At 47.0% G+C, this 141,553-nt stretch overlaps 4 protein-coding genes across 4 annotated transcripts in view; 3 read left to right on the top strand and 1 right to left on the bottom strand.

Moving 5' to 3' along the window:
* Positions 1-617: 617 nt before the first annotated feature.
* Positions 618-27,114, bottom strand: AZIN1 (antizyme inhibitor 1). The gene is made up of 12 exons (XM_054167147.1): positions 26,816-27,114; positions 20,898-21,035; positions 14,553-14,750; positions 12,364-12,537; positions 11,537-11,709; positions 7,622-7,756; positions 5,903-5,984; positions 4,234-4,308; positions 3,040-3,205; positions 2,254-2,372; positions 1,886-2,100; positions 618-870 (listed from the first exon to the last, which is right to left on the bottom strand). Exons 3-12 carry the CDS (start codon positions 14,652-14,654, stop codon positions 759-761), a joined length of 1,353 nt encoding a protein of 450 aa, XP_054023122.1. The 5' UTR covers positions 14,655-14,750; positions 20,898-21,035; positions 26,816-27,114; the 3' UTR covers positions 618-758.
* A 26,623-nt stretch (positions 27,115-53,737) lies between these two features.
* On the top strand, positions 53,738-73,513 carry ATP6V1C1 (ATPase H+ transporting V1 subunit C1). The gene is made up of 13 exons (XM_054167337.1): positions 53,738-53,838; positions 58,924-59,105; positions 60,530-60,597; positions 62,295-62,380; positions 63,199-63,293; positions 64,644-64,735; positions 65,958-66,056; positions 67,544-67,612; positions 69,218-69,310; positions 69,399-69,492; positions 70,132-70,229; positions 71,597-71,723; positions 72,881-73,513. Exons 2-13 carry the CDS (start codon positions 58,974-58,976, stop codon positions 72,974-72,976), a joined length of 1,149 nt encoding a protein of 382 aa, XP_054023312.1. The 5' UTR covers positions 53,738-53,838; positions 58,924-58,973; the 3' UTR covers positions 72,977-73,513.
* A 10,130-nt stretch (positions 73,514-83,643) lies between these two features.
* On the top strand, positions 83,644-107,849 carry BAALC (BAALC binder of MAP3K1 and KLF4). Its single transcript, XM_054167238.1, has 5 exons — positions 83,644-83,827; positions 99,768-99,937; positions 103,154-103,273; positions 106,912-107,008; positions 107,151-107,849. The coding sequence occupies exons 1-3, from the start codon at positions 83,662-83,664 to the stop codon at positions 103,256-103,258; spliced, it is 441 nt and encodes a 146-aa protein (XP_054023213.1). The 5' UTR covers positions 83,644-83,661; the 3' UTR covers positions 103,259-103,273; positions 106,912-107,008; positions 107,151-107,849.
* Positions 107,850-122,085: 14,236 nt separating this feature from the next.
* Positions 122,086-141,553, top strand: part of FZD6 (frizzled class receptor 6) — a 23,055-nt gene continuing 3,587 nt past the window's right edge. The window contains exons 1-3 of the mRNA XM_009898207.2: positions 122,086-122,499; positions 138,231-138,427; positions 138,761-139,778. Of these exons, the coding sequence (XP_009896509.2) occupies positions 122,320-122,499; positions 138,231-138,427; positions 138,761-139,778 (1,395 nt within the window). The 5' untranslated portion in view covers positions 122,086-122,319. The remainder of the gene's footprint in view (positions 122,500-138,230; positions 138,428-138,760; positions 139,779-141,553) is intronic.

Genomic DNA, 141,553 nt, shown 5'->3' with positions numbered 1-141,553 from the left:
TCATACAGGCTTTATCCATCCTGGGTTTGTTTTTTATGGTTTAATACAAAGCTGCAACAATGGGCTAGAGAAAAGAAGGCTTCTGCAAACAGTCACATCTGTTTGGCAGCTGCCCTCTTCTGCCTAGCCCATCCCAAAGTCAGCCTGAAAAACAGTCAAATCTACACAAGGTTTTATTGCAATCATACAGGGGGAGGGGATACATCAAGGGTCAAATACAACAAATACTATGATGCAATTTTACATTTATTAAACTACAGTTCCAAGCACAAATTTACACATTCTAAATACACTAAACACCTAAGGAAGTCACACTGCTCTCCCACTGACGTCTGATAGAGCTGGGCGAAAGACAAGAACTTTACAGGACTTTTCTAACAGGAATCCTTAGTATAAAAACTGTGTACTTGTATGTAAACTGTTGAGGAACCCAAGGGATGGGTTTCCATCTCCACTAAGTCATCCATTTTGTTGCATATTTGAACGCTCAGGGGTTGAATGAACTTGATTCTGAATTTGGACACCGTTAGCTACCCCTCCCTCCCCCCAGCCCCCCGGTGAATTGTAGCTGTAGCTTGTTTTGCCTGGTCCCCATTACCTATTACTATTTGTTTTGTTTTTTTTTTCCCTCCTTTCTTTCAAGTTTTGAAGAGAATGAATTGAATTCAAGATTGTTCCACTCTTGTTCCACACTGGAATGTTGACCAGACAAACTACAGGCTTGCGACTGCAGGTCTAACCGAAGCGTTACTGCCTGTTTAAGCTGCAGTGGAAAAGCGGTCTTCTGGGCCCAGCTGAATGCAAGAAGGCACAAAGAAGAAGTTCTTCATCAATGTGTCTGAAGCAATTGCAGCATCTTGCATCTCATCCCTGTGGCAGAAAAGGATTGAGAGCTGTAGTGAGGTGTTCTCATGTGCACTTTGACAGCATCACAGAACTGCCGAGGCTGGAATAGAGCTCTGAGACCATCCAGCCCAGCCTATGGCCTAACACCACCACATCAACCAGAGCAGGGCACTAAGTGCCATGTTCAGTCTTACCTCAAACACCTCCACCACCTCCCTGGGCAGTCCACTCCAGTGCCTAATTCCCCTTTCCCTGAAGAAGTGCTTCTTAATGTTCAACCTAAACCTCCCCTGGCACAGCTTCGGGCCATGTCCTCTGCTCATGTCACAAGGTGCCTGGGAGAAGAGCCTGACCCCCACTTGACTACAACTTCCCTTCAGGTAATTGCAGAGTGTGATGTGGTCCCCTCTGAGTCTCCTCTTTTCCAGGCTAATGAACCCCAGCTTCCTCAGCCTCATTTCAGAAACCAGCCCTGAACACAGCACTCTGGAACCAGTCTACTGCCCCTGGATAGGTTGGCCTTAGTCTCAGCAGAAGAGAGGATCAGCAGCACAAGTGCCTGGCAGGTAAAGGCTGAGCCTCCCTGCTGGCAGAAGCACACAGCCCTGGCTGCCTCAGTACTGGATGGAACAGGTTACTCACCTCTCAGCACCACCACAACCACCTTACTGCCCTCCCTGCCTGCAAGAGTGCACACAAGATGCAGTTACCAGGATCAGAACAGATCAAAGGTTGACATCAAAGAGTAAAAGGCTTTACAGCTACCACTAAACTCAGTCAACAGCAGGTGCTCTGCTTTCCTTTGTCAGCTTTAAAGCAAAGCTGGGATTTGATCACAGCTCTCAGTTCAGTCTTAGCAAAGTCAGACAACAGTGAAAAACCCTAAACACACACAACCCCAGACTAAGCCAGCACTTGGCTGCTGCTTCCTCTATTTAGCACGGGACAGAATTTCTGCTGGGCTGTCAGTGCACCTTCCTGAAGCCAGTGACAACAACCTTGCCAAGGCTGCTCTCTGCTACCAGGAGGATTTTCTTACCAGTCACTGAAAGACATCATGTAGTAGATCAGTGGCCTCTGGTAGTCGTTAAAGGCAGACTGTTCCCCCAGGGTGCCAGAACCCATGTTGTCAAAGATCAGCCAGTCTCCAACGCTCAGCTCGGGAAGAAGACAGTTTTCCACTATTTGATCAAGCTCATCACAGGATGGACCCCAAAGGCTGCTTGCAAACAGAGGCTCATCTTCCTTGTATTTCTAGGTGGAAAGGATCCAAGGAATTCAGGCTTCAGTTTAGTCAACACCAACATTTGCAAACACACAGAAGGAAAGGTTTGTGTCTAACCACATATTCAAACACTTCATTTGTGTATTAAGAATAAGGACTTGGAAGAAAGGAGAGGGCCTCACCTTGTGAACCTCTGGGATGGCATTCAGTTTCTCAGACAATTTACTTGCAAACGACCCATAAACACCATCATTAATGTAGTATGTAAATACTGGCTCATCATCGTTCCTGGGCTGCTCCACTGCAAGCACAAACAGAAGCTGTCTTGCATGCATTTGTTGTCATGAGGAGTTTTTACACCCTAAGTGAACGGCCTTCTCCTGACAAGGGGGCTCCATATGCACTGGAAAGGGAGAACTATGAGCAGAGTAACCTCTGAGACCAGACTGTAAACCGAGTTGTAACAGGGAGGTGGTGGATGTCTCCTCCCTCAGGGTGCTCAAGGTAAGGCTGGATGAGGGCTTGAGCAGCTGAGTCTAGTTGAGAGGTGTCTCTGCTAATGGCAGGGAGGTTGGAGTAGATGAGCTGTGAGGTCCCTTCCAACCTGAGCCAGTCTGTGATTCTAAAGCATCAGGCTTAATAAAGTTAATGCTTTCAGTAATAATCACTGTTGAGAATATAAATCCAATGTCTACTTTAGCAGAGAAGCAACTATCTCCAAGACAGATCTGTGTCCTTGTGTAAAGCACCCAGTACAGCTTTAACCACTGAGAAGTCAAAGCTAGCAAGGAAAGCAGTGGCACAACCATAACAAAGGAAGTGAGACACAGATCACATCTGGTCAGAAGCCAAAGGGCAGATGAAGGTGCAAGCATAAGGGAATGCTGAAGCAACTAGTCCATCCTGCCTGAAAGCAGGCAGCTGGCTGCACTGGTTCACAACATGCAAGAGACAAGCAGAGCCCTTACCTCCAGAAGGAAGAAGTTTATCACACTCAACAGTCTTCTTTGCAATGATGTTAACTGCCAGTGTAAATGCAGAGGAGACATAGTAACACCCAGGCTCTGCAATCACATTGACACCAGATTCCTTAGGAAAGTAGACCTCCAGCAATGGCCTGATGAAATGATTAACCTAGGGAGTTGAAGTCAAAGGTAATACCAATGAAACTCATCTTAGGGCAGCATCAGGTTTCATCTCCAAGCATCAGCTTTCAGCAGCAGCAGTTGAAGCCAGAGCACCAAGAGCTCACTGCTCTGAGGTGCCCAATTTACACAAGTGCTCAAGGCAAAATTGGTCCTTCTGCTAAACACTGAGAACTGAGTACCACACCTCCAAGCACTACACAGGGCCTCCTCCCAGCCAGAGTTCAAGCTGTGGCAGCCTCAAGGCTGCACAAGTGAAGTAAAAGCTTGTCCAGAGCAACAGATAACGTGAAGTTACACATGACACCCAAGAGCCTCTCTGTGAGCAGTTCTGAACACTGCCCTATTAGATTTGACACTGATGGGCAAATCTTAAGCCATAGATCTGAAGACTAACAAGCATTTTGGGCAAGTTACAACAGCTGAGCTAAGAAAGAAAAGCTCCAACTGCTGTTAGTGACATTTTACAGCATCACTGTTCAGAGGCTGCTCTGTCTGATGTGCTGCCACTACCCAAGATCCAATTGAGGCCAAATCAAAGGCTGGCCAAAAGCAAAACTAAAAGCAAGACCTTGATAGCCTTCAGTTCTAAAGCCAAGCACCAGAAGCTTCTATGCAGTAGCAAGATGGTTGGTGATCCCAAGCATGCTAAGCAACCCCAGCCCAAACCATGCAGCAGAGCAACCAGCTGGGACGAGAGTCAACTGCCAAAACGAATGGATCACTACTGGTAAGTGTCACAGGACAGCAACTGGATCTGTGATGTGGCCAACACAGCATTCACCCAGTGAGCAGGGTGAGAAAGAAATACCAAGCATTCCCAAGGACTGGTTGCACTGCCCATGATAAAAAAATAGATCAACACAGGTCTTTGGATCTTATGGATTACAGACTACCATGGAACTCAGAATAGGTTTCAGCTGTCGCCGTCAGCTGTGCCCTGAAGGCTGAACACTTTAGAGCTCTAAACCAGGGTTCAGCAGACTGCAAAGATGAAGCTTCCAAAACACTGCATACCTCTTCCAGCTGCAGTTCTGACCCTGTGAAGCCCCCACCAATATCCAACAGGTTCATCTTGAAGCCAAATTCTTCCTGAAAAAGCACAGGCAGAAGGTAAGTGCACAGACAACTGTAAGACATCTTTTGTGCTCCTTACTGTGGCTGGTTTGAGTATGCTTAGCAGAGTACATCTAGGGAGGCAGTAATGGCACTGTAAGAGTCAGCATAGCTCCATTAAACCCAGCAGCAATAGCACTGGGATGTCAACAGAGGCTGCCTCAAGTCCCACAGCAATGTCAGCTCCCATCTTGAGCTTCTCTGCTCTGTTCAGACATTATCTGCTGAAGAGGGCACTGCATCCTGCCAAGGTTTTAGCAACTCAGGTATCTGGGCAATGCAAGCCATCTCCTAAGATGTTCAGGGAAGGTATTTCTGAACTCTGCCATGTAAGAAATACCCAGAGCATCTGTAAGGCCCACAAGAGTCATCTGAAACATCTGACAAATACCAAGCCAACCTCGTGGAGCTCAACAAGGCTGAGCGCAAGGTCCTGCACCTGGGTCAGGGCAATCCCAAGCACAAATCCAGGCTGGGAGGGGAAGGGCTGGAGAGCAGCCTGCAGGAGAAGGACTTGGGGCTGTCAGTTGGTGACAAACTCCCCAGGAGCCAGCAATGGTCATTGGCAGCCCAGCAGGCAGCTCTGTGCTGAGCTGCATCCACAGCAGGGAGAGCTGCAGGGCAGGGAGGGGATTCTGTCCCTCTGCTCTGCTGAGAGCTCACCTGCAGCACTGCCTCCAGTTCTGGGGCCCCCAGCAGAACAAGAGATCTAGAACTGCTGGAGCAGGCCCAGAGGAGGCCACAAAGAAGATCAGGGAACTGGGGACAGGCTGGGACAGTTGGGGCTGTTCAACCTGGAGAAGAGATGGCTCCAGGGAGGCCTTGGAGCAGCCTTCCAGCACCTGAAGGAGGCCTTCAAGAAAGCTGGGAAGGTACTTTTGACAAGGGCTTGCAGTGATGAGAGGGAACAGATTGAAGCTTGTAGAGGGCAAATTCAGACTGGAGATCAGGAAGAAATTCTTTCCAATGAGGGTGGTGAGACATTGGAGCAGGTTGCTTAGTGAAGTTGCGGATGCCCCCTCCCAGGAGGTGTTGAAGGCCAGGTTGGATGAGGCCTTGAGCAACCTGGGCTGGTGGGAGGTGTCCCTACCCAAGGCAGGGGAGCTGGAACCAGATGATCTTTAAGATCCCTTCTAACCCAAACCATTCTATGAATCCAAATTTGGATATCCCCCCACATGATGCTTAGTTACTAATCTCAGAGATTAACCTGCACCAAATTCTATCACAAGGAGTGCTTAATATTTTAATACCACTTAACTGTGCATTTGCAGGATTGAGATGAATTTCAAGAAGCCTTTACCAGAAGTGGGAAACTTTAACTGGAAAACAGCATCCAAGGCTGCTGCCTGTCAGTGGGACAGCACACATTCATCTTTGTCCACCATCAGGATTACACAGTTTGGTTTAGCTCTACCACACATTTCACAATGGAGCATTTAGTCCCTTACTAGAAGTTCCATTTCCTACATTGATGCATTTTGCAAATCATGTAGTTGGCTTGCTGACACAACTAGACTGGCAAGGATCCTCTGCTGTGGCAATGGTGTGTGTGCATCCATCTACTTACAGCCATGTCAAACACACACCGAGCGTCAGATATGGCATGAATGTAGGTTTGCAGCTCCTTGCAAGAGCCCGAAACATGGAATCTGAAAGAGAGAAACCCACAGTTAACACCCTGCACCAGGCAGCTTGCAGACTGTCCCACCATCTAAACCAGCAATGGAAGCAGCTCATGCTCAGGTGACCTGAGCCAGGCTTGCAGGGTACTACAGTAACTGTGCAAAGCAGTGCAGAAGATGACCGACTGTCTGCTGCTGCATGGGATCTGAACTTGAGGCTTGCCTTGCTCTTCCTGCTGGGAGTGGCCTACATCTTTGAGAAGTAACCACAGATTTACTGAGCCTTTCTGTCATCTCTGCTGAAGTGGTTAAAATTTGGTTCTTCAGTGAGTGCAAATGCTAACAGGACCTCTACAGTGTCCCCTCTTAACCTGCTGTGTGTTGCCTTGCCTGTGCACCCTCTCTGCTGGGCTTCCAGTTTGCTTCTCAAAGCTATGGCTCTACTGTGCTCACTAGCTACTCTCTCCAATATTTGGGAGAGAGTGAGTAGAATTATGTCCCACTGCCACCCTGTTCTGAAGCCCCTTCACCCCAGGCCTGGTCCTAGTTTCACTGGAGGGCCAAACAGGCTGCTGAGCAGGTCAGCAGCAGCAGAGAAGTATTGATGCCTCCCACAAGCCCCTGAAGCCCCTCTGGTTCCCTGTCTAATAGGTTTAAGCACTGCCATAGTTCTGGTAGTAACTGAGGTGCTCCAAGCAGCAACAACATTCCCATGGGCTTCTTAAAGACCAGTGTGGCCTGCTGGTTCTGGGTATATTGTACCACACCCACGTGTCACAGTGCTCTCTATGCCAAGTCTGCCCCCAAACAGCATTCCTTAAAGGAGGAAGGCTCACATTTTAAGCTTTCTGCCCCAAATTTCAGCTACTTGAACACCAACTTCAAATAGATTTGCATCAAAACAATTGTTTCTTTTTTAGTCCCCCAAATCTGACTCCTGTTTTAAATACTGCCTTCCTGACCCACCCTCTCTCAGTTTGGTGGCTTTGTCAGAACATCCAGCAGCAGCTGCCAGACCAGCAGCTGCAGGCAGGCAGAGCAGTGCCTTGTGCCTGCACTCCTCCATACAGCACAAATCTTTGTAAAACTAAGTCAAAATACCACATCTGGAAGCTCTCAGAATGCTAGGGTTCATTCCTACCATCTGCAAGTCAAAAAAACTTAGTGACATGGGATCTAGCTCTTAGAAAATTCAATCCCATATTCTTCTTAAGTCTGTCCAAGCCATTCCATACCATAATAGCATCTGTCTGCTATGCCTATTGCTGGGAAAGTACAAATTAAGTTACCATGGAGGTTCAAGAGCACAGCCAGAAAACAAGAGAGGCTTCTAAACTTTGCTTGTTGGCTGACAGAAGGATTTCTGATACTCAATTGCCTTGAGGACTGCAACATGATGATCTTTGAGGTCTCTCCCAGCCTCAGTGATTCTGTGATTCCATGTACTTCATTTCAGTGGTTGCTTACATGTTAGCACTTTGCAAGCAGAAACTCATGATCTAACAGTTGGCAGTTTGGGCTTTGTTTTGGTATTTGGTTTCCTTTTTTTTAGTAACCCATGTAAATCAGCATCAAGGCCAGAGGGGGGATTCCTTTGCAGTCTAGATCTTGAGAGCATCACACAAGCATTTGCTTGGCCAGCATGGAACAATACAGTTACTCACTTGACACCAACTATTTGGACTCCCAGCTCCTTAGCACATTCCATGAGGTGCCTACAATTCTTCAGAGTGGTGCCAAACTTCATATTCAGCTCCTCATCAGCAGTAATGCCTTCTGTGGCAATGTGCAGTAAGAGCCTAAGAGAAGGGGAAGATGATTGGGGCAGTTGGTTTACATCATCAGCACATGTGAAGCCTGAAGACTGTCAGAAGTGTGTTGATTATGTTGTCAGAGCTCCAGCGATGGATGAGCCAAGGGAACCTAGCAAAACCAATCCTGTACAGAGAAAAAACTAGCAATTAGGGGCTAAAGCATGGAGCCAGCAAGGACAAGGGATTTGGAAATGCAGCAGCTAAGACTCTTCTGTAGCAGCAAGAGTCTGCTGAGTGCTGGAATGAAAAAGCATGTTACCTTCTCAGAAAGCACACCCTCCCATAAAACCACTGCCACTGCAATATGCTCTTCCCACCCCTCCTGCTTTCCAGTCAAGAGAGGAGCATGGAGCTTCCCCTCCAGCCAGCTGTATCAAACCTGGTGAACTCAGCCTCTGGCCAACACCAGGCTGGCACATTGCAAGCAGACCCCAGCCACTCCCTCCACCTCCCCTCCTGGCTGAGAACATGGGCTGAGGATGGGGTGAAGGTGAGAGTCCCTTCCCTGCCCCTCTCACAGGGATCTTGTAGGGCAGGGGGGAAATGAGTGTAAATCTCAGTCTTCAGCTGTGAGACTGCTTCCTCTTTCCAGCCAAAGCTTCATTCTGGATTGGTCTGGCAAACCATGGTGCCACACTGACAGTTTTCTACATTACAGCAACATTTGAGGGGCAAAGGCACATCCACATCAGAAGCTCCAGAGGTGTATCTCAAACTGACAGCTGCAAGCTGTCACTCCTCCCCACAATGAAGATCCATTAGTCATGTGGGAAACTAAACAGTTGTCATGACACACACATGGGCTGTACAGGAGCACATGCCAGGGAACCAAGACAGAGGACACAAGAAAGTGGCAGAAGCTCTGCACCCCAAGGGAAGGAGCTCTCTTCAAGACATGCAACAAGCAAAATTCAGCCCAGCCACTACCAAACAGGTTCACAGAATGGTTGGGGTTGGACACAACCTTTAAAGGCCATCTAGTCCACATGTCCTGCAATAAGCAGGGCCATCTTGAACTGGATGAAGCTGCCCAGAGCCCTGTCCAACTTGACCTGGAATGTTTCCAGGGATGGGGCATCTACTGCCTCTAGGAAACCTGTTCCAGTGTTCTACCACTCTGAAAAAAAACCCTACCAAGTCTAAATCTCCCCTCTTTTAGTTTGAAGCCATCACCTTTAGCCCTCCTGCAAGACAACCTGCTAAAACACTGGTCCCCATCTTTCTTACAGGCCCCCTTTAAGTACTAGAAGGCTGCAATAAGGTGTCCCTGGAGCTCTCTCTTCTCTCCAGGATGAACCACCCCAGCTCTTTGTTTTTCTTCACAGGAGAGATGTTGTCTTAGCAGCTACCCTGACTTGCAGGAGCCCTTCCCAAGTGCCTCACAAAGTATTTACAATGCATTTTGTAAAGAGCAGAGGGAAAACCCAGAAAAGTCCTTAGTTGTCAGAGAGGCTGCCCAGCAGTCCTGCTTCACTTGCACTGCCTCATCTGCAGAAACTGAGCAGCCTCCTTTCCTGCTTCTCCACTAGCAGAGATATTTCTGCTCAAGAAACCTGCAGTCAAACAATCCTCTGTAAAGCACCTGGGGAAAAGTGCTAGACATAGTAATACAAAAAACTGTCAGAAGCTGAACTCTTCACAATGGAAACAGATCTCAAATCCATAATGCTCTGCTTTGTAACCACTTCTGAAGTCATCCAGCACTGACATGCAGTGCTGAGTTTTGATGTCAGTGTGAGTAAGGAGAGCTTTCTACTGCAAACCACTGAAGAAAGTGTAATTCTGGTATCTGGAAAACTAGCAGGTTTCTCTGCCTGGGTTTCAGCCAGTTGGAGCAAGGCTGGAGAATGATGCTTGGGGTTTTTGCTTAAGGAAGCACTGATACCTCAACCAACCATGCCTCTGCTTGAGCCCCACAGACTCCAGCAACCTTAGCCATTAAACTTGGCCTAGAAAAAGCCAAAAGTATAAAAGAAATGGAAAACTTCAGCACTCCTTCCTGACTTTGCTTCTCTTTCTTAAAAGAGAAAGTTTGCCCCTTTTGAGTCAAGGCTTCCAAAGGCAGGAAACACCATTTACATGGAAAGCTACACCTACTGCTGAAGCTGCAGCAGAAAGCCAGAATTCAGAAGATGAGAATTACAGCTAAGCAGGATTCCCCTCAAAGCACAATTAGCTTCATCTACAAAAAGGATCTAGCTGTAGCAAGCACACATCAGGAGAACAAGGCTATGTAAAGGCTTCAACTTTCTGAAACTATGCCAAGGAAGAGAAAGCAAAAAAGATTCAGCTGTCACTTCAGCACTGAAGCTTTAATGACCCCAAGAAGAGAACTTCACTAAAACAAGCCAATCTGTACAGAACAGGAGCAAGAGGTCAGGGGTCTAGAGAATTTACATTGCAATCTGCACTACTTCTGTGGACAATTTAGTTTCTTGTCCTTGGTAAAGAGCAACTCCTTCAAATACTAGGCTATGGGATCCTTGAAAAGAAGAATTGGTTTTCCCCTCTAGCTCATGAAACTCCTTCATTCTCCCTCCCTGCTTTACAATTCCTCTGGCTCAAGAAAAATCTGCATCCTAACTTCTCTTCCCGTGCATGTTACCATAGACAACATCTCCTAGAAGAAGGAAATCCATGCAGAAACTAACAAACCACCCAGCCCCAGTGGTAACTGGTTAAATACTAATGATGTCAGAGAGCTTCAGCACTGCTGAGGCTTTCACATGCACACAGCATGCCAAGGCCAGTGTTTTACACACATTTCCCATACATAACAATGTCACCACCAGCAAAGGCAACATTAACTCTCAAAGTGTCTTCAAAAAACCCCCACCAATCCCAAACATCTAAACCAACCCCAAAATGGATCACTGCTTGGGATGAGCAGTGTCCAGACACTGAATTCAGTAGAATCTTCCCAGTTCTTCAACTTAAGGCCAGTTTGGGCAGAAGACACAACACTTCAGTAAGGACTGTCTGGAACCAAGGGCTTAGCAAAGGATGTCAGGAATTCAGTTTGAATGTGTTGATGTTTGTGGCAAGCCAGAGCTCACACCACTGCAAAGCACTCTGACAATCACTTAGGCTCTGACTCCACAGCTTTTAAAGGTATGGCCCACAGCCAAAGTATTCATATGTGAGGGGTTTGATGCTTCATGACAAGCACTTATCAGTCCAGAAGAGACCATGACACATTGGCAGCAGTAACATTTAGCCAGAACAGCAGCTTTGATCACTTCTCTACAGAAAGCACCTGGGCCAATACTGAAGCAAAGAGAGCTGGGGTCAAACTGATCACTGTTACTAGTGGGGGAACACATGTAGCTATATTTGATAGACACTGCAGAGTGCCCACAGCCCAGATGGGACCCAATGCACACTGCTCATTTGCTGATAAGGCTCAGCCTAGACTTCAGTTGAAGCTACTAACATCTGAACAGAATACCCCACTGAAAAAAAATGTACTTGCAGATGAGGTGCCAGACTTCTGGCTTTAAATCACTACCACCTTTCCATGAAGCCTGTCCTGAGAAATCAAAAAGATGTCTCCCAAAGCAAGGGCCTTACTGTCACATTAATAAGCTGAGACCCAGCATGGAAGAAGCTGCAAAAAGCTACCTTCAAGAGAGGCAAAGAGCAGAGGAGATACAAGTGAATTGTATTAGAGGCCATGCACCTCTCTTGCCTGTGTTCTGGGTTGTGTGAGCTGCAAACTTCAGTTCCCCCCCCCAGCAAAAAGCCACCCCAAATGGTGACACTCACTTCGCATTGGGATGGTTCCGTGCAATTTTCTTCAGCTCCACGTCGTTGTCACAAGTCACGATGTTGATCCCAGCTTTGGCTGCATACTTCAGCTGAGAAGCTTGCTTGCAAGGGTTTGTGTAGATGATATTTTCAGGAGAAATGCCCAGGTCTTGCACCAATGCCATTTCAGACTGGAAAGCAGGAGCACACCAGAGTTGGAGACAGCCCAGCACACTGAGTTTTCATTAGCTGTGCTCTAGTACTGCACAAGCCCTGCGAGGAGAGTCTGAGGGAGCTGGGGTTGCTTAGCCTGGAGAAGGCTCAGGGGTAACCTTATTGCTCTCTACAACTACCTGAAAGGGGGTTGTAGCCAGGTGGGGGTTGGTCTCTTCTCCCAGGCAACCAGCACCAGAATAAGAGGACACAGTCTCAAGCTGTGCCAGGGGAAGTTGAGGCTGGAGGGGAGGAGAAAGTTCTTCCCAGAAAGAGTCATGGGCCATTGGAATGTGCTGCCCAGGGAAGTGGTGGAGTCCCCATCCCTGGAGGTGTTCAAGAAAGGATTGGATGTGCCACTTGGAGCCATGGTTTAGTTGTCAGGAGGTATTAGGTAATAGGTTGGACTTGATGACCTCTGAGGTCTTTCCCAACCTATTTGATTCTGTGATTCTAAACAGTCAAGTACACTCCAGAGAACTACCCACTGCTGCTGGGGTGCAAGGACAGACTTGTAACAGGAGTTCCCAATTTACATGATTGATAACCATGGCACTTAATAGCCAAACCAGCTGATTTTTAAATGAACAGGCATGTGCAAGAAAATAAAGCACAGAAACACAGCAACTTACTTTACTGGAACATGCAAATCCAACACCAAGGGTTCCCAAGATTTCAAGTACACCTGGAGTAGAATTGCATCTTACAGGATAAAATGGCTTTATTGGTGCCATCACATTCTGCCATTGTATGTTCTTCTTTACCAGCTTTCCAAGGTCACCAACATAAAATGCTCTTCTTTCAGTCTAACAGAAGTGGGAAGAATAGAAAAATAAAAGGTCTGAAATTGTGGGTTTGCTGTCAGAAACAAACACTCCATGAAACAAAGGCTTAAAGAATTATGTCCATACTTCTCACAGCTTTTAGGTTTGACCTTGAACAATGCTTTTGCTTTTAATCTCACCTAGCAACCTGATGTTTGGGGTTTTATTTCACAAAGTGAGTATCTAAGGGACTCTCTACCACTTCAGAGACATCATGAATGCTATTCAGACAACATTCTGAGACTCCTGAACAAAAGCTATTACTGAAATACCACATGTTGGCTTTATCTTAAGCACAGGATTGGTTAGGACTCTCTCCCAACTTCTTTTTATTTTCAGATGGTTGCAACTTTTTGGAGGGAGAAAAATCTACTGGGATGAAAGCTTCCACAGTCTCAACATAATTTATAGCTTACTGTAGAAGGAATCAAAATCTTACTGCACTGCCATTGTTTTGAACATCTAGCTAATAGCTCCTTTCACTGGAAATTCATTTGGTAGTTGTTTTAATTCAGGAAGTTTGAGACTGCTCTTGAAATTCAAACAGAATGTTGAAGAGCTAAACTCAGTGTGTTGAGGGTGCAAAGTCAAGCACATAATCTTTAGGAAAATGCACAGACACTGTCCTGGAAACTGTTAGTAGTCCCCCTGGTGAGCATCTGCTAACAGAGTCTCTCAACACCAAGTCCTGATGTGGATGCAGTGGACTGGAATCCAACCAGCTCATTCAGGATGTGTCTGTCATGTGCACTCAGTACAGCTCCTGATGGCCTACTGCCTAGCAATTGAAGCCCATCACGAAACACCACCACCAATCTCAGGTAAGACTGTACATCCAGAGTTAATTCCAGCCCTTGACTTTGGCAGGTATGGAACTATGCTGTTGGCTTATTGTACACAATGCTGTTTCTGTTCAAAAGACAAAGAGAAATTCCATCGGGTGGAAGCATACTGACCCCCTGTACGGGTCACCAGCAGGAATGGGATCTGCAGCTTTAGCTCCATGGCACAGGCCTCTACCCCTTGAGCTAAAGGAGTAAATGAAAGCAGCAGAAGGCAGCTATATCCTCTGTGAGCCAGCCAGTGGTTGGAGACATGACATGTTGCCAGAAGTTTACCTATTTATTTGCTAGACAGAAAAAGAGTATTAGGAATCAGGAGTTGGGAATCCTCCACCTGAGTTCAGAAGGCCACGGGATTTAGCTATCTGCTGTACTACAGTTGAGCACTTGCATTTGAACAGCAGTTCTGAGAAGTCAAGGGAAAAGTGAGTAACTCCTAGATATGGCATTAAGGATACAGGATTTGCTTAATGATTCTTTTTAAGCCCACTTTCTACAACCTTGTCCATGAAACAGATCCCAGTATCTTGCTGCCTCCTAAGGAGCAGTGAAGCCTTATTTCACTACAACTGCTGTTGTATACACAGAATTGTCTAAGTTTCTTCATGGTGGATTGCTAAACCTTGATAGCTTTTAGACCAGTTTCTTTTCTTGAGAGAATAAAAAGGTAGCACCTCACCATATCCTCACACTCCTGTTTCCAATGGAGAAAACAGTGATAGGAACACAACTGTGAGCAACCACAGGAATGTTAAACTGGCTCAGCATATAGATTTGTCTCAACTTGGGCATATTTTTAGGTAAGAAAAAAGTTTCTAGCTTAGCACTATCCACTTGCCCCATTTCAGCTTCCTTCTCTAAACTCCATTCTCAAAACAGTGAGATTGGAAATGGGATTTAATGCCATCAGCAAGGCTACTTTTCTGCTGGCCTCTCAGGTAGTTAACAACTGTTGCCCAAATCTCCCCAACAGAATTCAGCCCAAGGCCAAACAGACAGTACAGAACTAGCATTAGAAGAGGAAACCAAGGCGAATTTTAGCTGACTGCTCCCCTGACGTTGTCAGCTCAACGTTAGACACCTTGGCTTAGCTTGAAGCCTTCAAGAGAAGCAAAAACCAGAAGATTTGAGAAGCTGCTAGGAAACCCCACTTACATGAGTGTGTTCATAAATACAGTTGTCAATCACATCTGCAAGGGTCGCTCCTTCATCCAACAGACCGATGGAGTAATTTGCATCCTCGAGAAATCCTTTCATCTCAGCCGTGTTCCACCAAGCCGACAGTCATAAACCAAGAAACACAAGGGATGGGCTTCCAAGCCTTAGGTCCGGGGCCTTAAATTATGCAACAAACTGCACAGAGAAAACAGGCTCATGGCAAGAGGCACAAAGCATGCTGGGTCACTACTTACAATCAGACAGCGTGCTGCACCTGACAGACAAGCACTAACACACACCCTTGACAAAAAAGTCAGAGGGGTTTTTTTCCCCCCTCTTGTTCACCCTCTGTTTGCCATCAAGACAGAGCAACTCTACTGAAGGCACAAAGAAGAGAAGCTGGTTACTCTGATACAAATCACTGATGCAAGGCTGTTTGAGAAGAATCCCAAGCTGTGTGCACACTGATCCATGCTGAGCTTTTGCAAACTATGAAACCATTTTAAGTACACTCAGAGAGAGTGACTGCCCATTGGAATGGGCTGCCCGAGGAGGTGGTGGAGTCACCATCACTGGAGGGGTTCAGGAGGAGACTTGATGGGGTGCTGGGTGCCATGGTTTAGTTGATAAGGTGGTGCTGGATGATAGGTTGGACATCATGATCTCGAAGGTCTCTTCCAACCTGGTCTACTCTGTTCTAAGTGTAGCATACTCATACAAACACCTCAGCTCAGCTGCTCTGAAGCAGAGCATCTTAAGCGACATTAGTTTTCAAGCATGCAACTGGCAGACTGCCTGTGATACATTTCTGAGTTTAAGGAAAGCTTGTAGTTTAATGTTAGCATTGACATGGGTTAGATTCACATGCCAGTTTACAATGTGTGAAAGTGGCTGTTATTTACTAGACATTTATTCTACTGTTCTGATCAGAAGACTACCTACAACACTCAAGTAAGTCTCCACTCCCTCTAGAGCTTAACAGAAAGAAGCCCCTAGCTAGAAGTGCTATAACCCTCTGAGGGGAACATTTCACTGAAAATTTGGCAAAGACCTGGAGCATTCAAAACATGAAGACAAAACAAAGTTAACAGCAGTTTAATTGTTTTTTAGTTTAATTCCCTTATAGCATGACTTAAAAAGCCTAAATGTTAGCTAAGTTCAAGTACTTGATGCACCTTTAGGAGCATTAGGAACACAACATTTTCTTCTGCAAGAACAATTCTTGGTTTTGTCTTGCAGGAAAGATACAAAGAGCAGTAAGTAACCCAAGCATGATGAATACACAGAAAAGCAAAGGGATTTCCATTTGCAGCTGATGATTCAAATGTAGCTCTGTTACCCATTCAAAACCCACAGGTCTTTTTTCGTCCTTTTGGGACACAGTGAGTGTTAAAGGGAAACTGTCAAATGTTTGGTGTTTCACCTGACTCTGTAACACAGAATCATAGAATTGTCAGGGCTGGAAGGCACCTCAAGGATCAGCCAGTTCCAAACCCCTGCCATGGGCAGGGACACCTCACACTGGATCAGGTTGCCCAGAGCCACATCCAGCCTGGTCATAAAAACCTCCAGGGATGAGGCTTCCACCGCCTCCCTGGGCAACCTGTGCCAGTGTCTCACCACCCTCATGGGGAAGAGCTTTCTAATACCCAATCTCAATCTACCCATTTCTAGTTTTCCATTCCCCCAGTCCTATCACTACCTGGCACCCTAAAAACTCCCTCCCCAGCTCTCTTATAGGCCCCCCTTCAGATACTGGAAGGCCATAGTAAGGTCTCTGAGCATCTTTTAGGATATGTCATCTGTCCTACAGCTTCAGAAAGGTCAACAAAACTCAGTGGCAACATTCTGACACACTAATTCTGGACACCACAAGCCTCTATCATCCCAGTTTTTCTTTCCCCCTCCCAAATCACATCCACACAGTAAATACTGTAAGCACCTGCAACAAAATGCATGCAAGAAGTGACCCAGCTGGCAGAAGCCTCATATCTGAGGCTCTTTTTATTGTTTATTCAAGTTGGACAAATTCTGTGTTTCTTGTAAGCTCCCAATTCTCTGCCATGTTGTACAAACCTGTCTGAAAGCCTGCAGGCAAAAGAAAAGCATTTAAAGGATTTACTACACTTATAAAGGTACCACTTAGCAAGATCTTAAAAGTTTTGGTGGTTTTGTTCATACTATAAACCATTTCCTGCTCTCTTAAGCGTGCAGATGGTCTAGAGTCCCTTCCACTGAACAAGAGCACAGCCACATCTGCCCTGCTGGAAGGTCTCAGCACAGCCAGTGGAACTAGTAACAGCACTGAGCAGGATTTTAGACCTACTGGGCACACAGACCCTGAAAGCTAACTGCTTGTGTCTTGTAGCTCCAATGAAGAGTCTCAATCAAAACAACAGCTAGCTCTTTTTCTTCCACTCCTGGTGTTCACCTGAGTTGCCCTGGAGTAGATTCAAGCTGATTTTGTAGCATATTAATCCAAAATAGTCTTGTGGTCAAGAGGCAGGTACAAAAAGGAATCTCTTGCAAGTACAGACAAAAATAGCTTGCAACAATCCATGAACAGCCTAATATAACCTCTCCCACACTGCTGAGCAGCAACTGTTTTTTCTAAGCATGTCCATGGCATCTAAGCTTTCTCCTTTAGCAAAATCCATCTAGTAAAGAGCTTACACTGCCCTACCAATTTCTGTTCACAGTCACAGACCATTTCTCTCCCATTTCTCCTGCACTGCCTGGAAGAAAGTTCATCTTCTCAGTCTTGTTGAGAAGATAGGAAGAATATTCTCCAAAGAGAAGTGAAATTCCTACCAGCACTGCTACAGCACCACCACAAAGCAGTGCCTGTCTTGCTAAAGGGTTAACACCTGCAGTAGGGTTTAGGCTTGTGCTGTGACCTTACTCTGTTCTGACTGGCCCTCCTCCTGGGGAGGGAGAAGAATCAGTGATAAAATCCATGAAAGATCAAATGATTGCACAGAAGGAAAGAGGATGGTTTAAAGACTTCTGTGTAAGATGAGTCAGAAATCACACAGTACAGAGTGCAGTCCATGCTGGAAGTGCTGACTTGCAGCAAGTCATGATTTGATAGACTTAAGTGTGGTAACACCACCCATTTTACCACCTGAAACGCTCGTCTGCATAACGCTCCGGGACACACATTTTAGGGCAAAGGAAAGCTGTCAAATGGTATGAGAGTTCCACAAAGGCATGCAATTGCTTCCTTTGAAGTAAGGCTTACATCCTCAGGCTCCTTAGGGTTTTAACACAACAGCTTTGCAGGTGAGGAACTTGAGGATTCAAGTTCACATATTTAAACACTGCAATTAGCTGCTTGGACTAGAAAATGAAAATGCTCTGAGAAGTGACTGCCACAGGCTTGTCATGTGCAAGCATCCACAACACACACATCATTTTCCATTCTTTTTCCTTCACATTGTCAGAACTACCTATTGCTTGGCCTGAAAACAAAAACCAACCCAACCACCGCCCTGAGGTTTGGTTCTGTCGCTAAAGACTTCCTCTGCAAAGAACAAAGTCTCCACAAATCAAAGGGGCTCCCAATAATGCCTCTCAACCACATGTCCTAAGCCAAACAAATATTTACACCATTAACAGTTTTGCTCATGGAAAAACCATCAAGAGGTAGAACACATTCATCTTGCATTCCTTCCATTGCTGGTGCTTCAGGGGTAGCAGATTCCAAAGTAGAGGCATTTTGTCACTGAAGTTGGCAGTTAAGTACAGAACAGGTGTACTTGGGAAGCAGGGACACAAGCCACGCTGTTTTAATGTAGGAAATGCCTCTTTTCCATGCCTTTACAAGAAGTATTCCATGATGCCATTTCACCACTTGACATTTTTATCATACACCTAAGTGCAGCCACTAACTGCCTGCCAGAACTGCAGAGGCAGGTGCCTGCCTTCACAAGGACCGAGGACACTTGGCAGTGCCCAAGTTGCCTCTGGCACAAATCCCTTGAGGGTTACAGCAGAGCACCTGTGCAGCTTCGGTTAGCTGCATCCTGTCACTCTCCCAGGAATGCTCCACACAGTTAAAGGAGCAATGGAACAAGAGCCAAAGTAAGCAAGCAAAGATGGTAGGTACTAAAAAAATAATGCCCCATCTATCATCATCTACAGGAATCACGCTTTCAAGAGCCCCTTTGTTTTCTTCAAGCTCAAATACATTATTCAAAGCCAAGATGCTAGTAAAGCTCTCTGCAGTAATTACTCCTCTAAATGCATAAATACTTCTGTGCTACCATACCAGCACTTGCACAACAGAGCAAGCAGTTAGTTCCTTATTCTATCCTCTTACTTCCTTAGTCAACTGCCCCACTCCTCCAAACTCCAGGTCCTCCCGTTCCCTAGTTACCACCCAGTGCCATTTAGACAGCCAAGAGAGCTTTAAAGGCTGGCCAGTACAGGTAACTACTGCTTCTACTTGGCACAGACAGGGCTTGTTAACTGATCAGATTTCCTATCACTAATTCCCTCCATTTCCTATCAACCAGATGTGGCAAGAAATACAACAGAACTTGAAGAGAGCAAGACTTCAGGCCACAGCTCCCAAACTGCTCAGGAAGTCAGAGCCTGAAGAGCAAGACAGAACTAACTCCCAGGTTCTTCCCTGGCCAGTGTGATGCAAGGACAAAAGTGGGAGGGAGACAATTAGGAAAAGGAAGCAGGTTTAATGGCAATTTAAGTATACCTTAAGCCAGCAGGTTTATTGGCGCTCCAGTGGAACATAATAATTATATTTAAAAGCTCAATTGACCGTCTTCCCATTAAATCACTCTGCAAGTTGAACAGGGCTCAAAGCTACCAATTAGTGCCTACCTCACGTCTTCCCCGCGTTTGAGGCAATCACCTGTGCCTTGGCACACCGAAGCAGGCAGAGATTCACTGGCAAACGCTTGCTAGTCATGCTGCCTGCATCACTGCCACATTCAATGCTCAGCTACTCGTTTGTGTACAGTACACTACTACTGAGCTCAAAACAAACACGCAGATAGGACCATCTGGACACTCAGCTGCGAGCAGAGCAAACCCAGGAGCGTTCCCAGCCAGGACAAGCGAGCTATACTTTGCACCACTTGCCACAGCACCTGGGTCTAGAATGCAGCGACCAGAACAGCCTTTTCAGAGGCTTCAGCCAGAGCAGAAACTCTTTCAGAATAGTTTTAGAAACTGAAATTCACTGTAGGACCTTAAGAACTCACACATCACTCACTCCCCCCCCCAGCAATTCTTCTGTCTGCCCTGTCTTTGCCCTGCTTTATTCCTGTTGGAAATGCAAGTGTAGATGGGGAAAGTGGCATGCAAGAGTTCTACCCACACACAAAAGTGAGCCAAAAGTCAGAAACTGAGCAAGATAAAATTTCCTCAGGTCTTTTGCTTATAAAATCCTGTGACATCTGCAAAATAAGTGATACTCAGAATTGTCAGTGTTAGCTGTGGTCACTTGAACAGGTCAGTTGTCTGCATAGAATGAACGTGGTTAATTCAGTAAGTTTCCAACAAAACAAGGATATAGCCTGTGGAGATAAACCCAGAAACCATGACAAACCAGGCTCACCCTGGGCCTCCCTCACTGCAGTGTTTTCTAAGAACAGGGTCACCTTATCAGGACACAAACTAACACAACTGGCATTTGGATTCTTTGTGGTCTTTGAAAAGTACCTGGCTCAGTCAGATGCACTTAACCACTCAGAAGGGTTACATTAAAAAGTGTTTTGTAGGTACTAAGCCAAATAAAAGTGCCTGCAGCTAGACAAAAAAAGTATTACTGTAAAGCCAACTTAACTCAGCACAAATGCATTTAAGCCTATTGTTAAACCCACATAAAGCTATTGTTTTATGTTAACAGAACAGGATAACCACACACATTCCAGAGTTTTCTGTGCTCCTTGACATCAGCTATGTACATTCATTTGTTTTCTGTTATCATGGGCCTTGGTTTTTCCTTAGCAGCTGTTTGCCTCAAAAACGTAAAGGCATTTACACCAACGGTACAGAGTTTCCATCCAACAGAATCCCACATTCCACTGTAGCTCAATTACAACTATATGTGGAAGTGGATAGCAATTAGCAAATAATGGAGACAGGCATTTGGGAAGGCACACCCTTCATCAGCAGCACTACTTACTGTAACTATTTGAGTAAGTCATAGTCCCCCCCCGGAATGAAAGCCCCATACAACATGCACACCACTGCTTTCAAACGCCGATTACTTACATCAAGGCAGTTATCTTGCTTAACAAAGAGACAATACACATTCATATTTTCAGAAGAGCTTATTCTCCAGCATACAGATGGAAAGAGAAGGAAGAAACTTACATGGACAAGTTAGGAGATGGAACCCTACTATCATCAGCTAGGTTCCCAAGGTGGCTCAGCGTTGAAATCGAACTGTTCTCTATAAAGCACTTCTCCTAAGCCCTCTGGATAGTTGTAAACTTGATCAGAGATTTTGCCCTGTGGGAGAAGATGCACACAAAAATAAGTTTCACAGCCAGAACAAATTAAAAGCTTAATCTTCAAACATGTAACAAACATCTTTTCAGTAGTGCTTTTCAGGAGGCTTGCAACAATCCCACCACGAAGTTAATAACCACATAAGATGTCCAGGGTAAGAGTGACCGTAAGTGTTGAGCCAGATCAAAGCAGGGGTATGAAGAACTGCTCAAACACATTAATTTGGCACATGAAACTGTTTGTTGTACTTCTCTTTCATAAATCTGAACTGGAAGACTTTCAAAACTAAATGCAAAGTGCTGTACATGATCCTGGCTTAAGGCAGTATGCTTGAATACTGGACTGCAGTCCCAGCAGCATGTCTGACCCTGCAACCACTCCGCTTCTTCCCCTCCCCGCTTCTTCCCCTCCCCGCTTCCTTTCTATTTCAGAATTCCCTTGCCATGTTTTCTTCCTCTGCTGTGAATGAAGACAGCATATGGGTGAAAAATAGTGCTTTATATAGTGAAACTGAACACCATACAGACAAATCCAGAGATGAGCAAGACAGTCAAGAGAAGGGAACTTATGCTTGCCTTCAGGAATGAGGCATTACCTCAGCTGGCCATTGAAGGCTATTACAAACAACCCCAGAGCAGCATTTCAGAAGTACAAGGCTAGCTCACTCAAATTAAGGAAAAACAATCTCATAAAACAGTACAATGAGCATAAAAACTAGTCAAGGAAGCATTAACCAGCCCTGCTCAGAAAGTCAATCCTTCTAAGAGGAACTGTAATTTTCAGGGATTAAGTATGATACAGAAGTGATGATGTGTAAACCCAACACAGAAATGGTTTCTACAAAATCACTGTGGTCTATAGACCACATGAAACATGGAATGTGCCAGCCTACTGTAAAAACAAATCTTTCCTGCTCTCATTATTTAAGTGAGACGTGCTGACTACAAAAACCCGGCTTCTGGTAATCACCTAACCCAAATTATCACCTTTTCAACCACATTACAGTTAAAGCAGCAGCTGAAGGGTATTGCTTTTCACTTATTCTTGCCATTATAAAAGAAAACTAATATACTTTATAAAGCACTCAATTAGCATGAGCACAACTTGGGGGTAACTTCCACAGCCACTCCACAAGAGCAGCATGCTCACCTTTAGCATATAAATTAGCATTTGGGAGCACACAACAGTAAAAATAAACCTCAGCACTTCAAAATTAATTGAGAAATTAAGGGATTTTGCCTGCTAGAATTAGTGCCATGCAGTGTATTTAATCTTATCCCTTTCTTCCAGTAAAGAAGTCAGTAACATTTACCTCTGAGTGTGCACACAACAGTTTTAAAAGCTGCCAGCACTCTCCTTTTGTACAATTAATAACTCCATGAGTTACCAGTGCTGTTCTGATTACACTCAAGAACTCTCATGAATGTTCCAGTGACTATGAAGTTTAGCACCCAAACCAAGTCATTAAACCCAGGTGTTTCTAGGGAGAGTGTCTGACCTTCAGTGTAGGACTTCAAAAGCCACACTTCAGACAAGCATCACCTGCAGTACTATTCCAGTAAATATTCTCACACACCCCAAGAAGGAAAGCTCCTGTGGAGCTGGAATGAAAACTGATCATTTTCTGTAGCAAGCCAACTGTGAGCTGTGCCCAGTTCTAATTGCCCTCAGAATTCCTTTTAAATGAGAATTACTTATTTGAATGACCTACACAAACAAAGTTTGACTGCCCTCTTTTGTGCAGGCTTGCCAATATGGAATATGCAGAGGGGGAAAGGATACAATGTTGGACTTTCAAATCACACTAATTTTCCTCTGCTTTGACCAGCACGAGGGGTGAGTTTGCTGTAGGGTGGCAGAGCAGTACTACCATTTGATGCAGAAGTGCATTAGATGTCCATAACTGACAGGGAGAAATTCATTTTTAAAAGAGCTGTGCATGCAGTCAGCCACAGTGAAAAGTGTTCATTGCTTAACAGCCTTAAAATGGGCATAAAAAGCATTATTTGCTCAACAGTGAGCTTTCAGTTCTGGGAATAATCAATGAGACAGCTTTGCCTTTTAAAACTCAAGTGACACCATATTTATGTCTTTAGATAACATCTGTTAGTGTACTCCACTAGCAGGTGCCTCCAGTTTGACTGCAGCTCAACCTGCAGTGCTGTACTTTGTAGCTGAATAGTAACACTCACCTGAGGAACAAAATAAGCCCACAGCTGTCCACAGCACATAGTTTTGCCGGAACAACTGCATCCCATAGCAAGCTTTCAGTGCCAGCAGGCCAGTCTGGGCCAGGCTTTTTGCAGCTAACCAGCCTGGCCCCCTCAGCTCCATATATCTGATATTAACAGGCCTACAGATACAGTTTCCAAATCATTTGATAAAAAAACCAAAACCAAACCAAACCAAACCCCACAACTCACTGCATGTGTTTCTGGAAAGAGAACCTTTAGTGACCTGAGCTAAAGCATCTCTGAACCAAGCACCAAAATTCTAGCAAAACCATGACCCTGCACATTTGCACCAGCTGACAGAGGCACCAAAGTTATTCCAGTCTAGGGAAAAAACCAACCAAACAACAGATCAGGGTGTTGTGACAAGGCAGTCACCTGAGGAGAGCAGGTCCTGAAGGGAGCACAGGTCCCCAAGGAATCTGCCCATCAGCCATGCTCCTATGCTACATCAACAGCATTTTTAACTGAAATTTGCCATTACACCCCAATTAAGCCTCCCTTTCAGGAAGGAACAGTCTTCATTTCCTTTCCAGAGCACTGTCTCTCCTTTAATTGGAGAGATGGAATCATCTCAAGACCGTGTAGCCCAGCATTGCTGCAAACACACACCTGCACCAGCCTTCCAGCACAGGGAGCAGCAAGAGGCACAAGCTGCTTGCCAGGGGGCAGGCTGCAGTGCAAAAGGCAGCAAGCCTACCTCTTGCCTCCTGTAGAATTGTGCCCAAGGGAGAAACATTCCCATTGCTGCTCACCACCAAACAACACTTTGCCTCTCCCAAAGTTCCTGTACAAACCCTTCTTTCTGGGGTTTAAAAGCCCTCCCCTGGAGACCAAGGCCTGGCGGGAAGGATGGGGGGCAGCAAGCGGCTGGCTTGGGCTACAACAGGCAGAGCAGGCAAGGGAAGGGAGCTCACCACTGCCTGAAACACAGGGGAGGGGGCTGCCGTGTTGCAAGCATCAGCCACGGCAGCAGCATTGTTCACACGGTGACAGGAAGGAAAGAACTAGACTGGACCAGTCCAGACTGGAACAAACCCCTCCTACCATCACCATTATTCACAACCCCCACCTCCCCCCCAGCACCGCTGCCTCCCACATTTATCCAGGGAAGAATGGCAAGTGCAGTATCTTCAGAGCCAAAAATGCAGCAGCAGGGGCGAGGGCAGAAGTGGGGCAGCACTCCCCCCACGACCCAGTGCCATGCAGGAGACTGAGCCATGTCTCTGGCTGGAAGGGTAGGCAGGTCTAACCCACTTTGTCGGATACCACGCTGCTTTCACGCAGGGCGGCTACGTTCGACTGGGACGACACAATCCAATCCTGCTCGGTCACCAGAGACTGCTGCAGAGGTCTGAAACACAGCACTTCTCCAGCCTGCCGGCACACATCACCTGTGCAGGATTTTACCCTGAAGAACGATGCACTTCAGAAAGGCTGAAAAGGTTTAAGCTCACTTTCTTCCCTCTTCACCACAATCAGGGTGCCCCCAGCACAGATACACATCTTCTTGGGCTCTGAGTGAGCCCAGGCTGCCACCTGGAAGAGACTTGCAGTGTTGTCTAACAAAGAGCCATAACAGTATCCTCAGTCATGCCAGCTGGTCCACATCCCTGTGTCTGCAACATCCACCTTGGACATGCATGAGCCCCCTGCTCCCACACTGTACTTCCAGCACCCATTCAATCAGTTGGCAGTCACCTCTGCTGATCCCTCACCACTAACCAGTCACAGGCACCTCTGCTGATCATTCCAACAGGGAACAGCACAGCAGCAAGCACACGCACACACACTGGGCATACCCTGACATCCAGGTGCACATGCTTTACACACACAGCTGGCAGCTGAACGGTGTGACTGGACCCTCTTTTCCATACTTTCTGAAAGCCACCAGTCCAGCAGTGGCTGGCTGGACCACAACAGCAAAAGCAGCCAAGCCAAGGAGGTTGCCAAGGTTCCACCAAGCCTGCTCCTGCTCCACTGACAGACAACGGGAGGGGTGAAACTTGCGTCCTTGAGATGACCAGCCAACACCTCTAGCAGAGAGGGGGCTGATAACAGAGGGCTCCACTTTCCTTATGCTGGAGAACCCCCCCCCCCCCCCGGCCCCTCTGTGTGAAGGCAATTTGCTCCGTCATTCCAGCACTCGTCCCGGAAAGCGTCACTTGTGCGCTGCCCTTACAACTTGCGCGGCGCCCTGACAGCTTGCACTGCCGCCCTGCTCCCCGGCGCGGCCCTCTGTCCACCACGTCGAGGGGCGCAGGGGGAAGCCTTGTGCGGGCGCCCACGGGCGCAGCTCAGGTGAGGGGCGAGAGGTGCGTGACAGTGGGAGCCCGGATGGATAGTCACAGTCACAGGCGCACAACATGGCCTCTGAGAGGCAGGCAAGAAGAGACTCCGCGACCATGCCACCGGCACTTCTCCAGCCGTTAGCCAGGTCAGCCTCAAAGCCTCACACACAGCTGCTCCCCCCTAGGCCTGCCTGAGGGAGCTTCTTGCAATGCGGCTGCACCCGAGGAGAAAGGATTCGCCGGAACCTGTACGGGAACCACACTGCTCCCGAGCCCAGGCAGCCGCCACCGGGCGAGGGTACGGCACGCCGGGGGCGGGAGCAGTCCCTCTCGCTGAGGGGTCCAAGCGAGAACGCCCCTCGCTCTCCCCAGGAGGGTGCACTGCGAGAGGAAGCAACGCCCGGCGGGAACGGGTCTCCGCCGCGGGGCACTGCCCCAGCTGCTAAGGGGGAAGACACCACACAGCCCCCCTCCGCACGGATCCGCCATGTTAGGGCGGCCGCCGAGCCCCCGCTCCCCGCGGAGCCAGCGGCCCCACCGCCCTTCCCGCGCCCTGCGGCACTGGGGGAGAAGGGAGAGCCGTGTCTCCGGCGCAGCCCTCGCCCCGCTGCCCGGCTTCCCCCTCCCGCCTTGCCGCCTCTCACACGCAGGGCTGTCCGCCATGTTAGCGTGGCGGCCGCTGACCCCCTCTGCCCACCGTCACCACCGCCCTCCGGGCCGCGGGGGGCCTCGCTGCTCGCCCCCTCGACCCCCGGGGCGGCGGCTCCCCTTCGCCCAGCGACTTGCTGCGCGGCGAGGGAGAGAGGGAGCCTCAGCTCTGACTCATCCCCGCCGCTCTCCCATCTGCTGCCGCCGGTGGCAGCCGGTCTCGCCCCACGCCGCCGGGCGGAGAAAGGGCAGCGGGAGGAACTGGCCCCATCACCCTCCCCGCCGGCACTGCCACGGCGGCTCGCAGCGGTGCTGCCCGTCGGGGAGCCCTCCACCTTCCCGGGCCGCAACCATCGCGCCCCTTTCCTTCTCGTACTAAGGGGAACAAGGGCTCGCCCCTCCCCTAAACCCCAGGCCCAGGGAGCAGAGCTGCCTCCCCTCCCTCCCGCCACCGGTGTCAACGGACGCCCCGGCCCACTCCGGAGCTCAGGGTGGGCGTCGCCACCTCCCTCCCTTCACCCCTCCCACCCTCCCGCCGCCTCCCCCGCGGCGCCAGCCCCAGCCCCCCAGGGAGGCTGGGGGCACCGGGACCCCCAGCCCCGGTACTCACGTGAGATAACGGCCCGAAAGATTTGGTAAATCGTCTTCTCTTTTTAGGCGGAATTTTTAAAGAGGGATGTGGGAACCTACAGCAGAAATACAGGCGGCGGCAGCGGCGCCTTCCAGGGCCATAGGCTGCGGGGGCGACCGGCGAGGGAAGCGCAGTGCAGCGCTGGGACGAGAGGGCACAAGCAGAGAGAGACAGAACCGGAGCGGGCCGGGGTGCGGGGCTGCGGCAGGTAGGGACGGAGGCAGAAGCGCGGTACCGGGCGGCGAGGCGAACGGCGAGGCGAGGAGAAGGGGCCGCCGCTGGCAGCGCTCTTATAGGACGAGCGAGCGGGGAGGGACCTGGCGCCACGCGTCACCGCACCGCGGGGCGGGAGGCGCCGGCGCCGCCGAAACCACCCCCAGTGCCCCCTCCCGCCACGGCAGGCCGGGTCGTTGGAGGCAGCGGGCGGACGGGCATGCGCCGAGCGCCGCTGGCGGGCAGGACACCGTTACCGCTGCCCCGGGGCCCGCTGCCCAACATGGAGGCGCGGCGGGCTCTGCGCTGCTGCCGGGGCGGGACGGGCGCAGGTGCGGGCGGGGCGGGGCTGAGCCAGCCGGTGAGGCTGGCTGTCCCCCGGTGAGGCTGGTGTCCCCGGCGGGCTGCCCTCCCTGTCTGGCACCGCGGGTGCTGCGGGAAAGGCCGCGGTAGTTAATGACGGGAAGGGCAGGCAGCCCGATGGGCTGTGCTGAAGGCGTCCCTCAGAATCCAGGGCAGGATCCACCCAGGACTCCGTGTGGGAACCCGTATTTGTGTCACAGAAACGTCTTTCCGCGAAACGAAGACCCATCCCGTGTCACTGCAACATTGAGCAGGTGGGAAAAGAAGCCAGGTCTTGGGGCCAGTCTGAAGCTTCGTCCGCCGAGTTAGCAGCAGTCCAATACCTCGCGATTCACTGAGCATTGATAAGCTGCTAATGATGCTCCCTGAGGGAGATTCGCCACACTGCAGACCTGGCAGCCTCTGACTCTCATGAATCTCAGGCCTTCAAGAGTCCAGTAGGTGGGCTTAGCTGGCCCATGTTTTTCACACTGAGACATCTGCATCATATCCAAAAGCCTTCAGTATTGTCATAGTACTCTTGCAAGAAAGCACAGCTCAGATGTAAGTGGAACAAAGCCACTGGGAGGACGAGTGCCGCAGTTAAAGGTGAAGCTGAGGGTGAACCATGATCTGCCAGCCCCAGTCTGTCATGCCAACTTGACCAAACCACACAGGACTGTTGTTTTAAAAAGTCATTCCAGTAGTTACAGTTCTTTCCAGACACTAAAATGTGTGGCTATGCAGTTCACTGAGACCACCAAAAGATGTATTTGTTTTGGAAAGAAGTTGTTCACCTTGGGGCACATTATTTTTCTTTTTAAAAGGTAGATTTTTTTTTTTCCTCCCCCCAAGGAAAGCTGAGTTTGTTTAGCTTTATAGCAGAGAGAATTCAGAAAAGCAGTGAATAGACACTTGCCAACTCCTCAAAACCAGAATGAAAGAGATTCTACAGCATGCAGTTTGTTTGTCTGTTGTCATGTTCTAATCTGCAAATCATTTTAAATGAGGAGGAAGTGAACTGAATAGATGCAGTCCAGTTAAACTGTGTCATCTTTCCTGATAACAACACTAGCAGGGTTGTGGATGAAGTCACTAAAAGCAGGCACACTGGAAAGTCAGAAAACCTTTCACATACATTTGCAACAAACCCTGCACTGAGGACTAAAAACGGAGTGGTTTACTCTGCTGGTTTCTCAGGTATGTTCTGTATTGTATTCTTTATTCATGGCTTACCTGCTCGTTTGTTTTGCTATTCCAGAGTGCAAGTGCAGGAGGAAGAATCAGAGTACATTTAAAAAACCCCAAACTAACCAAAAAAACCCCAGCCCACAAACAAACAAAAAACCCCAAACAAACCAATAAAGCTATAGATAGATAGGTAGGAAGAGAGATTTAGGCAGAGCTTGTACATGGCACAATAAATGTGGATCATTAACAGGCAAAGAAAGGAGGAAGGGTTAGAGGGAAGTACAAAGGTTATAGTGAGATACATTGAGAAGCAATCCAGAAAGCTATACTCTTTGGGATAGTAGACCTCCTTTAAAACACATTTTTGAAAGAGATAAAGAGGCTTGATTAGTTTGGAGGTGTTTAGGTGCAGCCAAAAGAGTTATCCAGTAGGGAAAATGGAATGGAATGGAATGGAATGGAATGGAATGGAATGGAATGGAATAGAATAGAATAGAATAGAATAGAATAGAATAGAATAGAATAGAATAGAATAGAATAGAATAGACCAGGTTGGAAGAGACCCTCAAGATCATCGTGTCCAACCTATCATCCAACACCACCTAATCAACTAAACCATGCAACCAAGCACCCTATCCAGGCTCCTCCTGAACACCTCCAGTGATGGTGACTCCACCACCTCCCTGGGCAGCCCATTCCAATGGGCAATCACTCTCTCTGTGTAGAACTTCCTCCTAACCTCCAGCCTAAACCTCCCCTGGTGCAGCCTGAGACTGTGTCCTCTTGTTCTGGGGCTGGTTGCCTGGGAGAAGAGACCAACCTCTGCCTGTCTACAACCTCCCTTAAGGTAGCTGTAGAGGGCAATAAGGTCAAGACAAAGAATAAAGTCAATACTAGTTTTGTGTAGAACTAGGTTGTTCGTGTATGTTCTTAGACCATCTCCTGATGGAAATATCCAAAGGTAGTCCAGCGATGTGTGAGTGATGTAACTGGCACATCAGTTACTGCCACCCCAGTTACTGCCACCTCATCTGCATTAATCTTCCCAGAAGAGCTTTGGGGTTGGTAGGTAGGTGATTTTTTTTTAACATCTTACCAGGAGTGAGAAAACAGATGGAGTGTGTGAGAGGGGAGGACAGTCACGTAGGACAGGAAAAAAGAACTTCAGTTTGATACGCAATTAATTGGGGGCACTGTCAGCTATTCTAAAAACGTATGGAGGGAGGATTTCCTGCTCGTATGGAGGAAGCAACACTTGAAAACAGAAACATAAACTTCATCTTCTCTGGAGGGGAAAGACAAAGAAAAGGAAAAGGAGAAGAAAAAAAGAAAAGGAAAAGAAGAGAAAAGAAAAAAGAAAAGGAAAAGAAAAAAGAAAAGAAAATAAAAAGAAAAGGAAAAGAAGAGAAAAGAAAAAAAAGGAAAAGAAAAAAGAAAAGAAAAAAGTAAAGAAAATAAAAATAAAATAAAAGAAAAAGAAAAGAAAAAGAAAAGAAAAGATAAAAGAAAAGAGAGAAAAGAGAAGAGAAGAAAAGGAAAAGAAAAGAAAAGGAAAAGAAGAGAAAAGGAAAAGAAAAGAGAAAAGAAAAGGAAAAGAAGAGACAAGAAAAATAAAAGAAAAGGAAAAGATAAAAGAAAAAGAAAAGAAAAGAGAAAAGAGAAGAGAAAAGAAAAGGAAAAGAAAAGAAAAGGAAAATAAGAGAAAAGGAAAAGAAAAGAGAAAAGAAAAGGAAAAGAAGAGAAAAGAAAAATAAAAGGAAAGGAAAAGAAAAGACAAAAGAGAAAAGAAAAGAAAAAAGAAAAGGGTAAAGAAAAGAGAAAAGAAAAAAGAAAATAAAAGAAAAAAAGAAAAGAAAAGATAAAAGAAAGAAAAAAAGAGTGGCACTGGAAGAGTAGAAGAAGACTGAACTGTATGGTCAATGGATGGATAAAGCTTTATTCAGTCAGAACTAGAAAACTGATGCCACAGATCAATGTGTATATATATATATATATATATGTATGTATTTAGTATAGTGCTACAAAAAGAGCAGTCCTGTTTTGCCTGGAGAGGCCAAATGTAAAAAGCTAACCTAACATTTCCTTCTGCCTCATGAACAGTTCTCTACACTCAGCTTTAACATGTGGATTCCTAACCTTGTAATGCTCCATGCACACATTTCATAGATTAGGACTGGAGTATTGATTCACATTTTGTTCTCCAGAGATAAAACAGCATCAGAGCACAAAACGCATGTCCAGCCCTGGAGCCCTGAGTTCCTCTTACTTCCAGCTGTGAGGCTCTTCTATCACATTTCCCTTTTTTTTTTCTTTTTCTTTTTTTTTTGCTTCTGTGTTTTCAGCACAGTTGACAGCTGGATGTAGACAAGATCAGGTGTTATCCCTGTGACGCAGATAAACTGGGGCAGGAAGGACACCCTTCCCCACCTTGTCTTTTGGAGTGTAAAAAATACTCACTGGTGAGCAGTTGGGAAGCCTCAGATTGGTTTGGACAGATGTCTGAAGGCTGCATAGCCTGATGACCTTCTCCACTAATCCCAAGTATTTCCTTCTCTTTATGTCTTCCTATGGGCTACCTCTTCTCTCCTCTGGTTCTCCCATTTCCTCTCCCTCTCTGATGCACCCTCTATCACCAGGCATCAGCAGTGGGGTCAGATTCCGCTCCTGCAGTGAGAGAATGAGATTATTTCCTCCTCCATCTCCTCTTCCTCCACTGCTGCCAACTTCTGCAGCAGTCGGTGTTTTTTTCTTGGAGCCTCAGGTGCAGGAATTATGTGATTACACAGGAATTTAATCTTCCATTGAGAATCAAACGTCCCTTGCCACTGAAAAACCAGTGCAACAGAAGAGAAATGCAAATAATAACAAACCACCTCTGGATGCAGGGAAAAGGTTGCTTTGATTCCCGAACGCTTGAACTTGACAACGTGGTCCCTGTCCTGGCTCCTCTCACACACAGCAGCACTCAGTGCCAGGTGTCATTAACAATCTGTAGCCAGCCAGCCAGAGCACCCAGCCGATGCAGTGGGAGGAAGGAGTCAGCTCAGATTGCATTTTTGTCTGAGCTGCTCGGGGCAGGAACGTGTGTGCACAGGGCAGAGGCATGAGAAGAGGAAAATGAAGGCTGTGACAGCTCTGGATCCCTCATGCACCCCACAGCAGAGCTCCAACAGTCCCTCTTTTTAGTAAAATGACCTTGCAGAAGGAGTATCAATGGATACTTCAATCTCCAGACCTTTTTCAATGCTGTGTACTTTGGAGCTCTCACTGTTCCTCTCCAGTTGACAGAAATACCAATAACCAGCTGGAGGAATGATTCATAATTATTAGAAGGCCAGAGGCAGTGGGAGGAAAGATATCTCTGCCTTAAGTCACACAAAGCAGTCACCTCTCACCTATATTTACCAAACAGTTTACTGGGTCAAAACATCTGGGGCAGAAGTATGGTCCCAGCTTTTTAGTATGGGTTAGTTTGGTTTCAGAAGAAGCGTGAGTTTAAGCATAATTCCTGCAGAGAATGCTTACAGAACAGATCCACATACTAGTGCTGCACTGTTTTTGTGGGAACAGCGGCTCAAAGGGTTTAAAAAGATATCACAAGTGAGCAAAATTAAATCTGGGTTGTTTTACAAAGTCAAGGGTAGAAGGAAAGAGCGAGAGAGACTTTGGTCATGCTTTGGGAGTACCCAGCAATACACCATAAGCACCTTTCAGTCCAGTGCTAGGGTGTTTTCACCTCCAAAACATCTGGACTAGATGGGCAGGCAGTGAAAGAAAATGGCTGTGAACTAAATATCTAAGCTGCTAAATAAGGACTATTGAAGAGAACATTCATATAAGAGCATTCCTGGAGAGTCTCTAGCCACCTGCATGGCTCCTCCACATAAACTGATAAAGGAAGCTCAGAAGTTTGAAGTGTCTGCAACAGGGTATGGACTTCTTACTGTTGGGAAATATGCCCAAGTCCAGCCCAGGTTAGAAAAGACTCGGCCTCCTTATGTGATAGTGTATTAGTCACACTCATTTTAGTTCCTGCTATCCATGTGTCATAGATCATAGGTCACTGAAAAACTGAAGGATCAGCTGCAGGCCTCTGGAATTTATCATTTCTCATTACAAGTATCTTTGGACTGGGGAAGAGGCATGGGGTTTCCCTCTGCGGATAAGCAGGAGGCAGTAGTTCCCAGAAGTGTGAACTAGTCAGCAGTGATAAGACTATATCAACTTTAAAATGCAACAGTCCAAGCAGTAAAGTGGGAAAAAGTGGTCTGTGTACTATGCAAAGGAGGTCAAAAATATCCTAGAGAATTACAGAGCATTAGGGGTTGGAAGGGACCTCCCCAGTCCAGCTCCCCTGCCAGAGCAGGGAAAAAATATGTGCTCATGTGATGTGCTGTTACTAGTGGTTACCACATGGGGAAATTGTGGGTTTTTTTCATTCACTCTTCTGGAATGAATACTCTGGGTTTGTTGTTTGTTGCATTTGCAAGGAGGTTTTGTTCCCAGATGTTTATTCTCAGCCCTGAAGTTCTTATGTAAAGTAGTCTTCCTCAAATGGGGTCCTAGTCCCACGCAAGGATTAAGAAAGACTGTTTTCAGGCTGCTTGGCGAGTTGCTCTTGTCAGTCACCTTCCAGCTCTCTGAACATGCACATTTTCTCATCATTTCTAGACACAGTGTCCCCTGGGAACCTTCAGTTTTGCTAAGCTTCCCCTGGCTGATAGGGCATTTTGTCAAGAGTGAAGACTCACAGGCTTCAAGAGGAAGGTTTCCAGCTAACCCCTGGAGAAGCACTTTCCGCTTGTCAATATCTTTCATCACCCTCCCAGCTCTGAGAAGTGGCAGTGATCTCCCCCTTGTCATCCAAGAGCAGCAAGACTGAAAGTGGCCTCTCGAGATTGCACTCTAGTTGCATTTGAGATGCTTCCAAATGTGCCCCTGCATTTTCTGTTCCATTGACAAGGTTGTCTCACACATTTTGGAGATGAGAGAACCACAAGGCAAAGCGGAGGCTTTTCCCACCAGGGCAAAAGGAGCAGGAGTCTTAGGCAGACAAAACCTTGGCAAACTTTTTCACTGCTTTTTCAAAGCAAGTGACAACACATTAAAGAAAAAAATATTTGACCTATTTAAGATAAATCCTGTTTATTCTGCTTGCATGAATAGAGATGCTAATGTTAGCAGGAGGAAGATGAGCAGAATGTGGCTAGGGCCTTGCTTGCCTCTGCATTTGAGTTTTCTGTAACACATCTATTTTTCATTTAGAACTTGGCAGACCTTTTCAAGAAGTTTGGGTTGGTTGGGTTGGTTGGTTGGTTGGTTGGTTGGTTGGTTGGTTTTTCATTCATTTGCTTGCTTTTCTTCCTATAAAACCCAAAAGCTCCATAGATGGTAGGCAGGCAGTAGTGCCCAGCATGGAACAATTACTCCTACAACACTATTAAGAGTGTACAGAAGGGCCTGGAGGATCCATGTCACAAGCATACAGTAATGAACATGCTGTGGGCCTGTGCACTTGGTTCCCAGACTATGACAACCAGGGCCTTCAACAAGCCATCTGCCAGCATGCTTTTGAGTTGCTAATTGTATGCAACCAAGGTTGATCTTCACTTCTAGGAAACTCTCTCTGTGTAACTCCTGCTCTTTCTGTTCTGGGGCTGATGTTTTGTAGGGCAGTTTGGTTATGCACAGCCTGGAAGGCCCTGTGCCAGCTGAAGCTGCAGCAGGGGCCCCACTAGTTGCTGCAGAGCAGGAGGACTGAGCTGCTAAGAGCTGCCAAGCTGAGCTCAGCCTTCAGCCACTGGCAGTCCTCGAGTGTCTCAGCCCACTGCCAGCCACGGTGTCTTGACAAGGACAAGCATCTGCTGCTTCCCTTCCTGTGGAGAACACCCAAGCCAGGGAACAGCAAACTGCCCAGCTTCTGTAAGCTCAGTCATCCCAAAGAGGGGAGAGGTGGTCTTATACAAGGAGCTATTACTGCTACCAGTCAGTGTACAGTGGTGGCTGCTCCCTGCCTATTTACCCTGCATCTGCTCATGAAAACCACCACTGAAACTAGTCTTGGTCTATTAACATTGCCAGATGCTCAAAGACTGGGATTTGGGGGTTGGGTTGGGTTTTTTTTGTTAAAGATGAGAGACTGGCACAGGTTGCTCAGGGAGGTCGTGGAAGCCTCATCCCTGGAGGTGTTTGCAGCCAGGCTGGATGTGGCTGTGAGCAACCTGCTGTGGTGTGAGGTGTCCCTGCCCATGGCAGGGGGGTTGGAAGTGGATGATCCTTGATGTCCCTTCCAACCCTAGCAGTTCTGTGATTCTGTGGTTTTCCAAAGGGGCAGATAATTGCTGTTCTTTCTTGAAATCAAAAATAAGTTAAGAGTTTTTTCTTGTTATAGCCAAATTTCATGCATAATTCAGAATTTGTTTCCTCTTCTCTCCACTGCCTGGAAGCGTGGGGCAGGGACCCAGCACAGCATGTGGGAAGCTGTTGCGGTCCCACGTCTGAGCTGGATGCCCACATCAGCTCAGGTGCTGCTGGAGCCGGAGGGAGAGATTGCTGCCCAAGGGCTATCATCCCTCGTGGGAAAGAAAGGCCTACATCAGTGTGTACTTTAGGGTACCCCCTCCCAGACAGTCCTTGACTCAGGACATTCCAGTGTTTTTCTAGCTATGGAGCAGGGCTTTGGGCTTAGGTTTCCTCTGAGAAGCCAAAGAAATGCTTAGCATTTTCTGTAAGAGAAGCAGAGTTTAAATGAATGATTACAATAATAGCTGGGGACTGTGTTTCTGAGCTGTTACCACATGTAAACACAATCATCAGTGTAATCAATGTCAATGGCTTCCATTTAATTCTCAGACAAAGTTTGCTTTTAAATACCGCAGCAGATTTGACACGGCCAGTGATAAATGGAATGCAATTAGTTCTACTATTTGCTTTGATGATATGCTAAATTATTTCTTACAACAGACCATTTATTATCCAAAGCTAATGGCTGTAGTCTTGCATTTAAAAAGTCTAATATATCTTAAACTGTGGCAAACTGATAAGTTTCAGAAGGAGACATTAAAGTCTAGAAGAAAAAGTCATCCCATGAGCAAGTTTCATCTAATAAATCCTTGTCAATGCCCAATCATTTTCACAAAGAAAGCCTAAACTGCCAGAATTTTCTATGTATTCCTTATCATTGCCTATGCTAAAAACCTTAACTATGTTGCCTTTTGGTGATTCACAGCCAATTAATATATAAGGGTAAGGAAACCACAGTTAGGACACTAGTCCCTGAACCTATAACAGTATTAAACCTTCCTTGTGAATGTCAGGCTTTGGTATTTCAATGCCTGTTGGAATTCCATGGTGGCAAAAGCAGGGCACACATAAAATACCAGGCCTCCAAGACTCTGGAAAATCTTGCTGTAGAGTTAACTGCTACAGTGGAAAGAGTATGGAGGGTTTTTTATGGTGCCACACTGCACTGGCAGCCTCATCAAAGCATCCCTCTAATTCTGCTGTCCATACAATGTGTTCATAAGTCAGTTCACCTTGAATAAAACCAGCAAGTGCAGCAGGGAGGTTTGACATGGGTAACCTCACTTACAGGACCACAGCTAGGATGCTGCTCTCCTGGGACCCTTTAAAGCTCTGTCTCATTATTGTCTCTGTAAGCTGTCTGGTTCCTAAATTGTGATCAGCAGAATGTTCTCATCATCCAGATCACATCCTTTCTCCTGCCAACCTTTTGGCTGTGATAACATTTCCTTGAGGTTCTCTGTCTAGATAAAAATGCCCTCAACACACTCTGCATGACTGGGCTGGGGCTGCCTGAGGCAGCACACTCTTGCTTCTCTGCTGCAGGCCTCCATAGTACATATTTATCACAGCAAGACTCATAAGGATTTTTGACAGATGATTCATGGCTTCTAAACTTCAGGTTTTCCACAGAAATACCATAGAGTGTCAGGCACCTGCTTTGTTTGCAGTTGGAGGGAAGGCTAGCAGACACTGAGCAGCACGCTGTCCTGCAGCAAAGGCAATCCATCACGCTCACTGTGCCTTCCCCTCAGCTGGGGTCAGGTACAGCTCTGTGATTTTGGCACTCCGACGTCTCGTTTAAACCCACCAGCCGGCAACAAAGCTCCACACAGCCACTCTCTGACTCCTACCTCCCTCTGGTGGGAGGAGGAGGAGAGAATGCAACAAAAGGCTTAAGGGTCAAGACAAAGGACAAGGAGGGCTCGGTCACCACCTACGGTCAGACTCGACTTGGGGAAATCAGTTTAATTTATACAAACCCACCACCAATTCACCAACTGAAACAGAGTAGGACACGGATAGATACAACCAAAGCTCAAATACCCCTTCCCCTTCACCCCTCCCTTCTTCTGGGCCCAGCTCTGCTACATCCCCCCCACCAGCTGAACAGGACAGGGAATGGGGTACTGCGGTGAGTTCCACTGCATTGTGTTGTTCCTGTTGCATCCTCCTCGGGGGGAAAACTCCTCACAGTCCTCCCCTGCTGCACCATGGCATCCCTCCCACAGGAGACAGTCCTCCACAAACTTCTTTCACCTGCATGGGTCCCTGCTCCAGCATGGGGTCCTCCCCAGGCTGCAGGCATGATTTGTCTCCCTCACTGATGAGGATGCTCTGAGGGATGCTAGGGCTCATTCTGCCATCTCACCATGAGCCAAAGGGCAATGGCTGCTTTATCAGGCCTCCCCAGCTCTTAATTCACGCACCTCAGTGTCATCATGGTTGTCTTCCTTACATCCCACTCCTCTCCAATCCAACAGAGCTCTCTCTTGCGCTGAGATGAGGCATCAGCAGGAGCTCTGTTCTGTTTAGCTGCACAGCAATGGCATGGACCAGCTGCAGCATGCATTGCCTCCTCTCTGGCTGGCCTTTGGGCAAGACCTGTTAGGAGATAACGGGGAGACCCTGAGTCTGTGGAGGAGGGAGGCAGGGATGTGATGGGTGATCTAGGAGTGCTGCAGTATGGAAAACAAGGCACAAATCATGGCAGGCAGACGTGGTGTCTCTTCCTGCCACATCTTAGGCGAGCTTGTAGGTGTCAGTGACATTACAAAAAGGAGTGAAGTAAATGGAGGCAATGCTGAGGTGCTGCCATGAAATCCCTTAGGAGAGTGAAGAGGAAGCACGCAGCTCTGCTCCCTGCAAGATGGGTGCTGATTTCTTCCAGCACTGCGGCTGCTCGCTTTAGCACCAGATGCCAGCTGCAGGATACCATTAGCATTCCTCATCAGCTACAGCTTATGCCTCTCTCTGTGCACAACGTTGGAAAACCAGGTCATTCTCTTGGCTCATCCTCCTCTGATAACTCCTCTTTTCTTCTGCTGCCGGGAAGCTGAGGACAGCGTAATTAGTTTTCACTAATGCTCAGCTCTACGTGCAACTGCTTCTGGCTCCAGCCAAAAATGAAGTTTCCACATTGTCTGCATGCCCCAATAGGAGGAAAACTTGAGAGAGGTTTGAGGGGTACCCATTTTCCTTGTGTTATAAAGATTCAGCTGATATTTCTCAAAAGCCTACAGAGAATATTAATGACCTGTTAAGCTTCCAGTACTTGCAGAACAGAGAGCAAATGAGACACCAGTGAAAAGACAGAGTTATAAACCTACCCATTCCAGATAACAGCTGGTACTGCAAGGCTGTCATAACAAGCAGCCCAAAATCATGCCCTTAAGCAGAAAAACTCCCCAAAGTTTTATTTAACTTCTTGTGGTTTGCAGGCAGATCAGAATCCTGATATTACAAAGAACATGCAGGGGAAAATAAAAGGGGAAAAGTCAACCCAAGCAATGGATCAGAAGTTCAGGTTTTCGTAAGAGAGTGGAAATGATGGCTTTTAAATGATGGCTTTTGAACATGTGAGAAATAAATGTTGAGAGGGCCACAAGGATGATGAAGGGACTGCAGCACTGCCTGATGAAGGGCTGAGAGACCTGGGGCTTGTTAGTCTGGAGAGGGGATCTGATCAATGCCTATCAATATCTGAGGGCTGGGGGTCAGGAAGGAAGGGACAGGGACAGCCTCTGCTCAGTTGCACCCTGTGATAGGAGAAGGGGCAATGGATGGAAACTACAGCACAGGAGGTTCCACCTCAACATGAGGAAGAACTTCTTGACTCTAAGGGTCCCAGAGCCCTGGAGCAAGCTCCCCAGAGAGGTTGTGGAGTGTCCTTCTCTGAAGACTTTCCAGTGCTGTCTGGATGTGTTCCTGAGTGACCTGTGCTGGATTCTATGGTCCTGCTCTGGCAAGGGGGTTGGATTTGAAGATCTCCAGAGCTAAGAACAATGCCAAAGTTAACCTGAATGTTAAACCATATATCTAAAAGTGTTGCCCAAACACCTGTTGGCCAGCAGCAGGCGTGGGGCCATGACCACTCCCCAGAGGACCTCGTTCCAGTACAGATCTCTGAGAACAAGAGCCAAAAGCCATGTAAAGAGACCTTTTGTTGAGAGCACTGTCATGGAGAGCACAAATCTTTGCTGTGGTTGTGCAACTGAGTTGCAAGGGCATGAGAGGATAATAATTAGTTGTGTAGGAAAATAGGTCTGTGAGACTGAGTTGAGGCCTCAGGCTCTGAACACAAACCAGCACAGCAGAGCGGCTCAAATAAAAGCCTTTCCTTCGAAGCTGGTGGAGGCACTACCATGGTAACACCTGCAGTCATTGGATGTGGTCCAGTAGGTTTGCTCCAGCGCTCGTGGCACATGGATGTTTACACAGTGTAATAGATTACAAATAAAACCCAGTTCTGGGTAGATCCTTGGCCCTGCTGGTGACGAGGAGATTCCTTCCATGCTCCATCTTCCATGGGAAGAACGGTTTGTGGAGCATTCATGTCTCGTGAAGAATGCTGCAGAAAGAGCTGTGACAGAGCAAGATCTGACTTCCTTCACCTGCCCTGTATACTGTTCTGTATGCCGTTCAGCTTTGTGTGCCTCCAGTTTGTCACACTTACACATCTAAAGTGTCACTGCCCTGAACCTTATCTGTGCGTTGTAGCCTTCTACCCAGCCCCATGGGGCATACTCATGAGTATAGCCACACTGAAAAAGAAAATGGATGGGCCTTCTTTTTAACAAATGAAATGATGAGGCCACTTCCCTCCATCTGAAGATGCATTTTAAACAAGAAAATAACCTTCAGAAGGTGTTCTGGAAAAGTTGACCCAGCAAAGTGCCTGGCTCTGGCTCTGGGCAGTAACAGTGCTGAGCAAAGACCTGTTTTCTCACTCTGTGCATCATAAATCCTGTCCTCAGTTCTTAAAGTGTTCACAAATGATCTTTCCAAATAGAACATAAACCCTGTTTCTGCATACTGTGTTCTAGGCTACAAACAAGGGCTTCCTCCAGCACCACCATCAGTTACTCCAAGTTCCTGTGCTTGATGCACCAAGCTGAAAACAAAGCTTTATTACTGAAAAGAATGTTCTTAGTACTGCTGAAGTGATTTTTAAATGCCATCCCCAAATACTTAAATGGCAAGGTCCTAAACCACATCTGGCTAGGGCAACCTGTATTTGAAAGCACAGGACAATGTTTGTGTTTATGTGCTTCTAGAAGTGAAAAGGGTTTAGACCAGCGCTTGTAAATTCGCAGCTGATCCTTTAAGGGTGCTGTAGTCCTAACAGCACAACTGATCACAAACTGCTAGGCACTTTTCCTCTGAAATTCAGGTTCCTTTAATGTTCCTCAAAGTGTCTTTACTGTCTTCAGTGATATGGAAATCATGGGTAGGCAGGCATGGAAACATCACTGATGCTCGTCTGGCAGCAGCTCTGCGATGCCTTTGACTAGAGTGTGTTATAACACAGTTTCAGTCTCTCCTTTTATCTCTCCGACTAAGACACCAGCGTGACAGAGCAAGCACTTCCAGGGCGTTGGGGGACGGAACATTTGGGGCAGGACTGATGCTGTGTAGGCTCTTGCAAGCCCCAAATGGCCAGAGAGTTGTGGATCAGAATACAGAATTAACCAGGTTGGAAAAGACCTTTGAGATCATCAAGTCCAACCTATCACCCAACACCATCTGATCAACTAAACCATGGCACCAAGTGCCTCCTCCAGGCTCTTTTTAAACACTTCCAGTGATGGTGACTCCACCACCACCCTGGGCAGCACATTCCAGTGGCCAGTCTCTCATTCTGTGAAGAACTTCTTCCTAGCATCCAGCCTAAACTTCCCCTGGCGTAGCTTGAGGCTGTGTCCTCTTGTTCTGGTGCTGGCTGCCTAGGAGAAGAGACCAACCCCCACCTGGCTACAACCTCCCTTAAGGTAGTTGCAATAAGGTCTCCCCTGAGCCTCCTCTTCTCCAGGCTAAGCAACCCCAGCTCCCTCAGCCTCTCCTCACAGGGCTGTGCTCCAAACCCCTCCCCAGCTTTGTTGCCCTTCTCTGGACACCTTCCAGCAGCTCAACATTTTTCCTAAACTGAGGGGCCCAGAACTGGACACAGGACTCAAGGTGTGGCCTAAGCAGTGCTGAGTACAGGGCAGAATGACTTCCCTGCTCCTGCTGGCCACACTGTTCCTGATGCAGGCCAGGATGCCATTGGCCTTGACAGTAGGCTCATGTTCAGCCTACTGTCAACCAGTACCCCCAGGTCCCTTTCTGCCTGGCTGCTCTCCAGCCACCCTGACCCCAGCTTGTAGCAATGTATGGGGTTGCTGTGCCCAGTGTGCAGAACCCGTCACTTAAATGTGTTCAATCTCATGCCACTGGACTCTGCCCATCCGTCCAGCCTGGCAAGGTCCCTCTGCAGAACTCTCCTGCGCTCTAACAGATCAACTCCTGCCCCCAGCTTGGTGTCACCTGCAAATTTGCTGATGATGGACTCAATCCCCTTGCCCAGATCATCAATAAAGATATTGGACAGGATGGGGCCCAGCACTGATCCCTGGGGGATATCACTAGTGACTGTCCCCCAGGCTCCTCTGTCCTCGTGTGCTGCATGAAGCTCACTACAGCTTTCCATCTCAAGCGGGTTCAAAGGGAGGCCAAGCCAAACCCCAAGCCAAACAAACAGGCCCTATGTGCCCCTACAAGCTTAGCAGCACAGCTGAAGCTTTTCTTTAATTTCTTGTTTGCTTGTTTGTGTGAAGAAATCTGCAGTCACTTAACAGACTTGGCATTGTCTGTGACTCCCTGCATCAACAACTAGGTCAAGTGGCAGCGTAAAGCATTGTACGTGCAAGAGGCTCCCTCAGCTCAGCCGCTGCCTGCGGATTGTATTTGGGGAATTAGGTAGGTAGAAGAGAATGTCCTCCCAGGCATGTGCTACCCTGAAACTTTATCCCTTTGCACAAGTCATTTGAAACCTCTTCTTGGCCCCAGCTGAAAAGGCTGCTAACTGCATGGCAGCGAAGCCAGACCGAAGCAGCGCAAAGTTCAGGGGGTTTCTCCTCTTCGCTTTTTGCCGGCACGTGGAACCGCCCGGTCGTGAGCGGCGGCACCCAACGCTGCGTAGGGCCTGAGCTGTGCTCGGAGAGCGTCAGCTCCCCAGAGCGATGCGGCTGGGCCTTGGGTGAGATAAAAGTGAGAGGATAAAGAGCTGGGATATTTTTACTGGGACTATTTTTATTTGCCTGATGAACATAATTCCTCCCGCTGCTCTCGGCAGAGACAAATAAACCGGCGAAGCTGACAGCTAGCCTTGCGGCGAGGCAGGCAGAGCCCCGCGCCCTGCCAAGGCGTGGGCTGGCCCGCTCCGTCTCTAGCGGAGCTGCCTCTGTTGTAGTGCCATCGGTGTGGAAACACTGCTGCTAGAACATATTTTTGGCCCTCGCTCAGAAACTGCTGCCAGCCCTCCGCAGAGCCTGGGAGACCTTTTACGCCGTGAACTTGCATTTAAGGGGAAAGTCCTCGGAGCACAAACCGTTTCCACGCCGCTCCTGTGGCTCTGCTCTTCCCGTGATCTGCAAACAAAAGGAAGCTGACCAAGAAATAAGCCCAGCAGCTCTGCTGGCTCCCATCTGGGATGTACCTAAAAGCTAAGGAGTTACACTCAGCTCCCTTCCCAACGTGCCCATAGGATAAAGCTCCTTTTAAGCCAGGATGCCAAGGAGCTTGTGGCAGCACAGCAAATGCAGAGATGACAAACAGAGGGATGCTTCTGGCCTACCTTTTCCTCTTTTGATCTCTTCCATATTCTGCAGAATTTGTAAAATTGCAGTGGAGTAATCTCTCTACAACCTCTTTGCCCTCCTTTTGCACAGTGCCCAGCCATCCCTAAACACTCACTGGCATCATTTAAGCCTGTAGAGTCAGAGGGGCTTAATGAAGGCTTTGAGGGAGGGCATCAGCAACCTCCTGGAGAGGCTGCCTGCGCAAGGATAGCAGTGGAGGTTGCCAGGGGACAGGCAGTATTGCCGTGGGGTTGCACCTTGGCACGTCTGCCCCACTTGTTGAGGTATGGTGTGAAAAGGTCTGAGCTGTGGGGAGTAAGCTGGGACCTTCACCACGTGCAGCAGAGCATGTTTTAAGAAGTCCTCCAAGTGTGAAGCAGGAGTGTGAAGCACAGGCAGCTTGTGCAAAAAAATATGGTATTGCTCTTTGAGGTCACACTCTCACTCACTTGAAAACAGCTTATTTCCAGGCTGGATTAGCCTGGAGGTGGAAAACATCTTTCTTAAGCACAGAAACACAAGTGAGAGGAATGCATCAGAGAGTGACACTGTGGAAAAGGTGTAGTAGGGATTTCCCTTCTCTCTCACGATGCAAGGAGAAATGGACAGCTGAAGTAATTAACATGTGACACATTCAGCAGTGATAGGAAGTTAAGGTTGTCTCTCATGATGGGTGGTTCAGCTGCAGGACTCCCAGCTGCTGGATGTTACCCATGGCAAAAGCTCTGCAGGAGGCAGTAAGGGCAGAAATCCTAACGTGAGACTTCAGAGCTGCAACAGTTTGACCTGTTGAAAGCGGTCAGGATTTACCCTAGTCCCCAGCTAATCAGGACTGGGACATTTCTTGCCTCTTCCTTTGCTGACTTCTGTCAGGGAAATTGATAGAGGACAAGGTGAACCATGTGGCTGATCCAGCAAAACAGCTGCTGTGACACAGACGTGGGTGTGACATTAAAATGTGATGTGACTTCACAACAGGTACAGCCCTGTGGCAGGGGCATGCCTTTAAAGGAGTTTCTTACACACGTGTGTATTTTGCTTCTCACATGCACTCACCAGGACCTTGAAGGGGAACATAAGGACACTTCTAAGAAATCTATTTACATGTATGTGACCTCCCTGTAAAAATAACCAACTGTGAGCATTGAGAAGTCAAATTTAAAAGTAACCCCAGAAGCAGAACGATGCAGCAGTTTGTGCCCCTCGCCAGCTCAGCAAAGGACACAGCAAGTATTAGGTCTCACTCCAATACCCCAGTCTTCCTGCGAGCACAGGCTCTTAGCAGATCACAAAGTCTGGACTAATCCATCATGCCAGCAGCATGACATTAAGACCAATGGGGTGTGCCAGCTGCCAAGGCAAAAGGTCTCTCTGCCGACGTAGCCACAGTGTCACACAGGGCTGTGAGAGCCAGCGGGGGCTTGCTGCCCAACTGCCACAGGGAAGGAAACTATGCTCTGTGTAGAAAAACTCCAAGGTGAAGTCTGTAGGTAGCATCAGGAAGAAGCAAATACCTCTGAAATGCAGTCATAAGATAGTTTTAAACATTGCTTGAGTGTTTTGGAGCTGACAAGACTGCAGTTTGCACATTGCTACAACTAATGTGGTGCAGAGCGATGAGGCCCAGCAGGCATCCTGCTCTCTCCAGTTGGCCAGCACTGGTCAGCCGTGGATTCTTCATACAGACACAAGATACACTTCATCACAGATAGGTGAATAATTTACTGTGATCAGAAACAAGATAACATAACAAAGCAAGCTGCTACATTGTGTGTACCCTGGACACCAGCCCCAGCTCCCTGGATGCTTCCTGATGCCGATGCAGCTCTGAGCAGGGCGCTGCAGAGATGGGCAACCCCAGGGTGGTTTAACTATACACATGTATGTACCAGCAGTGGCTGGCTACAGGAGAAATGGAAGGTAGGAGAGCAAGGCCACCCTACAGAGCTGCCTGATGACTTTCCTCAGCCCTTTCCCTGCTGTGAACCCCAAATTTCTGCTCTCATTCCTATCACTGGCTCGCTGCAAACAAAACTCCACATCTCCTCAGGCCCATTGCCAAGGGCCAGATTTTCATTAGTGTTAAGCACTCATATTCCTACATGAAATTAACAGGATCTGTAGATGCCCTGGACACTGGGAAATGCATTGTTATTTCCTCCATGCCTTAGGGCCTGCCTGCCTAGAATGGAAACACTAACCTACTTTAACTAGATCAATTTTAAAATGTGGGATCTTAATAGTGAGATTTTTGCCACTTCAGTAATACAGGCAAGGCCTCCTAGTCCCTAACTACCATGGCTATAAAAAAAAGAAGTCTGTTTCTATTAAACAGGTTTAATTGTGTGTGAAGCCCCTGGGTGAAAGGCACTGAGCCCCAAGTGCTGTTCTGGCTGTGTTTCTTGCGATGGCACTTTCCAATTGTGCTGTCTGGGGAGAGCTGAAGTGTCACAGGGCTCCAGTTCTCTCCTTTGGGTTGCAGACCTCCTGCACTGATCCCTGGGCCTCTCCCTTCTCTTTCATCTCACCCCGTGGTGGCTCTGAGCAGGGAGTCAGAGCAGGAGCATACACATTCCAACCTCAGCTACGCAGCATTTCTCTCTGGATGCAAGTGGGCTTCAGCTTTCATTTTTCTCAATGCCATAGAAACAGGGACTGGAGGCAGGTCCATGCAGAGCACTTTGCTTTGCTAGCATCAGGAGGGCTCTCAGTGAGGCTGCCCTGTCTCTGCCCAGGGTTTCAGCCTAGGTTTGGCAGCATAGCTCCTCTTGTTTGTTGCCCATGCTGCATGCATTGGTGCATCGGTGTTGGTGCACTTCAGTTGGACTACTGCTCCTGCCACCTTTTTTTTTGCAGGGGAAAGAAGCCTAATTCCTGTATGACTGTTTGCAGGCTCTTCTGTGGTTTCTAACACACCCATTGGTAAAAAATCACCCTGTGAGAAGAAAGGGAAGAATTCCCACTGTCACTTGGGGAATATACTCAAAGATCCAAATTTCCCAGCAGGTAAATGGCTGCCCTTTTGGCAAGCAAACAACCAACCAAGCAGGCAGTGATATGTGTTACACAGCCCGTGAGGTCACCTTGGAGGTATGTTGGGCAAGATGAAACTTCAGCCCCTGGGAACCCCAAGTGAAATACCAGCTTTGCTGCACGTCTGTGAAGAGCCAGCCCTAGCACCATGTGTAAGCTGTGAGAAATGGGGGCAGAGCTGTGAAGATGAGAAGATGAGCTGTGCTAACATTGCCCTCTATCAGAAACGTTAAGCAAAGATGAAAGTGACACAATGTATGGGGGGTGGATGTGGCAGATGCTTTTGTTGCAGTTAGCATAAGAAACATGTAGCATTATCTAAATCATAAACACACAAAGAATTTTCTTTATCTGAGGACATAATTCAGTGGAAGTGCTGCAGGAATCCGCTGTACAGCTCACTGCTCTTGTGCCTCCTGAGCACTCTCCCACCAGCTCCCTCTTTCCAAGCACTGGCACATTTACAGCCACTGAGAAGGTCAGGTTAAAGAACTGATTCAACTGAGAAAAGGTACAGGATGGGGTGGAAAAAAGGTTGGTTTCCAGCCACGAGTCCACTGTGTGTTCACAGAGTGCTTGTGCTGGTGCAGCACTGGGCAGAAGGGGAGGAAACGCTGGGTGGGATCAGCAGACAAGGACACAGAAGGGAGACTGATTTTGTAAGCTGGCTCTGATGTCAGATAGTTTCTTATCAAGCTATGCCCTAAAGCTTTCCTAACTGATAGGGAAAATACTTAGCCAGGATTATAACCAAAGGATTTGAAGGCAAGAAAACGGAGGATTTAAGAGAATACAGCAAAGTATCCAAACTGGGGTTTAACAAATAATGTTTAAAGGAGAAATCTCTAGGATGGTTTTATAGGAGTGAGACAGGGCTTTAGTTTTTCCAGTCAAAACCACTTGCATTATCTCTACTCCAGCCAGCAACTCCTTTGTTCAAAGGTGCCACCTACCCAGGCCCAAGGGACGTCCTGCTTAGTTAAATGAGTGCCAAGTTGTAACAGTTAATACTTCATTGTCACTCCAGCTTTCACAGACTTTTATAAAGTGTAAGTTGCCAGTCCATTTTGGCTGTTCCTGCTGTGGTTATGTGTTGCTTCCATTTGTGAGAATATTCAGACATACCACTCATTTAAATACTCTTCTCAGATACTGAAACTACCTAGGTGGAATTTTAATTCAGTGAAGTTTCACAGTGGGGTTCAGGCATTTAACTCCAGTGAACGTCACCTGGCATCACTGGTGTCCCCAGGGTTTACAGGATCACAGGATGTGAGGGGTAGGAAGTGACCTCTGGAGATCTTTGAGTCCAACCCCCCTGCCAGAGCAGGACCATAGAATCCAGCACAGGTCACACAGGAACACATCCAGACAGCGCTGGAAAGTCTCCAGAGAAGGAGACTCCACAACCTCTCTGGGCAGCCTGCTCCAGGGCTCTGTGACCCTTACAGTAAAGGAGCTCTTCCTCATGCTGAGGTAGAACTTCTTGTGCTGCAGTTTCCATCCATTGCTCCTTGTCCTATCTCATGGCACAAGTGAGCAGAGGCTGTCCCTGTCCCTTCCTTCCTGACCCCCAGCCCTCAGATATTGATAGACATTGATCAGATCCCCTCTCAGTCTTTTACTCTCCAGACTAAAGAGCCTGAGGGCTCTCTGCCTTTCCTCATCAGGCAGTGCTCCAGTCCTTTCAGCATCCTTGTAGCCCTCCCAAAGCATGCAACCATTCTGCTGACAGAACCTCTGGGCTCTGAGATTTCTTCAGGTGGACCATCTCATAATGGTCAGAAAGGCTGTTGCACCATGCAAAGTTCTGCTGGCACAGCCAGGACAGCTGAGCTCTGCTGGAGTCGTGGCTGTGCTGGCCAAAGAGGATGTTGCCTGACTTTGTGTTATTTGAGAGCAGGACTAACGTGAAGCCTGACGCAGCAGCACGTGGATGGAAGTGCTGTGCAGCTACAGGGATGAATGTGTCCCTGAGCACTGCTGACCATACAGGGCTACAGCCTTCCTAGTCCCTCCCCCCTCATCAGGCTTGGGTCTAGAGTGCAGCAAGAAGTCCCCATCAACTTAGCTCTACTTCAGAGCTCTGAATCAGAGGCTCTGAAACACAGATTCATGGCAGCACTGATCTTCCAGGTGCCCCCTTCCATAAGTCAGGTGTTCTCCCAAATATCTTGCCTCTGAGTCCTGCACCAGTGGGGTACACAAGGAGGCTCTGCTCTACACTGGACAGGTGAGGCAGCAGTCACTGCTGTCTGGGTGGAGCATGGCTTTGGGCATGGATTTCAAGTCCACCAGACTACAGCTTGCCACAAAAACTTTTAAGCACATTGGTTAAACTCTTTCTGCACCTTTGCTCTACGTGCTGCCCACACTGTATAGAATAATTGATCTGGAACGTGGCTTTGGACATAGAGTTCAAGTCCATCAGAGTACAGCTTGCCACAGAAGCTTTTAAGGACGTTGGTTTAAGTCTTTCTGCACCTTTCCTGTACCTGCTGCCCACACTGTGTGGAATAATTGCATACATATCTATAAATGGGGACTTCAACATCAGTTGAGGCAATTCAGGATTTGTTAAGAATGTTGTAAAATTCAAGTTTATGAACTTCCTCAAGCCCTTGATCTGAAGCTGAAAGCCAGGGAGGCAGTTAGAAATGGTGAAGCATCTAGGGAAGAGACATTCTGTCTCCTTCCCAAAGCTTGACTGAAGAAAATAGACCATTTCTGCTCCAGTTTGCAAATACCTTTATTTTTTCTCCCCAAAATGCTTAAATTTCAGTCTTAAGCTTGTGTCTCCCAGGCATCAACAAAGATTAAAATGCAATGAGCTTTGATAGGTATCTTTTATTAAAATGCTTTCAAAAAGCCATCTCCAGGGAAAAAACAAAAGTAAATAACAGAGTAATGCAAAATCTCTCTCTCTCTCCTCTCTCTGAATAACTTTGGGGAAACAATTGTCTTTTCCTCTCTTTCTCCTATCAGCCAGTGGGAAGGAGGCTGGGGGATGGGGTCTTGTCCAGCAATTTCCCTGTGTTTCACAGAACATCATCATGATCTAACCCCACTCTATTCCATATTTGTCAAGCATTTGAATCCTGTGCAACTTGAGACAGCGTTATATGCATGGCAATGTTATTATTCTCTTTCATCTTTTGACCTGCAGATGTTGAGAGTATTGAGAAAGTTTGAGAAGCTTCATTGTTGCAGTCACATCTGTGTCCAGTTCTGGAGCTGCTATTACAGGATGGATCTGGAGGTGCTGGAAGGTGTCCAGAGAAGGGACATGAGGATGAACAGAGGGCTGGAGCTGCTTTTCTATGAGGACAGACTGAGGGAGTTGGGGCTGCTCAGTCTGGAGAAGAGAAGGCTCCCAGGAGACCTAATTGTGGCCTTCCAGTATCTGAAGGGGGCTACAAGAAAGCTGGATGCCAGGTAGTGATAGGAGTAGGGGGAATGGAGCAAAACTGGAAGTGGGTAGATTCAGATTGGATGTGAGGAAGAAGTTCTTCCCTATGAGGGTGGTGAGAGACTGGCACAGGTTGCCCAGGGAGGTGGTGGAAGCCTCATCCCTGGAGCTTTTTAAGGCCAGGCTGGATGTGGCTGTGAGCAACCTGCTGTAGTGTGAGGTGTCCCTGCCCATGGCAGGGGGGTTGGAAGTGGCTGATCCTTGAGGTCCTTTCCAACCCTAATAATTCTATGATTCTAAGCTTTAGGAAACACAGCTTTCCATTTTCAGGCCTTTAACCCCTGCAAATTGTGTAGAATCTTTATTTTATCACCAGAACAGAAAACCAAACCAACCAACCACAGAATAATCCCACTGGCATATCAATAAAATTCTATTCTTTTTAAAACATTGATGATACTATTCCCATGGTCTCCAGGAAGTCAGTTTGTCAGCTCTGGTTTGTGTAATACCCACAGCCTCACAGAATACCAGAAAGCAAAGGAAATCTAGGCCATGTCTGCCAGTCTCTCTTGTGTATGTCACCTACATACCAAAAAAACAAGCACACACAGAGATCATTGCAGAAAAGTTGGCTACAAATCAGAACAAAGAAACAGAAAGAAAAAGAGCTGGATCATCAGGATTCGAATAAAGTCTGTATTTCCCTCAGAGCTGCTCAGAGATGTCAAGAGCCACTGCCCTAAGAATGAAAAGCTAGAATCCTTTCACCATGTTTATTTTGGGAGCTCATCCCTGTGAGGGAACGTGGAATGTCAGCCTCCCCTCCAAAATGAGAGGGCTTGCAGGGGATGGAGCCCTTAGATGGCTTCTGACAGCAGCCTGCATTGGGCTTTTTGGCTGAGGTGCCCGTGGCAGGCGTGGATTCCCCAGCTGGGGACTCCCTGTTGCTGCCTGTTGCAGCACACATGCTCTGAGTCATGTAAGCCCCGTGGGACTCTTGTAGCCCTGGAGGTGTTAACTTTCATCACCAGGATTTTCAAACTGCAGCAGCAGCAGCAGCAGCTATTTCCATAACTCCTCTCATGTTTAGGCTCTCCAAATCTAGAAGACTGACCACTTAACACAGCTAGCGAAAGATCAGGGCGGAAGGCAACCCTGCCCCTGCCACCTCCTGCCTAACTTTTAGGTGAGAGCTCTCAATCCTAAGCAGATTTACCTGCAAACAGCTCTGTGCATTCTGGTGCACGCTCAAGTCAGGTTTGGCCTGCACATAAGAGTTTTCCCGAACAAAAATGAGTCATTGAGGTGTTCAAAGCTGAGTACAGGCCTGCGTGGAGAGCTGATCCAAAGCCTCCTTTGGCTTGTAGGATGAGATTTCTGTGCCATGATTTAAAGAGGGAATTAAAAAAATACATTAGAAAATACAGAGAGAGCAGAAAGCAGGGAAAAAAACACATTTCCCCCTCCCCAAGCAAAACTTCAACAAATAAATCCATCCAAAAAACCCTCTCTACTGCTTACAATAGTGGTATCTTTAGATAATACCTTTCATATATAGACATATCTTTCAGGCTTCCAAAGCTTCATAAAAATACCCCTGGCAGACCAGATGGAGCAACGTTAGGCAAGTAACAGGCAGGTTTATAGAGCTCCTAGTGAACAGATCTGTTGAATCTACCATATACCCACTCATATTGTGGCAGCTCTGGGTTTAAGTGTTCCTCTTGACTGAGTATTCTTCTTGATACCATTTATAATTACTGCACACCTGGCTCAGGTTTCTCACCTACAGCTCCCTCGAAGATCACGTTGCAGCTCACTTGTCACTGTGGGAATGGAATGGAATGGAATGGAATGGAATGGAATGGAATGGAATGGAATGGAATGGAATGGAATGGAATGGAATGGAATGGAATAGACTAGACTAGACTAGACTAGACTAGACTAGACTAGACTAGAATGAATAGAATTGAATTGAATTGAATTGAATTGAATTGAATTGAATTGAATTGAATTGAATTGAATTGAATTGAATTAACCAGGCTGGAAAAGACCTTTGAGATCATCAAGTCCAACCTATCACCCAACACCATCTAATCAACTAAACCATGGCACCAAGCACCCCATCCAGTCTCTTCCTAAACACCTCCAATGATGGTGTTCATTATTCTGAGGGTGTTCATAGCCCAATCATTTAATGTGTTGATTCTTTTTCCCCCCTTTGTTTTGCTTCCTAGAGAAGAGTCATAGATTGCCTACAGGCCTGCTTTGTACCTCATTGATCTTAATCAGCCAAGTGGCAAATATTGAGACCAAGCACAGTAGGCAGTGGACTTTAAGTGGCAGATCACAGGTTCTGGTTCTCAGAATCCCCTCCTGTGCCTTTACAAGCGTGTTGTCATCCAGCAGGTTAGAAATGCTTGCTGTTCTTCTCTTAAGTGCTGATTTTATAGCACCATTTACTAATGTCTCTGTTTATTTATAGAGGTTAATGCCAAGTTTCCATCTGATAGCTCGGAGCTACGGATCGCTCAAAAAAATCTTATCTTGTTCCAAAAATAACATAATGACTTGTATTTGCTAGTCAGTGCTGGCATATGGCAGATACTGCCACATTTTGAGGAAACAGCTTGCAACAGTAATGAAAAAAATCTCTCTGTAGTGAAATTTTAGAAGAGTTTGCACTGAAAACTGGCTGAAGGTTAATAATTCAGCCATTAAGAAATTATTCTTGCTGGGATTTGCAATGTGGATATTTAAAAGTAAGTTTGCCCACTTCTAAGGTAGATGAGTTTCTGCTTTAGTAAGCTGGTTTAGAGCAAGTGTCTTTATGCTGATATGAGGAATGTGCCCTGGTGGCCAAGAAGGCAAATAGTATACTTGAGTGCATTAAGAGTGTGTCCAGCAGGCTGATGGAGGTCCTCCTCCCCCTCTACTCAGCCCTAGGTAGACCACAGCTGGAATACTGTGTACAGTTCTGGGCTCACTAGTTCAAGAGAGACAGGGAACTACTGGAGAGAGTTCAACAGAGGGCTACAAGAATGACTAAGGGACTGAAGCAGCTCTCTCATGAGGAAAGACTAAAAGACATGGGGGGCTGTTCAGTCTGGAGAAGAGAAGGCTGAGAAGGGACCTTATTAGTGCCTACAAATATCTGAAGGGTGCCTGTCAGAAGGATGGAGGCAGTCTCTTTCCAGTGATACCCAGTGACAGGACAAAGGGCAGTGGACATAAATTCAATCACAGAAAATTCCATCTTGAGAAGAAACTTTTTCACTGTGAGAGTGACAGCACTGAACAGGCTGCCCAGAGAGGCTGTGGAGTCTTCTTCCTGAGAGCTTTAAAAGCTGCCTGGAGGTGTTCTTGTGTGACCTGCCCTAAGTGCTCTTGCTGTGTGTGGGGGGTGGACTCAATGATCTTTGGAGCTCCCTTCCGACCTCTAGCATTCTAATAATCCATGAAATAGGTCTCTAATAAAATTGTACCAGTAGGAGCACGTCAGGAGTATTACAAATGACTGTGGGCAGTTCAGTAGTGGGAATGTGTTTCAGAAGCCAGCAGTGGTTGAGGAACAACATAAATGACTTGAAGGAAGACTGGCCTGCCACGTTAAAGGTTGTGGAACAACATTGAGACTTTGAATTTGATGGAGTTTGGAGCTGCTAGACTTGTAAGTGCTTCATGGGGAGAAGACCACAGGACTAGAGGTCTAGAGTTGCACCCAGAGACATGGACAAGCATCCTTTGCTGGGCTGGAACTATGTAAAACCAACTTTTTGGTGTCTGTGATCATATTTGTGCTTCCTCCGTGCTGCAGTTGCCCAGTAGCCACCCACAGCTACAGGATGGCACCAAGTCTTTCCTAAAAAACTGAAAAAGGAACAAATTTCTCCACCCAAATGAGTAAACCAAAGTGTCTGCTTTTTGTATGTGGTTCCTGCTGGGTTTGTGCATACAGATTGTAAGCAGTTACACACAATAAAGACATCGACTTCACTAGCAACAGAGTATTTTACAGCCTGCTGTTTTTCACTGAGCAGTTACTGTGCCAGGTAAGAAAAAGGAAGTTAGGAGACAAATAAAATTGCAATACTTTCGTTCTAGGTCAACCTTTTCCCACTCTTGATCTGCACATATATCATCTTCTTTCCTATGTCCTTCACATCAATAGCACTTCGGCAGCTCCGTGCACACCCCCCGGTGTGCATTGGAATGCCAGGGCTTTTCCCAGGACTCTGTGTTTTCCGAGAGACCACAATTAGCCCGGAGGTGGCCAGTGATGGCCAGGCCCTAAGGCTGCCGGTGCCCGCCGGTGCCCGCCGGTCTGAGCACCCGCGGCAACCGCGGGAAACTTGTCTGAACTCTACTCCATGCCAGGCGGTGCTCCAGACGAGCCGTGACTGCTTTGCGAGCAGGGGGAGAGAACCGAGCCGAGCCGAGGCGGCTCGGGTCTCGAACCCGCAGTCTCGCAGCCGCAGAGCCGCGAGCGCCCCGAGCGGCCGTGACCGTCACTGCGCCGCTGCGCCACAGACTCCTCCCCCCGCCGCGCTCCGCCGTCTCGTGACAGGCGCTGCGGCGGCGTCAGCTGACCCGGCGCTTCACGTGACCCGCCGGCGGGTGTGCGGGCGGCGCGCGGCTGCGGCTGCCGGCGGGGGATGGAGCAGTGACGGGTAAAGGCGGCGCGCGGGGGGCCCGCGACCGTGGCGCGCAGCGGGGCACGGAGGAGGGTTGGGCCGCGCCGCGGCGCGCCCCGGGCGGGCAGCTCAGCGCTCCGGCCTGCCCCGGCCGCGGGCCGCGCGCGGGGCCTGGCCTGAAGGGCATCGCCGGCCGGGCCCAGCGGAACGGCGGGGGCCCGCCCGCCGCTGCGTCTCTCAGGGGCTCTGACAGGCCTCGGCAGTGCGGCGGGGGCTGCCGGGTGTCGGGGCTGCCCTGCCGCCGCTCTGCCGGCCTCCCGCGACACTGAGGTAGCAGCTGTGGAGGGGGGGTTTGTCTTGCGGAGTGCGAAGCGACAGTGCGGTCTGCCGCCTGTCCGCGTTATGGGTGCTATCATCTAATCCCTGGGATCCCGATCAGCGGCTCTGGGGAGAAGAAAGCCAGCTCCCCCGCCCCGTGTGCCAGCCCCGGTCTGCCTTTGCACAAGGCAAGTGAACTCTCCGTTGTGAAATCTTCCGGGTGCAGCTCTGCCTTCCTCGCTGTGGCCACTTCTGTTTGTGAGGAGGAGGAGTGGAGGCCGAGCGCCCAGCGTCAGGAGTCGCTTCTGAGGGCTGAGCTGGACGAAACAGCGTCACGGGGGCTTGGCGCTGGATGCTGTGACCCTTGGAAGTCGCGTTAGTAAAGGGAGCTTTCCCGTTGGGCTCTACAGGGAAGAAACCCCCAGCTGTCCTCTGGCTTTAAAAACTGCCATGCCAGGAGCCTTAGTAGAGATTCTGTTTTGACATCGCTGTAGGGTTTTCTAGGTACAGCACTGAAACTGCTGTTCAGCAATTTTATTGATTGTAGCAGAGTATGCTGCATGAAAGGTTAGTTTGAAATTAATTTACCCTAACAGCAAGACTTAAACAGTACAAACTACAGGTAGCCATGCCAAATGCATTTTAAATATATCAAACTTACTTTGGACAGTGGCACAGAGTTCAAAACCAGCTGTTCTAGAGCTGAGCTTCAAGGGATGGAGCATTTCAGGCATTTGGTAGAGGAGTTGTGCTAGCTTGGCTAACAGAACGTCTTGACAATGTGTTTGTTAGTTAAATCTCTTCATAACAGCCCATGGGAGAGGCTGTAGAGCATGTCAAGGGAAAATCTGCCCAGTTGTTGAATCTGCAATGAGAAAAGTGCTTTCTAATGAATTTCTGGTATTAAGCCCTTAAGAATTTGGGAGTACTGAGCCAAGATAAAGATCTGTTAAAGCACTGCTGGTCCTGCAAGGTTTGTTTGTTTGTTTTATCCTTTGGTTATTTAGTATTAAAATAGTCATGTCATGTCCTGTGGAGTTGTAAGTATCAAGAGAGCAAGCTGAGTGCTGTGTGCAAAGTTGGAACTCCAGAACCTGTGCCTGGAAATCCTGAACTTTGGTTCACAGAGTCTCTGGAGAGATCCTTGTATAAACTTGGTTTCTCCTTTTCCTGATTTCCCCTCCCCCAGCTGTATCACAAACACTTTTTGCTGAAGTTGGTCAGGAAATGCTTAACAATGGCACCTCAAAAGCAGTTTCACTGCTTAATGGTTGGCTTTACCCACGTTCAGCAGAACTAGGGCAGTCGTTTCTACTCACTTGGTGTCATAGTGTGGTAGGGTTCGGACTGGAGAATGTTTAGGAGGAAAAACATTGCCTTGAAAGCCTTAACTTGATGCACATTTTTTCTCTCTTTGTCTCAACACCTCTCCTATCTTCACTTCTTGTTTCTTGTTCCCCATAGTTCTGATTTCAAACTCCTTCCTCCCTCACATCAAACAAACCAACCCAAAACATTTAAAACTCTTCTACCAAGCCTTTTTTCCCCCTTTTGCTTGTGTGAGTTTGCCAATCCATCCATTGAGTAGGTGGCTGAAATGGGGAAGCCTCTTGCTTTCCATGGCTGTTAGAAACAGAACAGGACTTCAGGAAAGCAGAAATGGTGAGGGAGAGAAAAGTCTGCTAGCTTAACAATTCATAGTATCAGTCAGGGTTGGAAGGGACCATGAGGATCATCTAGTTCCAGCCCCCCTGCCATGGGCAGGGACACCCCACACTAGATCAGGCTGGCCAGAGCCTCATCCAGCCTGGTCTTAAACACCTCTAGGGACAGGGTCCCAACCACCTCCCTGGACAACCCATTCCAGGGCTTCACCACTCTCATGGGGAAGAGCTTCCTCCTCACCTCCAGCCTGAATCTCCCCACCTCCAGCTTCATTCCATTCCCTCTAGTTCCTATCACTACCTGAAAGCCTGAGAAGTCCCTCCCCAGCCTTCTTGTAGGCCCCTTTAAGATACTGGAAGGCTCCAATTAGGTCACCTCAGAGCCTTCTTTTCTCCAGACTGAACAGCCCCAACTTCCTGAGAGCTATAACTGTTCAACCTGTGCCTCTTTGCTGTCAGCAACAGGAAAAAACCCCAACCCTGCTCATTCAGTTGAACAATCCATTTTTGCCTCGGATATGAAGGAATAACGAAGTACTGTAGTTTATTGGAGTTCAAACATGAAGAAAAGATTTGCTGCAAGCCTGGTGGCAGGTGTTGGTGACTTCAGACTGGCAAATCACGTGGAGTCTGAATACCTGAACTTACTTTAAAAGAGTGGAAAGCTTTACCTTCTGAGAAGACTTCATTCTGTCTGTTAAAGATTGTGGGGTTGGTTTTGTGTGTTTCTTTTGGTTGGTTTGTTTTCTTCTTCTTCTTCCCATGGGAGAAGTTATTTAGATTTTCAGTGGGGAGCTGATGTTCCCAATCTGTAAGGCAGGGCATAAGGCTGTGTCTTTGTAAACATGTGTTTCCTTAGATGATACCATCTCTGGAAGCTTTAAACTTACTATTTAGGGGCTGTTTATGTGTTAGTAGCAAAGGTGAGAAGACAGTGTTCTAGTTGTCTTGCTGAAGAGGATTCTGGATTTCTACAGTATGGCTCTTGTCTTTCACTTGGGTGTTTGCACACTGCTGCTGCTGCCACCACCTAAACTAGTTTATTTATCCCACAGCCTGTCCTGGTTTAGTCAACTCCAAACAAAACCAATTTAAAGGTTAAACACTTGGAGTGCCTGGGTCAGCTTTAGTGGTGTCTTCCTGCATGGCTGGGAGTTTACTGTAAACTTGGCTGTGTCTTTTATGGGTCCACAGTTCAGTGAAGTGTAGAACCACCATCATGTGGAGTGTATTAACCAATTTTGATGTGCATTAAGGAAAAGAGTGCATCAGAGTAGTTGAAATAAGAGGAAATTTTGTCTTCTTCCAAACTGTTGATAATTAGTAGACCTGTCATGGAGGCCCATTATGTGAGATAATCCCTTTGGTGCTTCCCTAAACAAAGGGCCTCAGCAACATGGTGGTGACTGATGTTGGTTTGATAGTTCATGATACTTCCTGATACCAAAACCATCAGCACCCTTCCCTCTCGCAGGCTTTCCCCCAGCAGTCAAGGGAGGAAGTAAACTTCACCTTTCCACCCATCCTTCTGAGATAGGCCCCCTTTTCTCACCCATACTATTTCCAGAAGCAAAGAACTCCTTAGCCCTTCTTCCAGCCTACTTTAGCAACATGTTAGGGGAGAAGAGAGAGTAGTGCCAGTGAGGAGAGAACAGGTCATTTCCAAGCCTTGCTGTGCAGGTGCATGGCCCCAGCACAGGAGGGTGCCCAGCGGTGGGCTGGGCCCAGCTGGACAAAGTAGTGTGGAGTGGGACAAGTGTCTGGACTTGTAAATATTCTGATTTCTCAAATAGCTGTGCCCAGCTTGCACTGGCTGTATTTAAGATGATAGCACTGCTGTGCTGTTACCTAGTAATGCAATGCCAGACATGAGGAGTGTGCAGTATCAAGAGCCTCTAGAACCGGCTATCATCATCTCTTGTTGTAAAGAAGGCCCCTTAATCGAGGGAGGAGAGCCGGTGTGCTAGTGACAAGCTGTGCTTCCCGATAGTCACTTAATGGCTGGGAAACTGTCTTCAGCTTTAGGCTTCCTGAGCAGCTGAACAAAAGAACCAGCTAAGGGGCCTTTCTTGTGCTCACCTCTGACATCAACACCCTTCATTCTTTGCTGGCCCTAGCACCTTGTAGATGAAGATGTGTTGTTTTGGGCAAAGCTTGCTGCTGTGTATTCATTCTTACAAACGCAGGGTTTGACTTTTCTCTCTCAAAAATAAGACTGCTCTGGTCTGTGCTGATTATGAAGTGTAGGTTAGTCTCTGCTCTTCCAAAGCTGCCACAGGTGACATGGCAAATACCAAAATCTGACATTTTGCTTCTGTCAAGACAGGCTTTCACGTGATTCTTCTGTCTCTTAGACAAAAGACATGTTTACAAGTCCAGTAAGGCTCAATGAGGGACTTGCTCTGTTTCTCAGTGACAGTGGAACACAGATACTCTGAACTTCCTGAGCTCCTTTGCATGTGGCTCAGCACCATTTGTATTTAGTAGCAATACTCATTTGCTTGCTACCAGTATGTGAAATATTGTTGAAGGTCTGCAATGACAGCAGAGATACCAAGATTAGAAAGTGTCCTCCTTTGTGTTGACAATTCCAGTTGCCAGGGGAACCTTCTTTGCTTGAAGAATGAAGCCTATTGAATGTAAATATTTTTTACTGCATTTCCTTCCTTCAGAACATTGCCCTGAACTGAGCATTGATTTGAACACCTATGATGTTGACAATTTTATTAGTTGTTTCCCTCTCTTATGTGTTCAGAAGAAGCTTTCTGTTTGTATGATGCTGGGAAATACACACAGCTGTGAAAATGGGATTTGGGTCCTGCCTTGCTGGATTTATTTTCAGTTAGGTCCTTTGCCTCTCATCTTTCTGTGCAACTGCAGCTGAAGGATGCTAATGCTGCCAACTCAGCCCACTTTAACTTGCAGCATGGGCTGTTTAAAGAGGCTTTCCCACTGTGCCAGTGTGGTTTGGTAGACAGGGAAAAATGAGTTTGCAATCACATGCTACTATTGGGAAAATCTTGTAGACTGGCTGCAACTGCACTTGAGTAAAATGCAATGAGATGTTTTTCTTCAGGCAAGGCTTTCAATGCAGAACTAATGGCAGATATTCTTTCTTTCCCCTCCCTGCTTCTATTAGCATCTTGCCTCTATCTTCAGAAGCAGAAAGCATCAAGATAAAGACACAAAATGACCGAGTTTTGGCTGATTTCTGCTCCTGGGGAAAAAACCTGTCAACAGACATGGGAGAAGCTACATGCAGCAACCACAAAACATAACAATCTTTCTACTAATTCCAAGTTCAATATTCCAGACTTGAAGGTAGGTAGGCCCCAGGTCATGTAAGAAGTGTGTTTGGCTTGCATCATCTTTGTTTCTTTACACTAAGACATCTTTCACCAGTTTGTGACTTGTTTATAAAAGAGCTAAACAGAATGTTTTACTGTACTGTAGTGTCCATGTTTGAATGGTACAGTCTGATATAGAAAGGTCATCCCTGGCCCCAGAAGGGGTTGTATATTACTCTGGATTATTACATTAAATCAGGGAAGAAAATATTTTCTGAAGGAGAAGGGAAGAGTGAGTGAAAACTTGTAGGCCAGCTATAGATACTCCACTGCTTCACATGGAGAAAGTCCAGGCTCATGACAGTCTGACTGCTGCAGCACTCTTGTATCTTCAAAGTTTTCCATGTTCTGGTTGTCACCCACACCAAGATACCTGATTACATAGAATCATAGAATTGTTAGGGTTGGAAGGAGCCTCAAGGATCAGCCACTTCCAACCCCCCTGCCATGGGCAGGGACACCTCACACCACAGCAGGTTGCCCAGAGCCACATCCAGCCTGGCTGCAAACACCTCCAGGCATGAGGCTTCCAGCACCTCCCTGGGCAACCTGTGCCAGTCTCTCACCACCCTCCTGGGGAAGAGCTTCTTCCTACCATCCAATCTGAATCTACCCATTTCTAGTTTTGCTCCACAGAAGCTCTGGATTTGATCTGAAGTAGTAAACCAAACATTGAAGCAAATTACTTTTGGGGAAGGCAGCCAATTCATCATGTGAAAGTTGTTTTCACATATGTTCACAGAATGTTAGGGGTTGGAAGGGACTTCCAGAGATCATCCAGCCTAGCCCCTCTCCCAGAGCAGGATCACCCAGGGCAGGTCACACAGGGATGCATCCAGGTGGGTTTTGAATGTCTCCAGAGAGGGAGACTCTACAATCCCCCTGGTCAGCCTGTTCCAGTGCTCTGTCACCTTCACAGTGAGAAAAGTTTTCCTCCTGTTTCCATGGCACTTCCTATGCCTCAGCTTCCACCACTGCCCCTTGTGCTGGCATTGGGCATCCCCCAGCAGAGCCTGGCTCCAGCCTCTGGGCACTCACCTTGCACATATTTATAAACACAAATGAGGTCACTCCTCAGGCTCCTCATCTCCAAGCTAAAGCCATTTTGGATGGCTGGAGTGCAGGGCTGAAACTGGAGTGAATTAGATCCAATGCAGATGCTTTGGGGGCATCTTGAGCAACAGAAACACTCCATCTTGGTTTTTTTAGATCAGCTGATGAAAAACTTCAAGTGCAGTATTTTATGTAGCTCTGCAAAGTTAACCTTTTCAGGAGATTCAGCTTTTATTGCTATTTGCTGATTGGGTATTTAGGTGCTCTTTGTTTGCAATTTAGCTTACATTGCTATCTGTCCATGTTTGTATCCAATTGCTAATGCATTGTTGTCTTTCCTTCCAGGTTGGCACACTGGATGTTTTGGTTGGTCTGTCAGATGAGCTGGCCAAACTGGATGCCTTTGTGGAGGGGTAATGGTTTATTTGTACCTGGCATGCAGAACATTAGAATCAGAGACTAGAACCATAGAATCAACAAGGTTGGAAAAGGCCTCAAAGATCATCAAGTCCAACCTGTCACCCAACACCTCGTGACTACTAGACCATGGCACCAAGTGCCACATCCAATCCCCTCTTGAACACCTCCAGGGGTGGTGACTCCACCACCTCCCTGGGCAGCACATCCCAAAGGCTAACAACTCTCTCTGTGAAGAACTTCCTCCTCACCTCCAGCCTAAACTTCCCCTGGTGCAGCTTGCGACTGTGTCCTCTTGTTCTGGTGCTGGGTGCCTGGGGGACCATTAGAGTAGTGATGTGATGGTGTGCTGAGTTCTAATCCTGCACAGATCATTTCTGGCTTCTCCTTGTTTCATAGTGGTCCTGTGCAGACAGTCAGCAAGCTAAGGTTTCAGGAAGTTAAGCTGCTCTTGAGAACAATATCTTTTAAAATGACTTTGGAGGCAGTGTGGCAGTTTCCTGTCACCAGAGCTCGTGGAACCATCTTCTGTTTCCAGAAGGGAAGTGTTAAGGAGTATTTTTCTAACTAGGAGAGGAAGCTATTTGGCATGGCACATGTGAGTGGTATTAAATGTAGATTTTCTGGTGAGGAAGGCAGGTCTGGAGTGTCAGCTGACATCAGGGTTTTGGCCTGAGGTTTCTCCATAGCTCCTCAGTTATCTTTGGTGTTTTGTTGTCATGGTTGCCTTGTGTTTAGTGTGGATTGCTCAGAACCATTAAGGTTGGAAAAGATCTGTAAGTCCAACCTTCTACCCAACACCCCCATGACCACAAGACCATGTGCCAAAGTGCCATATCTCCTGATTTATTCTTTTTTAATACCTCCAAGGATGGGGAATTCACCACTCCCTGGGCAGCCTATGCCACACCACTCTTCCAGGAAGGAAGTTCTGCCTAATTCCCAACCTAAACTTCCCCTGGGGCAGCTTGAAGACATTAACCTCTTGTCCTGCCATTAGTTACTTGGGAGAAGAGCCCAGCACTGGCCTCACTACAGCCTCCTTTACAGCAATAAGGTCTCCTCTCAGCCTCCTTTTCTTCAGGCTAAACAATCCCAGCTCCCTTAGCCACTCCTCATGTGACCTGCTCTCCAAACCTCTCACCAGCCTCGTTGCCCTTCTCTGTACCAGCTCCAGCACCTCAATCAGTATCTGTCTTACACTGCAGTGCCCAAACCTGGACACAGTGCCTGAGGTGTGGTCTCATCAGTGCTGAGCACAGGGCAATCAGTTCCTTACTCCTGCTGGCCATGCCATGTCTGATACAGGCCAGGATGCTTGATGATTTCTACCTCACTACCTATTTTCAGGAAGGGGATAGGATTTTTCCAAGTACCACAGATTTAAAAGCCAGATTGGAATACAGTGAGATCATCACCTAAAGCCAGCCCCTGTTGTCTGAAGGTGAGGGAATAGCCTGAGCTTGTTGGTAACTGATGAGTATCAACAGTAGAGAAGGGTCTAAGTAAAGCTGTGGCATGTATTCAGTTGATCTTGAGATGCTGCTGCCAGTTTGTGCTCTTGTAAAGCTTTTATGCAAAGCAATCAGCAGTTCCTTTTTTGATCCACTCTTGGGCAATGTCAGGGCAGTTCTATAAATGGTATTTCTCCAAATGGCAGGGGTTTTTCATGTCTTTATCTTTTCTTTTTCAGTGTTGTAAAGAAAGTGGCCCAGTACATGGCTGATGTCCTAGAGGACAGTAAAGATAAAGTTCAGGAGAATCTTCTGGCTAATGGAGGTAAATTACTAACCATGATGTGTGCATCCTATAGGAGCAGGGGAGAAGGCAGTGATCCTGAAACATACTGAGCACTGCTTCTCTGTATGACATTCTGAAGCCCAGTTCAGACCTGGAAGTACTTTTTCCCCAGAGTCTGAAACAGATTATAGGAGCCAGGAAGACAAGAAATGAGATCTACATGCTAGGTACTCACAGAAGCCTTTGATCCTTTAGGGCTGTAGTGTGTCATTACTGATCTCTGGTGGAACATAAGAATCACTGTATTAGTCTGCCATCTGGGCAGGTAGGCTCTGCTGGAATACTCAGTTGTTCCCACCTTGTGACAGACTGTTTTGATGAAAGCAGTTGTCTCAAGGAAATGTTGGCCCATTTTATTGTAGTAAAGAGTTGCCTTGGTCTTTAAATGATTGTTTTGGGTTCAAAGCCATTTCCTGTAAGTCACCACATCCTGTAGTGGTGCAGGAGAGGCTGATGTGATTGGATTCACATGCAGGTGCAGTGATCCTAACCAGCACAGTTGTTCTCCCACCTATTTTTCACACAAAGCAAAAAATAGTTGGTCTTGCCTGTACTTCTCCAGCCATCACTGACTTAGTGATAAACACCAGTTAGAATCTGCAGAGGTAGAGAAACCAACATCCAAAGGTGGAGGCCATGGATAACTTCTAAAATCAACAATCAGGTTGGAATTCCTTAAGCAGCAGGGTTCACCCCTGTGAAAGTCCCCAGCCTCTCACAGTACTCCTCTGCTACAGCACCCCTACAATCCATCAGTCTCCTTACTGTCTGTCTGACAAAGTTCTTTACCATTTTAGTTGACTTGGTCACCTATATAACGAGGTTCCAGTGGGATATGGCCAAATACCCAATCAAGCAGTCCTTGAAGAATATTTCAGAGATTATTGCAAAGGTAAGGTGATTTGGTTTATAAACCTTCCCTCACTGAGATACTTATGCACAAAACTTGGTCACCAAGCCCATTTGTCTTGGTTTTGATGACCCCATGGCACTTGGATAACAATAGGAGTGAACCTTTGTATTCTTCTAGGTGCTGCCAAGTTGCCTGGCAGGGGATTAATCTTTGGTAATAAAGCTGATTAATCCTGGAAGGTGGATTTGAGGAATGTGGCTTCTTTGAGCAGCAATGGCAAGCCAAATGTGAGGGTCTGAGTCTAAACAATAGAACAGTTGGAACTTTGATGTGAAGGCTGCCAGGGATGTTAAACACACAGTGTGTCCTGTGCCTGGTTCCACAGACACATTTGTTGCCTGAAATAAACAGTGTTTCAGCCCTGAATCCAATTTATCTGTCTACCCTGGAGGTGACCCTCTGCAACTTCAGACATTCCAAAACCCCTCTGAGTTTTAACTGAATTAAGAAAGTCTCTTCTAACCCAGCATTTTCTTTGTAGTTCTAAGCCACTCCCATTGCAAACCAGCAGCATGAAAGAGCAGTTTGTGAAGGGAGGTGGTGATAGCATCCACTGTGTTTGCCTTTGCAGGCATGGGAAGTAGCTCTGCTTGCGAGGGGGGAAGGCCTAAATTAATTGTGACCATGTTTAGAACTCTGAATGTTGCTATTTGATATCAGGCAAATGATGCATTTAGTTGATACTCTGACCTTGAGTGACCAAGGCTGTTCCCCTCAAGGAATGGTGCAAATCTAGTAGGCAAATGCGGTGCCAGAGAGTCTCCTTTTAAGTCACAGATGATGCAAAGCATTAAATGCTTTGGCGTTGTTAGTTCTTGATTTGCTGCCCGTGAAGCTGTGTCATCATGCTTGTCATTGAAATTCTAATGAGGGGGAAGATAGAATGAGAGGGGAGGTAACAGCTGGAGAAGTGATGGCCAGTGTTCACAGGTGTGCTTGCAGCACAGCAGGAAGGTGAACTTAAGTGATTCGAGGGAAACTTCAAATGACTGAAGGTGAACCTTGTAATTCTCTCTCCTGTCAGCTGAGAGGGAGGCTGGCAGTGTCAAGGTGGATGGGCTAAAGATCAGCTGGGTGCAGTCACATGTCCAGTTGATGCCAGAAGGGGATGTGTAGCTTTTATTGGCTGATTTTTTCCCTTTAAGGAAGTCTGACTTAGATTTTTTCCTCCATGTTGAATGGGTTTTGCCAGGCATTGGAGCAATTAACCTTTGAACCGGTGTCTCTTCCCTTCATTTCTCATTGGTAGGCCTCAGCTTTGAAATGAAGAAATCATTTAAAACCCATTCTGGGTCTTCAGGTGCTGTTCCTTTTCTTTTTATCTTGAAGGGAGTAAACCAGATTGACAATGACCTGAAAGCAAGAGCCTCAGCATACAACAACCTGAAAGGGAACCTTCAGAACTTGGAGAGAAAGAACGCGTGAGTCACGCTGGGGCTTGCCAGCGGAGCCTGGAAGGTCACCCAGCTAGCAAACTGTAGCATGGGAAGGGGCACATGTGGTTTTTTCAGCTGTTTATCAGTGCCACAGAAGAACATCTCTTAGCAGCTGATTTGCTGGTAACAGCTCACTTGATTGATAAGCAGTTGTGAACTGCACAAAGGCTTTTGGGAGAAGCTTGATGTTAAAGTGCTGGGTAAGGCTGCTCCTTAGGTGTCTGTCTAAACAAGGAAGTCTCCCTTCAGTTTATGCTTGAAGTACATCAATGTTATTGAGTTACTTCCATCAAATGTAACCAGCAGAGACAGCTGATAATAAATTAAACAGGGGATGCATGCTCTCTTGTCATGTACCTGTGATGTTCATCTGAAATGCTGTTGAGGTACAGTAGTCCTTCTGTACAAATACACTTGACTAAACCAACCCAACTCTGGCATTACACTTAATGCTAGAAGCCCTGCTGGCTGATTCAGAACCATGGCTATTTGCTGCCTCACATTTTGATTGAGGCTCTATGTGTAGGTCTGTGCTAGGCTAGGTGTAACTCTGAGGCTCCACAATTCATGGGTTTAGAATCACAGAATTGTTAGGGTTGGAAGGAACCTCAAGGATCAGCCAGTTCCAACCCCCCTGCCATGGGCAGGGACACCTCACACTACTGCAGGTTGCTCACAGCCACATCCAGCCTGGCCTTTAAAACCTCCAGGGATGAGGCTTCCACCACCTCCCTGGGCAACCTGTGCCAGGCTCTCACCACCCTCATGGGGAAGAACTTCTTCCTAACATCCAATCTGAATCTCCCTATTTCTATTTCTGTTCCATTCCCCCTAGTCCTGTCACTCCCTGACACCCTATAAAGTCCCTCCCCAGCTCTCTTGTTGGCCCCCTTAAGATACTGGAAGGCCACAACAAGGTCTCCTTTAATAGCTGTTGTGTTTTTAAATCACCTCTCCAAAGGCTTCTGAGGTGTCTGATGTATTTAGGCTAGGGAAATGCTGCACAGCAGTGGAGCTGCTGATAAAAGCTTGTGATGACTTCAGACTGCAAGATACAAAATGCAGAGGAGGACATTTTTTGTGCCCTGCTAATAGTGGATGCTCAGCAAATGCATTTTTGAAAATGATCTCTTATCAGCTGTGTGTGATGTAAATTACTTCAGTTCCTACCCATGCATTTACTCTGGCTGTCTCTGTCTGCCTGCAGGGGAAGCTTGCTAACCAGAAGCCTTGCTGACATTGTGAAGAAAGAGGACTTTGTACTTGATTCAGAGTATTTGGTCACGTTATTAGTGATTGTACCCAAGTAAGTTTATTGTTTGCCCTAATAGCAGAATGAAAGAAGGAAGCTAACTCAAGTAACAGATCCCACAGCCTTATCAGACTGTAAGGAAGGACATCTGAATTCTCTGGATGAGCTAAACTAAACTTGTGGATGCTTAGGAGAGGCAAATGAGCCTGCCTGCCTGAATTCCTTTGTTCACAAGAACTCAAGGAATGCTGAGTGCTCAGGAATGCCTTTAAGAAACTAGAGATTAGACCTGTGTCTCTTATCTAATACTAGCCATGAGTGGTCATGTTGCAGAAGGTATCCTTATGAAAATAAGAAGTACTGAGTGAAACCATGAGATGTTTTAATTAGAAGGCTTAATGATTGAGTTACCCTGGTTAGGACTGTGCTGGCTTTTCACCACTTCATGAGAGAAGTACTTTGTTTCAGATTGCCAGAATCATAGAGTCAACAAGGCTGGAAAAGACCTCAGAGATCAAGTCCAACCTATTATCTAATACCTAGCACCTCATGACAACTAAACCATGGCTCCAAGTGCCACATTCAATCCTTTTTTGAACACTTCCAGTGATGGGGACTCCACCACCTCCCTGGGCAGCACATTCCAGTGGCAAATCTCTCTCTCTGTGAAGAACTTTCTCCTCACCTCCAGCCTAAACTTCCCCTGGCACAGCTTGAGACTGTGTCTTCTTGTTCTGGTGCTGGTTGCTTGGGAGAAGAGACCAACCCCCACCTGGCTACAACCTCCCTTCAGGGAGCTGTAGAGGGCAATAAGGTCTCCCCTGAGCCTTCTCTTCTTCAGGCTAAACAACCCCAACTCCCTCAGCCTCTCCTCATAGGGCTATGCTCCAGACCCCTCCCCAGCCTCATTGCCCTTCTCTGGACACATTCCAGCATCTCTGTGTCCTTCTTAAATTGAGTGGCCCAGAACTGGACACAGGACTCAAGGTGTGGCCTAACCAGAATGCTGCTCTTATACTGATCTAAGTATCTACCAATGGATCCCTGCTCCTGTTGTGTTGAAGGTTTGCTGGGAGGAACCTCCTTACCCACCAACTACAGGAAGACAGGGCTGCCAGACTTCCAGTGCAGAGCTCTGGGGAACCCATTTGTAATTGTCTAAAGGTATTCCATGACTGGGAATCAACAGAGTGGAGTTGCACAAGGAGTTTCTGCTAAACCTTGACAGAGAAGTCTGCTTGAGAGCTGTGCTTAGTGATGACTAATTCCACAGGTCTTGGATTTAAAAACATTCCACTTGTAAACTTAAAGGCAGGCTGAAGATAAAATGTTCCTTTTGCTGTTGCTAGAGTTTGCTTAGCAGTCATCTTAAAACCAGCATGAGGAGGGCTGCCCCTGGTGCCTTTGTATTCCTGACAGCCTCCACCTGTGTTGAAAGTTGTGATGAGTAGAAGCTGTTCTGTTGGAAAAGCCTGAACCATTAATCTTAAGATTTCTTACTACAGTACTGGAAGTCTAACCATAAGCTGTGTGTTCTCCAGGTCAAATTATAATGACTGGGTTAAGCAATATGAAACACTAGCAGAGATGGTTGTCCCACGTTCCAGCAAGTAAGTTGTTTGATGCTAAATCTCCTATTTGCTTCTCTTCTGTTCCAGAAGTGTTCTTTGGCTGTCCCAACTTGGAATTTTAAAGCTTGGCCCAAACCCTTGTCAAAATGCCCAGCTTGCTTGAGCCTGATCAGTTGTATTTGAGGAAGAGTTCCAAGGATCTCCAACTGCAGGCTCAACAATGTTATCAAACTAACTTCTGTGGCCAAGGAACTGAGAAGTTAATCTACTTCAGGCACATTCACCTGAAAGCTTGTGTGTGGTAGAGTTCAGCAGCAACTGCTAGCTGCTAGCCTGTAAGCTTTATGTCTGTGTTCAGAGGACTTGAAACAAGTTACTTAAGCTGTTTGAAAGCCACTGAAGACTGAGGACTTGGAAGTGTAGATGATTTTTCTTGTGTGCAAAGAATCATAGAATTGTTAGGGTTGGAAGGGACCTCAAGGATCATCCACTTCCAACCCCCCTGCCATGGGCAGGGACACCTCACACTACAGCAGGTTGCCCAGAGCCTCATCCAGCCTGGCTGCAAAATCCTCCAGGGGTGAGGCTCCCAGCACCTCCCTGGGCAACCTGTGCCAGTCTCTCACCACCCTCCTGGGGAAGAACTTCTTCCTAACATCCAGTCTGAATCTATTCACTTCCAGTTTTGCTCCATTCCCCCTGCTCCTCTCACTACCTGGCATCCTAAAAAGTCCCTCACCAAAAAAGGTAACTTGTTTCTCTTGGGCTAACAGAGGTCATCAGTTCCAAGCTGGTGGGCAAGACTGAGGCCAGGATTTGATGCTGCTGTTAAGCCACTTTGAGCAGTGTGGTAGCCACACTGCAAACCAAGTCAGTGTGTAGCACGAAGCAGAGTCTCAACTGGCAGAGTGCAGCTGTGATCAGCCAGATCTGGTGTTGGCAGCTCTGTGCCAGTTAGAAATGCTGAACTTGCTCTGGCTATTTTCACATTTGAATTGGATCAACCTAAGCCTAGTGGGAGATCTGCTGATGATTTGTTTAATTACTGGTCTGGGGATAGCTAAGGCGGGGGTGACTTGTTAACCCATTGGGTAATGTTTGTGTTGAAGACAGCACGACACTGAGGAGCAGGCTAAATCTCTTCAAGCTTTTTTCCTAAGCTGAAGTCTCAAAATGCAGCAGCATTGTCTTTGAACTGTAGAGCAGCAATCCTGGGGGTCACCTTTGCAGCCCAAGAAACACTTTTTTTTCTTGCCCATCTTTGTCTTTTTACTTTGTATCCTTTTCTGGTTTAAACCCATTTCCTTTTTCTTTCAAAGCTGCATTTCTAAGGGTTCTGCAGTCCACAGCCCTCAGCATGGAGCCAGCCTCAGCTCCTTTTTCTGTGAAAGAATTTCAGCTTGAGCAAATAGCCAGACATGTATGAAGAAGCTGAGTGCTGAGGTCTCTGACTTTGAAATGCAAGCTGTCACCCTTGATGAAGGGAGCAGTATGAGCAGGTGCAGAAGCTCCAGTTCTTTTCTGTATAAGGTGTTTAGCTTGGAATCTAATCTGAGGTGATCCAGTACAGTGTAAGCTACTGCAGAGCAGATCTGTGGGGACTTGACCCTTGGGGGTTCTGACAGCTGTTCTCCTCCTGTGCAGCGTGCTCTTTGAGGACCAAGACAGTTACCTCTGTAACGTCACCTTGTTCAGGAAGGCAGTGGATGACTTCAAGCACAAAGCCAGAGAATACAAGTGAGTTTCACTCTGTGTGTGCTCTGGCCCTCCTGCTTTGCAGGATTTCTAGCTAGCCACTTCTGATTTTCTCCACTTCCCAACGCAGATTTATGGTCCGTGACTTCCAGTACAATGAAGAAGAGATGAAGGCAGACAAAGAAGAAATGAACAGGCTGTCAACTGACAAGAAGAAACAGTTTGTGAGTCTGGATAAACCAATCATCATAGAATCAGGAGACATCTCAAGAGCTGTTATTGCTACATAACCATTGCATGAACTTCTTGTGATTCTGAGAAAGCAGTGCAAGGGTGATGTAGTGTAGTCCCCTTGCCACCCAGCCAAGCTGCTCAGGGGAAATGGAGCTTCCTGTGCACAAATGCTCCTCACCACACTGAGCCAAGTTTGGAAATGGACAAGTATTTGGATGGAGAAATGAGATGTTACTAAAATGGCCTTTAAGCTACTTAGCCCACAGCAGTGAAATGGGGTACTGAATCATAGAGTTGGCAGGGTTGGGAGGGACCTCAAGGATCAGCCACTTCCAACCCCCCTGCTGTGGGACACCTCACACTGGAGCAGGTTGTCCAGAGCCACATCCAGCCTGGCCTTAACCTCCAGGGATGAGGCTTCCACCACCTCCCTGGGCAACCTTGTTCAATGTCTCTTCACTTGCTATTGAAACAACCTCGAGCCGTTATGTCCATAGTGAACTCTGCCTTGCAGCTGTCTGTATTCCCATGGGATGCATACTGAATGTCTATTCAAACATGCTTAATAGGCTGAATCTTTTTCTTGTGAAGTTTACACTGACTTTTTGGTTTCCTCTCCTCTTTCACAGGGGCCTCTGGTTCGGTGGCTGAAGGTTAATTTCAGTGAAGCTTTCATTGCATGGATTCACGTGAAGGCACTAAGAGTTTTTGTTGAATCTGTTTTAAGGTAATGAGGCAGACCTGAGCAGTGATGTTGTAGAGACTTTGTAAGCATTTACAGGGGAGCTGTAAGCTGGATGTTAGGAAGAAGTTCTTCACAGAGAGAGAGATTGCCCATTGGAATGGGCTGCCCAGGGAGGTGGTGGAGTCACCATCACTGGAGGTGTTCACGAGGGGATTGGACGTGGCCCTTGGTGCCATGGTTTAGTTGATCAGATGCTGTTGGGTGGTAGGTTGGACTTGATGATCTCAAAGGTCTTTTCCAGTCTGGTTAATTCTATTCTATCTAGCTTGGCTTTAGCAGACTGAGGTGTGTGAATGCCACCCTTCCAGGAAGGAGGAAACTAGTAGTAGGACAGTAAGAATAGCTGATGGCAATAGCTCTTGTTGCCAGCTGTGGAATATTTGAGGGAGGTAGTTGTGTATCCTGCCCCTTGGGCAGTCTGTCCAGCAGTACTTTAGGAATTGCAGCAAGGCATTTCTGCTGATTTTTAACCTGCTTTCTGAGCTCCTTGTCACAAGAGCTTATGTATCTTGTGGTGAAGTGGGGAAATGTGAATGGTTCAGAACAGAAAGGCTGTGTGTAATGTATGTTAACATCTTGAACTGGCTGCTCTTCAAAACCTGCCTTTCTTAGCATTCTGCAGTCTCAACTTTTCAATAGTATTCAATATTCTAACTATAAAAAAACCACAGATATTTTTCATGCCTATCCAGAAAGACAGGCACTAAATTAACTTAAGACCAGCTCTTCCTGCACTGGAGAGGACCTGGATTTGGGTTTGTGTTTTGGCTTTGGGTTTTTTTGGAGTTGAAAGGACTTGTGCTGTAGTCAGAAAGCAGAAAGGGTCTTTCAGTCTTCTTGATATTAACCTAAAAGGATCAGCCAGAGGAGGAAAAGTGAAAAATCCACACTGACTGGCCTCCTAGGCTGGTTTGTAGGTTTATTTTGAATATAAATTGGGGAAGGAAGGAAGCTGAACTTGATTTGAATCTTGGCAAATGCTTCCACACACCTAGAAAGGAGGATTGAGGGAGGCTGGGTTCTGCACTTCATGGCAGAAGCAAAGTCTCACAAGTAAACTGATTGGAGTATTCAAAACTTAGTCCCAGACTTGAGGCACCTTTTGAGCATTGTGCTTAGCAGTCAAGGGGTTTACATGACTTTGAAAAGCATTTAGACTTCTGCTTTGTTGTTTTCAACTCAGAACAAAGAAGTTCTGATTCACTGGTGAATTACAGAAGGAGTCTTGCAGGAAGGAAAATGAGCAGAATTTCCTCTTCAGCAACAGGATTCTTCCTCCAAGGAAAACTCTGCTCTGAAAGGTGAGGCTGAGTGCAGGATTTTCATAGCTCTCTGCTTGACTTCCTCAGGTATGGTTTGCCAGTTAACTTCCAGGCAATGCTGCTTCAGCCCAACAAGAAAACAATGAAGAAACTGAGGGAGGTTTTGTATGACTTGTACAAGCACCTTGACAGCAGTGCAGCAGCCATCATTGATGTAAGTCACTCTGTAACTGCTACTCCCCTTCAGTAGTAGGTTTAGTCTGTTTAAACAAGAGAGAGAAATTCTCTTGGCTTTATTAAAAGATAATAGAAACCTCAGCAGCATCTTTACCATTCTCCCTCAGCACAGACAATTGTCTCCATGTAACAGCCTCATGTAATTTCTTCTTACTGAAGTCTTTCCTACCCCTGATGGGAAGACAAGTTATAGACTGCATTTCTCACACTGTGAGAGAAGTCCAAGTCACTGTGGAGCTGAAACTAGGTGTGAGGAACTTCAACCATTTTAATGGTTTTTGAGCCCAGAGGGAACACACAAACTCTCCACAGTGGCCTTAATAGTGAAACAACTATTTCCTGGGGGGGTTCCATTGCTGTCTTTAATGTAGTTGTCCTTTACTGAAGGAGGCTGAATTGATGTCAGGATGGAGTCATCCTTTCCCCCTGCAGAGGTCTCATTTTCCTCTTCTCAGACTGGTTTGCTGGGAGGCTTAATTTGCTCATATCTTTTGCCCAAATGAAAGATGAACTAAAAAAGGACCACCCAATCAGCTCAGCTGAATTGGAAAAGCTTACAAATCATGGTGGGGGTTATTTGATGTCACATTTAATAATGGGATGGGGTTTTTTCCCCTCAGAGGATTTCTTAAGTCTTGTTGGGGAAAAGGGGATGTGAGACCCTGGAGGTGTTTAAGCTCAGGCTGGATGAGGCTGTGGCCAGCCTGATGCAGTGTGGGGTGTCCCTGCCCATGGCAGGGGGGTTGGAACTGGGTGATCCTTGTGGTCCCTTCCAACCCTGACTGATGCTGTGATACTAAGATGCTGCACTTCCTGTGACATCCTGGGTCAGTCAGCAGAAACTCAGAAGCAGTAAAACATAACTGCAGTACTTCTGGCAGTCTGTTTAGCATCAGATGTGAGTTATTGGCAGGCAACTGCTTAGATTTTGACCAGAAAAACACCCCCACCATGATTTCATTTTGAACAATCCTTTCTTCACTTGTCAAAGATGAGACACTGTGAGTGAAAGAATCACTTGAAGGTGGAAACGGAAGCTTGAAGTCTTGCCTGGCCCTGTTTGCTCTAAAACATGAGAACCTGCTTCTGAACAGGAGTCTGAGAGTGTAACTGGTTTCAAACCTTTATTTGCAGGCAACTATGGATATTCCTGGCTTAAACCTCAGTCAGCAGGAGTACTACCCATATGTGTACTACAAGATTGATTGCAATTTGCTGGAATTCAAGTGAAACCCAATTCCCTGAGGTGACAATCTTCCCAGTGTTGGTGTAAACAACCAGAAGTGAGGCTGAAGTACAGGAATACTTTAACACCCTACTAATCATATGCTTGCTTCTTATGCTAGGTGAATTTCACACACTGTGGTCCATCTCGAGGTTTTTTTTTCAGGAAGAGTGTAGGTAATCTGCTTTTAACCAATTCTGTCTGTAAATGTATATTGAGAGAACAGAAGTATTTATAAAGAGAGTGATTTATTTAAGGGAAAGAAACAAAAAACCCCAAGCTCATTCCTCTTTCATCTGGTGGTCTGTGTTAATTCCATGTCCCATTGTTTATAAACCAAACCTTGTTTACAGAAGCCTAGTGTAAATGTCCATGGCCATTTTGTTCATTTGGGTTGGTAGCTGCAGTTGTGTTACTGTTGTTGAACTGTGCTGTAAAGTATGTACAATTGGTATGAAATTGTGTGTTCTGAGTGGTTTAAAATGACAGCTGAAGCCCTGTGCACACAGGAGAGGAAAACAACAATAAAACATACCTGTGCAAATGTGTCACTTTCTTGTACCACGTGCACATGGAGATGCCTGTGGCTGGACTGCAGCACAGTCTTGGACAGATGCTGCATCCTGCATGCAGGGCTGCAGGAATGCAGGTATCTCAGCACCAATACTTGTAAGAGCTGCAGGTGTTTCTTTTGCTTCGTGTAGAAAAGCTCCAGCACCTTGTTTGGCCACCAGACCTGTGGCTCTGAAGGAGAGGTATGAGACAGTTATGGGGAAGATGGGAGTAAGACTCAAAAGATTGCATTGGGTTGGGAAGGGATCCTCAAAGGTTGTCTTGTCCAACACCCCTGCACTCAGCAGGGACACCTCCAACTAGATCAGGCTGCCCAGGGACACATCAAGGCTGATCTTGAATGGCCTCAACCCCCTCCCTGTCAGCCTGTTCCAGTATTTCACCACTCTCACTGTGCAGAACTTCCTCCTGATGTCCAACCTAAATCCACCCTGCTCCAGTTTCAAACCCTTGGCCTATCCCCACAGGCCCTTCTGACCAGTCCCTCCCCAGCCTTCCTCTAGGTCCCCTTCAGATACTGAAATGTAACTCTAAGGTCTCCCTGGAGCCTTCTCTTCTCCAGGCTGAACAGCCCCAATTCCTTCAGCCTGGCTTCATATGAGAAGTTCTCCAGCCCTCTGATGGGCTTTGTGGTCCTCCTCTGGACCCCTTGCAGCAGGTCCACATCCCTCTTGTGTTGGGAGCCCCAGAGCTGGATGCAGAGGTCTCACCAGAGCAGTAGGGCAGGATCCCCTCTCTCCATCTCTGGCCATGCTACTTCTGATGCAGCTCAGGCTGCCATTGGCCTTCTGGGCTGCAAGTGCACACTGCTGGCTCATGTCCAGCTTCCCCCACGTCCTTTTCTGCAGGGCCACTCTCAATCTCCTCATCCCCCAGCCTGGACTGATATTGAGGGTTGCCCCAGCCTCATACTTTGCCTTCAGGTGATTCTCCTCAGCCTACCTGTCCAGATGCCTCTGGGTGCTAACAGGCTAAGCTGGATGCTGACAAGCTAGGCTGAGCTGAGGTTTGTGATAGCTCATATTTTACTCTTTGACATCAGTGGGTGGCTTTGAATAGTGTACTGTTGGGTGCTCACTGGGGTTTTAGGCATCATCCTTTCTACCATATGGGGAACACAACAGCTTCCTCCTGTGTGCAGAAGAGAGGGCTGGTTTATTTCAGCAGCAGTTACCACAGCTACTCCAAGTATTCTACTGATTCCAGTTGCTAAACATGCAGTGAAAACTGCAGTACCCTCAAAAACTGACAGAAGCCTGAGACTGGAGCAGCACTGATTTGCCCCAAATGAGTCCTTATCACAGAGTCAGAGAATTGTTAGGGTTGGAAGGGGCCTCAAGGACCACCCAGTTCCAACCCCCTGCCGGCCAGGGACACCTCACACCACAGCAGGTTGCTCACAGCCACCTCCAGCCTGGCTGCAAACACCTCCAGGCAGGAGGCTTCCACCACCTCCCTGGGCAGCCTGTGCCAGGCTCTCACCACCCTCATGGGGAAGAACTTCTTCCTCACATCCAATCTCAATCTCCCCATTTCTAGTTTTGTTCCCTTCCCCCCACTCCTATCACTCCCTGACACCCTCAGAAGTCCCTCCCCAGCTTTCTTGCAGGCCCCCTTCAGATACTGGAAGGCCACAGTAAGGAACTGTAACCACTGGAAAACAAACATCTTTTACTGTGTAAAATTGTCTTTGTACTTACTGGTTTTTATGGGTAAGAGTGGTATCAAATGTTCCATTCTGCTCACACTCCCATGGTCTCTCTCACTGTCTTCCAGAAGGTAGCTGCTGCTTGCTGTGCAGCCCAGGTGGTTAAGGGCTGTGAGCAAGGGGCAGAGGTCTCCCTCTCTCTCTCCCAGCTCTGCCCTTGCCGCTGTCACTTTCAGTCCTGAGCCCACTGGAGCTGAGATAAACCTCTTTACCCCAAAGCAGTTTCCTTGGTCTGCTGGAAGCATTTAATCCTGCTTCCCTGGTATACCAGGCTAAGCTGCTGCCTCTGGTCTTCCTCTCAGTTCTCTTTTGATGTTGCTTTCAAAGCCTTCCTACAAGCAAGTGCACTCTAAAGGCTTAGGATTCCAGTTGGTACTGAGCAAACTGCTCTGTGGTTTGCTGCCTTCCAGGGACCCAGCCCCTGTGAAATCACCACGGGATTCTTCTCAAATGGAAGCAAGAGGCAGCTGGACAAGAGAATGACAGCACATCTCCCAAGCTGAGGGAGCATTTGATACACTGCAAGCTGGGTTTGCTGCTCAGAGGGGTGTCGATATGCTGCAGAAATGGGTGGGTGGGCACTGCATGAGCCTCAGCAAAGAGAACTGCAAACTCCAGTGCTTGGGGTGGAGTAAGCCTTCTGCAGCAGGGCAGGCTGGGGATTGAGTTGCCAGGAAGGGCTAGATGGTGGTGCTGGTGAGACCTGAGGTGCTGCAGCTCTGTGGACGCTTTCCAAGGGGAAAACTACAGGGGAAGCTAAGTTAAGCAGAAGCAGATGCTGGAGAGCCAGCTGTGACTGGACAAAGTTAGAGAAAGAAGCCTTAGCAGGCAGTGCCACAGGGCTGATCCCAACTGATTTGCCCTGCTATTACTCTTCTACAAAATGTGCTGGGTTTAGCTTTTGTCCTAGGGAGGCTCATTAAGATCTCCTTTCTTACAATAGCTAGCCAGAAAGCAGGCATTTTGTACACCAAGGGTGGGGAGATACCAGCCCAGGTTGTCCAGAGAGGTGGTAGGTGCTCCACCCGATGAAACATTCCAGGTCAGATTGTCTGGGACTGAGCAATCTAGCTGTAGGTGTCTGCACTGCAGGGGGGTTGGACTAGGTGAACTTAAAGGTCCCTTCCAAGCCAAGCTGTATGAATATGTCTGTGTGTGCTCTCTAATCAATTGTTTTGATTCAGCACTCTGCAAACATTAAATCTTTTGTATTTATTTATTCTCACCTCTGGAGGGAGAACTTGAGCTACCTTCCAAAAGCTGCCAGGGCAAACCCATCACAGAGCCTTTGCTGGATGATTTGGGTATGAGCGGAGGTGTTTGATGGTTTCACAATATCCAGAAATGTCTTAATATTGGCCATAATCAGGGACAATTCTCTGCTCCACTCTGCTGAGACCCCACCTGGAGCACTGTGTCCAGCTCTGGAGCTTCCATTACAGGAAGGATCTGGAGGTGCTGGAAGGTGTCCAGAGCAGGGCCACAAGGATGAGCAGAGGGCTGGAGCTGCTCTGCTATGAATACAGACCGAGGGAGCTGGGGCTACTCAGTCTGGAGGAGAGAAGGCTCTGAGGAGATCTTACTGTGGCCTTCCAGTATCTGAAGGGGGTTACAAGAAAGCTGGGGAGGGACATTTTAGGGTGTCAGGGAGTGATAGGACTGGGGGGGATGGAGCAAAACTAGAAATGGGTAGATTGAGATTGGATGTGAGGAAGAAGTTGTTCCCCAGGAGGGTGGTGAGAGCCTGGCACAGGTTGCCCAGGGAGGTGGTGGAAGCCTCATCCCTGGAGGTGTTTGCAGCCAGGCTGGATGTGGCTGTGAGCAACCTGCTGTAGTGTGAGGTGTCCCTGCCCATGGCAGGGGGGTTGGAGCTGAATGATCCTTGAGGTCCCTTCCAACCCTGACAATTCTATGATTATTATGCTTTGCTTCCCCACACTCCCTAGAGATTCACATGGTGCCAGGCACGTGTTCAACCTCTTGCTGAAGAGCCTGGCATGTCCTGGCAGGGGAACAGAATTCTGGTGGCCTCAGAATTGATACTCAAAATTGCCTAAGTCTGAGTTAAATTACAACATAGGATTTCAATATTTTAGAAGTGGACTTTTTTGACTCCACTGTTTGCTGTTTCTGTTGATTTTACCTGCTATGAAATGAAGGGGTTATTGGGACTCACACTGTGGTCATGCCCAAGTTCCTCCTCCCTTTCCTGGACCATTTCAAAGAGGCAAATGTTACTTGCACACAGTGATAGCAGTGTGCAAGCTGCGCACAAACCTTTGAGTCTTCTCTTCCTGACTGAGGGGAAAAGAAAAACTGTTCCCTTCCTGAGGACAGAACTGACTTTGCTAAGCTCCTCTTACAGCTGCATTGATTTATTTTGAGCAGAACTCATGTTTTTGCATGAGGATCTTCACTTACCAGAAGCCACTAGAGCTTGATTTCTTCTCTCCCTCTCTTTGAGGTCTAGATGTGATCAAATCAATCTCTTACTTCTCTCCTCACACACTAGGTTAGCATCAGAGAAGATCAGAAAGAAGATCATAATTATTTTATCTTAATCTACAGTCCTTGCTGCTCTCTCAAGGGAAGAGCTCTTGGTGTGGTGAGTGCAGCTCAGGAACCAAGAATGACAACTAGCGGGGCACCTGAAGTGGAAGGCAGATAACAAAGCACTTGTGTCATGGTGGGACAGTACCTTCCCAGGCAGCCCTCTGATAGTTTTGTACCCAGGTAATACAAACTGTTTCCCTTTGAAAATCAGGTAGCAAGAGAAGATCATTCCCAGGAGAAGGTGCTTCTCCAAGCTGTCAAGCTGTGTTCAGGTTCATCAGTCCATCCACTCCCAATTGAATTTGAGCCCAAATATTCAAATACAGTTAAACCTCAGCTACTCACTTGGACACAAAGCATGGGAGAGCAGAGAGCCATGGAATTCATAAGAGGATTCCTCAGATAAATAAGAATGTGGTTAATTACTTAATATCATTAACAGGTCAAAATCAGTCACAGTGCTTAGACAATGCTGAGACAGAGCACTGCCACTGGAGAATCACAGGCCCGCAGGATGTTAGGGGCTGGAAGGGACTTCTGAAGGTCTTCAAGTCCAACCCCCCTGCCAGAGCAGGACCATAGAATCCAGCACAGGGCACACAGGAACACATCCAGATGGGGCTGGAAAGTCTCCAGAGAAGGAGACTCCACAACCTCTCTGGGCAACCTGTTTCAGTGTGCTGAGACCTTCACAATGAAGAAGTTCCTCCTCGTGTTGAAGTGGAACCTCCTGTGCTGTAGTTTCTGTCCATTGCCCCTTGTCCTATCCCAGGGTGCAACTGAGCAGAGCCTGGCCCCTCCCTCTTGACCCTCAGCCCTCAGATATTTGTATTAATTAAACCCTCTCCCACTCTTCTCCAGGCTAACCAGCCCCAGGGCTCTCAGCCTCTCCTCACAGGGCAGTGCTGCAGTCCCTTCATCATCCTTGTAGCCCTCCCTTGGACTCTCTCGAGCAGATCCCTGCCCCTCTTGACCTGGGGAGCCCAAAGCTGAATACCTCTCTACTCTAAAAAAGATTATCTTCATTTTCCTCTCCCAAATGGCTTTGCTTCCCAATGCAGTTAGCTTGGCTAAGGTCAAAAGCAGTAGCAAAATGAGTCTGTCTTGAGTTAAGCAGCCCTCGAGTCGTCACCGTTTACTGGCACCCCATGGCAAGCAGGGACTAGCATGCCCTGACGTTAATTCTCAGATGAGTCAGCTCTTTAAGATACAAATGAAAGGACCTGCTCTTAAGAGAGACAAAAAGCCCCAAACCCAAGTCTAATGTGGAGGAGAAAACCTCCATCACAGCATCATAGGAGAGAGGCTCCATCGCTCAATGGAGAGGAAAGATGCAGTCCTTGGGACACAGCTGTAAGTAGGGACTGTTGCTTCTGGCAAAGGGAGCTGAACTGGCCAGGCGTGGCCACCAGCCCTGCTCTGCTGCCCAGAGGACAGATGTGTAGCCACGGCTTCGTCAGTCACAGGAGTGGAAGGAAGAGATGAATGGTCTGCTGCGAGGGGAAGGGATAACGGAGACGTGTTGGGAAGCTGATGTCAGCACCGCTCGGTGACGCTGGTGAGTCAGGAGGGTGGGTGGCAGTGATTCTGCATAATAACCCTGTCCTCTGCTCGCTCCTCTTGCACTGACACACAACAGCAAACACAGGCACTCTGCAGCAGCTGGTGACTCAGATGCTGTGTACCAACCTAAATGGGCTGCAGCCTCAAAATATTGACAGTTGCATTTCACATCCCAGTGTAAAAAGGCACTGGGAGTGGGCACCGCTGTATGGGGTCCCTCAGGAGCTGACCACATCATAAGGTGGAGTTAAAACTTTGAGGGAGTCTCAGGAAGAAGCTGCTGTAGACTCCACAGTGTTTAGGCAGCATAACAGAGGACATTAGCAGCAGGACCTGCTCTTTTAGAGCTAATGTTTGTAAAGGACGGGGCTGAATTCAGAGTGATTGTACTGAGGTCAGTTTCAATTCCATTGTTCAGCAGACCCAGCAGAAGCACTGGAGCTCAGATGGAAGATGCAGCCTTCAGGAAAGGCTTGTGCTGAAGCTTAGAAACGTTCAAAAGGGAATCGAATGGAGATGACCTTTATTTCTTATTCTAAAATATTGATAAACCATGGTCTAAAAAATTAGTATGATTGCTCCAAACTGAATTCTCAGCCAGCACACCGACAGCACAAATGTAATTGAGCCCTGCCAGGTTCCCTCTCCTTCTTTTTAATCCTCTTGGCACTGTAGGGAGAGGAGGAGGAGAAGGAGAGGGAGAGGAGGAGGAGAAGGAGAGGGAGAGGAGGAGGAGAAGGAGAGGGAGAGGAGGAGGAGAAGGAGAGGGAGAGGAGGAGGAGAAGGAGAGGGAGAGGAGGAGGAGGAGAGGGAGAGGAGGAGGAGAAGGAGAGGAGGGGAGAGAAGAGGGAGAGGAGAGGAGGTACAATACTGTATCTTGTCAGGCTGACAGCTGACTAGAGGGGCACTGTACATATGGCATTAGCAATTCCTGGACTTGCAGAGCTTCCCTAATGCAGCACACAACTAATGGAGTGTCTGCCTACTTCCTTTTTAATTGCATTGAGATTTCCCTGTGCTCTTGCTTTAGGTTATTATAGCATCTAGCCTACAACAAAACAAATTAATTACCCATAAACAATTTAAACATAGCAGTAGCTGCTTAAGCTCCTAATACCTGCAGAAAGAAGGCATCTGAAAGAAAAAGTCAGAGCTATTTTAATTAAGATTTAGTTATTAGGGCCCTAGAATTTCAGACTCACTCTGCCAGGAACATCTTAAATGATGTTTACTCAGTATGATGCTTAGTTACATGAAGTACTGCTTTCATAACTAGGTTTTATGATTTACCTCCTTAATGAGGGACAAAATGTAGCCTTGGAACAGAGAAGATGGTAAACAGGTTTTATGTGGAGGAGCTCCACAGAGGCTTGGGAAAAGGAGAATAAATCCATCACAGCTGAGTGCTGCAACTCAAGTGTGCGGCCTGAGGTCTCCAGGGGTGTTGTGTTTGGTGCCTGTGCCAGCTTCTGCAAGGCAGCAGCGGGAGATTTGCATCTTTTTAGTGATAAACTTAATAGCTCTTTCCTCTGGGGAGTGCCACCCACAAATTCCCCATGTGAACCATTTTAAGCCTCTCCCTGTATTATCCTTGCTGCACATTTAATATCCTTGCTGGATATTACACTTGATCTGCTCCACTCAGGCTCCTTAGCCAGCACGTATTCAAATGCTCTCAAATAAAGCCTAGTACACAGCTGACATCTCTCCCCCCACAAAATAACTGTATTTCACTTAGCTGCCAGTCTATTTGAACAGGTCTGGGACACCCAAAGGGACTGGAGTGAGATTTTCTACCTTCTTTGAAAAGGAGATCTTGGCTTGGCTGTCACAGCCTGGCAATACTTCATGGGATGTGTTTCCACTGGGGATTATTGCACCTTTCAAATACTATTTTTTTTTTAGCCTGGAGAAGAGGAGACCTTATTGCTGTCTACAGCTCCCTGAAGGGAGGTTGTAGCCAGGTGGGGGTTGGTCTCTTCTCCTAGGCAGCCAGCACCAGAACAAGAGGACACAGTCTCAAGCTGCACCAGGGGAAGTTTAGGCTGGAGGTGAAGAGAAAGTTCTTCCCAGAAATAGTAATTGGCCATTGGGATGTGCTGCCCAGGGAGGTGGTGGAGTCACCATCCCTGGAGGTGTTTAGGAAGAGCCTGGATGAGGCACTTGGTGCCATGGTTTAGTTGATTAGATGGCGTTGGGTGATAGGCTGGACTGGACGATCTCAAAGGTCTTTCCCAACCTGGTTAATTCTATTCTATTCTAGGTTGATGGGAAAGAATGGCTATTTAGAACTGCCACCATCTCTTTGATGTTACAAAGTGACATGGCCAAACTTCTACTGTACCTGTTTTTCCTTCTGTCTGGATCCCTTCAAACTATTTGCGTTCACAGGAAAAGAGTTTGAGAAGATAGCCTTTCCTAAAGGACCCCCCCCAGTTTCCACCATCACCCAACACCACATCACTGCCCCTGATGTGATGAGATGTCAGGAAGAAGAAGTTTCTGCAACTACTATGACTGACATAAAGTGATGAGAAAACACATGTGGCCAGCGGAGAGCATCCTGTCAGAGCCCTCCCAACTTTTAAGGTGCAACGAAGCAAACCATAAAAGCTCCCCCAAGGTTCTGTTCCAGTTGTGTACCTCGTTCAGTGCTCTCAATCTAGAAAGCTGCTTCTCACAGCTACAGTGTGAGATGCTGGCTGTGTTGCTCAGGTTTTCTTCTGGAGACTCAAGCAGCTCTGGCAGTTTTTCCTGGGCCATGCCCTATGCCCACCTAGGTTAGGCACAATTGCTGAGAAGTGGGATGTGATAGACCTCTCGGATGGCTTCATACACCACCACATTCCCTTGCCCTGAGGACTCTGTGCTGGTGAGGCAGCCTGAAAGAAAATCTCTGTTGGAATCCTCCTATTATCAAAGCCCCCAAAGCCTTACCAATGCAGAAAAATGTTATCCCGGTGGGGAGAAAGTAGCTGCTTCCTCTCAGATCACCGCCCCGCTGATCCTAGGGATGTGGGCAACAAGTGCCAGAGAGGGATCTCAGCAGATCTCAGTAGGGAAGTGGGATCTTCGTGAGTCAGTAATTAACTGGGAAACTGCTTAGAGACATCGTAACAGTCGTCTGCTGCGGGAAGCTTAATGAGTGATTCAGCAGCCCAGGCAGCAGTCCCTAACGTGAATCACTTCGGAACTTGAACGCGGGACCTATCAGCTATCATGCAAAGCCAAGGCCTCTTGGATCTGCTTAAAGATCTTTTATTAGCCTCTAGGAGCAAGAGCTTTCAGCTGCAGAGTGTTTGTGCTGCAGCTTGCAACTCTAATGAGACGGGACAGCCTGAGGTTCTCCAGACTTCAGCGGAGAGTTCGCTCCTCAGTCAAGAGCTGCGTCGTGTACTGGCCTGCAGTGCAGCGCCTGCGACTTCTGCGCCGCGCTGTAAATTGTGTTAGGGGAAAGAGTCAGACCTCCTGCTCCACTACAAATTCATCGCAGCAGAAAAATGTTTATTTGGGATAAAGGCTCCCCCTCACAGCGCTCCTGAGGCTTGCTCCAACCCTGACAGGATCCCGAGAAGCACCTGTGGCAAACACAAACTACAACCATCATCGTTGCTGACTTGACACAGCGTCAACTCCCTGTCATTTAGGCTACCTGCAGTGGCATAAATGACAGCTTGCTTTGCAAGAATCTCAGGAAAGACTGAAAGTTTCTTTGGAGTTAAGCACTCAGTGTTGCATCTTCATTTCTGAACTGCACAGCAGCAGACCAGCTAGCTCCAAAGGTGAAAGCAAGGCTCTCCCGGGCGACCCAAGGAAGGGTCTGATGACTTTATGCGGTGGGGTCCAGGGTGCAGTCAGGGTGCATGAAGAAGCTGTAGAACCAGGCCAGAAGTGCCGATGCTGTGGCAGGCTGGTAGGACTTCTAAGCTCTGCATGTACAAATCCCTAGCCAAGGGACGAGGAAGGGCTGCCAGCCCGGCCACCCCGCCGGGGCTCTGCGGTGCGCACAAGCGCCGGCAGCAGGAGCCCTGCAAGCAGGGAATACGACTGGGTGCGGGGCGCTGGGACGGGAGGGAGAGGTGGGAGAGGAGGGGAAGGGTGATGGGAGGAGAAGGGGAGGGGACAACGAGGAGCGGGGGAGGGCTGGAGGAGATAATAACGCCGGGGACGAGGGGGAGCCGGTCAGTGAAGAGCGCGATGGGCTGGAGGGCGTGAGGGGTACCTGCAGGGGAGCCGTGGCCGGGGGCGCGATGCTGCCCGGGAGGCGGCTGCGGCAGTGAGCGGGGCCCCGCCATGGGCTGCGGGGGCAGCAGGGCCGATGCGATCGAGCCCCGCTACTACGAGAGCTGGACGAGGGAGACCGAATCCACCTGGCTGACCAACACCGACTCCGAGGGCCCGCCGCAGGAGGGCGGCAGCGGCGAGGCCGGCGGCCGGGAGCAGGGCGCCCCGCGCCACGGTGAGTGCGGCGGCTGAGGCGGGGGCGCCCCGCAGCCGGCAGGGGAAGCGGGGCGGCTGCCACACACGCACATACACGTGTGCCTACAGATGTGCAGAGTATGGAGGGGGTGTGTCCGCCTGTCTGTCCGCTTTGCCCGTTCTTCCGACACCGTCTTTTTGCGACCCCACCACCCCCGCCAGCCCCCGGCTCCGAGCCAGGCTATTCAGCGTCCACAGACGTTCTCACGGTGGTGCCTGGCCATGAGAGAAGGCACGGGAATGCTACTAGCTGTGTAATAACGTCGCCAGAAGGGCAGAGAACTTGTCTTTGAGGCTCTCTGCTGTGGAACACGTAGCTTTTATTTTTGCGAAATAAATCGTTTAGGTTTAAAGTTCATTTTAAAATAGGGAAGAGGTAGTGATATGCCTGCCTCCTGCAGCACTGCCTCAAGTGAGGATGATACACAGAAATCTGAGCAGATGGTGGGCTGCACCTGTAGCTGACCTACAGGTTTGGATTTCCCCATTCTTGACCGGGTGGTATTGCTTGGTTTTGCACCTGAGGCATTCCAGGAGGGGCAGGCATGGAAAAGGGGGACGAGGTGCTCCGGTCTGTTGTGAGCTTTAACATGTTTTCAGGACTGTGTATTACAGTGGTATCTAAAAATGTCAGGCTAGGTCCAGAAATTTGTCATGCTTGGTGTTGCACAAACACAGCATGAACAGGTCACTGCTCCAGACAGATTATAAGCTGCATATAAAGCACTAAAATGCCTATAGGCAGCTTTAGGGGAAAAGAGAGAGCTTTGCAGGCTTTTATAGCAAGCTACAAAGCACCACAAAGAAATCATGGAAGTGTAGGAGTGAAAACTCACAAAAGGTGGGCATCAGAGGCCACCTGGAACAGAATGGTGATGACTCTGTGCTGATGGAAATACTGCCTGGAGGGAGAAGTCATAAAGAGTCATATTGTACTCCTGAAGGCTAAAGAAAGGCTTTGTAGCATGTAAAATTACAAGAACGAGAAGGTGGGTTAGTATATGAAATGCTGTGTTAAAGAAGATCATAGAAGACATTTAAAGAGGTTCAAGATGATCCTGCACTGTAAGCTCGAATGGCAGGTGACAGTCTTGTCTCCAGCAATAAAGGCTGAACAGTGAGTGTTAGCTACCCACCCACACGTAGCATTATCTTAGCCCTGTTTACTTTGAGTTGATGCCTAAACATCACAAACAGAAGCCAGTTAGCCCGAGACTGGATATTAAGTATGAGGTGATAAAGAGGTAGGTCAGCAAATACTCCTACTAGAAACGTGGTAATTCAGTTTGTGTTCACTGCAGAGAATACCAGAGATAAGGAGAAGAGGATGACGCTCAAATACAATAGAGACTGATTAGGGCAAGAGAAACCTCCAAGAAAACCTTGCAGAAGAGATTAGTGAGGAAGGGAATGAGGAGAGGACAAACTAGTAGGAACAAAGGAAGCACTAGCAGGACTTCAGGGAGGGTGAGGTTCACCCTCCAACACAGCGTTGGCAACAACAGCATAAGGAAAGCACACTGGTGCAGACTAGTGCCTGAAAGTCACAAAGTAGTTCACTGAGAGCTGTTGGAGAGTAAGGCTTGAGTTAGTGAAGGAAAGGAGTGCAGAGAGGTACTCCAGGGGCTAGAAATTCAAAGAACTTACAGATGAAAGGGGGAGTAAAGAGCAACTGGGGGAGCAAATGAGGTCAAGTATGGGTTTTGGACACGAAGAGGAAAACATGCTTTTGTTGTGAAAAGGAAAAGGTAAGGGGGATGGGGGGATGAGAGCAGAGTGAGAGATGAGGAGATGGGATATGACACTGGCATAACTGGAGGCAGGGAACTTCTGTAACTGTGACAGAGAAAGGGAAGAGGCAGCTGGGGAAGCAGGGACCAGTCAAAGGTGGCTGGGGAGAAGAGGTTGAGGTTGTTTGTCATTTTTCACTTGGAATAACTTGGTGCCATGCTGTGAAGACAGAGAAGTGGAGGCAGGATGAAGGAAAATTTTCAGGAGAAGGCAGTAAAAGGTGGCTGTGGCTGCCACCACGTCTCACTTAAGTGGGGGATAAAAACTGACACCAAACATTGGGGATCAAAATGGAAGGAGTGGTGAATCACTCAGGGCTGAGGGATTGTGTGGTATATAGAATCAGCAAGAGCTCTAATGAGGAAAGGATTAGTAAGTGCTGTATAGTGATCTTGGGAAGCTCATCCCACCCCAGGTTTTCATGATACCCTTCTCCTTGTCAGCCAGCCTCGTTAGCTTTCCGTGCCTGGTCTCAGTGGAATCATGTTTATTCGTGTAGCCAAATGTTTGCATTTTCATTTAAGGCTTTCAAAAGCTAAAATATTAAATTAAAAAGAAAGCCAGGTTTGAAAATTTGCCCTTCATCCCTCCAAGATTCTTCCTATTTCAGTGGATTCTTTGTGAGAGAGTTTCTCCACTTCCCTACTTCATTTTTTGCATCCATTTTAACAAAGGATGTTGCAGTCTCCCTATTTTTTTTTGCAGGAAGGCACACAGGATGTAAGATAAAATGAAACAGACAACCACAGATACAGCCAGCAGCAGCTTGCTGCTGTGCACTGCTAGGGCTCTGACAGTGATGAACAGGGTGAACTGATGAAGAGGAGTAGAGAAGTAATGAACAAGCTCATGAAGCACTGTAGGTGGTGAAGTTGACGGCCACCCCCCGGACTCTAAGCATACACACTGTTCACAGGGTGAGTGAGTGCTCTCACGAGGGAGGAAGACTCTCAATGAGCCATACAATAGAGCAGCCTCTCTTGAGAACATCCGTTACTGTGTGAGCAAAGAACTTTTCACAGGATGTTAGGGGTTGGAAGGGACCTCCAAAGATCATCGAGTCCAACCCCCCTGCCAGAGCAGGACCATTCAGCTCCTGCATGGGCTATAGCTGGGGGAAATAGTAGACTGCATTTCTGCTTAGTAACACTTCCTTGATCCTTGCAGCCCTCGGCACGAATCACCCTCCCTTCAGAGGGTCTAAATCAGCTAAGTGGAAGTGTTGGCACGAGTAATGGCGTTCTGGGGAAGCAAGAACCTGCAGGAGTGGGCGAGTCCCCCAGGGCAGTCACCATGGGTTACAAGCAAACCGCGGGGAGAAGGCTGAATTAACACTAACTGCAGAGGAGCTGTCAGGTGTTTTGGATCATGTTTGCTTAGCCTGCTGTGTTCCACTGGGATAACTGGCTGATATATGTGTTTAGGCTTGCAACGCAAGATGCAGTGTTTCCTGCCAGAAACCAGTACAGTAGCAAGAGTGCCTCAGAATCCTGGGCAGTAGCAACTGAAACAAAAGTAAAAGAAATGTAATTATTTTTATTTATTGATTTTTAAAGGCAGGCTTTAAGCCATCTCATTTCTCTCCCTGTCCCTTTTCCAGTGGTTCTGGTAGCTGCCCTGCTCAATTGTTTCTTCCCTGCTGTACTTGAAAGGGTCTCGGAGTAAAGAGTGCAGCATGTTGCCTTGTGATCAGGTACTTCACAATCAAACACCTTAGGACAGGATCTCTCCTTAGTGGTTTCTAACAGTGACCAGCAGAGTAAGATCCCATGCTTGGCTGGAGCTTCTTACTGAAATGCAAAGGAATGTAAGTTAGGTGGCTGCCAAGGGAAAAAAACTCCCTTGTGCCAGAACTGAAGAGCTGCCCATCAATTGCCAAAGGACTTATTCTCTGTGTCTCAACTAACCAAACATTTGCTTGTTTTTGATCATGGCCTGACTGACAGCATCAGCTAAGGGGTTTAAAAACAAAGACAACTGATTTTTTTGTTTTCTTCTTTGCACTGTTTCTATTCAATATCTTTTCTCCTGACATGTACTAAAGAAAAACATTATCACACAGGCTCCTCCGAGTCCTTGCTCGGGAGACAAAGTTGCTCATGACGTCAGCAAATGTACCTCCAGTCAGTGATCTGCCAGGAATAAAATAGCCAATTTAGAGTCACAGAAATGTTCAGGACTCAGGAGACCCTCAGGATCACCAAGTCCAATGGAGAGCCCTGCTCTACAAGATTCACCCCTAAACCATATCCCCAAGCACCATATCCAAACCACCTTTAAACACATCCAGGGTTGGTGACTCCACCACCTCCCTGGGCAGTTCATTCCACTCCCTGACCTCTCTTGATGGGAAAACATGTTCCCTAATGTCCAGTCTAAACCTGCCCTGCTGCAGCTTGAGGCCATTCCCTCTTGTTCTTCACCTGTGAGAAGAGACCAGCAGCAGCCTCTCACAGCCTCCTTTCAGGTAGTTGTAGAGAGCAACGAGGTCTCCCATCAGCCTTCTCTTTTTCACACTAACCATCCCCAGCTCCCTCAGTCTCTCCTCATCAGATTTATTCTCCAGGCCTTTCCCCAGCTGCCTTGCTCTCCTCTGCACTGCTCCAGCTCCTCCACATCTGTCTTGTACTGAGGGGCCCCAAGCTGGACACAATACTCATGGTGTGGCCTCACCAGAGCTGAGTATTTGGGATCACTTCATCCCCTCATGAAGACATTTGCCAAATAGCTATGAAATGGGAGCAGAACTGAGCTCTTTGGAAAATCAAGAGAACTGGAGGAATGCTGGAGGAATGTTATCCCTGCCTAGCAATGCAGCTGGCTAACAGTTTGTTCTGCATAGTTGCCCTCAGTTCAGCTGTGCATTTATGAATAACTCTTGCTCTTTTCTCTTGGGCTGACTGCCAGGCAAGTGCTGCTGCTCTGCTAGTTTCTGATTGCTGGCAACTGCAGGAAGTTTTACAGACCAGGCTCATCTTTGCAGCTAGGCTCTGGGCAAGCCTCAGTGTGCAGCCTACAGGGTTTCAGTGGTAACCTTTCATAGAGAAGTTTCTGAAAATCGTTTTTTCCATCCTTTACAGTAGGAGGACTGGAAGGAAGCAGGGCTGTGAGAACCCCAGTTGCCATAACAACAAGAATTGTCTTGGACCACAGCTGCAGTTATCTGCTCTTTCATTTACCAGGTGTATGTAAAGTGAAAAGCTCAACAGGAATAAATAAGCAAGCACCAGGTTGTCAGTGAAGAACTTGATGCAGCAGATGGTTTCTCATCAATTGGACTGCAGGGAAATGCTTAATAAATATCTATTTTAAGTTAAGAATCAGAGGGATGACCTTGCCTGGTGCATAATATGGGTATAGCAGGATCCCTGTGCTCTTACACCCACCTGCCTGCTCCTGCCTCAGCAGCCTCTTTGTTGTGCTTTCTGCCTCTCAGACTCTCTCCAAGCACTGCAAAAGCTGTGGGAAAAAATTAAAATCATAAAAGCTTAGACTGTGTTAACTTTTGCACCAAGCCTCTTAGTCTGTCATTAATTCCCATTTAGCTAATGTCTAGTGAGTGTAGTAGTCTAGCACTGATTGCCCTCAGTTTCCCCCAGCGTAATCATTTTCCCACTGATCAATAGATTGACTGCAAATGCAATATGCCTGAACACCTGAATTCTAGGACAGGCTTTCCTAGCTGTCATAGTACTAGAGAGGGGAAAGGCTGCTGGGCATCAACAGAGGTGATTTGCAGGAAAGAAAGAGGAGATTGGACGTGGCACTTGGTGCCATGGTGTAGTCAAGGGGTTTGTGGTGTCAGGTTGGACTTGATGATCCTCGAGGTCTCTTCCAACCTTAGTGATACTGTGAAAGATGATTTGTAACCTTCTCTCCAGATGATTTTCCAGTGGGGGGGAAAAAACCTTTTGCTGTGTTGAAGTCTTTCATGAGAAGAAATGTCTCAGTTATTGAGAGCCAAAGGGCTGCTGTTAAACTATGGGAAGAGCTGTTGCCCTCTGACTCGGCAGCAGGCAGTGGGGAAGAGGGATGGCAAGAGAGGAAGAGTGTCTGAAAGTGTTTGTGCAGGAAACCTGAGCAGTGGGTTTTGTCAAGGACAGGTTTGTCTAGCCTGTTCATGTGGGTGCTAGCTACTGAAGTGCAAACTAATCAGCCAGTCTTGTGCTGAGTGACTGAATCCTTTAAGGAGTTTTTTGGTTGGTTTTCTTTTCCTGGTTTCCTAGCAATGCATGTGGTGGTGTTTCTGCAGCTGTATGCTTCATCTGGATGTTGCCCCCATGCTGCAATTGTCGTTCTTGTAGACCCCTGGCATCTCTCAGCTGGGCCATCAGAATCATTTCAAGCACTTGCAGTGCTGAAGGTCTGAAATCCTGCCACTTGCACGAAGCTGCTGCCCAGGAGCTTTGTGAATCTTGACTCTGGCTGTGGAAAACATGAACAACATTTCAGGGCTTTATCTAGCAGATGGCTAAACAGCTGATGACTTCAGGTTTTAACACAGCTACTGCTCTCACTTGAGGATGAATGCTGACAGTGAGTTAGAATGTTTTTACATGTGTAGGGATATCTTGAGGCATTTTATGATGGCAGCCACACCATAAGCCACTGAAGTCATCAGTGTCCTGTCATAGACTGTAAGGCTGGAAATGTCACCTGGGCATGCAGCCCACTGATCCCTCCTGAATGAATTCCCATATGGAGCATATCTTTGGGACACTGAGACTTAATTTACAGCTTTCCAGTGGTTGACATTTTGCCAAAGCCTTTGTAAACTAGACCAGTAGCTAACCACTGGTTAAAATCCATGCCTGATGCCTTGTCTGGAACTTTCAGCTTCAATTTCCAGCTGCTGAAAACTGAAGAGTCATTTCAGATCAACTTTCATGTGCGTTTAGATGCTTTTCATAAGGATCTCTGCTTAGTCTGCCTAAACATTTTTGCTGCTTCTCAGGGTGATTAAGTGAAATTGCCCTCTCTACTCCCCTTCCAATCCCATGTGTTTAGCTGGGTGATTGGAGTGATGATAACACTTCCCATTTCCATGCTGGAAATTAGTCTAAAACTTCATGAGTGATGTTTCCCTACCAAATGCTGAAGGAGAAGGAAAGGCCATCTGAATGTCTCCAAATCTAAGCCTTAGTTAAGAACCTGTCTTCAAACAGGGTGAGTACAGCTGTGGGAAGGGTGGTTGAGAGCGAGCCAGCAGCCTGCTGCTTGTTTTCCATCTTGCACTGTGCTTCCCTGGAATGGGAATGTCTGTCTTTGTATGGTAAGGAAAGAGTCAGACTGGAAATAAGCCTTAGATGTCTTGATATCAAGTATTGTGCATGGAGGGTATAATTTTTAAGGTGAATTTTTCCTGGGCTCTGCTGAAACCTATCCTGTACCACTGCATGTGGAGAAGCAGATCCCTGCACTGCTTGCCCTTCTAAAACACAGTGCTCTGAAAAGCACTTCAGAGCTTTGCTATTTGTGTGTTAGTTTTTCACTGTGGAGGATTGAGTGATCTCTTTCTGGCACATCATATGGCACTGGTAAGTTGCTTAATGCATTCTGTCCCGTGGTTTTCTGAGGCATAAAATGTGCTCAGCCTTCAGTGCTTTCCAAAATGTTGCCAATTCTTACTCCACAGCATAGTGAAATTTCCATTTTCCTTTCCTATTCCAGTTACTGAAATGATTTTAATCCATCAAACTCTGTTGTCTTTCTGCCATTGCATCCTTCCCTTGCACCCTGACTGCAATTCTTTCAAGCTTGCCTTTCCTATCTTCCCTTCATGCTCAGACCAGTTTCCCCTTACTCTGCTTCTGGAGCTTTGTGCCTTGAGCTTTGAGCTGATCACAGAGTGTGGAATGCATACACATTTCACTTTCACCTTTCATTTCATAGGTGTGGTTGCAGCAGTGCCAGAGTTTGTTAACAGGACAGCTGTGCCATGATTCTGTAGCATCATTTGGAATCAAAACTTACCAATATGCAAAGATTTAGCACCTGCTTTGAACAGGGAAATGAGGCCATGTGAGGAACATCAAAGTTTGCAGCTTTAGTGCTGCACTTTGTGTTCTACTCATTTGTTAGAGTCTTTGAATACTCTCTAGTAGAAATCTTCATATTATAAAGGTCTTTTCCAACCTGGTCTAGTCTGCTCTAGTCCATTCTAGTCTGCTCTAGTCCATTCTAGTCTGCTCTAGTCCATTCTAGTCTGCATAGTAAATCTGATCAGATTTCCAGAGCTGTTTATCCTATGCTTACTGATGCATGTGCAAGTTAACTTCCAGTCTGAGAGGTTCCTTCTCCCTGCCAAAGGGGACCCTCTTGCCTCATTTCAAAGCTGCAATAATAAAAGCAGTTTTGAAATCCAGAAATGCAGAGGGCTTTTGTTTGTTTGATGCTCAAAAATGAGGGAGAGGAAACAGGAAAATAAGCAAATGGGCCAGGCAAAAGTGTTGCAAGATGTAGTTCTTGGTCTCCCAGTTTTCCCAGGACTCCAGTGTGCAGCGAGCAATTTAAAAGCATCAAATATCTTAATTGTGAGACAGTTCTTTCAGTACTGAGCTAGACATTGAGTTCCCTAATGTTGCAGAAGAGCATCATTCTGCAAGGCTCCTAAGTGTGACAAAACCATGGCTGGATCAGGATCTGAGAGGCTGATTTGCCTTCTGGTGTTAGGGATATTAGAGGGTAGAGAATTCCCTCTTAGTCATCTCCTAGGTCCCTGAGCACTGGAAGCAAAGCAGATTCCTCCTAAACAAAGAATGAACAGGCTGTTTGTGCTTGAGGTAGAGCTGAGTTCAAATAAGCATCTGATGGAGAGAGGGAGGTGCTCAGCTCCCCACTGCTTCCCTGTGCCCTCTGCATGCTGGGGCTCAGCCCTGCCTGGCTGGAGGAAGCTTTGGGGGACCTGTTGTAGCGTGGAGCCCTTCATGTGAGGACAACAGATCTCCTCTTACCCTTTCTGTGGCTCTTCTAAAGAAATGCTCCACAGAACAGCAGTGGCTGATAGAGAGCTTGTAGGAGGTGCAGATACATTTGGGCTGTTTGGCTTCAGCTGGTATCACATTAGAGTTAAGATGAATCATTCTGGGTTCTCTGAACATGGAGGCAGCCAATTTGTTGTGTTATTGTGTTTGCTGATTTGATAAACACAAAACACTGCTTCTGGTGACATTTTCTGCCTGCAGCAGGCCCTACCTCTGCACATCTTCTGGATGCTTCATCCTGGGTTACAAACACAGCTCTGCTGTGTCTGAAAGTTGCTATATTCTTTCTTGTTAGGGAGGGGGAAAAAAGCTATTGCAGATTTCCTGAGCATCTGGCCTCAATCCCTGAGGCTACTGCTTTGGAGGAAGTGACTTAAACTTGACTTTTGTCACAACCTCTCCTGCAGGGTGCATGCTGTGTGTGATTTCTTCAGCACCCAGGCCTGCAGATGTGTAGCTTTCCTAAACATGGCTAGTTTCAAGTCAGGAAAGCAGGGATAGAGAGCAGGTATGGCAGTGCACTCTGTGCTTAACATTGCTCTGTAGCATTAAACCCAAGAAACTCAGTGGTGGTAACAAATACGTATTTGCCCTGGAAGCAGCTGCATGTTCTGATAACATTGTTCAGTTCTCTTCACTGTGAGTTTTCTGAGTCCATTTTGACAGTGCAGGATCTCGTTATGCAGGCATTTTCTAACCCAGCGTCTCGGGCATTATTCATGAGACAACAGCCATGATAAATAGAACCAGATGCTGCTGAACCAGAAAATTAAACCTTGCTGGTTTGTTCACAGTCAATTCCACAGGTACACATTCAGCATACTAATCAACCCACTTCAAGCAAGTATGTGCTTGTTAGTCAACAGCAGAGCAAGTGGCAGCGAAGGCTTCGCAGTACTGGCTCAGCTCTGTAGCAGATTTAGGTCAGAATTCATCAGGCAGGAGAATATTGCAGCAAGAACACACAGAATCTTTTTCTCCACAAAGGTCCAAGGCTTTTGGGTAAGATTAACTTCACTTCAGTACTTCAGATTCCTTCCAGATTTCTTGGCAGCATTAGTTCTTGCAGCACTGCTGACTTGTGTTAGTCACTTCAGTTTAGATCTTACTAAGATACTGCTTTTCAGATGAGGTCTATGCAAAGAAACCTGGGCAGACCTACCTGTGTGCCCTCTGTGGTTTGAGAAGTTTCCTGTAGTCCTGATAATGAAAGGCTAACCTTAGATGTTGCTACCTGCTTCCTTCTCCCATTCTTCATAATATATATATACACACACACACATATATCTCAGCTTTCCCATGCATAGATAAGGTCTAGCAAACAGCCTGGAGGAAACCATACCTTTATCTTTAGTCGTGCACAAAACTGCCCCCTCCAGTTCTCTTTTTACCCTGGTTCTCTGTGCCACCCCTCAGTCCATGACACCCCTTTGGTTATTCCTCCAGTTTTGCTTTCATAGTCTGAATTAATGATGTCACTTTCCCCATCTTCAAAGCATCTTTACCTCTACTAAAATCTGGTTTAAATCTGGTTTAAAATTTGAGTCAGATAGTAACAGCACAAATTTCCTCCCCTCTCACAAAAGACTGCTTCATACTCTCCTGTGAAGAGAGTGTGAAGAGAACTTCTGTTCTTTACAGCATCACAGAATTTCAGGGGCTGGAAGGGACCTCAAAAGCTTTTCCAGTCCAACTCCCCTGCCAGAGCAGGAGCACCTACACCAGAGCACGCAGGAACACATCCAGGCGAGTTTTGAGTATCTCCAGAGAGGGAGACTCCACAGCCCCCCTGGGCAGCCTGTCCCAGGGCTCTGTCACCCTCACAGGGAGATAATTTTTCCTCCTGTTTCCATGGAACTTCCTATGCCTCAGCTTTCACCCATTGCCTCTTGTGCTGTCATTGGGCATCAGCCAGCAGAGCCTGGCTCCATCCTCTCACCCTTTACATATTTATAACCATTGATGAGGTCACCTCTCAGTCTCCTCTTCTCCAAGCTAAAGAGCCCTCAGCTCCTTCAGTCTCTCCTTGTACAGGAGATGTTCCATTCCCCTAATCATCCTCTTGGCTCTGTGCTGGACTCTTTCAAGCAGCTCACTGTCAAAATGAGGAGCCCAGAACTGGACACAATATTCCAGATGCTTCCTCACCAGTGCAGAGTAGAGGGGGAGGAGAACCCCTCTTGACCTACTGGTCACAGCCCTTTGAATCCACCTCAGAATGGCATTGGCCTTCCTGGCCACCAGAGCACATTGCTGGCTCGTGGTTATCCTTCCATGCACCAGGACCCCCAGGTCCCTTTCCCCTTCCCTGCTCTCCAGCAGGTCCATCCCCAACCTATACTCTGGTGCATGGAGTTGTTCCTTCCCAGGTGCAAGTCTCTACCCTTGCCCTTGTTGAACTTATCAAATTTCTGCCTGCCCAGCTCTCCTCCCTGGTCACCTCCAGCCTGGGATTGATACATCAGTTAATAGCCTGAAATGCAAAGAATGGTGATGATGACAACTATGGTTAATTAATAAAGACACTTTAAGAGCATTAAGGCACCAGCAGCACTGATGCTTTCAGTCTCCCTTCTAAAAACCGATGCTGATGTTTGCTTGGACACGCTGAGTTTTTCGTTCCCTTTACAGCAGGGAGCGCAGGAGGTTATCCCAGAAAGACTGGAAAAACTTGATGTCTGCTAGCAGCCTGAACATTCAGCTTTGGGTTCAACCATTAATTAAGAGTAGCATTAATTAAGAGTAGCAGCAGCTCTCAGAGACTTAATTCGATTTATGCTCTTCAGGTGAGCTACACAAGCCTTTGGTTGGTTGTGTGTGTGTGTTGGTAGCAACAACTGCTGTGTTCTCTTCTCTTTGTCCTCTTCTAGGGGGTTTATTTATTACCTTTGACATGGCTGTTGTTCTCCACACAGGGTACACCCTGTCTTGCTGGTCTTCATGTTTGTATTGAGGTGACTCTGATTTCAGGTAGCTTTCTGTGCCTTACCTAGTGGTACAATTGTCAAGCTGGTCTTAAATGCCCTTCTTAAACTGTGGAAAAGGTGAGCCATGCCCAGCTGTCCTAGGGACCCATCTTTAGTTTTGATTTGTGCAGTTCAATAACTGGAGTGGGGTTTTTGTCCATGTCCACATTTTCACAAGCTTTTCTGTTTTGGGGAGTTTAATAAAAGGCAGAGGGGGGGTCAGTCGGTGAGCTCTGGAGGTCCCTTCCAACCTGCACCCTGGGACAGGACAAGGGGCAGTGGATAAAAACTACAGTACAGGAGGTTCCACCTCAACATGAGGAAGATCTTCACTGTGAGGGTCGCAGAGCTCTGGAGCAGGCTGCCCAGAGAGGTTGTGGAGTCTCCTCCTCTGAAGGCTTTCCAGCCCCATCTGGATGTGTTCCTGTGTGACCTGTGCTGGATTCTGTGCTCCTGCCCTGGCAGGGAGGTTGGGCTTGATGCTCTCTGGAGGTCCCTTCCAACTCCTAACATCCTGTGATCCTGGGAACCTCTAACATGCTGTGATTCTGAGAACTTCAATGTCAGCATTTTAGTGGGGGGAAAATAAAAAAATTGGGCAAAAATTATTTATTTTTCCTCCCCTCAAAATGTATTCAACTTGTGCCTGTGAAAATACACAAAATGGAAGATTATTTGTATGAAGACAACATTACTGAACCTCTTTGTTTAGATTTCTGCTGGAGCTCTCCAGTGGAAGGCTGGGGAGGTTATTTACTGAACCCATAGTGTGAGGGTGGTACGGACAGTTAGCTTGGGTTAAATGACTCTGAGGCAAGACCCTCACCCCAAATTCCAGATTGTACAGAAGGAGAAAGTTAACTCTTCCATTTTTATGTCCTGTGGCAAACCCTAAACAGCCATGCAAAGACATTGGCTGTTTTAAAAGCAACCATATAGAATAGAATAGAATTAACCAGGTTGGAAAAGACCTTTGAGATCATCAAGTCCAACCTATCACCCAGCACCATCTAATCAACTAAACCATGGCACCAAGTGTCTCATCTGGGCTCTTAAACACCTCCAGTGATGGTGACTCCACCACCTCCCTGGGCAGCACATTCCAATGGGCAATCACTCTATCTATGAAGAACTTCTTCCTAACACCCAGCCTAAACCTCCCCTGGCACAGCTTGAGACTGTGTCCTCTTGTTCTGGTGCTGCTTTCCTGGGAGAAGAGACCAACCCCCACCTGGCTACAACCTCCCTTCAGCTAGTTGTAGACAGCAATAAGGTCTCCCCTGAGCCTCCTCTTCTCCAGGCTAAGCAACCCCAGCTCCCTCAGCCTCTCCTCACAGGGCTGTGCTCCAGACCCCTCCCCAGCTTTGTTGCCCTTCTCTGGACACCTTCCAGCCTCTCAACATCTTTCCTAACCTGAGTATTCCTAATAGATTTTGGTTTTTTTTAAATACCATGTCTCTGTTTTACAGTCAGCATTTTGTGCTAGATCTCCAAGTCTGTAAAACAGGCTTTGGTTTATGAATTGCCAACAAAGCTTGTGCTCTTGCTTCCACTGCTCCTCACTGTTGTTTCTGCACTCAAATCTTTAAACTGTTGCCCACTCTCTAAATAAGCTATTTGCCAATGGAAAAGAATCCCCTAACAGTTTCTTATCTTAGGAATAGCAAACATACTTCACAATAAAATTAAAAAGCTTTTTGCTTTTTTGACCACTAGATCACAAATATTATATATATATAGATATATACATATACACACACAGAGTGCTAATGGAAGGCTGAGATAGTGATACCTAGCTAATTTCTGAGAAGTATTCCAAGCAAAGTCTGACCCCTGCAAGGCAGGTTGCAATCAGGATGCTTGGGCTGCAAACTAACAGAGGAGGGGGGGAAACCCACCCCCCCACCCCAAACCCAAACAACAAAAGCCCCAGAGACACCATTTTCAGGATTCAAATCCAGAAATGGATGCAAGAAAAACTGTTCTCTGCGAGGCTGAAAGATGCAACACGATCTGGTAAATGAGTGATTGTGCTGAATAACAAAAGTGGCTTTTCAGCTGCCAGCTGTTTCACCAGACAGTTCAGCGAGAGGCCAGATGGCCAAAAGGACACATGATGGAAAGTAATTTAGCAGGATGACTCCACAGAAGGAAAAATTCGTCATTCATATGCGCTTGAAGCATCCAAGATTCAATGGAGTGAGTTAGTAGGCAACGATTGGAGCCTTTTGCTCGTTGAAAGCTGTGCTCAAGCTCGTTCTCCCAGCTCTGCTGCAGGGTGAAGTGGTGGACTGCAGTGGGACTCTTGGCTTAGAGCTCTGACTCAGGGGGCTAACAAGCCTCTCCATCTCCCTGGGTTTGTCTAGGATATCAGTCTGTGCCCCTGGCTCTTCTGCACCAAATCATTTATAGGCTTCACCTCCAGTCATTTGTCTGCCTCTCATCTGGCACTGCACAGTGATGGGACCTAAACCACAAATAGGTGTGGGGTCTGGGAGGTGCAGGAGAGGTATGGGGAGTTGCCTTAACGGGAGTTGTCCGTAGATTTAAATGGGAGGGCATCAAGTTTTGTTTCTAGCACAAAAAAAGGCAGCTTCCAGAAACTGAAGTGTCAGGGTTGGTTTGTTTGTCTGTATGTTTCCTGGTTTTGCTGCTGTTGATTTGATTTGACATGGGGTCCTTTTTCTTTCATTGTTTTCTTTTGGTGCTGTTGGGTTGGGGTTTGTTTTAAAATAAGCTATGATGTAATACTTCCAAGTTTCAGCTGAAAATGTTTTCTATCACAAAACAGATCATAGAATCACAGAATTGTCAGGGTTGGAAGGGACCTCAAGGATCAGCCAGTTCCAACCCCCCTGCCATGGGCAGGGACACCTCACACCACAGCAGGTTGCTCACAGCCACATCCAGCCTGGCTGCAAACACCTCCAGGGATGGAGCTTCTACTTACTATTAGTTAACACCACTGCAAATTAAACCATCTCTGGAAAACTCTAACACCATCTTCTGACTGCTGAGGAAAATGCAGCAACTAGTTTGTGTTTCGACTGAAATCTTACACAACTTTTATATCTCTTCAGTGTCAAGAGGTTGAATATTTGGTTGAAGCTTTATTAGTTTCGGTGTTGCCTTTGCTTGCTGCTTCTGATGTTGCTTTCTACTGATAAAGCAGCTTCCCTTACAGCTTTCTGAGGCTTTGCATCCTTTTCTAATACCCTTAATACTCTGCTTGAATCCCCAGCTGATTCATGGCAAGGTTTTGATGATACTTCAAGTAACCATGATTGCTTTTCCTCATTTTCTGTGACTCCTTGCTCCTTCCTCCAGTTTTGGTAGCTGTGTTTCCAGTCAGTAAATCTGCTTTTTTTTGTTTGTTTGGGTTTTTTCCCCCTATTTAAACATAAAGCTTGCTATAAACGAGCTTTGCCAAAGACAGAGACCCACAGCCATGCATCCCATTTGCTCTTTGCTTTCAGATTTTAGAGCCAGTGTTGCAAACAGGTGTTCAGTGCCCTGCACTCTCATCAATGACAATTGAGTTTTGTTAATGCAATAAGATGAGAAAATTCTTTTAGGCTGGCCAGTATCATGTTGTACAAGGCATGCCTTAGCCACACAGCTAGAGCAGAAAGCCAATGAATCATTTGTTTGATTACTAATGATTTGTTTGATTGAAATATATTCTCCCTGAATTTGTTCCCTTGACTCCTGATGGCCAAGATATTCCAGGCCATGAATAGAGCAGCATGTCCATCCATGTCAGACTCGTCTGTGATGCTCACCTCTAACCCCTCCATTTCCCAGGACTGAAACAGATTTAAGGGGAGCCTGTCTGGGTCCTTAGTGAAAGCCTCAGCCAAGCAAGCAGCTGTGCTTGTGGAGAAGCCAGTGGTGATGTGCAGGTGACAAAAAAGGCTCCTGGTGTGCTGCACTCCTTCACTGGCTTTCCATCTATTCTGATCAAGTGTTTCACAGGGCAGTGGGCTGTAGGAGAAAGGCCAAATGATGTGAAGTGTGAGTGCAAGGGTGACAAAAAGAGGTAGACTGCTCTCACTCTAGTGCCACACCACACCTTCCGCAGCCTGTGCTGTCCCAAACACGTGGGGAAGCAGAGGGAAGCCAGAGCCAGTTATAAACTGCTCCTTAGCATTAATTGCATAGTTTCATGTGTCCCTGCTAGGTCTCCTGGAGGATGGGAAGTCAGCCCAGACAGGTGCAGCTACAGCATCAGCCACAACTGGAGCTCTGAACGTTGAGAAGAGGAACAACTGTGGCCCTCAGTGTGCAAACCCTGTGGTCCATGGCATGGGAGCTATGACCCAGAGGCAGAACGGCTTCAGGACAGCCGAGGTAAGAGCATGATTGTGTTCCCTGATGCTCAGCACTAGCTTCAACCAGGCCAACCTTATTTTTGTGACAATCTTCCTCACTGCAGTCAAACTATTTAATGCTTTGGGATTAGAGGAAATGGCTGCACCACAGCCATGGCACAATTGAGCCTTTGACAAAGCCTCACGCTTGAATGGCCTCCAAACCGATGTTTTATTCAGCCAGCAGAGTAACACACACGTTTGTGACAGCAACAAAATAAAGAACCCAAAGCCAGGCTTATTTTTTTCCCATCTCAGTCCAGCTGTGGCAGTTATTGTGCAAGCTGCTCAGAGGAATTATCTGAAAGGGGATGGGCTCTTTCCTTAATTGTTGTTTTGCTGAAGTGATGTGCACTGCATGAACCCTGGGTCACCAAAGGTTGGATGTGAAGCCTAAAAAATTCAATGGGTGTCTTTTCAATAGCTTTAGTAGGCTTTGGATCAGTTCTTCCACTCTTCTCCCCCTCACCTACATGTTGCATGTGTGGTAGAAGAATGGTGCAGTGTAATAGTCTATATGAACACCCAAGGCTTTGGGGCTAGACCAAAGCCCAAACTTTTGCTGTCCTCGCTGCCTGCCTGTCTCTCACAGGTTCCCACTTGCTGCCCTCTTTGTGTGGTAGCTGCTGAGCTGTTGCAGACAGAAGTTATCTAAAAGCTATGGTTGGTTTACTGCTTCCTTGGTTTCTCAACACAAAGACCTCTCAGCATGGGGTGTGGTGGAACCGCTGCGCCCATCCCAGGAGAAGCTGTTCCCTGCTGGGAATCACATCCTTGAGAAAGGCCAATTTTATCCCAGGGGAAACGAGCAAGTGAAAAAGGGAATTTGGATTGATCTTCACCTTGCATTTGTTAAGAAACAAGGTTTTGCTACATGAGTGTTTGCTTTATACCTGCACTGTGTTATCTTCTGTACTGCTGTAGTACAGAAATACTCCCCAGTGGCACGGATCCTGCTGTATCTTTCCACAAGAGCCTGCAGCTCAGATGAACAGGGACACATTCTACAGCAGCATGACACCTGGAGTTTGCTGTAAATGAAAACCATAAATGCCTGTCATAGCCACTAGCCCACAGGGAGAAATTAATTGGTCAGGTTGGATGTGGTTGGCTGGAACTAAGGTAATTTTTAATCCCATTTGAAGAACACTTGGCCACCCTTGAGAATTCTAGTGCAGGCCTGAAGTACTGCTGGAGAGAATTGTTTGCCTAATTTTGTAAGCAATTGAAAAATCACTTCTGCGTTAGACATTCTGGGAAACGTTGGCAAATTGGCTCATAGTGTGAGTGTTGGCTGTAATGGGAGCACTCAGTGACCCGTGGGCTCCTGACCTGGAGCCCTGTGGCTGCTGCCTTGTTCTGGCTAAGATGCATTCAGTAAAATAGATCTGTACTGTTGCAACCCAGCACATTCTGGTGCTGAGTAGGGCATTGACCTTATTCTACACCTCTAATCCAGGTGTCTAAGAAAGGAAGGTAATTTGTCTAAACTTCTCCTACTCAAGAGAAACAGAAATGTATTTTTCTGTGGTGGAAGTGTAGTATCTAAGTGAGGCTCCAGCTCTGCTCTGCCATTCTGAATCAGTTTCTTCACTGAGTGATCAGGGAAGTGTACAGTGAGCAGGTTTCCAGTCTGCACAGCTAAAGTTTAGGTGCCTAGAGCAGAGTGTGACTATCACCCCCACCTGGAAAACTGCCCATTTTACTCATGTGAACATTCACCCTGACTACAGTTTTACTTCTCTTTCTACATGCAATGTGATGCAGCACACAGTGCTCTCAGGAGGCTTGGGTTCTGCCATCGGCCTGTGGGGCAGCAGGGGGTCAATTGCTCTACCTCTGTGTCTCGACTTCTCAGGCATCAAGCTCTAAAGCATTCCACTGCCTTACCCCTGCCATCGGTTATGTGACAGGGTGCAATGTCTGGTGCTGAAAGGGACAAGGTTTGGCATGGGCTGCATCTGGGAAAATTTAGTATCCTCCTGTGAGGGTAATGTCAAAACCACTGAGGTGCTGCTGCTGCAAGGAATCCTAATGCCACTGAAGGCACCCCAAAACCAAAGGCGGTATCCAGATTGTGGCTGACAATACACTGGTTTGATTTTCATGGCATGTGTAGCCTTTGGAGAGTGCTCACATGAAGAGGAGCACCAGGGGAACAGAGAGCAACGGGGCCTGAGTAGCAGAGCCGCAGAAACGTGGAGCAATGCAGACATCAGCTAAGCTGCAGGCTTTGCTCTCAGACCAGTGTGTGCCCTCTGCTCACGGCAGTGGAAGTTTGCCAGGGCATTATTCCACCTGGCATTGTTTCCATGTAAATGATGCCTGCTTTGCTGGGCATTTTTACCCCACAGATTGTCTCTTGAGACACTGGGCAGGCAGTTATGACCCCCCCTTCACTCGGCTGTGTCTCTCGCAGCCTGTTTCTGTGTGTCCTTCGCTAGACCTATCCGGTTTGCTGCGCGGCAGGGCACGTTGCTTATGGCAACCGGCAGACAAGCCAGGCTATGGAGGAGGATAAATCTAAATGAGAGCTGCACTGGCTTGCCTCGGGCAGACTGACTTTATTTTGTGTTTATTCATTTATTTTTTAATATGTGGAAATGCTCTGCTGGCTCTCTGAGAGGTGTGTGGTTGCGCTTGGCTCTTACATGCAGGCAAAACTAAGTGTTGTTCTGGAACTGTGTCATCATATCATAAAATCATGGGATCATGTGGGCTGGAAGGGACCTTAAAAGATCATCTGGTTGCAACCCCACTAGGCCAGGTTGGTCACGGCCCTGTGCAGCCCAGCCTTGAGCACCTCCAGCGAGGGGGCACCCACAGCCTCCCTGGGTAATCTGTTTTCACTTAAGAAACACAAAGTAGGGAAAGAAGGAACCTCTAGTTTCTACTTCTGGACTGAAGCCAGATTGATTTTGCTCTGCTTTTAGAATACACAGGTGCAGAGGTGATGATTATAGGTGGAAGGGTTGATCCAAAAATCTCCTGATGTGCACAGCCTCTGTAGCAGTTACAAACCCCTTGTGTCCGTGCTGAATGAGAAGGTGGCTGCACAGCAGCCTGCTGTGTGAAGAATGCTGGAGGCATTCTGGTTGGTCAGCAGAACCAGTCTCACAGATTAGGAGCTAACAACAGCCAATGACTCTTTGTGCTGCCAGCGTGGAACTCACTGTACCTTTTATAACTTTCACAGAGCAAACGGGACCCCCAGAAGATGTCCACGAAAGAAGTCACCATTAATGTCACAAAAAGCATCAGACAAAGTGACAGGAGGAAAACAAAGAATTGTGTCAATTAACAGAGGAAAGCACAGGTGAGAACGGACCCAGTGTCGCTTCACTGCACTTTAAATGTCATCAGTTGCTAAAGAGACAAAGACCTCCAGATGTTGTGTGTGTGGGAAGCAGCAGGCAGCTGCTGCTGAGTGCCTTCAGAAACCTCTCGCAGAAAGCAGGAGGATGTTCAGACGCTGGAGGGTTGTTCAGGTGTCATTTGGCCAAAGCAGTGGCACCGTGCAAACACCAAAGCTCATGCCTTTTGGTTTACACTAAGCCCTGTGTTATCTCCATCTGTATGCCCTGTTCTGCATTGCTTTTAGGATGAAGCTGGATGATGAGAGGTACAGTTCAGTGCAGTGGAAACCAGGAAGCAAACAAATGATCAACCTGCTGTAGTGTGAGGTGTCCCTGCCCATGGCAGGGGGGTTGGAACTGGATGATCCTTGAGGTCTCTTCCAACCCTAACAATTCTATGATTCTATAGATGAATCTGCATTTTTAGTCACAAAGGGTTTTGAGTGTGTCCATTCAAACCCACAGAGTTCATCTTGAGTGCTCTCTGTCAGAAAAATCAGACCCAGAGATGTCAGAAAGAGCCCCAGAGATGGCTTCCACTGACTCTCTCTTAAGTTGTATCTATCAGTCATATACAGCTAAGCCATAAGGTAGCCTTTTTATGTATTAAGCTTTTAATTAGTTAGTTTTCATTTATTTTTCTGTATAGACAGAATTTAGATCTTAACCTCTGTAACTTTCATACTGATCCTGGTCTTAGCTGGCAGTGAGGGTTCTGGCTACTTGGTTATTTGATCCATGCCCCTGTAATGACATGGAAGCACAGCGTGACTGGGGGGAAAAAAGTGATCACTAACATTACCATGATTATTAAAACAATGTTCCAATGACTGCTCCAAAAGTTCACTTTATTTTAATCAGGTAGAGTTGTTTTCCTGTGCAGAACTCCTTTAGTTGCATTGTAATCATCCTGTATCACAGTACTCCAAGCTTATCATAAATATACAGCTAAGAGGAGTGTAGTGAAGAGGAAAATGAAAGGTAAAAGAGGCAAAATGATTTCCTTCTCATTGGAAGCAGATGAGTATCCTCAGAGGGCCATTTAAAAGTAATTCATAACAGACAGACAAAGTTGGGCTGAAAGTCCAAGTGTGATTTGTGAAGTTCTTTTTACACATAGGCAAATGAGTATAAACAGAATTGTGGGACTGAATCCTCATTTGTTCTGTGTTAGAATCACTGTTGCTTGGTGTGAGCACTTTAGTACTAAGTACTAGTACTAAGTAGTTAGTACTTAGTACAAGTCTGTGCCACAGGGAATTGTTTATTCATTATTCTGACACAAAGCCAAACTGAAACCTGGAGTCAGTGCTTGATTTTGGCATACAGCAGCATGCATATAAGAAATATTTATCCTTAAGGGTCTCCAAAGGGGCAAAGAGATTGTGCTAAGCTCTCTGCAGGTCAGTGTGTTACCAGGTCAGTGTTCTTGTGCTGCATGTGTACACAGAAGAACTGCAAAACAGTGGAACTGGTGTTGTGGGGGTTAGACAAGGACAGTCTGTGTGTGTGCTTCCAGCTTGGGGCTTTCTGCCAGCAACACTATAGGACAGGAAGGGACTTGACTCACTCTGACAATAAACAGTGAGTGGCTGGAGCAGGTCAGCAATACTAATTCAGAAATGGAGAGCCATTGTTGGGGGCCATGTACTGACATAATTGAAATCATTGTGCTCCCAGCACTCGGCATTCTTTGGGTAAAGCAGAAGATGAACCATTGCAGAGCTGTGCCAGGCTTGTAAGTCACTTCTGTTCCAGAGGATTTTCTGGCAGAGAGAGTAAATGATGCACATCACAGAAAGTGCTTGATGCTGCTGGTTTGAGAAAGGGGAGAGTGGGTTTGGAAGGCAGGCAAAAGGGGAAGGTTCTTTGTGTAAGAAGCTGTTGCCCTGGGTGGATGCCACACTAGGGCGAGTAGAAGCAAGAACAAAGGAGTCCTGGCAGTATGGTTATTTACTAGCTAAGAAATGATTTCGTATGGATGTGCTGACCAGCTGCACCTGATGGCTTGGGTCACAACAAAAGCAAGCCTGCAATGCTGTGGAGCACATCATTATGAGAAACAGCCCTAAGCTGCATGTCAGCAGGGAGGCAGTTTTTGAGTCTCCTGTTCAGAATATGGGATGTGACAGGATGATTACCAAGAGGTGGCCTTGCTGCCTAATTATCTGGGCAATACTACAGACCTTGCTCAAGCTGATCACATCCCACAGCAGGGTGGAAGCTCGTGTCTGCTCATGATAACTTTCCTGAGCTCCTTCAAGATCCCATAGATCTGTTTATGTCCTGAAACTTAACTTTAGGGCATCCAAAGAGATCCAGATTCTGTGGCACAAAACAAGCTACTCTACAAACTCTTCTTATGTAACACCTTTAGTATTCTCATTCACTAGATGGTAACTCAAAAGAAATTACATGATGCCTTAGGTGGCTTCTCAGTTCTTGATGCACAAGCTGCCAAAGACCTTAATAAAACTAAGAGCATGTTGTGGAGATGTGGATCCTGCCACTGCACGTAGAGTTATGATTAGAATCATAGAATAGTAGGGGTTGGAAGGGACCTCTGGGGGTGCTGTAGTCCAAGCACCCTGGCAGTGCAGCTATGCCTACATCAGGCTGCACAGGAATGCATCCAGGCAAGTTTTGAAAGTCTCCAGAGAAGGAGACTCCACAACCTCTCTGGGCAGCCTGCTCCAGTGCCCTGGCACCCTCAAAGTAAAGAAGCTTCTCCTTAAGTTTAAGCAAAACCTTCTGTCCTATCTGCCCCTTGTCCTGTCAGTGGCCACCACTGAAAAGAGCTCAGAACCATCCTCATGACCTCCACTCTTTAGATATTTATGTGCTTTGATAAGATGCCCTCACAGTCATCTCTTTCCCAAGTAGAGAGTCCCAGGTCTCTCAGTCTCTGCTTGTAAGAGAGCTGCTTCAGTCCTCTGTCAACCTCATGGCTCTCTGCTGGATGTTCTCCAATACTTCCCTGTCCTCCTTCTTCTGGGGAGCCCAGAACTGGACAGCACACTGCAGGTGTGGCCTCACTAGGGTGGGGCGGAGGATGAAGAGAAGCTTCCTTGACCTGCTGCCCACACTCCTCTTAGTGCACTCCAGAACAGTGTTGGCCTTCTTGGCCAGGAGGGCACATTGCTGGCTCATGGTGAACTTGCCCACCAGGACTCCCAGGTCCTTCCTCATAGAGCTGCTTTCCAGCAGGTCAACCTCTAACCTGTGCTGATGCAGGGGGTTGTTCTCCCCAGGGGCAGGATTCTACACTTTCTTTGTTTCTGCTAGAGACAACCAGCAGTAGAAATAATTTGTTTATAAAATAATATACCACTCTGTATAATAAAAGGTTAGAGAATCCAATCTATAGTGCTTAAGACAATTTGAAGTCCTAAAAATAGATTCCTGTGCTGGCTTTAGAGGAAGAAGGAAGCTCAAAGACCCATCTGGACACCTTCACTCCAGGTAGCCCTTCCTAGAGCCTGTTCTTTGCACAGCATCTTTCAAATACAAACAGCTCTAAATACAGCACACAAAATAACCACCTTAGAAGACTTCTGGATAAAGGACCTGTGGACATCTCTATCTTCTTGTGTGACAGGATTGTTGACAGTGTTCCAGCACGTGGCAGCACCCAAGGATTCCTGCAGCTACAGTGAGACAGCCTGCCTTCTGCTGGGAGGACTGGCCCACAGCTGGTGAGTTTGTGTCGCTTACCTGAGCCCAGGTTTGCAACGCAGCCCAATTTGCTTTCTCCTGTTTCCATAATTCCAATCCAATGTACAGACAGGCTTTTCCCCTGCTGTGTGCCTTCATCTGAAATACATTTTCTTCCACTAGATGAGAAATGGAATCACTCAAAAGGAAGCAGACACTGGATAAAGAAGAGGGAGGACTGACAGTTAGCAATAGGCAAATCGACCTTCATGGACTCAGTGCAATTTTCTCTTTCAGTATTCCTTGTTCCTTATGCTTCCTCAGCCTGCTCCATCATTTCACCATTCCTGCAGGACATTTACTGGAAGGCCTGCAATTTTACCCTGTGGCAAATTCTTTTTGTGCTGAAAAGTGAAAACCAAGCAGGAAAATATGATGATTGTGTAAGCAATATCTGAGTCCTGGGTTAAATATGCATTCTTGGTAGCTAAATGAATGAGGTCACGTCCAAACCAGCTGTTTTTGATCTTCCTAGTATGCTCATTTGCATCTATAGTCACATGTGCATGTCCTGCATATGTACATTGCATATCTAATGGATTCAGTGTGCACTGCTGCTCTGCAGCTCAGGCATGGGGGTTGTTGGGGTTTTTTTTGCCAGCCTTTCACTTGTGTTTTTCATTCTGACTGCCAAGTGTAAAATGTTTTAATGTTTGAGCTGAAAGCTGGCTTTCCTGCCTGCTGAAAAGAATGAGCTCTATAATTTGTGCACAGAGGTGGTGTTTGGAAAAAGCAGGCTTGGTTTTCTTTGGAAATGATGTCAGAAACCAGACTAACAGGAGCATTTTTGTACTCTCCTCCTATCTGCAGATTATTGGAGATTGACCTTAAAAAACCCCAGAAAATAAAGCCAATTTTGAAAGTGTCTTGTTTATTGCTCCATGCATTTTGCATTCCTGTGTTTGGGGTTGTGATCTGTTTTTAAGAGCTAAGACCAAAGACTGCCGAAGTATGTGAATGGTTCCCACCTCCTCTCTTCATGGAATCAGAATGTTTCTGTATCTGAGGGCCTCAGACTGTGGCTCATGGACTAAATACATGTATTCCAGACAGGAAATTGCTGTATTTGCCACAGAGGGCTTGTGAGGACAAAATGAGAGGAATTGTATCTCTGTGATTATAAATGGGAGAGTTGGTCATTGCTGTCAGGGCTAGAGTGGAAGACACTGGGACTCCAAGATGTTTGATGTCATATTATAGGAGGGAGAGAGGAGAGCAAGAACTGAGCCTTAGAGAGCCAGCTCAGAGTTGCTTCTGTAAATAGCAAAACTGGCACACACTGAGGCAGTGTTTCCCCGTTCTGAGCAGCCTCAGGAATGTCCTTGCTGAAGCACTTGGCCATTTCTGACACCTCACTTCAGAAAAGCTGGGGAGAGAGCAGCAGAAGCAATGGGCAGCCTTGGAGGCACAGCCCCCCAGCAGAGTCCCAGGAACTCCACCTGCTCGCTGCGAGAGGGCACGGATGGAAGCGTGCCTGCGGTCTTCCTTCACAGGGACTGGAAAGAAGACAAGAAGAAATGGACTGAAGGGGAAGTTGGGAAGATTAATGCTCGAAAATAAAAACCTTTGAGGATCAATAAGTCTTTGACAGATCGTCTCGGAAGGTTTGTCAATCCCACAGCAGTCGTATCTGGTTCGTGGTGTACAGACAGCTGCTTCTGCACGTCTTGTTCTATGACAGCCCACAACCTCCCCCCACTTCTAATTAATTGTCTAAAACCTCTTGTTCTTCAAGAGGTCTTCCCTGAGGTAACTTGTGAATCATAATAATAAAGAAGACATTTGATGTACAGTGTTTAGTCTTGTGCCGCTCAGGACTCATCCAGATGCAATACCAGTGGGGAAAAGGGATGACGTGCTCAGAGGAGGCAGGCCATGCCCATGTAATGAAAGCCCCACTTCTCCTGGAGTGGTAATGACAGCTATTTGTCCTCCTTCCTCTCTTGTCACTTTCCCCAGTTGCACCCAGCAGATTCAGTCCTGAGCTTAACTGTGTAAGAACACAGGATGAGACAGTCCTTGTCTCAATGGACACAGAGTGTTCTCGGAGCCGAGACGTGGGAACTGAGTACAACCAGCAGAAAAATCATCAAATAGGGGGTGGGGGGAAAGAAAGAAGCTGGCTAAAGAGAAGGATGAACCTCTGGGTTAGGTATGTAGAAGTGTTCTGCTGCTGAGGAATGTTTTGAAGTCTTGTTAAAAAACCCCAACCAACAACCACCAGATAAAGAAGGTGTCTATTCAAACATGCAAAAGAAAAGACAACATTTATTTCTGAAGCCCTTCAGTGCTTATGCAAAACCCAGGGGGATGGCTGCAGGACACACTGTGTCCATTCAGAAAGGCATTATCCGAAATGCTGCTGCCAAAACCCAAGTGGGACAATCTGTAGAGTCAGTCCCAGGCCAGGCTTCAGGATATAGCTGTGTCCTCTTTTTCCTGCGGAGAATCTGAGGTATTTCTGATGTGTTTGATGTAGCCACATCCTCCTCTTCTTGCACAAGGTGATACTGATCATTGCTGGTGTGTTCTGGGACCCTCCTGCAACGTGATGAAATGAGTGTGCAATCAGTGACTGCTACAAAGGTGACTAAATATGAAAGGAGAACTTTGAAGTACCACAACAGACAGCAAGAACTGAATTTTCTACCTGAACTCAGCAAGTACAAAAAGCTCTTTTCTGATACATACCCCAGTGGCATACCAATAGGACTTCAGTGAGGGGTGTGCACTTGGCTCCCCACTAAAGGCAATATATTCTGTGAAACTGAGAAAAGAATCAGTTAAGTAGCAACAAATTCTACCCAGTAGCTATGCAAAAAAGAAACAACAAAAAAATCTTGACAGCAGTGTGGAAAGACTGGCAGCCAAGTACAGCACAGGAATTGTATGGCCTGTGCTAGCAGCAAAGCTGTTAACTGCCTGTCAAAGAGGTCTGTGGTCTCCAGGACTCCGGCAGCAGCTGGCAGCACGGCTCACACTTAGCAGGAGAATCAGCAGGTTAGGGAGAGCAACAGGGATGTGGTTTGTTCAGCCTCTTTGTTCACTGCAGGTGCTGTAAATGTCTGAAGTGACAAGAATACATAGCTAATAAAATACTCTTGTTCCTACTTGAACTGGAAAGCACAGGGTGGGGGAAGGAGCTGCTGTGTTGGTTAACCTGTGCCATAGCAATAAGCTCACAAATTGTACAGATAGTCCCCTCCCCTTCCATCCCCTTCCATCCCCTTCCCTCCTTCCCATTTTTAAGCTGTTTTCCCCCTTCCTTTCCTTTCCCTTCCCTTCTTCCCATTTTTAAGCTGTTTTTCCCTTCCTTTCCCTTCCCTTCTTCCCATTTTTAAGCTGTTTTTCCTTAGTGCCAGAAAGGGTTACTCTCGTTGAAATCTCATCCCCATCCTAATTGCCTGTGCTTTGGGTGTTGTCTGGCAAGCATCTTGTTCCCTTTGATTCCTGGCCAAGATGCTGACACAGCAACTGGTTTGTTTCCTGTGGAAAAGGAAGAACAGTACAAAGGAACACCTTTCAGATGTGCCAAAAAGCAAAAGGGTTTGAGGACATCAGGAACCCATAATCTAGCAGTCAGGCATGTAAGAGCCCATGGAGACTCCACCAGCAGGAAGCTTCAAATTCATGCTTCAAAGCAGCCTGTGCCTTGCAAGCAGGGTTATTGCTGCTGTAGGGAGTGACAGAGAGGAGGACCTTGTTGTAAGCTAAGCTCCCAAAGCAGGAGGGGTTTAATGGTCTCTGCCCCTCTCCTGCAGCTGGGGAGTATGTGCTGAGGTGGCATTCCTAAAATTAAAGCTTAGGAGGTGTTATGTGATCTACAACACAATACACACTGTACACAGTACATGTTCATTCCACAAGGAGGCAAATTTGGCCTCCTCTTTTGAAGAACTCTGTGTACTGCAACGTTTCAAAGTCAAACCTGCAGTGTCCTCAGGCCAAGCATCCCCCACTGCACTTGTGCCTTCCCAGGTGCCTTCTTACCAGATTTTCTCAGTGAAGGATTTGGAATAGGTACCAGGAGGAAATAAGCTGTGGTGGTCTAAGATGCAGGGATTCAAGACCTCTTATTCTGTCCTGTTATTATCCTGGGGTTTTCAAGTCTCCTCCACTCTGATTGTTGGCCTTACATATGTAGGGTTTTTTTCAGGTAGGCTACGCATATTATCCAGAGTTAAGAGCTCTTCTTCTGCCCATGAGTAAGATAATGGGAAAGTCAAGTCATTAATGTGGGATTAAAAGTGAGCTGAGTCACCAGAAAATACATTGGTTGACACAGGTCACTTTAACAAGATCAAAATCCAAATTTATTTGGTCCTTGCACATGCTAGAAAGTAGGGAAAAGTCTAATCTGAACTGTAGAACTAAGCAAGAAGGGGGAGCAGAGAATGTAATGGCTTTTCTTTTCTTCCTGAAGGATTGAACATCATTTCAGTCCTGAGTAAGAGAAGTGGGAAGGAAATCTGCCCTTGCCAGATTGTTTGAAACAAGCAGTTTTAGATTGCTGTGGGTGCCTGCTGAGGGCTGATGGAGAAAGAAAGAGAATGGTGTCACAGGTCAGGACTGAGCTGTGCTGCCAGCTGTATTAATTAGCCTTGCTTGCACACTCTTGCATTACAATCAGTATTATTCAGCTTTAATTTAATTTCCATTAACTTTCACAAAACACCCACATGTTTGGATACAGAGAAATATGTCCAGGGCATTACTGCATGGAGAGAAAGAACAATTTGCTCACAGCCAAAAAGCAGCTTAAGAAAAGGCAGCCCAGCTAGTCAGCAGCCTATTCTTTATCAGCTGTGAGCAGCTGTCAAAAGGCAAAAGGTCTGAAAATATTCATGGTCATTTGCACTCGTTCATGCAAGGCAGAGAGAGCTTTCCAGGTCACACTTAGTAAACAGTTTAATGTTCAGCTTGCTGACTGGCTCAAGTGCTGAAGGGATGATCTGAACCTAAAACATCAGGTGTTGAGTTTTGCCTGTGTCCCTGAGCCATCCCTTCTGCAGTGCTATGGCATTCACCTGACCCTCAAGTTAGTTCCCCCCTCAACATTTTTTGCACTTTGTTCAGGCCATTAATGTGACAGAGCTTCTGCTGCCTGTTATTAGAACTACTCTCCTACCTTAAGCATAATTTGACCAGTTCAAGACTTGAGGAAGCTTAAGCCCATAGTCAAACCTGCCAAGCACTGGAGCAAAGTTACTTCTCATTGGTTCACTACCCAGCTACAACCCCTCACAAGCAGTGTCAGCACTTCTGGGAACTGCTGGGACACAGGGAGTTAAATATTAATGGCAAGGTATAGTGTTCTATGCAAATAATATTAATTATTCATGATTCTGATTCAGAGCCATCTTTCAGATAACCTAACATGTTTAAAATCATCACTGGGGCAAGCATTTCACACCCGCTCCTGGCACGCAGTAATTTACTGCTCCAGCTGGGATTTCACACCCAGCAAATAAGGATTTTCTTTCCCTTATCTGTGGTTGATACTATGACAATCTTCTGATGCTTTAGGAGAATAATTAATCAAGTACAACAGAATAACTTCCTGGGCCACATATTCCAGCAGGAAATTGCTGCTGTTGCTCCTTATCTGCCTACGTGCTGTGTTTTCTTACAATGCATTAATTAGTTACATCCATGGTAAGAAAGCAGCTTTTGAAGCCTGCCTCTCGAAGTGTCTTTCAGTTCTCTCTAATAAGCCCTCTGTGGAGTCTCATTTTTATCATGAGGTGGATCCTAGTCCCAGCCCATCTGCACTGCACATCTGCATATGTGCATGTTCACAACCAGTGAACACAGGAATAAAACAAGCACTTCCCTCTGAGATAAAAACAGGCTCTGGCCCAGGAGCTGCTCCTTGCAGGCATCACAGGTGACACTCTGTCTCTGTGCCTTGCCAAGGCCTCTGCCACCCCACAGCTGTCCCAGCCTGGCACACCCAGGGATGCCCTTGCATTACACCTCAGGGCACATCTCGCAGAGCATTGGCAGCGCGGTGGAAACAGCTCCTGCGAGCTGCAGAGCAATCCTTTAATGACTTGGGGAAAGGTGTTTTCACACATCATGAAACCAAGGTCCTATTAAATCCTCCTGTCCAGCTTCCTGGGGAATACCACCTGGGCATGCCAACAGCAGCTCTCCTTCTCCACGCAGAACAGCTCCACTCACATTCCACGTTTCTCCCCTAGCTCAGCCTTCCTGGAGCTCACATTTGTTTGCAGCCATTTCCCCACACCCCAGTCTTGCCACTTGTGCTCATCACACATTTCTGCCCACCTGAGCACAGGGATGCTCTCCACTCTGCTCCACAGCCACCAGGGATGACCAGGGCTGGATACAAAATCCTTGACAGGGACCCCGAGGAGAGCTCACAGCTCAGTCTTCACAGGAAAGGTGAAGCTTTTCATTCATCTCCACTCTCATAAGTTTGTAAATCTGGGTTACTTCTAATTTTGCACCTGGGAAGATCAAGAAATGAAGCCTTCCAGAACTGCCCATGTGTTCCCTCTTCCCAATCAATGTGACTAGCACAGTTCACCTCATTTGATCTAGGAGGACACTTTGAGGACAGATCCAGGTATCTCTGGTGCAGTCCTGTTTATTCTTAGAGAATACAGAGTCAGGTGGCCCTGGATGCAAGCAATGGGAGACATCCTCTCTAAAGTATCTAAGCACTTCTGTGACCAACAGTTGCTGAAAAGCTTTTGTCTCAGCTTTCTCCCAGAACTGCTTCTCTGACTCAAGCACCTTTGACTTGAGCACATCTCACGACAGACACAAGTGATTCACACTCGCAGTCTCCAGGTCCTCCTGGGAAGATCCTGCAGCGATTCACATTTGCCTTTTTCATGCACCAGAGAACCTTCCACTGGTCATTTAAGCACACAAATTACATTGCAAAGCAATGAGAAGTTCCCTCAAGGGGGTCAGTCACCTTCTCTCAGGTAGGAGGTTGGTCATTAGGGACCAACAAGTGGTAACCTCTCAAATGCCTTTGACTACCTGTGGTTATCCACTTAGACTCATGGAGAAGACTTTCCTGCTGTCTCAAGCACATGGTGTCCTGGAAGTATACTGTCACAGGTATTGATAACTGGAGGGCTTTAACTTTGGATGCTTTTGAGGCAGCTGGAAGGCTGTTCTCTAAGAGGAGGTATAGCTAGTTCTCATTCACCACATTTATTATCACCTTATGGACCTCTCCAGTGGTAAATTAATGATGGGTTTAATTATTATTAGCTCAGGTTACTCCAGTTCTTTGCACTGTTTCTCTTCAAATTCAAATGGCATTTATCCCACACACTTCAACAGTCAGTACTAGTGAATTCTTAGATATATTTTTGTCCTCTCAAGCACCTGTTGGAAATTTGCTTGAGCATTCACCCAGGTGAATGCTTTTTTGACATGAGTAGTTAAATAAGTATATCTTGACACAACTTGCAGACCACCTGCAGGGCTCTTAGGAAAGCAGCAGCACCTTCCACCTCTGCTGGGTATTTAGGCTGTCTTTGAGAAAGAGTAATTTGTTCCTTCACATGACAGGTTAAATTCAAGCTTTGTTTAGCCACACTGGTGCAATTTAGTATAAATTGTTCCTGCTCTTATGATTGTCTTCCATATACCTAAAGCAGCAGTTTAAAAACTCAGTGGCCATGGGTCTGTGTGACATCTTTCTTCCCCTGTTGATTGACTACTTCAGTTGCCAAGGGTAAGTTTTGCTTCAAATGATGCTGATTTTTCACTTCTGCTACGCCCATTGCATAGCATAACTGCCTGCTTTCTTAGCATAAAGGCTTTTAAGTGAGTGTGTGTTGAACATTCTTATGACTCCCTTTATATTACCAATGTGGTATGAAGTGACTTAACTGCAGGCAAAAATCAGTGGCTTTGTATTTTTTCCCCCCCCAAAGTTTTAATTTATATAAAAATAAATGACTTCTGTGTTTGTGTTCACAAGTGAAAACAGCCTCTCTCTTTATTCAGGCAGTGTGTGTTATGCTGCTGCTCTTCTCCCACACCAATTGGTATGAAAGCAGAAAGCTCTGGTAATGCAGGTTTGATTTTCTTCCCTTTTTATTGCCTTCAAATTCAGAAACAGGTTAAAACCAGCACTTGAGCTGACACAGCTAGAGCTCCTGACTGTAAAGCAGCTTTAGAGTCTTCCAAGTTGGTAGAAATTTGAGAATTCTTTCCTGGCATGTGATAGTTTCCCTCACATGGTTCTTGTAGAGCTCAAAGAGCAGCTTAGCTGAATTATCCTCTTTGCTCCCAGGAGAGCAGGAACGTTGTATTTACCAGCGGCTGAAGAAGAGACACAGTGCAATTAGCAGAGATGCATCTTCTATCTTGCCAAAACAGGCACAGACAGGAGAATGGAACAAGGGAAACACCTGAATTGTGGAGTGATGGAAATGTTAGCCCAGTGGACTACACCTTGATGAGTTCCCTCAGTGCAAATCAATGAACACATTATTTTACATAGCCATAGAATCTGTTTTTTCTTCTATTAAAAATCTTAGTGTCCAGTTTGAGGATGAAATCCATCACAACACACTCCCTTAAATGCAGTTTTGCAAAGGAAGTTGAATGCATTTGGTACAAAACATTATGAGGCATGCATTAGTACAGTGCAAGTGCAAAGAAGAGAATAGAGACAAACCACTTTCTTTGTTATCACTGGTTTGAATGTTTTTTCAGTCCCTTTGTACAGGTGCATTTAAGTGCTCTTGAGTGATGAAGGATGAAGTTCCTAGATGCTTATTTTCAGTTCTTACTCTCTGCTAACTGTTATGACATTTGATGAAGTTCCTAGATGCTTACTTGCAGTTCTTACTCCATGCTGTTATGACATTTGATGAAGGATGAAGTTTCTAGATGCTTATTTTCAGTTCTTGCTCTGTGCTAGCTGTTATGACATTTGATGCACAGAGACAGTATCATTGGATTTATGAATCCAAGCTGCAGACTGAGAAATCCTAGGCTGCATGACTCCAATTGCCTTCCCAGCAGGAGTTGGGTGAGTGGAACTGATTTTGATCCATTTTGCTCTACTGACATTTTGAAAAGGGCCCAGGAGCTGCATTACAGTACTTGTGGTCTTCCCGACCTCTCTAAACAGTGCTGCCATGCCTGCATGTCTCTCATTAGAGAGTTTCACTGCTCAGCTGACCAAGTCTCAGGTGCTGTCAGTATCTTTAGTTCTTTATCAGCTACCAACCTTGGAACCAGTAGACTTTGTTAGGAAAATCATAGAAAAATATGTAACAGAGATAAGTACCACCCCAGCCACAGAAAGGAGCTAAGAGCGGCTCTCTTGGGTAAAACACTCACTGTCACTGCTACTCTTACTGTCACCCAAGGAGACAGGCTGCAGGTTTAGCAGGAGTGAAGACAGCTGCTAAAAGTCCACAAGCAATGAAATGCCCTTCATCATTCTTAGGAACGTTTGCTCCTTGCAAGTGTATTTCCTCTTTAGTTTACGTTGTGCTTGGGCTGGGTGAGGCAACCTGTTGGGAAAGGAATACCATTAGCATAATCAGTGTTTTATGACAGCAGTGCTGTGAAGGCACAGGGTGGTCATTTACAGGCAAATGAAAGATGAGATCCTTCTAGTGTAAAGGAAATCAACATCTTCTTATGTGTGGGTGCCACAACCACACAGCCATGCTTTGAAGGACTGATGTCTTAAGTAGGTTGTGGCAATACTAGGTTTAATACTGTGTGCAGGGTAGAAGGTGACATGAGTTCCAAGGGCACAGTAATGACACTGCATAAACCTTCTGGTTTGGGCAATATGCCTCCTTCTCCACTGTGCGTTGCTGCTGCGTGGTGGGGCTGGGGCTGGTAGAGTTTAAGGGCTTTATGGAGAAAATGCAGTAGAAAGAAGGGTTTAAGCTGACACAGCTGCCTGAGACTGGGGAAGTGCTCAGAAAGCATTAACTCATCCAAGACTGGATTTTCTAAATAGGAAATTACTGTAAGACAGCAATCTGTGTCTTCTCACCCAGCCTTCCTCACAAGTCTGTGGGCACAATTAAATGGTAGTTTTGACTTAGGAAACACATTCTGTTTGCAAACAAAAATGTTTTCCCTGACTATTACTGCAAACAGATAAGAATAAATTACATCATTAATGCTGTTTTCTCTCTTTTTTATTTTCACTTCCAAAATGTATTTCAGGAAAAAAAAAAGGCCAAAAATTACATTTTTCAATGTGAAGCCTCCCAAGAGGGTTTGTTTGTGCCACCTACCAGCTATTTGCTCTTTTTTAAATGCCACCAAATTATGACTAATGTGTTTGTAAAAGCAGAATAATAGGAACATTATGACCCTTCTAACTGAATTAGCCAACATCAAACCATGCAACTGGCAAATCTGGAATAGTTAAATTATGTTAAGGCAGACTTTAGTGCAGTGTTCCAGCAGGTTAATTCAGTTGTGAAGCTTTTAGATGTGCCAACAAGAGAAAACTTGAGCCAGTGTGCATCTGTTCCTGTACAGACTCTATCTACTGAAGCCACACACAACACACCTCTTGTGTCTCAGAGCTAGGCTGCTTGAGGGACTTCTTAGGGTGTCAGGCAGTGATAGGACTGAGGGGAACGGAGCAAAGCTAGAAATGGGTAGATTCAGACTGGATGTGAGGAAGAAGTTCTTCCCCAGGAGGGTGGTGAGAGACTGGCACAGGTTGCCCAGGGAGGTGGTGGAAGCCTCATCCCTGGAGGTTTTTAAGGCCAGGCTGGATGTGGCTTTGAGCAACCTGATCTACTGTGAGGAGGAATTATGATCTAGCTGGAACTAAATGATCCTTGAGGTCCCTTCCAACCCTAAGAATTCTATGATTCTCCCTGACAGCTGCCAACCATTCTAGAACCTTCCTCTTGCTCATCAGCACATGGGGCACTGATGTGTTCCCACAGCAGGCAAACATGGCCGTGCTCCTGTTTGCCCTTCCTGGAGGGATGTCCTCACAGTAACTGGAAGAAGGGGGTGCTTCATTTCATAGCCCAGGCAAGCTGTCAACACTTCTGCCCAGGATGGGTTCAAGCTAGCTGGATGGACCATAGGTAGATAATTACATACAACCACCACATCTGTAGCACAGGTGGTAGAAGCCAGCAGAGCTTGGAAGGGAGCTGCAACCAGCCACTCCTCAAACTCCCCCTCTGAAGATGACCTAGGAATTAAGGGAGGCTCTAAATCACTTGAACTCTTACTAGTAAACATTGCTGATTTATATCATTTGAAGCAGTGCTGGAGAAAGGTTAGCAAATTAATATTACATTAACTGAAACCTTAATACCTCCAGTGCCAGGTTAGCAAAGTACTTGCACCTCTGAGTAGCTGCATCCCTAACCAGCAGTATATTTGAGCACATGCCTGAAACACTTAAATGATATTTAAAGGTGATTTGCTAGATACCAGTGAGAGTGCTCACATTCCTCTCTCTGGTTAGTCAAGACCTTTACAGAGCCAGAAACAAATATATTTAGATCACAGCTCTGAGAACCAACCCCTGGAATAACTTGCTTAGTGACTAGGTTGTGAGCAAAGAAAGTATATTAGTAAGGTGATGGAAGAAAGGGCTTTCCCTTCCTTTTCTTTGCCTTTCCAATCAGGAAACAGCAGGAGAGTTTTTAAGTAAGGGAAACAATGTTATTTAGCCATAGCTGGTTTTCAGGGATTTCATTTATATATGAAAATGCATTCTGGAAACAGGAAGTTTCTGGAAAGCACTAAGCCATCACTTTATATATTCATAGAGTATGATATTTGCAGAGCTTTCAGCTAAGGCTGCTCAACTCCTCACAATATCCTCTTCCCAGGTGTTTGTTGCTTTGACAGAATCCAGTAGTTTGGTTGAAATTTCCACGCCTTTTGTCTGGTTGTTTCAGCAAAGTGTGAAAAGCCTTCATGGAAATCACATCAAGTCAAGCTGGTATTCCCATATCAAAGTTGTAACAGAAGCTTGTGTGAGAATCTGTCAGCGCCACAGGCTGGGAAGCAGAGACTTTTCACCTGGTATAGATGGTTCTAGAGAGCTCTGCTGCCATTGCCATGAAAATGCCTATAGGCTCAGTCAGTGAAACTAGGAATTCAGTAGAAGCCTGCTGGACTGTGACTCTGCACTGAGCATGTCCTGTCCCTGCAAGGTTCCAGCATATCCAATGAGCTGATGGTGTTCCTGGAGCAGAGAGCAACTCAGCAGCTTCATCAAAGGCTGAGCAAAAACTTCCCTGGTCCAGCTTCTGCAGACATGGAGTGGGGAGACTCTCTTGCACGGTCCTGGTGCTCTCACTGCCAGCCCTGCACAGTGTGTGCCCCAGGAAAATCAAAATGTACTATTCCTAGCACAGGAAAGGAGCTACTGGGAGAGACCAGAAGCCAGCTGGAGGATGAGAAATGAGGCAGTGACAAAGGGCAGTCCAGGTGAGTGTTTTCATACAGTAGAACACATTAACTTCCACAGCCTGCAAACAACATTTCATTTAACATCACCTGCGAAACCTGCTGGGAAAAGGTTAGTCACCTTCTGATTCAGTTGTTTGTTCACAGAGTAAATTGAATTCCAGCTATCAAATTGCTCCATTTGCTGAAATGGCAGATATATGTGGGTCTGCAGCAGGGAGCTATAATCCTCCTCATGATTCATGCAGGTGCTTAACCAGCAGTCTCAAGGGGCTTCATCGTTCTGTGGGGTGACAGGAAACAATAGACAGAAGATCTGCATGAACAGAGAAAGTTTAGATGTTTGTGGTCCTCTGAACAACCATGTGCAATTTCACACTCCACCATCCATGGGCAGATTCTCTGGGTAAATGTGCTCGCCCCTGCAGGGACTGGTTTAGCCATGGGTTCTGTTGTCATGAGGTATTAGGTTGGACTTGATATCTCTGAGGTCTTTTCCAACCTGGTTGATTCTGTGATTCTATGATTCTGTGACTACCCTGGGGCATACCAGCAAGAAAGGCAGCACTGCCTGAACATTACCAAACCAACTCTAAACCTGGTTTGCATGTCTCAGCATCTGGTGTTTCCTGCTCCAGTCCTGGAACGCGGAGCAAGTTGCATGGCTGAGCAGCAGCCTGACGGGCCCTTGGGTGGCTCCACACAGAGAAATTCTATCATGTCTGCCTAGTCTATTGTTGAGCCTCACTAGCACAGGCCTGTGTTTGCAAACACAGCTAAGTGCTACTGTTCATGTACTGGACTGGCATGTGTGGTCTTAGCCTGCAGACAGAACACATCCTTCAGCCGGGTCTCTGGAAGACAGCAGTAGCCTGAGCATCAGTGTTACTGCAGCACTCCTCCATCTGAACATTCCCTTTCATTTCTTCTCACCTCAGCATCCCTTTTCTTTGCAAATACCTGAAATCACTTTCCTTTTTTCCATTAAATGCAGTCATTCCACATGGATTTCTAGCAGCAGCTTTCTCCTCGGTCTTCCCCTCGTGTAACAAGTGCTCACAGCTCTCCCCTCATGAGCGTTTGGGACTTTTGCAGGACCATGGTGGTGAAGGGCACAGCCACCAGCTGCTCTTGCAGCTCCTGCAGAGCCCTCACATCCATTGCAGTGCCCTTGCTCTGCACCTCCTGCAGCAGTGCAGCTGGCTGCAACCCAGACACTTGTTTGGCAGCAAGCCTCTGAATTGCTTCCACAGGCGGGACAAACTCATACTGTAATGCTTGGAGGTCTGTGTTAGTATTTCATGCAATCATAGAATGGTTTGGGTTGGAAGGGACCTCCAAAGGTCATCCACTCCAACCCCCCTGCAGTCAGCAAGGACATCCTCCTGTAGATCAGGTTGCCCAGAGCCTTTTTGAGCCCAGCCTTTAATATCTCCAGGGATGGCGTCTCAACTACTTCCCTGGGCAACCTGTTGCAGTGTTCCACCACCCTCATGGTGCAGATTTTTTCCCTAACATCCAATCTAAATCTGCTCTTCTCTACCTTCAAAACATTGTCCCTCGTCCTATCGCTACAGACCGTTGCAAACAGTCCCTCTGCAGCCTTCTTGTAGCCGCGCTAACAGGCAGGTCGCCGTTAGGGCTCCCTGGAGCGCAGGTCTCCAGGCAGAACAACCCCAGCTCCCTCCAGTGTATTGCAGAGCTCATGGTGAGCATTTCCACACGAGGCTGAGCGCCGGGCACTGCGGGCAGAGCTTTCCACGCGTTTCCACCTGTGCGTTCAGACCCCAGAGCTTTCTCACCCGCCGGGGCACGGCGAGCCCTGTGCGCGCCCCCCGGGACCGCGGTGCGGGGGCCGGGTGAGGCGGGTCACGGCTGCCGGCGGCGGAGCCCCGTGCAGAGAAAGCCTCCCGCCGGCGAGGCCCCGGCTCGCACGGAGAGGCGGAGCGGCACGCACCTTCCCGCCCACCTCCCACCTGCGGACGCCACATCCTGTCGGTGGCGCGGGGCGGTTGGCGCCATCGCAGTGCCGGCGGGGAGGGGGCAGCTGCCACCGGGCTGGCCCGGTGGGCGTGCGGCGAGGCAAGGACACGCGTGTGTACCCGTCCCGGGTCGCGGTGAGTCCTCCTCGGAGCGCCGCCCGGGGGCAGCCGCCGGAGGGGGAAAAGCGTCCCGCCAGGAGGCGGGTCCGGGTGAGGGGGCGGCGGGGGCGCGTCCCGGGCGTGGCGGGGGATGCGGCGCCGAGGCCGCGCCCGGCCAGCCCCGGCTGCTGGGCCGACTTCTGGGCCGGCTCCCCGCCCGGCTCCCCGCCCGGCCCCGCGGGCGCCGCTTCCCAGGGCGGGGCTGGGAACCGAGCGCCGACGACGGGGCGGTGAGAGCAGCGGTGGCTCCGGGGCCCGGGCGGGAGCGGCGGGCGAGGCGGCGCACCGCGGGACGGGGAGCGGCGGGAGTGCGGGCTGCGTCCTGTCGCGGGCCCTGCGGGGTGTGCGGGAGACGGGGCCGGCCGCGGGCGGAGCGGAGCGGGGGCCCGGCGGTGCGGGCCCGGTGGGGCTGCCCTGGTGCCTCAAGGCCTTCGGGGAGCCCGAGTTCCGCCTTCCGACCAGCGGTCGCCTGGCTCCGCTGCTAACCGCTCTGTCCCGTCTTCCCCTGCCTCTGCAGCTTGCGGGCTCGGGGAAGAAGGGATTTAGTTCCGTCGGGGTCAGCCAGGATGGGGAAACACGGCAAGAAGCAGCGAGGAGCCTGACCGTCCGTCTGCCTTACTGCCCGCTGGAAGGAGCGGAGGAAAATGTGCGTTTTTATCCCGCTGCAAAGCCGGCCCGTCTGACTGCTGAGAGAGCTGTGATGTGCTGAAGGTGGAGATCCGGACGAAATGGGAGCGCTCACCTTCTTCGCGACTTGCGCTTTGCTTCTAACTCTGGTGCGAGGACACAGCTTGTTCACCTGTGAGCCAATTACTATCGCCAGGTGTTCAGGAATGCCTTACAATATGACTTTTTTCCCCAACGTCATGGGGCACTATGACCAGGACACGGCTGCTCTCCGGATGGAGGTAGGTTCTGCTGCTCCAGTATGTAAATAAACGCTGGGAAATAACCGGTTTTGTCGTTGAGAAGTGGTTTGTGGTGTCTGTGGCACTGAATGACGAGACAGGTAATGTTCAGGGACTAGACGTTTCTTTAAATCTTTTTGGAGTGTGCTACAGCTGCTGGGTTGTAGAAGCGCTGTGTAAGGGAGCTATAGACACCCTTCCTTCCTTTCTCCCCCTCCCTTCCCCCAGTGGATGGTGTGTTAAAGTGGGAGAGGAACGAGTGTAGCGCAGCAGTGTGCCTGCTCAGAGCTCTTTGGCAGAGCTGATGACAGTTAGCCCCGGCACCTCACTGATATGCAGAGCAATTCTTCAAATTCTCTGGGGCCGTGGTTTGTGATCTCCCAGACTGCCTGAACTCGAGCAGTGCAGAAATAATGTTTAGAAGTTGCTCTTTGATCCTTTCCTAGCTCATGACTACTAAGGAGCGGTACCTGAACTAATTCTTAGCCCTGTTCTCCCATTATGGCTTTGGCATTCTGCTGTTTTCTCGCTGCATAGTGAAGCTAAGTGTTTTGGTTTGTTTTGTTTTGTTTTTAACCTGAAAACACTTTTCATATACGAGGGGACTAATATATGGCTCCCTTGAGAATATGCCACCTTGTGGAAAGGCTTTGCCCTTACCAATAGCTGTAAAAGGGCCAGAGCCTCTCTGGGTGAGAGGCTTGTAAAACAAGTTTTAAACCTGTTTTAATCAAGGCTTTTCAGTGGCAAGAGGAGGGGAAACATCTTAACTCAAGTCTTGAAAAGCTTACTGTCGTGCTGTGCAGAGAGTGAAACAGAAGTGAGTTGAAAACTGAGAATTTTCTGGTGAAATTAATTATAGATGGCATTAGAGGTGGCTACTGTTACTCAGATCTTATTTGCATGTTCTTTACCGAGCTTGGAGGAGGAGCTTGGCTCACTTGCCAAAACACACATTTATTTATTTATGAATGAATTCCTGGGTTTGGCCTCTAGCTGCCAGCCTGGAAGGGCCCAGGCTTTGATCTTGTGTCATGTTTCTCAGCCCAGTGTAGGTGTAAGGGAAATTCTGGTATTGAATTTTAAGACACTGGTATGCCAGCCATGGAGTTCAGCTGCAGATCTTGGGTAAATTGTAGACTTTTGAAAGGGAAGGCTTCAGTTGTAAAGTCTGTGGAGTGTCTTGTCATTGTTTGTCAAGAATGCTTTCCGCAGTGTCTGATGCTTTATCTTGTTAGGGTTCCTACTTGGTGTATTGTAACTACCACTGTTGAGCAGCATTTGTCAGTGTTCATGCCTTCCAGTCCTCCTTCTGCTCTCACAGCAGAGGCCACAGAGCTATTCTTATTAGTTTGCTGTGGCTTTTCTGAGCTGCCAGTAACTTGTTCCTAGTGTGTCCTGTCTGTGTGGAGGGTCTTCCCTTTGTGGCTTAGTTGCTCTCATGCAGCTCCTTGTGTGGTAGTGAGAAGTTTTGTTGACCAGCTGAGCTGGTCTGGCAAAATTTAATGTTGGGGGGCAATTTCCAACCCACCACAGCATCCTGTCTCTTACAATCACCTCTCACTACTGCAGTGGTTGATGTCGGCTCAGCCAGCTGACTGGGTGGAAAACGAGTGTCTGTTAGGATTTGATTTCCCTGCCCTGTTGCATCTGCTTCCTGGGTGTCCTGTCATTGCCACTGTCTGGCCTCTAATTTGGAGTACCTCACTACTCTTGTGCAGACATTTCTGAACTGCCTGCTGTGCATTTGTGCCGATCTGCCTGCCTCCAGTTGTGATTCAGCAGCGACCACTTGGGCAGACTGAATGCTTTTAGACAGCTGCTGTACCGGTGAAAGGCTAAGGAGGTTTCCTCCCATTCTGTATGTAGCTTGTGGTGTTGAGTCTGTTGCTAATTGTTAGGCTGGACTTAGTGTGGTAATCTTAGTGCTGGTTGTTGCTGGGCCACTTTTTTTCTGAGGGGAAACCCCTGTGTACCCATGTCACTTACACATCTGGATGTGATTCCACACGGTATTTGCTAATGGCTTCAGTGCAGTTTGTGGTTGGTTGCAGCAGGGAACCTTGTCAGGTTTGTTAAAGGGGGCTGCTTTTCAGGGGACTTGGTGTTGCAGCAGAGGAGGAGGAGATACTGACTGCTGGAATATCATTTGATTCCACTTGGCAGCCATCAGGAGGCAGTGGGTTGGGAGATGGAGGCTAACGTCTGTGGTTTTTAGGAGCTTGAATGTTTCTGTAATTGCTGCTCTAAACTTTGTTCATACCAAAGGAAGAATTTTAATAGTATGTTGGCTAAAACATCTTTCTTGTGATCCTCAGCAGGAATGCTTAAAGGCTTTGTTTTTAAATTCCATCTAACTCTTCTCCCTCCCCTCTCCACAGCCTGTTCTCAAGACTGGGCATGGTCTTAGGATACAAACACTGGCTTTTGAGATTGAGGCTTGTCACATTTTCCTCACTTTATTGTAACTGACTTGGAGCAAGCTGCTTAATCATGCAATCCTAGGGTACACCGTAGAGGCCTCTTCAAGAAATCCAATTATGCTGTGCAGAAAAGGCCTTGACTGGAGTCCTGTTTTTTGCTCCTGTCCCCTCTGGAAAATTCTTCCTACTACTTATTTGGAGGGTTTAATCCCAGAAAGAATGAACATTTATTAAAGGGACAGGTTTCCCCTGAAGGTGAAGTTCACTCTCCAGAGTAGAATAGAATTTAATTAACCAGGTTGGAAGAGACCTTTGAGATCATCGAGTCCAACCTATCATCCAACACCATCTAATCAACTAAACCATGGCACCAAGCACCCCATCAAGTCTCCTCCTAAACACCTCCATGAATGATGGTAGCTCTGGGCTATGTCCCACTCTGAAGGCTCTACCTGTGTGTGGTGCTGTGGGGAGTCCTGTGCAGCCAGCAGAGCTGTACTTTCCATCTGCTGGAGCACAGAAGCTTCTGCACAGTTCCTCTACTTTTTGGAAGGGTGTTAAACTGGCATTTCTGAGGTGGTGTTTCCATAATAATACTGCAGGAAAGGATGATGCTGAGCCTCTGTCAAGGTGGCTGTTGTCCTCCAGGAGATCAGATTATCCATGGTCTTACATTTCTGCTTCACGTATCAGCTCTTCCTAATGGTGTGCTGTAAACCAGAGCACTGAACTAATTAGGGCAGGAAAAAAGACTGACTCAATCTTATGGCCTCTGTTATGAGGTATTCTGGCTAGGTAGTCCCTCTGGGGATCTAATTTTTCTGCAACAGAAAATTCATACTTTGCAGTGGCTGCCTCCATCCCCTCCCATTTAATTTGTTCTTTTTTTGTACAGAGCTTTCAACTTGGCAGGCTGAGTTTAGGCTACTTGAGTTGTAGTTTCTATTTGGATTAGTTTTGGGTATGCAGCAAATACTGACTTTTAGGCAAGTAACACCTCTGTGGAGTGAAGGTTTGGGTATGTTAGCCACACAGCTACGTAACAGTGGAATCTAGTTATGTGTAGATGCTTACCACATCTGTATCTCAAAGCAGTTTAGCAGTAACACTGCTCATGTTACTGCCTGCTTGGATTGGGAGGCTGAAGATCTAATGGGGTTTGCCTGATGTGGAAAATGGATGGACACAGCAGAATAAACAGGTTCATTATAGCTGTGCCTAAATAGGTGTAACTCCACCTCATGATCATCATCCACAAGCCCAAGGCACTTCTAATTCTGAAGTGATTCCTACTTCAACTATCCTGGAATAGGTTGTCAACATAGGACACTGTTCCAGCCAGGCAGGGAATATTCCACTCTCATAACTTTTTGTTCCTATCTCTTAATCTGTTCTGCTGCAGTTCTGGATTTTGTCCACTGTAGACAAGCCCTTAAGACTTCCTGACCTGGGTAAGATCTATGGCTTTGTGGAAACACAAAGGCAAAAGGCTTGCCAGTGAGTTTTTAGAGCAGACTATACAAAATGATGGAAAGGGGCCCACAGAGAACAATAGAACCTCAGAGGGATTGGAAAAACTGTTCAGCAGTGAGTTTTTCCATTCCAAGCCATGACCACGTGCCAGAATATGGATGTGCCTGTGGAGAGTTCAGTGCAGCTGGCTGCAGCAGAGGGAGAACTTGTGTGAGAGCTAGGCTCAGGTTAAACCAACAAAACCAGTTTGAAGTGGATTAAAAAGTACCTTCAGAGGCTTAGTACTGAAGTTCTGCAAGTTGAAATTTTTAATGTAATAATTTGTTTCCACTCAATTTAAATTTGCAATTAATTCAGTATGAAGGTACTTCCAAAAAACTGGAAACCTGGTGTCTGGGAGCTTTAAGATGGGAGGTGTGTGTATGCACCCAGGGAGGAGGAAGCTGTTTCACCTCTGTAGGTTGGGAGCTTGGGGGAAATAAGTGTTGTTTTGTGTAGAAGGCTGTTCATGGGATGTTCTGCAAAGTAGCCCAGGTGTGAAACCTCCACAGACAGGCATCCTGCCTCTCCCTCTTGCTCCATATGAGCAGTGCTCGGTGTCATATGTGAACCACTGGCATGTAAAACTTGAAGCTTAAATCTCTCTGCTCTGAAATTTTTGGTAGCCCAGCTTCCATTAGGAAAGCAGTCAATATTCTCTGCCTGCCTGGAGTCCTCTTTTGTCCTTGATGCTGTCTCAAAGCCTCAGTTTGAGTAAGGCTGTATGGACATTGACTCGATGAAACAAGCACAGTGGGCTCTCCAGTTAGTATTTTGCTGTTTCTTTGTCACTGGTGTGAATGGGCAGAGGGGCTGGTGTAAAAGGTGGTGAATGCAGCATGCTGTTCATCCTGTATTACTTAGGACAAGCTTGAAGTGACAGTCACAAAAGATGGTGGTGGTGAAGCACTGGATGGCAAACTAATTTTTTTGCATGGACACTTCATATGGCTGAAGGGAAATACAAAGCAGTGTGACTGGCTCCTGTGCTGCCTAAGTCTCTAGAAATGCAGAATAGTTGGACATTAATAATTGCATTTTGAGTATCACCATGTTGCTTGTAGAATGTTTTGGCTAAGGAGTCAAAACCATGTGAATTCTATGTAGCCGTGACTTTAGTTGTCCACTTGCAAGTTGGATGTGATGTTCAGGATGAGAGCTTGAGTGCAGGATCTTGTCTTGTGGTTGGTAAAGACCATACAAAGGCAATTGTCCAGGAAAGGCCTGCATGGGATAGAGGATGTGGTCAAATGGCAGTGCTTAGTTTTCCCATGTGACAATTTCTAAGCCTACTGCTGTGGCATCTGTGCCTACCCAGTTCCAAAGGAGTGTCTGCACCACAAAGCTTGCTGCCTCTTGCTCTCTCTCCCTGCTGCTGATTCACCAGCCCTTTGGGGCAAGTAGGGTTGCTTTGTCTCCCCTTCCCTTTTTGGGCCTTTCCTGTGCATCGTGCACAGCTGTGGTTGCTACATCACAGGCATGATTTGCTTGCCAGAGGAGAAGATGATTATGCCTGCCCTCTGCTCCTGAACCACGTAATGGAGGTGAGAGGAGGCTTGCTTGCTTTCTGCTTAGCTGTTAGAAGAAGGGAGGATGTTCAGGGCAGCATAAGAGCTATGTAAGGAGCTCCTGCAAATGAGGAGAAACTTGCTGTGATAGAGAGGCATAGGCGACAGGCATAGGTACTTAGCATGTGCAAGACAGAAAGGATGCCCTCTTACAAAGACACTTGCTCCTTTCCATCCTTGTAGTGAGACAGACAGGAGGTTTGTGGGGGATAAAGTTAATCATCCATCTTTCTTCTGCTTAAACTTCTGATAGATGAAGTTGGGGGTGAATACCAGTTATTGATAAGGATGGAGGTCTCTCTAGGATTGAGCTGACTTCTTACAGGCTGTGATACATCTGTTCCACCAGTTGCCACTGTACTTCAGTTGTTTGGCTGTTCTGGAGGGAGGTGGAAAGTTTTCTGCACAAACTGCCATCCCTATCACATGTCTAAAGCCTCCTTTACCAGCTGTGCAGCAGGGTGGGACAAGAATTGCTCTGGTCTTTTTCCATGTCCTTGATGGGCCTGTCCACGACTACTTACACAGTAGTGTTTCTCAGTCTGTCTTCACCATGCCACCTCAGCTGCATGGTGACCTCTGGAGATCATCTGGGCTTAACTACTCTGCTGCAGCAGGTTGACCAGGACCTCATCCAGGCAGGTTATTTCTTCCTTTCCTTCCCCCCCCCCCCCTTTTCCTTTCCTGCAATAAATCTTATTAATAAGCTCTTTTGAAAAGTATTGGAATACTTGCTCTTCAGTTTGCTTCAGAATAACTTTAGCGACATGTAATATTCCTGTTTCTAACCTGTGCTGTGGTTAAAAAATACAGGGAGAGGTGTGCTTCTATTTTGCACTTAAAAATGCTTAAAGGGAAAACATGGAGCTAAGGTGTTTCACTGGAGAAGAAATTCTGTAGTTGCTAGCTAACACAAAGCAGTCTGGAGCCCACAGGAGTAAAAAGCAGGGCAGGCTGTGTAATCTTGCTGTGTTATGTGTCTGTGTGTGCTGTCCATGGCAAGCTTAGTGCCTGCCTCTGGTGTTGGATAGTTCTTTGGGGCTTGCTTACTGATTAATCTTCTTGTCAGCTTTAAAGAGCCAGTGAGGAAGTTCAGCCCTGAATATATACATCATGTGCTGCACGTGCAGGGGTGAATGGTGGTGAAGAGTTTGCAAATACACTCGTGATGTTGCTGCCAATACATTGAACATTCAGATGATGAGTGATTCTGCTCACTCAGCAGCTGCACAGCCTGGGGGCTGAGCTGCTGCCTGGCCAGTTGAGCTTCAGGCTTCTAATGAAGTTCTGGCCCGGAGTCTGCACTGCACAGGCTTTTGCCGGCTCGCTGGTCAGTCCCTGAGCCTCTGGAGTTCACAGCACAGTACTTTTAAGACCCACTGCCATCTGACTGCCTTCTAAATGGAGATGTTTCAGGTGCTGACCAGTTGGCAGCTTCCATAGCTGTATGACCATGGGAGGAGCAGACTGCTGGGAACAGTTCAGCTTAGTAACTATTGCAGGTGAAGCTGTCCCCAGGCTTTGCTCAGAGCCCTTTGGAACTCCAATGACATATATTGCCTTTGCTGTACGTTGGAAGGACAAAGATAAAATCTCCTCTCTGCAAACATCTTTCATTGTGGAACAGCATTGCTTGGACCTTTGGGGGGTTGGTTTGTTTATTGGTTGGTGTTTTGTTTTTCTCCCAATCTCCTTGAGCTTCTGATTGTTCTTGAATAGGAGCCTTCAACTATTTTGTCTTTTAAACTGTGGAGGGAACCCATTTTCTTCTCTGCAACAGACTTCATTCTTCCCTTTGTAAATCCTAAGCTGGTAACATCTGAAAAGTGTTTGACAATCTTTAAACTAAACCTGACTGCATTTCCCTTAATCCTGTTGTGAAGCTGCAGCAAGTCATGCTGCTCTGTGTAAAAGCAGCTTATTAAGACAAGTCAAATCCATGTGCTCTCACTGGTTCTCTTTTACCTCTGTCAAATTGGGATGCACTAAAGATGTGTATTAAACTTACACATATTCATATCTAAACTCTTGTACAGCTATCAGTGCATTTGAGTCCTGAAGAACTTTTGTTGTAGAGGAGTCACCCATGGAGTTTTAACTGAGGTCAGAAAATACAGATTATGACAGATGCTTGCTGCTGACAGCAGTAGTGAGTTACTGCCCACAGGTCAGGTAGTGACATGGAATATGTGGGCCTCCAAATTAGTTCATTCCATCTTCACTGGCAGTGTAAAGGATGGTTGACATTGCACTAATGTTCCTGAGCTGCACCCACATAAGCAGCAATTTCTAGCAGACATGTAGTAACAGGACACTGGCACTTAAACTGCCTCAGCCTCCTGCAAAGTAGTTTCTAAAGCCTTACATACCAACTCAAAAATGTCTCCCACTTGCCTTTGATTCAAACCATCAGTGTAACTTCCTATAGGAAGAAGCTGTTCTATTCTCAGCCCTGCTTTGAATCTAATTGGACTTGAAAATGTCATTGTTCATTTGGTTTCACAGAATGTTAGGGGGTGGAGGGGACCTCCAGAGATCATGGAGGCCAACCCCCCTGTCAAAAGCAGTTTCATTTGTTAGGATATCAATTTATCATAACTTAATAAATTGTGCATGCATTAGGAATCAGAGATTCTTGGCCTCTGATTCACTGTGACTACCAGCAAGCTGCCACCCTTGCCAGCCCATCCAGGAATTGGATGAAGGCATTAAGCCTCTCTGGGTGTGATGCTAATCTCATTTGCATCCAGTCCTGAATAACTCTGTTGAAACAATAGTGGAGGGTTAAATCAACCATGCCATACTTGTTTCACTGGTTTTAACTGAAACAGATTGGCATGAGAAAAGTGGCTAAAGATACTGTGAAGATGAACTGTTAGATAGCTCTGGTGAGTATAATCAATGCCTGTTTCTCCTGAGACTATAAACACCATGGTTGACAGTGACCATAACACAAGGAGGACATGGACCTAATGGACAGGGTACAGTGGAGGGCCACAAAAATGATCAGAGCACCTCTCCCCTGAAGACAGGCTGAGAGAGTTGAGGCTGTTCAGCCTGGAGAAGAGAAGGCCCCAGGAAGACCACCTAGCAGCCTTCCAGTACATGAAGGGGGCCTCCAAGAAAGCTGGAGAAGGCCAAAGGCAAGGAGCAGTAGGATGAGGGGCAATGGGTTTCAATTGGACTAGATTTAGATCGGACTTCAGGACAAAGCTCTTTACTTTGAGCACGGTGGAACACTGGGAGAGGTTGCCTAGGAAAGTGGTAGATGCCTCATCCTTGGAGATACTCAAAGTCAGGCTTGTTGGGGCTCTGAGGAACCTACTCTGGGTAAAGATGATCTCCTCACTGCAAGGAGCCTGGACTAGATGACTTTTCAAGGTCCCTTCCAACCCAATGCATTCCAGGCTTCTGTGAAATACCACATAGGGAAGTGTGAAATGTATTGTGTTTGGGTTTTGAGCTTCTACTTTCATTCTGTAGTGACCCTTACTGGACAGTGCTGGTGGTTTGAGTTTGCTACTGTAAATTATTAATCATTAATTGGTAAGGATTAATCATTAAAGTGTCCTGCAAGGGAGGTGGAGTTGATGGTCCTTACAGGTCCTTTCCAAGCTGAGATATTGTGTGATTTAATGATTAATCACTTAGGTAAGGTGGTTTTTCTTGTACAGGATGTGGATCCTCAGGACAGGTAGATATCTGGGGGGCACAGTGTAGTATCTTTGAAGAAATGTGGATTTAAGCCCATTTTAACTACCAAGATTGAGTAGAGCCGTGTAAGGGACAAGGCTGTAAGGTTGCTGTAGGTCACAGGATGGGTATCAAACCATGAAACAGATGCCCTGGCTCAGCTTTGAGACAGCTGATGTCTCTCATTGCTTAGCTTAGTTTACCTCAGTAGTAACTGGGTTAACTAAGCTAGATGCTTTAACTTGGGGGCTAGACCTCAGTGGTTAGGAGTGGTTAGGTTGTTGCTCTCTTGAATAGCTGGCTTCAGTGGCTGAACAAAGGCTCTGTGCCTTTGTGTATCTCGGCAGTTCAAGGTGTTTCCTGTCCCACAGTCAAAGTTTGCTGTGGCTGATTGCAACAAAGACCTCAATATTTTGAGCCACTGTTTTCTGTATTATGTAAATATTTAGGTGACATTAGTCAGCAGCGTGCAGGGGAGCATTTCCACTTCCTTGGCTCTGGCATACACGAGTAGTTCTTGTGCATCCTAACCCTGGAGACATCTTTTCTCTGGGATAACACTGAGATGAGGTAGGAGAGAACATCTGCATCTGTCTGCCTGGGATAATGAGCTCGTTTCTGTTGTGCTTTGGCCTTGTAAGCCTGTTAAGCACAAACAAGAGAAGCGTGCTGAGCATGAGATTCACATCAGCTGTGGTGGCTTTACAGTTGCTATGAGCTCACTGGGGGGTTGTATTTGGTTGGATTGCTGGGGGTCTGTTTGGTTAGCTTGTTGCAGGGTATTCTAGTTTGCCTCAGGATTACTGGGTTTTGTTACCTGCTGGCAGGAAGGTGATTTTAGGACCTACTGGCTTTGTGAGGCTCCGTTCTTGGTTGTGAAAGAGTCTGGTTTCACCCTGGGTTTAGTGCTGCCATCACCCAACCTCTGTGTTTACATCTCCCTCATCTGATGGGGCAGTGGTTGCTGATGCCAGACAGGCCAAAGAAAGGCCTTTGGCTCCTGGAAGAGCCTATTTTGTGTGGTTGTGCCACCTGAACTTCCCAAAGAGAAGAGGGCTGTGGTATTAGGTTCTGAATTTTCCAGACTTGGGTGCTCAAGGTATCTGTGTGTGTGTGTGTGTGCAGGTTGCTCAGCTAATCACTTGGGTAAAGAACAGCTGGTGGTTGGGACACTCATGGTCCAGAGAAGGCAGCCTTGAAGCTACTGATTCCTGCTGCCAGTGAGCTTGGGATCTTGGCTTTACACTTTGGGGGTATTTTTGCCTACAGGCTGTGGAGCTGGAGGAGCAAATACTTTAGTTTTGATTTAAAATACTTCACTTTCATGGTTAGTCAGGAAATGCAGACCTATTCTTTTCTGTAGTGAAACATTTCCAAGCTGGCTGGCTGGGGAAAGTGAAGCCCACTTTTGAAGGCTGGCTTAGCTCCCACTGCTTATTTTGCTATTTTTACATTTAAAAGTAGGCAGTTCCTGAAAATGAACCTGGGCTTTACAAATCCCATTTGTGTGTGCTTAAGGCAGAGTTTTCCACTTAATAGAGTTGTGGGTTTTTTTTGGTGGAGGGAACTCATTGCCTGTGAACCTCTTGGAGTTTTCTGAGGGGCATGGCTTGAAAGGGCTGATTCAGCCAGTCTATTAGACTTGAAGTTTCCAAAAGGCTTTGAGCAGCTTGTGTTGGTACTTGCAGGTGTCAAAAGGCAAATGTTTTTAGCAAGCTGAAAGAAATATTGTAAAGAGCAATTACTCTTGGCAGCCAACCCCTTGGACTTCACTGGTTAGGTCACACCTTGAGTCCTGTGTCCAGTTCTGGGCCCCTCAGGTTAGGAAAGATGTTGAGATGCTGGAAGGTGTCCAGAGAAGGGCAACAAAGCTGGGGAGGGGTCTGGAGCACAGCCCTGTGAGGAGAGGCTGAGGGAGCTGGGGTTGCTTAGCCTGGAGAAGAGGAGACTCAGGGAAGATCTTACTGCTCTCTACAACTCCCTGAAAGGAGGTTGTAGCTAGGTGGGGGTTGGTCTCTTCTCCCAGGCACCCAGCACCAGAACAAGAGGACACAGTCTCAAGCTGTGCCAGGGGAGATTTAGACTGGATGTTAGGAAGAAGTTTTTCACAGCAAGAGAGATTGGCCATTGGAATGTGCTGCCCAGGGAGGTGGTGGAGTCACCATCCCTGGAGGTGTTTAGGAGGAGACTGGATGGGGTGCTTGGTGCCATGGTTTAGTTGATTAGATGGTGTTGGGTGATAGGTTGGACTTGATGATTTTGAGGGTCTCTTCCAACCTGGTTTGTTCTGTTCTGCTCTATTCTACTCTGATTACAGTCTGAACATAGCTTTCTTCATGAAATGTTGCACTTCTTGTTATTTATCTGTTAACCTAGTCCTGCATTTAGACCAAGTACATTCTTTAAACAGCAGTGTTTGGCCAGTGCTGTGGTAAGACTCTGGCAGACACTTCAATTTGCTTGTCATTATTTGTCTCTGATTCTTGGGATACTTCAGCTTTCAACTGCCTTCATAGAACAGAAACTGTTAGAATGGCCAAAGTTTGGTTTATGCCCTGACTTTGTTCACCAGACATTGCTTCCTTTTGTGCTGAGGTGCTGTGCCAAGGCAGTGAGCTCAATGTGTAACAGCCTCCTTAGCTGAGCTGGAAAATGCTGTTTCAAGATGGTAAGTTGCTTATCAAAATAGCTGGTAAAATACCTCTGTAGATAAAAAGTTGGTTTCATAGGTGGCAATATAGTTTTGTTTTCTTGTAAATTCTTACTTTCTAGCACAAACCCCAATAAATTGCTGGTTTACCTAACTCTGCAAAGGGTTTTCTTTTTATTGCAGCCCAGAACTTTATTTTTTGATGACTTTTATGCACTGTGACCAAAAAGAAGCATTCATAACAACTGAGCCAATTTCCACCATTTCAGAAGTAAACTCAGTTTCTATAGGTGTTACATATTACTACTCCAGGCTGTTTTTATTTCATCCCAAGTGCCAGGAGGAAGAGAGTTTGCATAAATTAACTCTTGGAGGAAAGGGAACTTAATCAAAAAGAAAGCAAGCAGTGTCACTGTGCAAAGGGAGCAGGATTCATTTAGGGTTAACTCCTGAGTGTTTTTTGGTCATCTGAAGCTTCACAGCATTTAGGAAATAATCCAATTAATGGGACTGGAGCATGATGTGCCAGAACTATACTTCTCCTTGTCATGAAATGCTCAAGCCTAGGTCTCCTGCAAAGGCAGCTCCAGAGCAGCCATCCAAAGGCAGGCTCAGACTTCTGAGCGCCTGCTGTAATGACATCTGCAGATGGAGCAGACAGCTGCACTGCTCTGAAGGACACTGCCAACATTATTTTGCCTTTTTTTTTTCCCAGAAGGGATTTCTATGCTCTGCCTTATCCTCTCCCTCCCCCTCCTCCCCACACACTCCTGTGCTGCTTACAAAGGCCCTTTGAAGATTCGCAGTTACTCCGTTTTGAAAGGGAAATCTTATTTGCCGGTGGATTTTCAGTAAGAAGACTCTTTGGGCATGGGGAGGGAGGAGAGAGGGAAGTAGGTAGGTAGGTAGATACAGTCTGGGGTCAGAGTGGCTGGAGAGCAGCCAGGCAGAAAGGGACCTGGGGGTACTGGTTGACAGTAGCTGAACATGAGCCAGCAGTGTGCCCAGGTGGCCAAGAAGGCCAATGGCATCCTGGCCTGCATCAGGAACAGTGTGGCCAGCAGGAGCAGGGAAGTCATTGTGCCCTGTGCTCAGCACTGGTTAGGCCACACCTTGAGTCCTGTGTCCAGTTCTGGGCCCCTCAGTTTAGGAAAGATGTTGAGATGCTGGAAGGTGTCCAGAGAAGGGCAACAAAGCTGGGGAGGGGTCTGGAGCACAGCCCTGTGAGGAGAGGCTGAGGGAGCTGGGGTTGCTTAGCCTGGAGAAGAGGAGGTTCAGGGGAGACCTTCTTGCTCTCTACAGCTACCTGAAGGGAGGTTGTAGCCAGGAGGGGGTTGGTCTCTTCTGCCAGGCACCCAGCACCAGAACAAGAGGACACAGTCTCAAGCTGTGCCAGGGGAGGTTCAGGCTGGATGTTAGGAAGAAGTTCTTCCCAGCAAGAGAGATTGGCCATTGGAATGTGCTGCCCAGGGAGGTGGTGGAGTCACCATCACTGGAGGTGTATAAAAAGAGACTGGATGAGGCCCTTGGTGCCATGGTTTAGTTGATTAGATGGTGTTGGGTGATAGGTTGGACTTGATGATCTTCGAGGTCTTTTCCAACCTGGTTAATTCTGTATTCTGTAGATAATTTGGGGTACTTAAAGGCTGACAAAAGTCAGGATACTATTCTGGACTCAGAAGTTAATCCTTCCTTTACCAGTCATTGGTGACTTTGCAGTGCTGGGTCAAAGGTTGGAGCAGACACTCTTGAAGGTCTCCTCCAACCAAAGGTACTCTGAGTGATTCTGTGTGTAAGTAGTTGAGAGACACAGCTGTTAATGGCAAAGAATAAAGAAAATTCTTCCTAAACAAAAATCTTTATCAAAAGCTTTGCCCACACTGAAAACTTGCTGATGTCCCTGTTTATCAGCACATTTCAAAGCCTGCTAGGTATTGTTTCACCTTTCCTGGTGCATGAATTTGACCTTTAGCTGTGATATGGAGATTGCTCTACCCTGGAATACAGGCAGCATTTAATCAAAAAGCTTCCCTAAAAAGGACTTAGGCTGATGTGGTCCTGCAGGTGGATTTCACCCTTAGGTGTGGGTCATTTCCCCCAGAATGGTGGTTAAGTTAGCTTGTGCTACTCTCATGAGCTGGATCAGGAGTGTGTGTGGCACAGGACAGTGGCAGCAGCTTGCAATGGATCTGAAGGTTGGGGCTTGGGGCATGTTAGAAAACCAGCAGAGCTGAAGCCTTTCAACACATGTATGCCCCAGCAGCCTCTCTGCTTCCCTTCCTTTCAGTGTGAAGCCACAGGGCCCACTTAGAAGAGCAGGAGTGTGCTTGATGACGCTGTTAGCACCTCATCGTTTGCTTCCCTCAACGAGCTGCCCCTATTCAAGGCCTGCAACAACAACCAACCACTTCTGGTTTAACTCATTCTTCTGAATAGAGAATAGGATAGAATGGGATAGGATAGAATGGGATAGGATAGACCAGACCAGGTTGGAAGAGACCTTTGAGATCATCAAGTCCAACCTATCATCCAACACCATCTAATCAACTAAACCATGGCACCAAGCACCCCATCCAGTCTCATCCTAAACACCTCCAGTGATGGTGACTCCTCCACCTCCCTGGGCAGCACATTCCAATGGCCAATCACTCTTTCCATGAAGAACTTCTTCCTAACATCCAGCCTAATATAGTCATCTTTTGACAGCTTTACAAGTGCCATACATAACTGAGGGATGTGCTCAAAAATCTCGCTGTATCTAGGTATTACATGGCCTTAAACTAACACTTTAGCCAGGAGAGAAGCTGTGGCTCTTCCTTTTTCTGAAGACCAAAGTTTATTAATATTCAGAATATTTATCCTGACAGTAAAACTATTCAAATCATTTCTGAAATCAAGAGTGTTTGTCTGAGGCTTGCACACGTGGCTCTGTTTCAGCTAAGATAACTTTCCCTAATGATGGAGTTGATTAAATGTGGAGAAGAAAAGTGGTTTGGCTTTGTTTGGGTTCTTTTTTTGCTTTAAAAGCAGGTCTGACTGTAAGTAATGGATTGAATGAATTCAGGGGGGGAGGAAATCGTGTTGAATTTCATTGTGTGAATTCTCAAGTGAGAATCAGTCATCAGTTACTCGCTGCCTGGTGCTTGGAAATAGAGGTAATGAGAATCTCAGTCATGTTGAGATTTCTCAAATGCAGTGGTTAAAAAAAAAAAAGGAATAATAATAATAATAATCTTTATACCTCATTAAGACAAGAAAAAAAACACAATCCCAAACCTCTCTAGCACGAGAGAAAATGATGAGTGTAACATACCAGTCAGGACTGAATATGTGATTTAACAGAACTACAGAGACAAACAACCATGGAAAAATCCCAGGGCATTTATTCAGAAGCTGCCAGGTGAACACAGGAAGTTAATGTTGTGGAGTCTTCTTCTCTGGAGGCTTTCAAGGCCCATCTGGATGTGTGTCCTGTGTGACCTGTGCTAGATGACATGCTCTGGCCGGGGGGTTGGACTGGATGATCTTTGGAGGACCCTTCCAACCCCTAACATCCTGTGACTGTTTAACCCTATTTTTTCATAAATCTGGGGCTTTCACAACAGCTTGCAGGCTTCTAATACTGTCAGATAGGAAAAATCAGATTTGAATAGTTGCAGGTTGTCCCGAGGCAGGGGCTGGGCTGGAGGTGTTAATGGAGCTTCTCACTGCTCAGGCTGCTGCGTTTTGCTCTTTCACAACTGCTGAGCACACACTTCTTTTCTCGCAGCTTTTCAAACCTCCAGGGAAACAAACGTAAGCCATAGTGATGAAAGTCAGTTTTGAGGCCTTGAATTATCTTTTTTTGCCAAAAATTACTAACCTAAGCCTTTTCCTTTCCCACAGCCTTTTCTTACGCTGATGAATCTTCACTGTTCACCAGACGTCCACACATTTCTCTGCAAAGCCTTTGTCCCTGTCTGCCTGGAGCAAGTGAATGTGATCCACCCTTGTCGAAGCCTCTGTGAGAAAGTCTATTCTGACTGTAAGCAGCTAATGGACACTTTTGGCATCACTTGGCCTGAAGAGCTGGAATGTGCCAGGTGGGGTGTTTGTCATGTTGATGGATGGTGGGGGTGATATGTTTCATACTGAGTTGAAACGCTGAAGGCAGAAGGAGAACGATCACCGTGCTGGAGCTTCCTCCTCCCAGGGAACACACACTGCTTATGCATAGGACTGTCTTTTGATTAAACCCTTTCCCTTACTGAAATGACCACCTGCATTGCCTGCTTGTGAGCTTCTTTTTTCCCCTAGCAAAGTTCTGCAGCAGTTCTTCTCGGTACTCAAATCGTAGCAAAGAGAAGTCTTCTCCACCCTGCATGTCTCTGTGATTCTGTATTAAGAGATTTCCCTTCTCTGTTTCATTTCTGCAGGCTAACAAATTGTGATGAGAACGTTCCAGCCACTGCTGCTGTGACCACAAACGTGCACGGGGCTCTGAAGACCCCCGGGCAGACACGAAGGGACTATGGCTTCTGGTGCCCGCGACACCTGCACACGGCCGGCGGGCAGGGCTACAAGTTCCTGGGGATCGATCAGTGCGCGCCCCCCTGCCCCAACATGTACTTCAAGAACTACGAACTGGATGTTGCCAAGAGCTTCATTGGCATAGTTTCCATCTTCTGCCTCTGTGCTACGCTTTTCACCTTCCTGACTTTCCTGATTGATGTGAAAAGGTTCAGGTACCCAGAGAGGCCAATCATCTACTACTCCGTCTGTTACAGCATAGTCTCCCTGATGTACTTCATTGGATTTTTACTTGGGAACAGGACAGCCTGTAACGAGGCAGATGATAAGTTAGAGATAGGTGAAACGGTTGTTCTTGGCTCCCAGAACAAGGCCTGTACTGTGCTTTTCATGGCTCTGTATTTTTTCACCATGGCAGGCACTATCTGGTGGGTGATTCTGACCATCACTTGGTTCCTGGCGGCGGGAAGGAAGTGGAGCTGCGAGGCCATTGCCCAAAAGGCCATGTGGTTCCACGCGGTAGCCTGGGGCATACCTGGGTTCCTAACCATTATGCTCCTTGCCATGAACAAAGTTGAAGGGGACAATATCAGCGGAGTTTGTTTTGTGGGTCTCTATGATGTGGATGCCTCTCTGTACTTCGTGCTTCTGCCGCTGTGCCTCTGTGTGTTTTTCGGCCTCTCTCTCCTCTTAGCGGGTATCATTTCCCTGAACCACGTCAGGCAGGTCATACAGCACGACGGCAGGAACCAGGAGAAGCTGAAGAAGTTCATGATCCGAATTGGGGTTTTCAGTGGTTTGTACTTGGTGCCTCTGGTGGCGCTCCTGGGATGTTATGGCTATGAACTGGTGAACCGGAAAATCTGGGAAACGACCTGGGTGTTCGACCACTGTGACCAGTACCACATTCCTTGTCCTTACCAGGTAAGCAGCAGCTCCCTTTAGAAGTAATACTGGCAAGTTAATTAACAAAAACCCCCTATGCATCACCCTACCTGCCATGCAATTAGGAAATGATTTTCACCTTAATTAATCAGTTTGAGAACCTGCAGCGATTAGTTGCTGTTAAAGCCCAAACCAGAGGTATGATACTTTTGCCTTGACATTTTTGACTAATCAAATTGATGGCACTCAGCAATTTAAATTCCAACTCACAGCTCTGAAGGGAATATAATAATCTTGATGCTGCTTGAACTTCACGTTCCACATCTTGTTGGGGGAGAAGATCAGGCTTCACAGTGTCTGTTCCTAAAAGCACTTGTTCAATATTTGGGTGCCTAGCTCAGTATTGAAGTACCCAAGGTGAATTTTCCTCAGTCTCAATTGAAGCTGAAATAATGATTCTTGGCAGTGGAGTCTAAGTGGGATTTTAAGTGCTGTTTATAACCACAGATTTAAACTCGCTTTCCTCCTTCGAAGTGTAAAGCACTTGAAACTGCAAAACAGACTTCTGGTGTCTTTGTTCCCTGGCAGATGTCATTTGCAGGCTGATTTTCAGTCATGTGAAGAAATCTTTAGGAAAGCCTAAGCAAACAAACAAGAAAGCCAACCACCCCAACCTCACTTTCAATTGCTGAGGTGTTCATCTTTAGCATTTGACTCCTTAAAAAAGCTTGGAAAGGCTTTTAAAGGAAATCTGCCCATGTTCAGTACTCCTGATGGATGAAATCTTTAAGTACATAAACCATGCTGCAATTGCGTTTCTGGTTTGTTCCTTTCCATTTAAGAACAAATACAAACAAAGACACCAGCACTAAGAGAAATGCAAGCATCAGTTTCATTGCTTTGTACTTACCATCTATGTTTTTACTGCAGTAAAGTTAGTGTTAAAAGGAGGAGTATCAGCACAGGCATTCTGGGATGAGAAGGCTTGATCCTTCTCCATACCCAAACATCCTCTGTATCCTCTCTGTTGAAGTCAGTGTAAGATGAGAGCAGCACAGCTCCCAGACTTCTGTTTATCTTTGCTGCCATGACCATTCTTAACAAGTGCACTTGTTTTGCACTGAGCTCTGTGTCAACCTAAATGCCCCAAAGTATAGAGAGTTAAAAAAAAACCACCCAGAAGGGCTTTTATGCTTAAAGAAAAAACCTCCTCAGTTGTCTTTTGGTGCTTAGATATAACAGGTATAAGAGCATGTGTTGTCAGCCTTTAATGCACCTGTTGGAGAAAGTAAACAGCAACAGGGAGTGTTAGGTAAAAACACACTTAATGGGATCTGTGCCCTAATAAACAACAGTGTGTGCTAGCTGTGGGCTAGCTTAAAGTGGGGTACTCAGCCTTGGCTCACCTGAGGTAGCTTGTAGACTTGTGTTACACTGGCTACATCAAACCCACATGGAAACAAACTTCAGTTAAAGTGTGCAGTGTTACCTAGCTAACAAAAAGAATGACTTTCATCAGTGGGGCTGGCAGGTAAAGCCAGGGAAGGTGAATTGAATTGGTAGCGTGGGAGCAGAGGATAATCACCTTTCACTGAGTTAAATGCCTCAACTCCTGTGATCCTGTTCTGCAAATGGATGGATTAATTTTGCAACAAACAGAGGACTCCTAAGCAGTTCCCTGCGGCTCCATGAAGGTGCTGGCTAAGCTGATCAGCTCCTGACTCATCCACTTACTGGTTCCCTTCAGCTGAAGGGATAAATCTTAGAGGCACAAACTATTTGCTGAGGAACGTGGTTACTAATTCCCCCCTCAA

This window comes from Dryobates pubescens, chromosome 14, assembly GCF_014839835.1.
Source record: "Dryobates pubescens isolate bDryPub1 chromosome 14, bDryPub1.pri, whole genome shotgun sequence".
In the NCBI taxonomy this organism is placed as follows: Eukaryota; Metazoa; Chordata; class Aves; order Piciformes; family Picidae; genus Dryobates; species Dryobates pubescens.
Note: the sequence above shows the minus strand (reverse complement) of the source record. Positions and strands in the feature narration are given on the sequence as shown.

Excerpts from the sequence above, each read along its gene's own strand:
- AZIN1 (XM_054167147.1), bottom strand. The coding sequence starts at position 14,654 with ATGAAAGGATTTCTCGAGGATGCAAATTACTCCATCGGTCTGTTGGAT. Across the intron at positions 5,985-7,621 it reads GTCCAAATAGTTGGTGTCAA|ATTCCATGTTTCGGGCTCTT; the intron begins GTGAGTAACTGT and ends TCTCTCTTTCAG. Across the intron at positions 4,309-5,902 it reads GGTGTGTGTTTGACATGGCT|GAAGAATTTGGCTTCAAGAT; the intron begins GTAAGTAGATGG and ends GTGCTTTTTCAG.
- ATP6V1C1 (XM_054167337.1), top strand. The coding sequence starts at position 58,974 with ATGACCGAGTTTTGGCTGATTTCTGCTCCTGGGGAAAAAACCTGTCAA. Across the intron at positions 64,736-65,957 it reads AACTTGGAGAGAAAGAACGC|GGGAAGCTTGCTAACCAGAA; the intron begins GTGAGTCACGCT and ends GTCTGCCTGCAG. Across the intron at positions 69,311-69,398 it reads CACAAAGCCAGAGAATACAA|ATTTATGGTCCGTGACTTCC; the intron begins GTGAGTTTCACT and ends TTCCCAACGCAG.
- BAALC (XM_054167238.1), top strand. The coding sequence starts at position 83,662 with ATGGGCTGCGGGGGCAGCAGGGCCGATGCGATCGAGCCCCGCTACTAC. Across the intron at positions 83,828-99,767 it reads GCAGGGCGCCCCGCGCCACG|GTCTCCTGGAGGATGGGAAG; the intron begins GTGAGTGCGGCG and ends TGTCCCTGCTAG. Across the intron at positions 99,938-103,153 it reads ACGGCTTCAGGACAGCCGAG|AGCAAACGGGACCCCCAGAA; the intron begins GTAAGAGCATGA and ends TAACTTTCACAG.